Source organism: Heptranchias perlo, chromosome 21 (genome assembly GCF_035084215.1).
Source record: "Heptranchias perlo isolate sHepPer1 chromosome 21, sHepPer1.hap1, whole genome shotgun sequence".
NCBI lineage: Eukaryota > Metazoa > Chordata > Chondrichthyes > Hexanchiformes > Hexanchidae > Heptranchias > Heptranchias perlo.
Window position 1 is genome coordinate 6,528,581 of NC_090345.1, and position 144,179 is coordinate 6,672,759.

Genomic DNA, 144,179 nt, shown 5'->3' on the forward strand with positions numbered 1-144,179 from the left:
AATAGTATAGATGCATTTAAGGGGAAGCTAGATAAACACAAGAGGGAGAAAGGAATAGAAGGATATGCTGATTGGGTTAGATGAAGTAGGGAGGGAGGAGACTTGTGTGGAGCATAAATACTGGTATAGACCAGTTGGGCTGAATGGCCTGTTTCTGTGCTTTAGATTCTATGTCATTTTATGTAAAACCCAGGATATCGGAAAACCAAAGGTGACAAGCCAGTAATCTACCCAGTTCAATCAACTGATAATTATCCGTGAGTCTAACAGGAACTATCTCCAACAACACTTACTGAATAAACCCAACGCTGGCCATGTTATGTGCTGCAATTATATGTCTTCAGTTATGTTTCTCAATAAAGTCAAAGTAGTCATTCACGAATCTGCTCCAGTCCGACAACCTCTGCTGCAGAGTGGGGAAGGAGAGAACAACTTGGGTTGTCAATTACTTGCTAATCAATTACTCAACCTTCTGGTTTGGTCAATTCTATCTCTCCTAAATGGGATTGCACCAGTGTGTCAGTCTTCCATTGCTATATTCCTAGTGAGTTGTCTAAACATAGTCTCACTCAGGAGGACCACTAATGGACCACCTTGCCTGCTTTGTTTCATTTCCACCTAATCTGCTGTTCACCTTCTTGTTTTTCCTTGAACTGTTCGCTTACCTTTGATATATGAGGGAAATTAATTCTGTTGTGCCGTGTATTTATTTATTTTTTGCCGTTGAATTTCTCATGCTATTTTTCTCCAGTTTCACTCCAATCTTCTCCTCTTCTGAGGGTGCTGACTGGGTACCTTGAGTGCCTTCAGGCACCTGCTTCACATGGCTAGTCTTCGCGTGTGAGTCTGGGCAGAACATAAGAACATAAGAAATAGGAACAGGAGTGGGCCATTCGGCCCCTCGAGCCTGCTCCGCCATTCAATCAGATCATGGCTGATCTTCAACCTCAACTCCACTTTCCTGCTCAATCTTCATATCACTTGATTCCCCTCGAGTCCAAAAATCTATCTATCTCAGCCTTGAATATACTCAATGATAGAGCATCCACAGCCCTCTGGGGTAGAGAGTTCCAAAGATTCACAACCCTCTGAGTGAAGAAATTTCTCCTCATCTCAGTCTTATATGGCCAACCCCTTATCCTGAGACTATGCCCCCTAGTTCTAGACTCTCCAGCCAGGGGAAACAACCTCTCAGCATCTACCCAGTCATGCCCCCTCAGAACCTTATATGTTTCAATGAGATCACCTCTCATTCTTCTAAACTCCAGAGAGTATAGGTCTATTCTACTCAATCTCTCCTCATTGGACAACCCTCTCATCCCAGGAATCAATCTAGAAACATAGAAACATAGAAAATAGGAGCAAGAGTAGGCCATTCGGCCCTTCGGGCCTGCTCCGCCATTCAAAATGATCATGGCTGATCGTCTAACTCAGTACCCTGTTCCCGCTTTTTCCCCATGTCCCTTGATCCCTTTAGCATTAAGAAATATATCCATCTCCTTCTTGACTACATCTAATGACTTGGCCTCCACTGCCTTCTGTGGTAGAGAATTCCACAGGTTCACTACCCTCTGAGTGAAGAAATTTCTCCTCATCTCGGTTCTAAATGGCATACCCCATGTCCTGAGACTGTGACCCCTGGTTCTGGACTCCCCAGCCATCGGGAACATCCTCCCTGCATCTAGTTTGTCTCGTCCTGTTAGAATTTTATACGTTTCGTTGAGATCACCTCTCATTCTGCTAAACTCTAGTGAATATAGGCCTAGTGGACCCAATCTCTCCTCATACGTCAATCCTGCCATCCCAGGAATCAGTCTGGTAAATCTTTGTTGCACTCCCTCCATGGCAAGGACATCCTTCCTCAGATAAGGAGACCAAAACACACAATACTCCAGATGTGGTCTCACCAAGGCCCTGTATAACTGCAGTAAGACATTTCTGTTCCTGTACTCAAATCCTCTTGCAATGAAGGCCAACATACCATTCGCCTTCCTAACTGCTTGCTGCACCTGAATGCTCGCTTTCAGCGACTGGTGTACAAGGACACCCAGGTCTCGTTGCACCTCCCCTTTTCCCAATCTATCACCATTCAGATAATAATCTGCCTTTCTGTTTTTACAACTAAAGTGGATAACCTCACATTTATCCACGTTATACTGCATCTGCCATGTTCTTGCCCACTCACCCAACTTATCTATATCACATTGGAGCCTCTTTGCATCCTCCTCACAGCTTACATTCCACCCCAGCTTTGTGTCGTCTGCAAACTTGGAAATGTTACATTTAGCTCCCTCATCCAGTAAACATTCATTGCACCGCCTCTAAGGCAAGTATTTCCTTCCTTCGATAAGGAGACTAAAACTGTACGCAGTACTCCAGGTGCGGTCTCACCAAAACCCTGTACAATTGTAGCAAGATTTCCTTACTCTTGTAATCCAACCTCCTTGCAATGAAGGCCAACATGCCATTTGCCTTTCTAATTGTTTGCAGAGAGCAGATTAATCTGGCGGGGACTGGGGGAGATCCTAACCGGGTCCAATCCTGCCCTTATTGCATCTGCACACTTTGCAGTGCGATGATCAGGAGTGGGGGTTCTCGCTGACTTTTCTCTCCTTAGCCTAGTGCCTGGCCTCCATTGGAAAAGCGTGTGCATGGGCTTGATGGATAAATGTAAGGAGTCTTACAACACCAGGTTATAGTCCAACAGCTTTATTTGAAATCACAAGCTTTCGGAGCTTTCCTCCTTCGTCAGGTGAGTGTCGGATTCCGTAAATGCACAGCATATATAGTCAGAGAACAATGCCTGGTGATTACAGATAATCTTTCCGTTATCACACCTCGGCGTAGATATAATCAAAGCAATCAAAGGAGTGGATGGTGTTCAGACAGAGAAACATTACATCCCAGACTACTGAATACACAAGCGGTCAGAACACAAAGACAGAGAGAGAGAGAGAGAGAGAGACACCCGAAAGGCAGAGAAAGAGAGAGAATGACCAGTTGTATTAAAAACAGATAACTTTTTTTCGCTGGTGGGGTAACGTGTAGCGTGACATGAACCCAAGATCCCGGTTGAGGCCGTCCTCATGGGTGCAGAACTTGACTATCAATTTCTGCTCGGTGATTTTGCGTTGTCGTGTGTCTCGAAGGCCGCCTTGGAGAACGCTTACCCGAAGATTGGAGGCTGAATGTCCTTGACTGCTGAAGTGTTCCCCGACTGGGAGGGAACCCTCCTGTCTGGCGATTGTTGCGCGGTGTCCGTTCATCCGTTGTCGCAGTGTCTTCATGATCTCGCCAATGTACCATGCTCCGGGGCATCCTTTCCTGCAACGTATGAGGTAGACAACGTTGGCCGAGTCGCAGGAGTATGAACCATGTACCTGGTGGGTGGTGTCCTCTCATGTGATGGTGGCATCTGTGTCGATGATCTGGCATGTCTTGTAGAGGTTGCCGTGGCAGGGTTGTGTGGTAAGATAAGGGCAGGATGGAGCTTGGTTGGGACTTTCCGTGAGTTTGCTGACACTGTCTAGGCTCGCGCATGGAGACTGGACACTTGGATGAGGCACCTGAGGGCACTCAACGCTCAGAGAACTGTACCTCAGGAGAGAAGATTAGAGGAGAAACTGTCCTGTGAGCATGACTGAAATGAGAAGCTCCATGAATGGGGAATCACGGGTGAAGGTCCACGTTCCATCGCTCTGTGGTGCAGAATTCCTGAGAGTGGCCCTCAATCAATAAATTGATTAGGATTATGGCCTTTGAGGGAAACGAAAACTGGCCTTTTGGAAGCAGCAGATTCGATGAGCTGAATGGTTTTTTCACATTGTGTTTTGCATTGTATTCTTACAGACACCACATTCTTGGGATGTGGGCAGGGCAGCATTTATTGCCCATCCCTAGCTGAGCTGAGGCCATGAATAGTCAACCACTTAGTGTGGTACTGAAGTGATGGGCCAGACCTACGTAGGAACATGTTGGAGTGTATTTGCTTCAAATTTCAAGTTTCTTGAGAATCTTCTGCTTCCCTTTGAGTCCTGGTGGGGATTCTGAAGATTCTGAAGCTCAACATGAAACTTGGAAAGTTCCCAGGCATGCTCAGGAATTCTCAAATTCCCGTTTGTTGACTTGTAAAACTTTTTGTTAAGCAAAACATTAATCTCACTTGACTGGAGAACTCTAAAAACAAACTCCCACTTCTCCAGATTAATAGCAATGGATGAAAAGTCCTCGTTCTTAAAAGGTTGAACGAATTACATTGGAATCAGCATGAACTGCTCAGTCACTATACCGGAAATACTTGTATATTAGGTGATGACTCCGGGGGCTGGATTATCTTCAGTGATCCTGCCCGCAATAGCATGGAATAGCGGCCAAGAATAACTCAAAATTGGCTGATGAGGCCTACCTGACTGGGCTTGGAGGTCGGGGGGGTCGGAGATTTTGGCAGTGGGGAGGGATTGTCGTAAAAACCTGACTGATTCACTAATGTCCTTTCAGTGAAGGAAACCTGCCGTCCTTACCCGGCCTGGGCCTAAATCTGACTTCACCCCCACTCCAACTTGCTTGACTCCTAACTGCCCTCTAGGAACATAGGAACATAGGAATAGGAGTGGGCCATTCAGCCCCTCGTGCCTGCTCCGCCATTTGATAAGATCATGGCTCATCTGTGATCTAACTCCATATACCTGCCTTTGGCCCATATCCCTTAATACCTTTGGTTGCCAAAAAGCTATCTATCTCAGATTTAAATTTAGCAATTGAGCTAGTATCAATTGCCATTTGCGGAAGAGAGTTCCAAACTTCTACCACCCTTTGTGTGTAGAAATGTTTTCTAATCTCGCACCTGAAAGGTCTGGCTCTAATTTTTAGACTGTGTCCCCTACTCCTAAAATCCCCAACCAGCAGAAATAGTTTCTCTCTATCCACCCTATCTGTTCCCCTTAATATCTTCTAAACTTCGATCAGATCACCTCATAACCTTCAAAACTCGAGAGAATACAACCCCAATTTGTGTAATCTCTCCTCGTAACTTAACCCTTGAAGTCCGTGTATCATTCTGGTAAACCTACGCTGCACTCCCTCCAAGGCCAATATGTCCTTCCGAAGGTACGGTGCCCAGAACTGCTCACAGTACTCCAGGTGCGGTCTAACCAGGGTTTTGTATAGCTGCAGCATAACTTCTGCCCCCTTGTACTCTAGTCCTCTGGATATAAAGGCCAGCATTTCATTAGCCTTATTGATTATTTTCTGCACCTGTTGATGACACTTCAATGATCTATGTACCTGTACCCCTAAATCCCTTTGGACATCCACTGTTTTTAACTTTTTACCATTTAGAAAGTACCCTGTTCTATCCTTTTTTGATCCAAAGTGGATGACCTCACATTTGTCTACATTGAATTCCATTTGCCACAGTTTTGCCCATTCACCTAATCTATCAATATCGCTTTGTAATTTTATGTTTATGCTTACAATGCCACCAATCTTTGTGTCATTGGCAAACTTAGATATGAGACTTTCTATGCCTTCATCTAAGTTGTTAATAAATATTGTGATGTGGTCTAGCAAGCCACTCAGTTGTATCAATAAGGAGAAGTCCCACCAACAGCTTCTCAGGGCAACTAGGGATGGGCAATACATTCTGGCCTTGCCAGCGACGCCCACGTCCTGAGAATTAATTTTTAAAAAGTTAAGAGTTATTATGACCTGGAATGCGCTGCCTGAAAGGGCGGTAAAAGCAGATTCAATAATAACTTTCAAAAGGGAAATAGATAAATACTTAGTGGAGAGAAAATCTGCAGGACTATGGGGAAAGAGCAGGGGAATGGGACTAATTGGATGGCTCTTTAGAGGCGGCAAAGGCACAATGGGCCGAATGACCTCCTTCTGTGCTGTATTATTCTATGATTCTATGAAGGGACTACTTCTACACACAGAGGGTTGTGAGAATATGGAACACACTGCCCTAGAAAGCCACAGATGCAAAGTTAATTAAGGAGTTTAAAAGGCTGAGACTTGGAAAATCAGGTTATTAAGTGATTTGGAAAACAGTGGTAGTAATGGGGATTAAAAGGATAGAACTGCCAGGGCTAACAAAATAGCAGAGCAGGGTCGATGGATTGGAATGGCCTGCTCCAGTTCATTTAATATTCCTGCTCATTGAGACTTTCTTTGCCTTGTTATCTCACTCCCTTCTTTCAAAAACCTCTTAAAAACCCATCTCTTTTCGAATGTGCTCTTCCCCCTTATTTTCCTGTCTCCTGCTCGAAGCCTCTCCCTCATAAGATGCGAGGAGACATTCTTCTGAAAGCAGGGAATTAAGGGAAGTCAAGTTGTTATTGATTGGCAAAGCTGAGGGAAGGCCTGAAGCCCGTAGTGCAGGACGGTCATAAGGTTCAAAGGAGAAAGAGGAAAGATGGAGTGAGGCAGGGAGTAGAGCTCGGGTTTATCTGTAGGCCTGTAGATCGTAGAGTTGAGGCAGTGCCTTGCCAAGGAATTCTAAAAATAAAGGGGAGGAAGAAAGTGAATTCTGTCATTGAACATAGTGTTGCTAATGTGTGTTTGAAACCCTCTGTTGGATCTTTACATACCCTGCCATTTGAATGTCTATGGCTAGAAGAATCACTGAACCAAATTTCCTTAGGACCCAGACAATAGACATAACACAGCCCGCGGCCCGGAGGAGTGCCAGGTAACAGGAGCCATCAATTCTTCTCCTAGAACGTAAGTAAAATGTGTTTGGTGATTGGGGAGCAACAGCTGGGGGTAATCTGTATGGCAACTTTGGAGATTTAATGCTTTGTATGTAAATCTCGAAACTCTGAGCCATTAAAGGCACGCTGTCATTTTTGCCTCTTCCAATTTTCTTCTCTACTGGGAGGGGGTGGTTTTAGGGGATGCCTGTAGGGGTCATGAGTCTCTCATCCCTCAGCACCCACATGGATCAGGTACAGTAAGTGTCGGTTACGGTACTGGACTAGCAACCCCAGGGGTCATGAGTTCAAATCCCACCTTGGCAAGTTTTGAAATTGAATTTGATAAATCTGGGCGTTTGTGGGCTGGCACCAGATAAAATGACCATGGAAGCTGATGGATTGTTGTAAAAACCCAACTGGTTCATTTCTGTCTTTCTGGGAAAGGATCCTGCCAACCCTACCTGGTCTGACCTGCACACAGTGGGTAGTGTAGTGGTTATATCACTAGACTAATAGTCCAGAGAACGATAAGTTCACAATCCCAACAGAGCAGAATTTGAATTCAGTTTAAAAAAAATATCTGGAAATAAAAAGCTGAGATCAGTAAAAGTGACTGTGAAGCTGTCGGATTGTTGTAAAAACCCAACAGGTTCATTAATGCCCTTTAAGGAAAGAAACCTGCCGTCCTTACCCAGTCTGAAACCTGCCCTTACCCAGTCTGGTGACTCCAGTCTCACACCAGTGTGGTTGACTCTGAACTGCCCTCTGATGTGGCCTAGCAATTAGGGATGAGCAATAAATGCTGGCCTTGCCAGCGACGCTCACGTCTTGAGAACGAATAAAAAAAAGAACGCTGCACCCTAGGCCACACTAAGTGGCCTCTGAAAGTGGCCTGGCAAGCTGCTCAGTTGTATAACCAATCACTACAGGGGCAGGCAATAAATGGGGTGTCACCAGAACCCCGAGGAGAAATAAAACAAATGATGATCAGAATTAGGAACCTCTGGTGGAGTTATTTTCCCCTCGCCCTGGCCTGGGCCATCTGCTGCCCAGCAGAGGCCATCTGTCTTGGGGTTGGAAAATAAATAACTGTCCACTGCTACAGTCAGTGTAGAAATGATTGTCACTTTGATTCCCTCCGCACACGGGGATAGGTTTTATGAACGAGGACTCCTGGCATAAGACTGAGAGGTTTTGTGCGCCCAGTGAATGCTGGAAGAGGTGTGGGTGGAATTGGGTGGCCACAGTATGGTGCAGAGAAGAAGGGGAGCTTTGAGATGGTCAGTAATCGGAGAGAACAAAGAGGAAGATAGTGTGATTAGCACAGGTTTGAAAGGCGAGGAGGCAGTGGTTGAAGAGAGGGAGCAGTCGATGACGCCACAGAGCTCTGGGCTGTGGGAGGGGTAGCTGAACGGTCAAGGTTAGAATCTGGAGGAGATCAAAGGGGCAGGTGGTGGACTTCATGGAGCAGGTGAGTCTAGTCAAGCCTGGAAGCGAAGGTAGTGAAGAAGATACAGAGTGTTGGTCGGAGCCGCAGTGGAGGGTGGAGTTGGTGCTGCTCAGGGAAGACAGAGAGACTCAAGGAAGCAACTGGAGTCAGTTCTGGAGACAGAGCAGCTCGTAAGCTCCGTGCTATTGGCATCAGAAGCGAGGAGAGAGGGGTGGCCAAGGAGTTCAGTGGAGGTGCTTGGTGGTGGAGAAGCCAGCTAACCCCCTGCTCCCCTACTGAGATCAGTTAACTTAGCACAGACTGGCGAAAGAGCTCCTGGTCTCTATTATGTGGTGGACTCATCGGGGGCACCAGACAGTCCGCTCTCTCTAAAAAGAAATGCCAATGAGTTAATTCTTAAATGCTGATCCCAGTAACGTCACCGGCTGGGGTGAGGGGCACATGAGGAGGGGCGTCTGCAACACATAACCTTTCACAGGAAACCATCATGGAGGATTCCCCCTCTTAACCTTTTCGGTGTGCCTATTTTTTCAGAACCCTGGGAAGTTGAGGAGGTCACGGGGCAGCTCTGAACCAGACGGGCTGAGAATCCAGAAAAGTTTCTCCCTTGGGCAAGAAAAAACATTGTGAACCAACCTTGCGACTGAGTCAATAAAACCCCAATTGTTTTCAGTCAAGCCTCAGAATAATTGACGACTGTTTCTAGTCGGTCGGTGGTGAGTGGATTTAGCCCAGTCATGTTGCTTTGTTTAAAAAAAAAAGGACTCTTTATGGTGGATGAGTGGGATGGGGGGGGGGGGGGGGGTGGGGGAAGGGGAGGGGAGGGTGGGGGGGAGTAGACAATCCCCTTACTTTAATGTGATAATTAATGCCTTAACATTTGCGAGCAGTCCCTGGGGTTTTGTGGAGCGATTCTCTCTATCCTTAATTTTATAAGTGGGGTCAAATAGAAGATTTGCTAAGCTGAGCTCTTTTCCTGTATTCCCTTTGTATTTATTTTATTTAACATTCCTGAAGAAGAGAAACCCCTTTCTCCTGCGCAAACCCCCCCTCCTCCACCACCCCCCCCCAGTAACACGATATATTCATTACTGCACAGGGCCCAAGGCACAATCCCACGGACCAAATACAACAATCAGTCCAAACAATACTGGAGTCAGCCCAGCCGAGCGGTAATAGAATTAAGCCGCACAAACAACTGGTGTTGGGTATGAATTTGGATTTAAGTATGGAAAGCAAATACAGCTGTCTCTCCCTCGGTGATCTTTGCGGCCAGCTCCGATGGGGTAGGCCTGGCCCTTCTGCTGCTTTGTGTTTTTATTTCTTTACCTAGAGTTTTTCTCCCCTCCTCTCATCAGGTTGACAAAGCTGTCGGGTTTTTACAAACCAGCAGAGTACAAAAAAAAAGCGAAGAGGTAAGGCTCAACCCGTACGAGCCATTGGTTAGGCCGCAGTTGGAATTATTGGGTTTTCCTGACCTTTGGCCCTCCCCCCAACATCGGGTGATGCCCGTTCCTCGGACGCAATGGTCCAACGTTGCAAAAGTGGGGCCAGATCCCTTTAACGTTGTCCTGGGATTTCCAGGGCTCTCCCAGAGGAGGGCGGAGGGGGCGGGGGCGATGGGCGGAGCTGGGTTTGTGCCTGCCGTTGGCCCATCGCTATCGTGTAAACAAGTTGAGAGGGAGCATTGCCAACCTCCTGCCCCTTTTCTCCTCCAGCTAGTGGCCATGGTGCTCCCCGATGGAGAAGCACCCCAAGAAGTTCACGGAGAGCTGGGCTACGACCCACTCCGAGAGCAGAGGGTCTGAGGGAGCCAGGCAGCAAAGCCAAATAGGACCAGGCTGGAGAGGTTTAAAAATTTTAAACACTTACACGGCAGACCTTTAGACCCTAGGGCCTTCTGGCTGTTGTTCTCCAGCAATGCCCTGAGGCCTCTAATTTCCTCAGTGGTTTTCTGGTGCTGGGTCCTGCCAGGGGGGAGGAATGTGACAATGGTGTCCCTTGAGCTAAATTATTGGCACCTGACAGAGGTAGCCGTGGCTCGATGGGCAGCACTCTCGCCTCTGAGTCAGAAGGTTGTGGGTTCGGGCCCTACTCCAGAGACTTGAGCACATAATCTAGGCTGACACTCCCAGTGCAGTACTGAGGGAGTGCCGCACTGTCAGACGGTGCTGTCTCTCGGATGAGATGTTAAACCGAGGCTCTGCCTGACATCTTAGGTGAACGTAAAATATCCCACGGCCACTATTTCTTCCCAGTGTCCTGGGCCAGTATTTATCCCTCAACCAACATCACTGAAACAAATTATTGGGTCATTATCACATTGCTGTTTGTGGGATCTTGCAAATTGGCTGCCACGTTTCCTACATTGCAACAGTGACTACACTTCAAAAAGTATTCAATTGGCTGTCCTAAGGTTGTGAAAGGCAAATGCAAGTTTGTTCTTTAATTCCAGCCAGTCCTCCCTGCATCATCGTGGGGCTTGATGACCTTGTGGAGATACAGTGGGAATGGCCATGGTGGGATTTGGAAATGGGAATGGTGGTTTTGAAGTCAATCCTTTGGGAGCTGGGGAATCAATTGAGGGGTGATGGACACGGGCAGCAGGTGCATGGGAACACCACCACCTCCAGGTTGCCCTCCCAGTCACACCCCATCCTGACTTGGACATGTACCGGCCGTCCCTTCATCGTCGCTGGGTCAAAATCCTAGAACTCCCTTCCTAACAGCACTGTGGGAGAGCCTTCACCACACGGACTGCAGCGGTTCAAGAAGAACGTCCACCACCACCTTCTCAAGGGAAAGTAAAGACGGGCAATAAATGTCAACCTTGCCAGTGACGCCCACATCAAGAGAATTTTTTTTTTAAAGTGGGACTTAGCGTGAGATGGGATGTGGGTGGGTGGAGTTTTGGTCAAGTTGTTAGTTATGTAAAGGCAGAGTTCAGGAGCCAGCAAGGAAGTGATGGAGGCCTGCATGAGGGCTTTAGATGTGTTGGGGCTGAGGTAAAGGTGGAGGGCGTTGATACTCCAGAGGTGGAAATAGACAGCGTTGGGGGTGGGTAGAGATGGAATTTGAAACTCAGTTTAAGGTTAAAAAGCACATCTGGTTTGGCCTGAGTGAGCAACTGGGAAGGGGAAAGCAGCTAGGCTGTAGAATTTGCGCTGGGATCCAAACAGTTAGCTTTGATATCGGCAATATTAATTTGCGGAACGTTCTGGCTCATAGATGACTTGATGTTGGACCAGCAATCGGGCAGCACGGTGATGGGAACGGACTCAAGGCTGGTGACAGAGAGGCAGGGCTAGGTGACCTCAGCATGTATATGGAATCTGACCCCATGCGTATGGATGATAGCACCAAGAGGCAGGATGTAGACAAGGAGCAGGAGGAGGCCAAGAATGGGACCTTGTGGCACTTCTGAAGTGACCCCATGAGGACACAGGAGGAGAAGCCATTGCCGGAGATGTGCTGGGACCGGTAGGAGTGGAACCCTGGAGGAAAGCTGGTGGAGCATTGAGTGATTGACCATGTGGAGTGTTGGAGTGAGGGAGTCAGTACTTGCATTGGTACGATGGGCCAACTGGTTGTCTCCCTCAATGAAATCCCTATGATTCTATGACTATGAGTACTGAAAGAGTTAACCTAGTATTTTTGTTCAAATGGTTAACTATACTCTGACCCATGTGCTTGCAACCATCACTACTGCTGATATCATCACTTTCCCCACTATCACTAGCAGCCATCTGAGTTGAGTTGAAGGGCATGTAGACTCTTCTTGTCCTTGTTCCTTTGACTTTCTGGATTAGGAACTTCAAATGCAAACAGGATTACTTGTGCTTCCTCTAGACTCCAGTGGAATCCTGAGAAACAACATACCCTAAACCGGGGGGGGGGGGGGGGGGAGGGGGTGGGTAACCAAAGGTCAGTGTCAGATGATTCGATGAGTAGAACATACCGTAGCAGGAACGCTGAAACAGAAGGAATCCAGGAGCACTTTTCCCCCACATTTTTTTTCACTGTGAATTCTGTGCTCATCAAGCGAACCCTTCTTCAAAGGCCAGTCATGGATTGGGACGGTGGGGGGGGGGAAGAGCGCCCGCCTCTCTTTCATTGCCCAAAGGCCAGGAGTGGACGGAGGCCAGTCTTTTCGCACAGGTCGATCTGTTGACTTCCCATCAATGCTGGGGCTCTTTCAGCAGCTGTGTAGACTGGAGCCCAGTTAAGGGGAGTCCTTTATTGCTCATTGAGGAAGATTTTGTCCGTGGGGGTATTTATAACTGTGGGCGAATAGACCACCCATTACACGCCTCACCTGATTTTTCCTCCAGTGCAGCTCTCCCTCAGCACTTCACTGGGAGACACGGCCTGGATTATGTGCTCAAGTCTCTGGTGGATGTAAAAGATCCCCTGGTACTATTTTGAAGAAGATGAGGGGTGTTCTCCCTGGTGTCCTGGCCAATATTTATTCCTCAACCAACATCACTGAAACAGATTAACTAACCATTGATCTCGTTGCTGTTTGTGGGATCTTGCTGTGCGCAAATTGGCTGCCGCGTTTCCTACATTACAACAGTGACTACACTTCAAAAAGTACTTCACTGGCTGTGAAGCGTTTTGGGACGTCTTGAGGTCGTAAAAGGCACTATAGAAACACAAGTTCTTTTTTTCCTTTATCAAAGAATCTGCATCTCGAATGATTCCCGAGGTTTTATCTCCACAACCCTATTCGGAGTGTTAATCACTGTTTGTGTGAGTAAGTGCTTCCTAACATCAGTTCTAATTTGCCCATTTACCAGTTTGTATCTGTGTCCCTTTGTCCTGCAGTCGTCGTTTAATTTGAAATGATATCCAAAATGAGCCATTTCTATTCTCCTTGGTATCTTATAAGTTTATTAAATGCATTAAATTTAAAAATCCTAGTCCTCACCTTTAAATCCCTTTGCTCCACCTTATCTCTTCAATCTCCTCCGGCCCTATATCCTGAATCACCCTCCACTCCACCCCCCCCCACCCATCTCAAGCACTCCCCTTTTCCGACTCTGGTCTTTCCTGCTTCCTCCTCACCCATCACCCACCGTTGGCAGAAGAGCCTTCCGCCTCCTGGTCCACACTCTCGAATTCTTCCCGTTATACCTGTCCGCCTCTCCCCATCTCCACTCCCTCTCAGGACTCATCGGGCCGACGTTAACTCTGCCCACTGGGTGGGCGGGACGTGGGGGTGAGGGGGGCCAGTTAAAATGGCCGCAGCGACTTAGCTCCCCCCACCATCACCGATCTCGCTGCCGTTTTAAGAAGACAGCGGGGTCCTTCTTTTCGTTATGCTGATCGGGCTCCGATGACATCACTGGGGCTCGACTGCAATCCAGGCCTGCGAGCGTGAGCTGCTGTGGTTTCCTGGCCGGGCCAAACTGGAGACAAGAGGCCAGTGGAGGCCCAGAAAGGAGGAGTTTGCTTTTGGTTTCTTTTTGAGTCCAGGGAGAGCAAGAGTGCTTCTAATGGGCCTCGCACAGAAACCTTGGGCCCCACCCCCCCCCACTCTTGCCCCCAAGGTCTCCCTCCTCCCCCCCTCTCCACCCTGCCGCGATGCCCTCCTGACCGATTACCTCAGTGCCGGGGATTGTTCCTTCGGGGCCTCCTGCCACCCGGAATCTGTCCGGGTTCGGGGCGGGAGACTGACGGGACTTTACGAGGGTCGATGGAGGCTGGACCAGGGAAGGCCAGCAAGGGCGACAGTGGAATCGTCAATCCTGCAGGGTGTCAAAGGCGCGGGTTGGGGCTTCAGCTGGGCTTGGGGAAGGAGAGGGGCAATATCGCAGAGGCAGAGGAGGTAAGTGGTCTTGGTGAAGGAAAGGACGTGAGGTGTGAAGCTCAGCCCGGGGTCAATCACAATGGCGAGGTTTGAACACTGTATTTTGTTCAGCCCGAGTGAGTGGCCGGGGATAGGGATGGCATCAGTGCCAAGGGAGCGGAGTTTCTGGCGGGCACCAAAAAACAACGGCTTTGCACTTTCTGATGAAGGAACTTTTGACTCGCTTAAGACTGGACACAGACAGGCAGCCGGACAGGATGGAAAAGGTCATAGGGTCAAGAGAAGGGTACTAAGGGTTACGGAACTAAGGTGGGTAAATCGAGTTAAGATACAGATCAGTCATGATCTAATTGAATGACGAAACAGGCTCGAAGGACTGAATGGTCTCCCCCCATAGGTAGAGTTGGGAGTCACCAGATTAATAGGGAAGCTGACCCTGTATCTACAGATGATATTGCCAAGGGGTAGCGTATAAATAAGGAAGTGGGGGGGGGGGTGTGAATAGATCCATGGGAAGGTCTGGAGGGGACAGTGCAGGAGGAGGGAAGATGAGCCATTGTTGGATGCGCTGGCTTCATCCGGATGGTTCCTACAGGTGAATAACCTTTTTGACCCTCACAGGCCACAGAACAAGAACATAGGAACATAAGAAATAGGAGCAGGAATAGGCCATAGGGCCCTCGAACCTGCTCCGCCATTCAATACGATTATGGCTGATCTTTGACCTCAACTCCACTTTCCCGCCCTATCCCCAAATCCCTTGATTCCCTTAGTGTCCAAAAATCTATCGATCTCGGTCTTGAATATACTCAACGACTGAGCATCCACAGCCCTCTGGGGTAGAGAATTCCAAAGATTCACACCCCTCCGAGTGAAAACATTTCTCCTCATCTCGGTCCTAAATGGCCGACCCCTTATTCAAAGACAATGACCCCTAGTTCTAGACTCTCCAGTCTCCAGAATATCCAGAGGATCTACGTGGGCGAGCCGGCAGAGAGTGACAGTGCCTGCGGGACCGTACCTCAGTATGATTCAGCACCATTATGAAAGGAGGGAAGAAAAATGTGAGGGGAGGGAAGACGCTGGTTTCCATTCTTGAGGGGTAATTTTCTAGATTCAGAGTGCCAGTAAGGAGGTATCAGAAATTTGGGTGCAAGGTCCCTGCTCGGAGCATGACCCCAAACATTGTGCAGAGTGCAGAAATGTACACAGACAACTGTATATGAGAAATAAAATGGTACCTTTGTATGAAGCATATTAAACGTCGCACAGATTCTTTGCTCCATAGAATTTACAGCTCAGAAACAGGCCATTCAGCCCAACAGGTCCATGCTGGTGTTTATGCTCCACACAAGCCTCCTCCCACTCCTCTTCATCACCCTATCAACATATCCTTCTATTCCTTTCTCCCTCATGTGTTTATCTAGTTTGCCCTTAAATGCATCCATACTATTCGCCTCAACCACTCCTTGTGGTAGTGAGTTCCACATTCTCACCACTCTCTGGGTAAAGAAGTTTCTCCTGAATTCCTTATTGGATTTATTAGTTTTTATTTATTTGTTCACGGGATGTGGGCGTCGCTGGCAAGGCCACCATTTATTGCCCATCCCTAATTGCCCCTTGAGAAGGTGGTGGTGAGCCGCCTTCTTGAACCGCTGCAGTCCGTGTGGTGACGGTTCTCCCACAGTGCTGTTAGGAAGGGAGTTCCAGGATTTTGACCCAGCGACGATGGAGGAACGGCCGATATATTTCCAAGTCGGGATGGTGTGTGACTTGGAGGGGAACGTGCAGGTGGTGTTGTTCCCATGTGCCTGCTGCCCTTGTCCTTCTAGGTGGTAGAGGTCGCGGGTCTGGGAGGTGCTGTCGAAGAAGCCTTAGCGAATTGCTGCAGTGCATCCTGTGGATGGTGCACACTGCAGCCACAGTGCGCCGGTGGGGAAGGGAGTGAATGTTTAGGGTGGTGGATGGGGTGCCAATCAAGCGGGCTGCTTTGTCCTGGATGGTGTCGAGCTTCTTGAGTGTTGTTGGAGCTGCGCTCATCCAGGCAAGTGGAGAGCATTCCTAAACACTCCTGACTTGTGCCTTGTAGATGGTGGAAAGGCTTTGGGGAGTCAGGAGATGAGTCACTCTTATATTTATGGCTTCTGAAGAAAGGTCATCGACCTGAAATGTTAACTCTGTTTCTTTCTCCACAGATGCTGCCTGACTTGCTGAGTATCTCCAGCATTTTCTGTTTTTATTTCTGATTTCCAGCATCTGCAGTACTTGGGGTTTGATTTTATATTTATGACCCCTAGTTTAGGTCTCTCCCTCAAGGAGGAGTCATGGGATCGTGGTTAGCAGCTGCACCATTCTTACCGTTCGTCCCTATTGAGAGATTATTCCAGTGGAAACATCTCCTCTATGTCTGCCTTATCGAATCCCTTCATAATTTTAAAGACCTCTGTTAATTCACCCCTCAGCCTTCTCTTTTCTAGAGAAAAGAGCCCCAGCCTGTTCAGTCTTTCCTGATAGTTATAACCTCTCAGTTCTGGTATCATCCTTGCAAATCTTTTTTGCACCTTCTCCAGTGCCTTTATATCCTTTGTGTAATAGTTGCCGTAATGTTGGTACATATCTGTCCTCATGTTAATTGGTAATGAATCCTTCATTCCCTCTCACATGGAAGCCAATGGAAAGAGAGACTGATTGGGCTTGGTTGCTCCCTCGGACGTGACTAGCCATGGCCGTGGTAAATGCCTCAGATTTCAGACGTCTCTTCTCGAACCAAAATCGTCCACAGTGACTGCATCAGGAACGTCACTTCACGGTTCATTCCGCTCTCGAAAAGCCAGGGCCGTTTCCTCGACTGGCATCTGCCGGTGAGGAGATTCGCCCATAGGGAGCGCTGCCCGGGAAATCGTAGGCCCCTCTGCTCCCTGAATTCGCTCCTCCTGTTCATTTAGACGGGTGGAAAGGCAAAGGTCTGCCAAGCAAGGCTATCTATCAACGTCACTCCTCGTCGCGATAGCCTGATTAGGGAGTCCACCCTTACATGTGACCGACACGTTTTTAAAGAAAGAGCTCGCGTTTATATACTCTCATGACCTCAGGACGTCCCACAGTGCTTCACAGCCCATGAAGTACCTTTAAAGTGCAGTCATTGTTGTTTTGCAGGCAAATTTGCACACAGCAAGATCCCACAATCAGCAATCAGATAAATGACCAGGTAATCTGATTTGTGCTGGTGGTTGTTGAGAGATAAATATTCACCAGGGACAACTCCTCCCCTGCTCTTCTTTGAAATAGCGCCACGGAATCTTTTACGTCCACCTGAGAGGGCAGACGGAGCCTCGGTTTAACCTCTCATCCGAGAGACGGGGCCTCTGACAGCGCAGCACTCCCTCAGTACTGGCACTGGAAGTGTCAGCCTGGATTATGTGCTCAAGCCTCTGATGTGGGGCTTGAACCCATGATCTTCTGACCGTAAGGTTAGAGTGCTACCCACTGAGCCAAGATTGCTTTCCTAATTCTTTCTGCCGAAGACAGCGGACAGCGACTGGGGTACAGTTCCATGAGGGCCGGTCACTCTTCGGTACCTCAACCACATTGCCGTTCCCTCACCTGTGAGCGTAGACAGGCTGCTCGACTGCAGGGGGAGGCACCGCAGCCGAATCCGATCCTGTCCTCGCCTAAAGTCCATGAGCACCCATCTTCAGGAGGAGGAGTCATGGGATCGTGGTTAGCAGCTGCACCATTCTTACCGTTCGTCCCTGTTGAGAGATTATTCCAGTTTAACAGGTTGGCGAGGACCAGGGGCCACGAGTTTAAACTATGGAAGAGTGGGAATAGACAGGATGTTGGGCAGTTCCCAGAGAGCAGTGAGCCTCTGGAATACATTGCCAGCTGGTGCAGTGGGTGCTGACTCTCTGCCTTCAAGAGGGAGCTGGACCGGTGTTCCTGACTGGGCACCATATAAAAGGTAAGTGTCTTGATAAGTGTCCATGTGATCTCCTGGAGTAAATCGCCTGAGGGGGTCGGAGAAGAATTTTCCAGGGTATTTTTTCCGTCATTGTCCCTGTTTTTTGTTTTCTCTGTTTCTATTTGCCTCTCCCAGGAGATTACATGACTGGTGGGGGGGGGAGGGGGAGGAGGGGGGGGAGGGGGGGGGGAGGGGGGCGGGGGTGGGGGGAGAGTTGAAGGAAGTGTTTAGCCACGATGGTCCAGTCATCATGGTGTGGGGCAGGCTTGATGGACCAGCTGTTTCTTTCCTGCCTGTCAATTTTGTATATTGGTATGTTCGTAACCTTGGCACAATCCCCTTTTCTCTAACTCAGGGCACCAAGGCCATTTGTACTGAGAGCAGCTACCTCAGTACAACCGGACGGGAGTTGGGCTAGATGACATTATATTTTGTACCCAACAGAAGGAAATTTCCAAACACTTCCAAACTGTGACCCTGTTAGCGTGCAGTCAATGCTTTTCCAAGATGCACCATTAATCTTCTTGTGTTGAAGCAGCCAATCCAAAGAAAGAAAGAAGAAAGACTTGCCTTTATATAGCACCTTTCATGACCTCCGGACGTCCCAAAGTGCTTTTCAGCCAATTAAGTACTTTTTTGAAGTGTAGTCACTGTTGTAATGTAGGAAACGCGGCAGCCAATTTGCGCACAGCAAGATCCCACAAGCAGCAATGTGATAATGAACAGATAATCTGTTTTAGTGATGTTGGTTGAGGAATAAATATTGGCCCAGGACATTGGGGAGAACTCCCCTGCACTTTTTCAAAATAGTGCCATGGGCTCTTTTACATTTCCCTGAGAGGGCAGATGGGGCCTTGGTTTAACGTCTCATCTGAAAGACAGCACCATCCAACAGTGCAGCACTCCTTCAGTACTGGCACTGGGACTATCAGCCTGGATTATGTGCTCAACGTCACTGGAGTGGGACTCGAACCCACAACCTTCTGACTTGAAGTACTTGGAGTACTGTGAGCAGTTCTGGGCACTGCACCTTCGGAAGGACATATTGGCCTTGGAGGCAATGCAGCGTAGATTTACTAGAATGATACCCGGACTTCAAGGGTTAAGTTACGAGGAGAGATTACACAAATTGGGGTTGTATTCTCCGGAGTTTCGAAGGTTAAGGGGTGATCTGATCGAAGTTTATAAGATATTAAGGGGAACAGATAGGGTGGATAGAGAGAAACTATTTCCGCTGGTTGGGGATTCTAGGAGTAGGGGGCACAGTCTAAAAATTAGAGCCAGACCTTTCAGGAGTGAGGTTGGAAAACATTTCTACACACAAAGGGTTGTAGAAGTTTGGAACTCTCTTCCGCAAACGGCAATTGATACTAGCTCAATTGCTAAATTTAAATCTGAGTTAGATAGCTTTTTGGCAACCAAAGGTATTAAGGGATATGGGCCAAAGGCAGGTTTATGGAGTTAGATCACCGATCAGCCATGATCTTATCAAATGGCGGAGCAGGCACGAGGGGCTGAATGGCCCACTCCTGTTCCTGTGTTCCTATGAAGTGAGAATGCTTCCCACTGAGCCACAGCTGACACCAAAGGCAGGACTGACATCAATCTTTCTTTGCTTTGCTGACTTCACCATCAAGGAATTCTTTGCTCTGCTCATCTCCCATTTTCTCCCCTTCCATCCTGATGGTGCTGACCCTTGCTGGGGTACTTTGGACCTCCTGTTGTCTGGCCCAAGTGGCCATTCTTGATCCTTGAGCGCTGGCAGGTTATTCAACCTTAGGGGGAGAGGGGAGGTGGACATTACAGCTGGGCTTAATCCAGTCCTCATCCGTAGTCCACACACACACACACACACACACACATAAACGCGTATTCAAGTGCCAAGTGGTGGTCAGGGAACTATGGCTGAGCTTTCCACTCCTTGGTTGTTGTGTCCAAACAGTGGCCATCTGTGGCACCCCAGCATCACCCCGGCTGAGATGAGCATCGAACCCCAGGACCTCCTTGGTCTACACGGCTCAGGCCAACATAGGGCCGTGGATTTACCAACCCGTGGGGTGGGGAGGGAGGTGGGCTTCCATAAAGCAACTCTGTGGATCAGTGACCTCTGTTGCTGCACTTCAAAAAGTAAATTCATTGGCTATTGGGAATGCCCCGTGAAAGGCGCTCGATAAAAGCAAGCTCTTTCTTTCAAGTTATTCCTTTAGTCACCTTGAACCAATCTAGAGCACGTCTTTATAGACTGAATGGGGGGGGCAATTTTAACCTAAGTCGGGGAACGGACGGGATGGGGTGCAACGTTGGTTTTACACCCTGCCCGATTTCACTCCCCATTGAGAAGGTAGAAAAGCTGCAATCCACCCGATCCCAGGGGTTTTCCTGCCCAGCGAGTTTGGTTAGAATGAACTCCCCAATGTACGTGACACAGACTCACAGGTATAAATTGGGGAATCCCAGCTCTCAATAAATTGCAGAGCCGATTCATGGATTACCGTTGCGAAATGTTCCACAGTGAGGAGAACCAATGCAACCTCATGCTTTTTTATTACATGGAATGTACAGCACAGAAACAGGCCATTCGGCCCAACTAGTCGATGCTGGTGTTTATGCTCCACACGATCCTCCTCCCACCCAACTTCATCCCACCCTCACACCATATCCTTCTATTCCTTTCTCCCTCATGTGCTTATCTAGCTTCCCCTTAAATACATCACTGCTATTCGCTTCAACTGCTCCATGTGGTAGCAAATATCTGTTAGCAAGACATGCTTGTGGTCCGATCATTAAGTTTGCATTGCGCAGGAAAAGAAAATTTTAATAGCTTGAAAAACCACTTCAAAGAGCTACGTCAAAACTTAAAGCCATTGTTATTGCTCATTGACACACGAGTCACTCATAGCAAGACAGCTTTGAGTAGAGACAATCTTCTCCTCATTTGTTACTTTAACTGCCAAGGAGGTTGTGCCAAATAAACACTGCAGTTTGCAGCTTTTTCCATTGCTTTTGGAATGACTTTGAGTCACAGGGAATGTTTCTCTCACTTGGTTACATTATTGGCAGAAAGACCATGGGGTAAGTTTTATAATATAGTCCTCCTGGGACAGAGTTTTGCACGGCATGACCATAAGTTGGGATATAGGCCGAGGAGGTCAGTACACTTGATTTAAAGCCCGCACGGCCTTCTCATCATTCATGTAAAATTGAAATCATTTGAACCCTTCCCTCAGTGGGCGGCACTCTCGCCTCTGAGTCAGAAGATCGTGGGTTCAAGTCCCACTCCAGAGACTTGAGTTCACAACCCAGGGCTGACACTTCAGTGCAGTACTGAGGGGAATGCTGTCACCGTCAGAGGTGCCGTCTTTCGGATGAGACATTAAACCGAGGCCCCTGTCTGCCCTCTCAGGTTGGACGTAAAAGATCCCACGGCCACTATTTCAAAGAAAAGCAGGGGAGTTCTCCCTTCTTTAAGGTGATTGGCAAAAAGAACCAAAGGCGACGTGAGGGAAAACTTTTTTACGCAGCAAGTTGTTATGATCTGGAACGCGCTGCCTGAAAGCGTAGTGTAAGCAGATTCAATCATGGCTTTCAAAAAGGAATTGGATAAATACTTGAAGGGAAAAAATTTTCAGGGCTAAGGGGAAAGAGCGGGGGAATAGGGCTAACTGGATTGCTCTGACAAAGAACCGGCATGGGCTCGATGGGCCAAATGGCCTCCTTCTGTGCTGTAACCATTCTATGATTCTGTGATTCTATGATGTCCTGTGCAATATTTTACCCTCAACCAACATCACTAAAAACCAGATTATTTGGTCATTATCACATTGCTGTCTGTGGGATCTTGCTGTGCGCAAATTGGCTGCCGCATTTCCTACATTACAACAGTGACTACACTTTAAAAGAAATTAATTGGCTGTAAAGTGCTTTGGGATGTTCTGAGGTTGTGAAAGGCGCTATATAAATGCACGTCTTTCTTTCCTTTCAATGGCATGGTACATGCATTCCAAGGATAAATGGTGGGAGTTCAGTGTTAGCTCCATTTCTGTAATTAACACTTGAATCTGCCGGTAGCAGGTGTGATTTTGATCAATTGGGGAGAGGGGCGGGGAAGGAGATCTTAAACTGGAGTGGCCCTCTACAGGAAACAAGTGATGTCACCCACAGAAACACGGATGGGAGCTGGTGTAATATCAAGATAGGCCTTTCAATATATGGCTGCGACCTGCCATTTTGAGCAGCAATGTAGGTATTTAATTAGTCTTTAGATGATCTTGGTTATTTTCCCAGATGAGGATTCCATAATAATGGAGGTCAGAGTTTAGAAGGGAAGGGAGGGGGTTAGAGAGGCACAGATTATGAAACAAAGAAAGCCTGAATGATCTGAGCCTAATTATGATTTACTGTTGGTGATATTAGTGGTGAAACGCCTGATCCATTGTCCCTTTCCTGTCTCTGTAACCTCCTCCAGCCTTCAACTCTTCGAGATCTCTGCATTCCTCCATCTCTGGCCTCTTGAGCATCACCCACTTCCTTCGCCCCACCATTGGCGGCCGTGCCTTCAGCCGTCTAGGCCCTAAGCAGTGGAATTCCCTCCCTAAACCTCTCCACCTCTCTACCTCTCTTCATTCCTTAAAACCTGCCTCTTTGACCAAAGCTTTTGGTCACTACTCCTAATATCTCCTTTATTGGCTTGGCATCCATTTTTTGTCTGATTACGCTCCCGTGAAGACGTTATATAAATGCAAGTTGTATCTGTTGTAGATGTGACATTCCTTGTCCACCATTTTGATGCGGGTGCTAACCCATTTTAGATAAACAGGTTCTACCGTCTAGTTTCATAGGAACATAGGAACATGGGAACAGGAGTAGGCCATTCAGCCCCTCGTGCCTGCTCCGACATTTGATAAGATCATGGCTCATCTGTGATCTAACTCCATATACCTGCCTTTGGCCCATATCTCTTAATACCTTTGGTTGCCAAAAAGCTATCTAACTCAGATTTAAATTTAGCAACTGAGCTAGTATCAATTGCCGTTTGCGGAAGAGAGTTCCAAACTTCTACCACCCTTTGTTTGTAGAAATGTTTTCTAATCTCGCTCCTGAAAGGTCTGGCTCTAATTTTTAGACTGTGCCCCCTACTCCTAAAATCCCCAACCAGCAGAAATAGTTTCTCTCTATCCACCCTATCTGTTCCCCTTAATATCTTATAAACTTCGATCAGATCACCCCTTAACCTTCGAAACTCTAAAGAATACAACCCCAATTTGTGTAATCTCTCCTCGTAACTTAACCCTTGAAGTCTGGGTATCATTCTAGTAAACCTACGCTGCACTCCCTCCAAGGCCAGTATGTCTTTCTGAAGGTGCGGTGCCCAGAACTGCTCACAGTACTCCAGGTGCGGTCTAACCAGGGTTTTGTATAGCTGCAGCATAACTTCTGCCCCCTTGTACTCCAGTCCTCTAAATATAAAGGCCAGCATTCCATTAGCCTTCTTGATTATTTTCTTCACCTGTTCATGACACTTCAATGATCTATGTACCTGTACCCCTAAGTCCCTTTGGACATCCACTGTTTTTAACTTTTTACCATTTAGAAAGTACCCTGTTCTATCCTTTTTTGATCCAAAGTGGATGACCTCACGTTTCTATTCTGTAGACTGACCAACATTTGGACCTTGCTGTATTCACAATCATCCACAAGGGTAGGGCTGTGAAGAGCTGAGCTGACTTTGAATGAAGCAGTTTTGTTATTTTTGTGCGCTACTTTTAATCCTCTAGTTAATAGTTTGCCCTATTTAAATGCAGTTAGCCCAATTGGGTTCAGCAGCATGAACGGGAGTTGGCTCAAGATGATTCAAAGAAATACAATCTTTTAAAAAGAAATGATACCTAAAACATTTTTTTTGCCTCCTTGCCAGTCAGTAGGATGAAGCTGCTTTCCCTGAGCATGTCTCTCTTAGTCCAGGATATGAAGAAAAGCTTTCCCCACCTCTAACTTTGCTCTCTGTGACCAGCTCTCTTGTCGCTCTGTCATGAATTCTACCGTAGCCATTGTGCTTTTCCTTCCCATGCTCCATCTCTGAGTAAACATGATTGCTCCTCTTTGCACCCACTGCTGTGTTGAAGTCAAGGGGTCAAGGAGAGCCTCGCCTACCAGCCGCACGTATCAGGAAGTCACGGCACGCCCCACCTGATTGCCCATCCATTAAAATGAACATGCCCGCAATTACCTGCCCCGGGGCAAGGCTCATTGCCGATGGTTCCGACTCATAAAATTACCCCCCCAACGTCTCACTGCGCCATCTCTGTACTCCAACTCATTCTTTGTCGGGACCTCCTTCAGTAACCGTGTGTTAACCGTAAGTGTGTCAGCAGTGGTTCACTGGGTAGCACTCTCACCTCCGAGTCAGAAGGTTTTGGGCTTGTAGTCCCGCTGTGGAGACTTGAACACATAATCCAGGCTGACACTCCCAGTGCAGTACTGAGGGAGCGCTGCAGTGTTGGAGATGCTGTGTTTCAGATGAGACATTAAACCGATGCCCCGTCTGCCCTCTCAGGTGGATGTAAAAGATCCCATGGCATTATTTCAAAGATGAGCAGGGGAGTTCTCCCTGGTGTCCCGGCCAATATTTATCCCTCAACCAACATCACTAAAACAGATGATCTGGTCATTATCATATTGCTGTTTGTGGAGCCTTGCTGTGTGCAAATCGGCTGATGTGTTTCCCTACATTACAACAGTGACTACACTTCAAAAGCATTTCATTGGCTTTGAGGTGTTTTGGGACATCATGAAAGGTGCTATATAAATGCAGTTCATTCTTTTTAACCTCAGCAGTGTCCTGCACTTTGGCCCCAAGCCCTTCATCTCAATAATAATTACAACTTCATACCAAAACGTGTCACTGCACTGGAAAGAAAATGGGAACATACTTGCCAGTGACATTATTGAAGTGAAAATGTGAAACTGTTGGGACCAAGGAAATGTCATCCGTGGAAAGCTGGTTGAATAATGGAACATAACAGAATTCAGGGATGAGAATAGACCATTGGGCCCATTGCAGTCCATCCCTCTGCTTCATGAACTATCCCATTGTGGCTTCTATCCATCTGTCGTAAACCCCGGTGTATGTACCTTCATTATCTTGCTTGGTAGATTTTTGCAAACATCTTTCACTCTTCCCTGATATTTGTTTAGGAGATTTGGGGATGGATTCTGAGGCTTTCTAGATTACATTCGAGGGTCAGAGACAATTTTGCCGCTGGAGATGAACTAAACAGTGCAGAGTCCATGAACTGGTCTGTGGATGAAACTTTGGAACAGGAGAAGGCCATTCAGCCATCAGGTCTGTTCTGCTATTTTGGTAACCTGCTTCTTTTGTAACGCCAAATCTGTGCCCTTTCTCCAGACCCCCTTCCCAATGGCGTTTCCTTGGAGCCTTGTACACCCAATGGCTCTCCCAATTTAAAAAAAAAAATCATTCTTGGGATGTGGGCGTCGCTGGCAAGGCCGGCATTTATTGTCCATCCCTAGTTGTCCTTGAGAAGGAGGTGGTGGGCCTTCTTCTTGAACCATTGCAGTCTGTGTGGTGAAGGTGCTCCCACAATCCAGGATTTTGACCCAGCGATGATGAAGGAACGGGCGATATATGTGCCCAAGTCAGGAAGGTGCGTGACTCGGAGGGTCATTTGGAGGTGACGGTGTTCCCACGCACCTGCTGACCTTGTCCATCACAGATGGTGGAGGTCGCGGGTTTGGGAGGTGCTGTCGAAGAAGTCTTGGCGACTTGCTCCTCCTACCTCATTGACTTTAACAGTGTCCCTTTAAATAAAAGGGACAATTGCAACAGCAACACGGAACGAGATATTTAGAACATACCATTGCGCTAATTTGGGTTACTTTCTTTTTATTATTTAAATGTGAGCAGGTTCTTGCCCAAGGTAACCAGCGAGTGGCAGCTCAAATCCGAGGTGCCGTCAACAGGCATTAAAAAAAAATTGCAAATTGAAATAATATTTTAAAAAGAAACAAAATAATCACTGTTGGTAGGTAGTTCTAACATACATGATGCTGTATATAGGTGTACATTGAAAAATAACACTCCATAGTTACCATGCCTTAGGAGTAGGGTTACTTTTTTTCACATTGGTGGTTTCAGCATTTACAAACATTTAATCCACAGTAGATGACCAGGACAATTATTGCCATGACGATAAATGCATAGTCAACAATCCTCGTTAAAGTGTATGACACTACTACAAAACGCTTGTACCCATAATGCCAGATAGCGTGTCCACTCTCTTTAGTCACACAGCAAGCTAAACCGTGGTAACTCAGTGTTGCCAATTGATTTCATTTACAATCAAGCCTTAGTCCATTTTCCTTCAACCCAATTCTCACCTAACCCAAGGAGTCCGTGTCATATCGAGAAGGCCAACATTAATCTCTTGGTCGGAGCAAGTTTTCTTTCTGTTTTGAGTCAGTAGGAGATCCACTGAACTGGTTGTCCACTGGAGCAGTCCTACTCATGGTGTCCAGCATCACTTATACATCCCATAATTTTTTTTCCTTGTTCCCACATGCCCCTGTCATGGAAACTCAAACGATCTTCCTCATGTCAGGTTATCTAAGCGGTATTATTTTTTGGAGAGGGAGAAGAGAGAAAGAGATAGAGAGAAAAAGAGAGAGAAAAGCATTGGCTTATTTTTGCCCTCTGATCTTGTACTTGAATATTAATTCGTCAAATCATCTTCATCATTTAAAGCACGTTTTTACTTTCTATTCCGTCTGGTTATTGAGACAAGATAGATTATAAGGAATCATTATATAAGGACAGGTCATCCAATATTGGAAGAAGCGAGTGTATTTTTTTTTTAAAAGGACACTATAAAAGCAATTTTTGAGAGTGTGCCTCAGTTTACTTCCCAAATGAGTTTCTTTCTCAAATGCGGTCATTGAAAGACGTGATGATATGTTGGACACTGATAGGTTTTCATTATTTTCACAGCGTAGCGCAAATCCTTGTTCTTCTTGTCCCATTTGTGGATGACAGTGAGGAGAAGCTGGTTGTCCCACTTTCGGCCCATTATTAGAAAGTTGTTGTTTGGGTTGTCCAGCTGGTTGCAAGGGCAACTTGCGCCATTTTTTATGAACAGAACCAACTTCTTCAGGTCCTTCTTTTTCAAAGGCCCCATCTTCAGCACCTTCTTCTTCCTCTGAGAGACGATTTTGCGGTCTCCCTTCTCCCTCTTTATCTCTTTGATCTTCATCTTCAGTGCTGCAATAAGAAAGAAAAATCAAGAACAGGAATTAATCACAGTCCTGTTTATTTCCCCCAACTAAATTGGGATCATTTACCACATGTAGAGGCTGCACCACAATTAGTCACCCGGTCTTGCGTTGGTTTTTTATGGTAAGATTTCCGCTCTTTTCTTTCTCCCTTCAATTCCCACCTCTGTTTTCTTGGAGACATTCGTTTACCCTGAATAAAATTACACAAGTGCCTGGTACTTTCCCCACTGGAGGCATTCAAGCCCTGGAGGCAGTGCAGAGACAAGCCACGAGGGTGATCCCCTAGTGGCAAAGAGTCTGAGTTATGGGGAAAGACTAGAGAGATACTTGGGCTTGTCAGCCTGGAAAGGGGCATCTGAGAAATGATCTGGGATAGTTAACAGAATGGAAAAGCTACTGTGGCTCAGTTGGTATACATTCTTGCCTCAGAGTCATAAGCAAGTGGTTTAAATCCCCTTCCAGAGACTTGAGCACAAAATCTAGGCTGGCACTTTTGAGTGTGTGTTTGTATTTTAGTGTGTGTATTTATGGGCTCGATGTTACCAGGGCTGCGGGTTCGCGGCGGGGGGGGCTATTGGGCGCGTGGGTAACGCGCCCGATGAAATTAGTCAGCCACCCGCGCGATCGCAGCCCAATTGGATCCACTTACCGGGTCTTCCGGGTTCCCCACTGCTGATCTGCGTGTCGGGCGGGCTGCGCATGCGCAGTAAGATCTGTCAGCTGGAGGAGCTCTATTTAAAGGGGCAGTCCTCCACTGACAGATGCTGCAACAAATAGAAAAAATTACAGCATGGAGCAGCCCAGGGGGAAGGCTGCTCCCAGTTTAATGATGCCTCACTCCAGGTATCAATACATGGGGTGAAGAGGAGGGGGAGGACAGAGATCTTCCCCCCGGCGGGCGGGAGGAAGCGGCCTGCCTCTGCCACCAAGAAGGCCTGGCTCGAGGTGGCAGAGGAGGTCACCTGCACCACCAACATATCGCCCACCTGCATACAGTGCAGGAGGCGCTGCAATGACCGCAGTAGGTCAGCCACAGTGAGTACACTTACTCTTTCCCCTACACTCTGTCTGCCACATCACCGCCCCCACCCCACATCTCCTTCTGCACTGCCAACACTACTCTGTCACATCACCCCTCATACCCACACAAACCTCATCCTCATCTTACCTGCACTTACTCACCTCACCAGTACTTATCCCGCCACTACCACTCAACCCAATCCTCATACAATCTCATGGCTCTATCTCATACTCACCCTCTCATGCATCTCTCTCACGGTCAGCCTCACTCAACCTGCCACTACCTGTGCTGCAGCCACAGGGCATGCATCACATATGTGCAGTAGGCAGCGTAAGGCAAACGTGTCGTGAGCATGAAGGGGATGCACAAGGGTGTTTGAGGGTTTGTCATGGTTGTTACTTATATTGAATTTCTGACCAACTCACATTACATATTATATTGGCACCACTACTGCCACGTCTTTGCGAATCTTGTCTGGTTTGTGCAATAATCCCCTTTCCTGAGGATCACTATGAAGACCCACAACTGATGCCACCCATTGTGTAGGTGTATTTGCAGGGCTCTTTTGTGCAGACGGCTGAGAGACGTCGGTGATGTCCCCGGTGGCACCCTGGAAGGATGCAGAGGAGAAGTTGTTGAGGGCAGTGGTGACTTTGACAGCGACAGGTAAGAAGATGGTGCTCGGGCCAACCGGGAGCAGCTCGGCATGAAGGAGGCTGCAGATGTCCACGACTGCATGTCGAGTGAGTCTGAGCCTCCGTGTGCACTGCTGCTCAGAGAGGTCCAGGAAGCTGAGCCTCGGTCTGTGGACCCTGTGGCGAGGGTAGTGCCCTCTGCGACGCATCTCTCTCTGCGGTAGCCCTCCCTCCTGCTGTACAGGTGGATGTGTCACAGCACTCTGTTGTGGAGCTCCACGTGTCAGAGGTGGACGGCGTGGATGGCGAGGCTGGTGATGCTGTTCGCCCTCCGAGGAGGTCATGACTGCAGCTACGGCGGCCCCCATCCAGAAGATGTACATCTGAGGGGGTCCGCAAGATAGGTACATGTCTCTGGACCCCGGGGTAAGTGTGCAAGTTGGTGACTTTGATTGTCAGGAGGAGGGTGGTGGAGGCCAAACTTTGTCCCAAGTGACAGAGTGGCCTCCTGCAATGAGTGAGGGTCTGCCCCCACAACCTGTCAAATGGACCTTTGCAGCTGCCACAGGCTGACAGCTGCAACACGTCCATTTGAACTGGGAGTGTTTCCCCCAGTGTGGGAAACAGTCCCAGTTTTCTATAAAATCCCATCCCTCCTCACATAATCCCTTAATCAGGTCAGTTAATGACCTGAACAAGCAAAATAAATAGCTTCAAGTGGCATCCCGCTGGCTTTAATTGCCTGCGGGATTCCCACCAGCGGGGGCTGCGCGCGCACGCCGGTGCGTCAGTGGGGAACCCGGAAGTGGGCGGGTTGGAGCCGGGCTCCGGTCCCGCTCCGGGATTCTCCGATTTTCGGAGCCCCCCTGCCAGGAACACACCCGATAGCGGGTGCTAAAATGATGCCCAATATCTCTGTGTGTGGGTCTTTGAGAGTATGTTTGAGTATGTGTGTGTTTGAGTGTGTGTGTGTTTGTGTTTGAGTTTGAGTGTGTGTTTGTGTTTGTGTGTTTGTGTTTAAGTGTGTGCTGAGTTTGTGTGTTTGTGTTTAAGTGTGTGTTTGAGTTTGTATTTTTGTATTTGAATGTGTGTGTTTGAGTTTGTGTTTGTGTGTGTTTGAGTTTGTTTGTGTGTTTGTGTTTAAGTGTGTGTTTGAGTTTGCATTTTTGTATTTGTGTGTGTTTGGGTTTGTGTTTGTGTGTGTTTGAGTTTGTGTTTGTGTGTTTGTGTTTAAGTGTGTGTTTGAGTTTGTATTTGAATGTGTGTGTTTGTGTTTGTGTTTTTGTATTTGAATGTGTGTGTTTGTGTTTGAGTTTGAGTGTGTGTTTGTGTTTGAATGTGCGTTTGTGTTTGAGTGTGTGTTTGTGTGCACACGCACGTGCACAATATGAATTTTTCCTCATCCTCCCAAGATGTTTACTTTGCATCAGATTGTTAAGAGCACTGAATGATGGGCAGTTTTATACTTTGGAAATTAGCTAATTCAATGAGCTCCTCTCCAGAGGTGAGGTGAGAATGACTGCCCTTGACATCAAGGCAGCATTTGACTGAGTGTGGCACCAAGGAGCCCTAGTAAAATTGAGGTCAATGGGAATCAGGGGGAAAACTCTCCAGTGGCTGGAGTTATACCTAGCACAAAGGAAGATGGTAGTGGTTGTTGGAGGCCAATCATCTCAGCCCCAGGACATTGCTGCAGGAGTTCCTCAGGGCAGTGTCCTAGGCCCAACCATCTTCAGCTGCTTCATCAATGACCTTCCCTCCATCATAAGGTCAGAAGTGGGGATGTTCACTGATGATTGCACAGTGTTCAGTTCCATTCGCAACCCCTCAGATAATGAAGCAGTCCGAGCCCGCATGCAGCAAGACCTGGACAACATCCGAGCTTGGGCTGATAAGTGGCAAGTAACATTTGCGCCACACAAGTGCCAGGCAATGGCCATCTCCAACAAGAGAGAGTCTAACCACCTCCCCTTGACATTCAACGGCATTACCATTGCCGAATCCCCCACCATCAACACCCTGGGGGTCACCATTGACCAGAAACTTAACTGGACCAACCACATAAATTCTGTGGTTACAAGAGCAGGTCAGAGGCTGGGTATTCTGCGGTGAGTGACTCACCTCCTGACTCCCCAAAGTCTTTCCACCATCTACAAGGCACAAGTCAGGAGTGTGATGGAATACTCTCCACTTGCCTGGATGAGTGCAGCTCCAACAACACTCAAGAAGCTCGACACCATCCAGGACAAAGCAGCCTGCTTAATTGGCATCCCATCCACCACCCTAAACATTCACTCCCTTCACCACCGGCACACTGTGGCTGCAGTGTGTACCATCCACAGGATGCACTGCAGCAACTCGCCAAGGCTTCTTCAACAGCACCTCCCAAACCCGTGACCTCCACCACCTAGAAGGACAAGGGAAGCAGGCACATGGCAGCAGGAACAACACCACCTGCACGTTCCCCTCCAAGTCACACACCATCCCGACTTGGAAATATATCGCCGTTCCTTCATCGTCGCTGGGTCAAAATCCTGGAACTCCCTTCCTAACAGCACTGTGGGAGAACCTTCACCACACGGACTGCAGCGGTTCAAGAAGGCGGCTCACCACCACCTTCTCAAGGGCAATTAGGGATGGGCAATAAATGCCGGCCTCGCCAGCGGCGCCCACATCCCATGAACGAATAAAAAAAAATTAGAAACTAGCTGGAGTCTGCGCCAAACTCATTTCACTTATGATCCTTAAAACCAGCAGACAGAGGAAGGTTTCTCCCCACAATGTGGCCTGGAAACAGGCCGAGGTCAGCTCACAGTGGACCCAGACCCGAATCAAACCACTTCCTTATCATTTCCAAAGTATATCTTTCTAACACCTCAAAACACTTTCCATTAATTACTAACTGGAGTTACTAACGACTTGTTATCCAAGAACAATATTGGCCCCACTTATGGTGAATGTGCTTACAATGGACAAATCCCCAGAACAGAATCAACCTCTTACTGTGCTAATGTTAAATCCACTGTTTCAAATGGGCATCGGAGTCAGTTTGAACAGACGAAGCTTGTATCATTTGTCGTGGCAAATGATTTATCACCATTCTGAACACAGCGTGATCACTGCCTCCCAGACTTTGTGCAAATTTCTGTGCTCAGGCAACAAGTTGTACCACAGATTCACTGATTCACTGACTGCGAGCTCCCAGTGGGAGTGGTGCTCACAGGGAGCATTTATTGGAAAATTGCAGCCGTACAGCCGTAATTCCCCAATCCGACTGTACACAGCCCGTGATTCCCCAATCCGACTGTACACAGCCCGTGATTCCCCAATCCGACTGTACACAGCCCGTGATTCCCCAATCCGACTGTACACAGCCCGTGATTCCCCAATCCGACTGTACACAGCCCGTGATTCCCCAATCCGACTGTACAGAGCCCGTGATTCCCCAATCCGACTGTACAGAGCCCGTGATTCCCCAATCCGACTGTACAGAGCCCGTGATTCCCCAATCCTATTGTACACAGCCTGTAGTTCCCCAATCCGACTGTACACAGCCCGTGATTCCCCAATCCGACTGTACACAGCCCGTGATTCCCCAATCCGACTGTACACAGCCCGTAATTCCCCATTCCGACTGTACACAGCCCGTAATTCCCCATTCCGACTGTACACAGCCCGTGATTCCCCAATCCGACTGTACACAGCCCGTGATTCCCCAATCCGACTGTACACAGCCCGTGATTCCCCAATCCGACTGTACACAGCCCGTGATTCCCCAATCCGACTGTACACAGCCCGTGATTCCCCAATCCGACTGTACACAGCCCGTGATTCCCCAATCCGACTGTACACAGCCCGTGATTCCCCAATCCTATTGTACACAGCCTGTAGTTCCCCAATCTGACTGTACACAGCCCGTGATTCCCCAATCCGACTGTACACAGCCCGTGATTCCCCAATCCGACTGTACACAGCCCGTAATTCCCCATTCCGACTGTACACAGCCCGTAATTCCCCATTCCGAATGTACACAGCCCGTGATTCCCCAATCCGACTGTACACAGCCCGTGATTCCCCAATCCTATTGTACACAGCCCGTGATTCCCCAATCCGACTGTACACAGCCCGTGATTCCCCAATCCGACTGTACACAGCCCGTGATTCCCCAATCCGACTGTACACAGCCCGTTATTCCCCAATCCGACTGTACACAGCCCGTGATTCCCCAATCCGACTGTACACAGCCCGTGATTTCCCAATCCTGCGTACAGCTAAATGGTATACACTGGGACATATAGAAATAAGAAAGAAAGAACTTGCATTTATATGGCGCCTCTCAGAATCTCAGGATGGCCCAAAACACATTACAGCCGGTGAAGTACTTTTGAAGTGTGGTCACTGTTGTAATGTGGGGAGATGGCTGGAGATCTGTCAGAAGGTCTGAGCTGGGCCTGGACTTATGGCTGAAGAAGATCAGTCAGGCAGAGTGGAGGGAAGTCATGGAGGAGTTTGAAAACAGGAACAAGATTCCTTCAAGCTGATTTGCTGAGCTCAGGAGACTGGCAAAGACTGAGGTGATTCTGGTGCAATTACATTGATTTGTAATAGGAACAGAGAGACCTGGGCGTGTATGTACACAAATGTTTGAAGGTGGCAGGACAAGTTGAGAAGGTTGTTTAAAAAAAAGCATACAGGATCTTGGGCTTTCTAAACAGATGCATAGAGTGGAAAAGCAAGGAAGTTATGCTGAAACTTTATAAATCACTGGTTAGGCCTCAGATAGAGTATTGTGTCCAATGCTGGGCACCGCACTTTAGGAAGGATATCAAGGCCTTAGAGAGGGTGCAGAGGAGATTTACTAGAACGGTACCAGGGATGAGGGACTTCAGTTATGTGGAGAGACTGAAGAAGCTGGGATTGTTCTCCTTAGAGCAGAGAAAGTTACGGGGAGATTTAATGGAGGTGTTCAAAAGTATGAGGGGTTTTGATAGGGTAGATAGGGAGAAACTGTTTCCACTGGCAGGAAGGTCAGTAACCAGAGGGCACAGATTTATATATAGTTGGCAAAAAATCTATGGGGGAAATGACGAGAATTTTTTTCACACAGCAAGTTGTTCTGATCTGGAATGCGCTGCCTGAAAGGGTGGTGGAAGCAGATTCAATAGTAACTTTCAAAAGTACCTTGGGACATTTTACTACGTTATAGGTGCTATATAAATGCAAGTTGTTGCTGAAAAGGAGAAATTTGCAGGGCTAAGGGGAAAGAGCAGGGGAGTGGGACTGATTGGATAGCTCTTTCAAAGAGCTGGCACTGGCACGATGGACCGAATGGCCTCCTGTGCTGTATGATTCCAGGATTTAATGATTGCAAAGCAGCAATTGGAATTTGGTAGCTTGTACCATCCTAATGGTAGAAGCATCAAGCTCCACGTTAAAGGGTTGACCATGGAGCTTTCATTCAATGGGCCATCTGTCGGCACAGACTCACACGAGGCCCTTCACTTGTCACGTCCTTTCCACACGAGAGCAACGATCTTGTTTCACTTTCAAATCTCTTGCAGAGAAATCAGATCCTGTGTCTGAGGGATGGAGACACGGCCCACTGGAGCTGACACTTACAAAGGCGTAGTTTCAGGAATTGGGACCCCAGTTGGCATAGATTCACGAGCCCCCCGCCTCAGCATGCCTTGGGACATCCCGAGATTGTGAAAGACGCTATATAAACCCCAGCCCCCTTCTCAGTTTGCACTGGGCGTTATGGGATCAAAGTTCACCCCGATGGAACGGAGCCGGTGTGGGCGGATGGTAAACGTGGAGGGAGATTTTACTGAGCCCTGATTCTCGCTCGGAGATGAGCCAGCTGGGACCGCCGAGTGGAATATCACGTGCGGAGGGCAATGCACCTGTTTTTTTAACACCCGCTTAATTTTTGCTCCCAATGTGCTCTTTCGCGACCTCAGGACGTCCCAAAGGGCTTTACAGCCAATGAAGTACAGTCACTGTTGTAATGTAGGAAACATGGCAGCAAGTTTGCGCACAGCAAGATCCCACAAACAGCAATGAGATATTGGTGTTGATTGAGGGATAAATATTGGCTAAGACACCGGAGAGAACGCCCCTGCTCTTCTTTGAAATAGTGCCATGGGATCTTTTACATCCACCTGAGAGAGCAGACGGGGCCTCGGTTTAACATCCCATCTGAAAGATGGCACACTCTGACAGAGCGGCACTCCCTCAGTGCTGCGCTGGGCGTGTCAGCCTGGATTATGACCATTGGAGTTAGACTTGAACCCATGACCCTCTGACTCTGAGGCACAGCTGACGCCCTTGTAAATGGCCCTCGCATCATCACTGCAGTAATTCTGGGCCCTCTAACATCTAACGCAGCCACAACAGCTGATCTCAGAGGAACCCGCACTCTCTCCACAGCCATTGCTCTGTTTTTGCTTTATTTTCCACATAAATATTTTAAAAAACTACAACCTAACATTGCTGCTTAAGTCAAACAAGCAGCAGGTCTTAAAGACATTGTTTTGACTGGTCTGCCAACTGGAAAATAGGCCAGTGGAAAAACAATGAAAGGGGCAATTTCCCACTTTTTAGTTTTAACGGGACAATCAAATGGGGGCGGGAGGTGAGGTGAGGGGAGAAGGAGGGAAGGAAAGGGGAGGGGGAGGAGAGGGGAGGAGAGGGGGAGGGGAGAAGGAGGGAAGGAAAGGGGAGGGGGAGGAGGGGAGGGGAGAAGGAGGGGAGGAAAGGGGAGGAGGGGGAGGGGAGGAGGGAGAGGGGAGGGGAGGGAGGGGAGGAGAGGGGAGGGGAGAAGGAGGCGAGGGGAGGGGGTGGAGGGGAAGGGGAGGGAAGGGGGAGGAGAGGAGATGGGCACTATCTTCCTGTTGTGCCCCCCACCCCCAATCTGGATTCGTGTGGTGCAACAGCGGAAATTTAACTCTTAAATGGACACGGGAAAATCCTCGTCTTTTAAAGCAGATGCCAGGGAGTGCCCTGGGGTGTATGGAAGAGACAGGAGGAGACCAACTGGTCCATCTACCTCGTCCCATGATGCATCACGATTCAGACACTCACTTCCCGCCAGTAGTCATATAATATCCTGGGAGGGTAAAAGAAGGAACTATATGCATTTATACAGCACTTTCCAGGTCCTTGGGACATCCCAAAGTGGTTTACAGCCAATGTAGGAAACGTAGCAGCCAATTTACGGACAGCAAGATCCCACAAACAGCAATGAGACAATGACCAGATAATCTGATGTTGGTCGAGGGATAAATATTGGGCCAGGACACCGGGGAGAACTCCCCTGCTCTTCTTCGAAATAGTGCCATAGGATCTTTTACACCCACCTGAGAGGGCAGAATGGGGCCTCGGTTTAATGTCTCCTCCGAAAGACGGATAAGTTAAAAGAGCAGCCTTGGAACATCCTGACCAGAAACCACAACATCTGTACGACATCTGCAGTCTGAACAGTCAATAATTAAAGCACCAGTTTACACCCAGTACCATGCCACACCTCTCATGACAAGCTCCCATCCCATAGAACCTGTCAGCTTGAAGTAAAGGCGGGGGTTCCTCGTAAAAAAATGAACAGCCCATAAGCTCCTTGGTTTACCTCAGCGCATCCTTTCCAACTTCCCTCGAGATGAGAGTTAAACCCACCGAGTTTACAGGGCTGAATAAGTCCCACGTTTACGACTTTCACAGCTCGGAGCTGTAATGCGGAGAGTTTAACTGTGGGCCTAGCGCGATGTCAAGGAGCCTTTCCTGACTTATGTTTGCATGGTGCTCTTATCATGTCAATCCCTACTGAATAATGGATGAGACGTCAGGAAATGGGGAGCGGTCTCACTGCCACGGTGCATTTCACAGAAGATTTCCTCCCAATTACTAATTTTTTCCTTTACCATTTCCACATTTTCGGCCCTTGAGGGGAGCAGATCCCCATCATATCCAGTAAAGATAATCAAAACAGAAGAGAGCAAAGCTGGCCTCATTCCAAGGCTATGGGGGGGGGGGGGAGTTAAGGGGAGGGGGTGGTAAGGAAAGCGGTGAGGCTAAAGAGCACACGATGGGGGTGATTTTACCCGTGAGTGGGATCGGTCGATGGGGTGGGTGGGGACTGGGGTGAGTGGCCAGCTCACATGCAGGCGTCGAGTGAGGCCCCAGAGAGATTTTAGCTCTGGGGCCTCATTTCTATCTCGAACCTCAGACTCCTGCCCGAACAGCAGGAATTCTGGGCGGCAGAAGACTGAGGTAAGTGGTCCACCTATCACCCCATGTGTTCGCTGACCTACATTGGCTTCCGGTCCGTCAATGCCTGGATTTTAAAATTCTCATCCTCCTTTTCAAATCCCTCCATGGCCTCACCCCTCTGTAACCTCTTCCAGCCCTACAAACCTCCGAGATCGCTGCGCTCCTCCAATTCTGGCCTCTTGCGCCCATCCCTGAATTTAATCGCTCCACCATTGGCGGCCGTGCCTTCGGCTGCTTAGGCCCTAAGCTCTGGAGTTCCCTGCCTGAACCTCTCCGCCTCTCTCCTCCTTTAAGACGCTCCTTAAAACCTACCTCGTTGAGCAAGCCTTTTGGTCACCTGTCCTGATATCTCCTTATGTGACTTGGTGTCAAATTTTGTTTGATAATGTCCCTGGGAAGCGCCTTGGGACGTTTTACTACATTAAAGACGCTGTATAAATGCTAGTTGTTGTTGTCAAGGCGGGGAATGGGGAGGGAACGTCTGGAGGGGATTGTCGTCGGGGGAAGGCGGGGGTGGGAAGCCTGGAATAGGGGAGGCCCAAGGTTGCCTTGGGGGGCCTGGAGGAACGGGCCGCAATGAAATCCAAAATCAAATTTAATAAACTTACCTTTTCTGGGCCTCTTCTGGCCCTGGGTCCAGATAGGTTTGGCCTGATGGGGAAGCCACAAGGGCTTAGATGTAAACAAAGAAGGTAGAACAGGATTCTGAGGTCTCAGGGCTGAAACAGCATAGGTTTCTGATGAAGATCATTGTACTGGTGTTAAGTGACCTCAATTAGCAAGGTTGGATTTCTTCATTTGTTTTATTTTCCAATTTTTTTTCCTGAAGAGATTCATGCTTTTGGATGAGGCGTCTGCCCTCTCAGGTGGACGTAAAAGATCCCATGACACTATTCGAAGAAGAACAGGGGAGTTCTCACTTCAAAAGTACTTCATTGGCTGAGAAGCACTTCGGAATATCCTGCAAGTCTTCATTTATCTTTATAGCACCTTTAACAACGGCCCAAAGCCTGTCACAGCCAATGGAGTACTTTTTTTTTGAAGTGCAGTCACTGTTGTAATGTAGGAAACACGGCAGCCAATTTGTGCACAGCAAGATCCCACAAACAGCAATGTGATAAATGACCAGGGTAATCTGTTTCAATGATGTTGATTGCGGGATAACACCGAGGAGAACTCCCCTGCTCTTCTTCGAAATAGTGCCTTGGGATTTTTTTACGTCCACTTTAGAGGGCAGATGAGGTCTCAAATTAACGCAAAAGGCAACACCTCTACAAATCCAGCTCTCTCTCTGTACTGCACTGAAGCAGGTGCCTAGAGGGTTCGGTTGTTTTATTTATAGAATAACAGATACCCAAGAGTGAGTTACAGGCTGGAATCTAATCGAGGGGTTCAACTGGACTACCTAACCCTTTAAGAGGGCCTCCCTCCATACCTGGTCTAGAAATAGTTCTGCAGTCCTTAGAGTTTCTGCCTGTCAAGTAAGTATTTTTTTTTCTAACCCCAGTCTAGAACTATGCCAACAGACAGGTTAACACCAGTGAAACTCCTCAGGTACTGGCATTCATCACTTTGTCAGGAGTGGAAAGTTGAACATTCACAGTCCTGGAGAATGTCCAGCTGTCTCAGTCACAGATTCAATTCTTTAGTACTACCGCATAACATATTTAGCATGTAGAATCTTCTGGTGATAAACTGCAGGTTCAGTTTCTGCCAACATGTAGTCACAATAGAATGTTACAGTACAGAAGCAGGCCATTCTCCCCATCAAGTCTGTGCAGGTGTTTTTTTCTCCACATGGAAAGCAGATACCCGGGAGTGAGTTACAGGCTGGAATCTAATCGAGGGGTTCGGGTGGTTTATATATAGAATAACAGATACCCGGGAGTGAGTTACAGGCTGGAATCTAATCGAGGGGTTCGGGTGGTTTATATATAGAATAACGGATACCCGGGAGTGAGTTACAGGCTGGAATCTAATCGAGGGGTTCGGGTGGTTTATATATAGAATAACAGATACCTGGGAGTGAGTTACAGGCTGGAATCTAATCGAGGGGTTCGGGGGGTTTATATATAGAATAACGGATACCCGGGAGTGAGTTACAGGCTGGAATCTAATCGAGGGGTTCGGGTGGTTTATATATAGAATAACGGATACCCGGGAGTGAGTTACAGGCTGGAATCTAATCGAGGGGTTCGGGGGGTTTATATATAGAATAACGGATACCCGGGAGTGAGTTACAGGCTGGATTCTAAATCTAATGATTCAGACAGTTTATACGGATACCTGGGAATTAATTAAGACTGGATCAAAATGATTGGCCTTGAAGCAAGAACTTGACTAACTGTCGACAAAGGGAGCAACTTACTAAGCTGGGAAAAAAAAGGTACAAAGAAACAAGGAACAAAAATAGATGAAAGTGACTAGTTTTCTGTATTCTGCTTTTATCTGCAGTTTCTATACAGTAGTATTGCGTACACTGCAATCAGCATCAACACCAGGTAATCTAGAGACATTTTACTCCTGGACAAAGAATCTAGAGTTACATATTTTGCTTGGATCTGACTCTTTTTGTGTAATGCCAGTGAATGGGAAAGGGTTTGGACATATTGGAACTCGACATTAGGATCAGAATTATGCTTGGACCAGCAATGTGTTTATCCGGGATTAAATATAAGGAATAAATTAAATCCTTTTACAAAAGAAAAATACAAGCTGGTTGGTGTAACACAATACTGGTCCACAGTTCAGTCGTTTTAATTTAACTCATTTTAACCACAATTGTTGGCTGACTAGGCTCACCTGGGATCGAGCACACGGCTTAGACTCATCGAATCTTACAGCACAGAAGGAGGCCATTCGACCCATTGTGCCTGTGCCGGCTCTTTGAAAGGGCTGTCCAATTAGACCCACTGCTCTTTCCCCACAGTCCTTCAAATGTTTTCCTTTTCAAGTATTTATCCAATTCTCTTTTTGAAAGTTACTGTTGAATCTGCTTCCATCACCTTTTCAGGCAGCGCATTCCAGATCATAACAACTCGCTGCGTAAAAGAAAGTTCTCCTCATCCCCCCTCTGGTTCTTTTGCCAATTATTTTAATATTCTGCGTTCAATTTATTCTCAGATTGTAATGTTTAGTGGCTAGCACTCCCAGGAAGATGGCAGATGAGCGGAGTGTTCTCGGGCTTAATAATCAGTGTAGTCGCACCAACAGAATAGAAAGCAGTAATTAAAGCAAGGCTGCCTCCTTTAGCCTTGCTGGAGAACAAAGTGATCAAAATGTGCAATATTGGGCTCCACACTATAGGAAGGGTACTGAGGCTTTGGAGCGGGTACAAGGTAAATTCACGAGGATGCTGCCTGGTATGAGGAAATACAAATACAAAGAAAGAAAGAACTTGTATTTATATCGCACCTTTCACAACTTCAGGACGTCCCAAAGCACTTTACAGCCAATGAAGTATTTTTGAAATACAGTTCTAATGTAGGAAATGCTGCAGCCAATTTGCACACAGCAAGGTCCCACAAACAGCAATGAGATGAATGACCAGATAATCTGTTTTAGGTGATGCTTGAGGGGTAAATGTTGGCCAGGACTTATGGCGTGATATGATAGAAGTCTTTCAGATGATGAAAGTATGGGGCAGGCTCGAATGAAGCAAACTATTTCCAATTGTTGAGGAGTCATGAATGAGGGGCCACAGATACAAGATTAAATGTAAGAGATTTAGACCAGAGACCAAGAGAAATTTCTTCACACAGAGAATTGTGAGGATGTGGAATGAGGGAGAAGCTGTCAGCATTGAAGATTAGATTGGAGAGATCTGTAATAAATTCTATAGTCAGGTGGTGAAGGGGAATCAAGGGATACGGGGATCGGGCAGGAAAGTGGAGTTGAGGTCAAAGATCAGCCATGATCTGATTGAATGGCGGAGTAGGTTTGAGGGGCCGTATGGCCTACTCCTGCTCCTATTTCATATGTTCTTATGTTCTTATGCTAGAATACTACAGCCTGATCTTCAGTTGCTTCCAAGCCTTTATTCACAGAGATCCTCATTACCCCCTCCACATTCTAGATCAGCTCTCATCTAAATGGATACAATGGATAAATGGAGTTCCCAGTTGAAACACACCACCTGAATACAATTAACACAAATTGCTGTGAATCACATGGATACAATTAACAAGGTCGATGAAGGAAAAGGGATTGAAGGGATATGGGAACAGGATGGGTAATTGTGATTAGAACTATTTGCACATGTGGAGGGTAAACATCAACAGGGACTGCTTGGGCTGATTGGCCTGTTTCCGTGTTGTAACTTCTATGTACTTCTTAATGAATGGTTTGTCCCTTCATTTATCAGAGACCCTGTATACCAACATACAGAATGACAGAGAGAGGGATCAGAAGAAATACTTGAATACTTAAATACTTGAAGGGAAAAAAATTACAGGGCTATGGGGAAAGAGCAGGGAAATGGGACAATCAGATAACTCTTTCAAAGAGCCGGCACAGGCACGATGAGCCCTGTCACCTCCTCTTGTGCTATATCTATTATGATACTATGATGTTATGAGAAAAGGCTATTTGGCCAATCCAGCTCGTCCTTTTAGCATTTAATTACCCAGCCTGGTATCAAACTCACCCAACCCAGCACCCAACTCACCCAACCCAACTCACCCAGCCCAGCACCCAACTCACCCAACCCAACTCACCTAATCCAACTCACCCAACTCACCCAACCCAACTCACCTAATCCAACTCACCCAACTCACCCAACCCAACTCACCCAACTCACCCAACCCAGCACCCAACTCACCCAACCCAGCACCCAACTCACCCAACCCAACTCACCCAACTCACCCAGCCCAGCACCCAACTCACCCAACCCAGCACCCAACTCACCCAACCCAACTCACCTAATCCAACTCACCCAATCCAACTCACCCAACTCACCCAACCCAGCACCCAACTCACCCAACCCAACTCACCCAACCCAGCACCCAACTCCCCCAACCCAACTCACCCAACCCAGGACCCAACTCACCCAACCCAACTCACCCAACTCACCCAACCCAGCACCCAACTCACCCAACTCACCCAACCCAGCACCCAACTCACCCAACCCAGCACCCAACTCACCCAACCCAACTCACCTAATCCAACTCACCCAACCCAGCACCCAACTCACCCAACCCAGCACCCAACTCACCCAACCCAACTCACCCAACCCAGCACCCAACTCACCCAACCCAACTCACCCAACCCAGCTCCCAACTCACTCAACCCTCCACCCAACTCACCGAACCCAGCTCCCAACTCACCCAACCCAGCTCCCAACTCACCCAACCCAGCACCCAAATCACTCAACCCAGCTCCCAACTCACCCAACCCATCTCCCAACTCACTCAACCCTCCACCCAACTCATCGAATCCAGCTCCCAACTCACCGAACCCAGCTCCCAACTCACCCAACCCAGCACCCAAATCACTCAACCCAGCTCCCAACTCACCCAACCCATCTCCCAACTCACTCAACCCAACTCACCTAATCCAACTCACCCAACCCAGCACCCAACTCACCCAACCCAGCACCCAACTCACCCAACCCAGCACCCAAATCACTCAACCCAGCACCCAACTCACCCAACCCAGCACCCAACTCACCCAATCCAACTCACCTAATCCAACTCACCCAACCCAGCACCCAACTCACCCAACCCAGCACCCAACTCACCCAACCCAGCACCCAACTCACCCAACCCAACTCACCCAACCCAGCACCCAACTCACTCAACCCTCCACCCAACTCACCGAACCCAGCTCCCAACTCACCGAACCCAGCTCCCAACTCACCCAACCCAGCACCCAAATCACTCAACCCAGCTCCCAACTCACCCAACCCATCTCCCAACTCACTCAATCCTCCACCCAACTTACCCAACCCAGCTCCCAACTCACCCAACCCTCCACCCAACTCACCCAACCCAGCACCCAACCCAACACCCAACTCACCCAACCCAGTGCCCAACTCACCCAACCCAGCTCCCAACTCACCCAACCCAGTGCCCAACTCACCCAACCCAGTGCCCAACTCACCCAACCCAGCTCCCAACTCACCCAACCCAGTGCCCAACTCACCCAACCCAGCTCCCAACTCACCCAACTCACCCAACCCAGCACCCAACTCACCAAGCCTCGTATCAAACTCACTCAGTCTGGCACACAACTCATCCAGCCCAGCTTCAACTGCATTTTCAAGCAACTCCATCAGACCAGATTATCTGGTCATTCATGTCATTGATGTTTGTGGGATCTCGCTGTGCTCTAGATTGGCTGTCCTGTCTGCCTACAAATGAATAATAACTGCACATCAAAAGTAATCCATTGTCTGTACGTTGGGACACGCCGAGGACATGAAAGACGTTTTATAAATGCAAGTTCTTCCTTTCTTTTTCCTTTTTTCAACTACCCTAACCTCTGAGCCCACTACTCATCCTGGTTAATTATTCCAAATGTTTATTATTCTTTGAGGGAAGACTTTTTTTTTGTAAGATTTGCTTTAAATTTTCTCTTATCTAATTTACATTGAGGCCTTGCTGCTCTATTGACCTTAAAGTAATGTTGTGGGTTTATTTTATGAACGTCATTTAATACTTTCTATAATCCAATGACTTCCTCGTAGACTGCTTCTCTGTTCTCATAGCTCACCCCCTTTGTATGGGGCCTCATTCTTGTTGCTCATCTCTGCAGCCGTCCCACTGTTTATATTGATCTGTATCACACATTACTCTGAGTGATGTCTGGCTAGTGCCCGATAAAGCCTCTACGCAGTTCGAATTGCCTCTCCTCATTGTCTTGACATTCAAATTGGCGAGTCTAGTCTCACCCCCAAGGTCCCTTTCATAGTTTTTCTGTGTGGATTCTGCCCATTCATTGTATAACTATGCTGCTCTGTGTTTCTTCCAATATGCAGTAGTTTGCATGAGTTAAAATGACATTAAACTTTGAAATTTAATATGGTCAGGTACAGCACGGGTTAGATACAGAGTAAAGCTCCCTCTACACTGTCCCATCAAACACTCCCAGGGCAGGTACAGCACGGGTTAGATACAGAGTAAAGCTCCTTCTACACTGTCCCGTCAAACACTCCCAGGGCAGGTACAGCACGGGTTAGATACAGAGTAAAGCTCCCTCTACACTGTACCCATAAAATGTTCCCAGGGCTGGTGCAGAACGGGTTAGATACAGAGTAAAGCTCCCACTACACTGTCCCATCAAACACTCCCAGGGCAGGTACAGCACGGGTTAGATACAGAGTAAAGCTCCCTCTACACTGTCCCATCAAACACTCCCAGGGCAGGTACGGCATGGGTTAGATACGGAGTAAAGTCCCTCTACACTGTCCCATCAAACACTCCCAGGGCAGGTACAGCACAGGTTGGATACAGAGTAAAGTCCCTCTACACTGTCCCATCAAACACTCCCAGGGCAGGTACAGCATGGGTTGGATACAGAGTAAAGCTCCCTCTATACTGTCCATCTGCATCCAGGTCACAGAGGCTAAAATTTGGATGACTGAGCAATAAGTTTGCTGAAATGTACATCCTTTGAAAACAAGATAGCAGGGATGACAAGTCAAAGACAATTACTGTCTTCAAACCGGAATCTAAAGAGTTTCAGAATATGGAGTGCTACCTAAAAAATAACAAGATGCACATGGATGAGAAAGGACATTTTGCTCATTGTCTATCTATCTAATAATATAATAAAGACAGTGCATGTGCGCACAATTCCTGTTTCACACTTCCCGCATCACACTTTTCTGTCTCTGTTAATTATTCTCGGCCATTTTCTTGCAGTTCATCATCTCATGTACAGATTTCAAGGCAGTCTGGTGAATAACTGATGTGACCATTAATGTCAAGGATGCAGAGCAATTACACCTTGTGGCCTTAAAGTAACACACACCTACACTTCAATAGTGAAATAATACATTATGCATTACATAGTATTACACTCCAGTTCTGATCAAACAGATGCTCAACCAAGTTACCGTGAGCAATGCAATGGGAGTTCCATATTAACAATGAAGGGGGAGAATTTCTGTGGGGGTTCTCCCGATACATTTCTCCATGATTTTCGTGGATTTTCCATTGAAAACACAGAGGACGATCGAGAGAGCCCTCCTTGCAGAAGTTCTATCCTTGTGTGTCAAACATGCGCCGGCATCGTACTCCAGGGATTACACTCCATAAACTACACATCGTTATAGATGCAAAGTCAGTCTGAAAATGCTGTGTGCTCCTGAACACACAGCCTGAAACTGGCATGCACATTCCAAGCTGAAAAGTTCACCGAAGAAACAAGAATGAAACTCAGCCTGTGTTTACTTAACAACAATTAGACTTTGTGATCTGCAAAGGACTTAGTTCCATCTTAATAGGAAAAAATGTATCGCAAGGTATAACACTCTTCTCCTTATAAAAGTGTGTATCATCTGACCTACTGTGAGCATGTGCATGAGAGATCTCCTAATAATATAATTAAACTGGTATATCAGCACATGAGGACATTACACTCTGGACGTCACACCGTGTTACAGCTCGAAAACAATCTTACAATGCTGGGTGCCTTTGACTTGTACTTCTAACATCCAGCTGGAAACTGAGAAGTACATCGCCATCTCCAAAGGCCCCTGATCAAACAACAATTAAACTCTGAATGACATCAAGCTGTGTTTACTTAACAACAATTAGATTTTGTGGTCTTAAAGGGAGACAGCGCCCTCTAAGCAGAATAATAATTGTTCATTACAAGGTATAAAACTCCTGACCTTGAGCTCATCCAAAACTCTGCTGCCCATACCCTAACTCGCACCAAATCCCATTCACCCATCACCACCTCTGCTCGCTGACCTACGTTGGCTCCCGGTCCGGCAATGCCTCGATTTTAAAATTCTCATCCTTGTTTTCAAATCCCTCCATGGCCTCGCCCCCTCCCTATCTCTGTAACCTCCTCCAGCCCTATAACCCTCCGAGATCTCTGCGCTCCTCCAATTCTGGCCTCTTGCGCATCCCCAATTTTCATCGCTCCACCATTGGCGGCCGTGCCTTCAGCTGCCTAGGCCCTAAGCTCTGGAATTCCCTCCCTAAACCTCTCCGCCCCTCTACCTCTCGCTCCTCCTTTAAGATGCTCCTTAAGCCCTACCTCTTCCACCTGTCCTAATATCTCCTTATGTGGCTCGGTGTTAAATTTTGTTTTGTAGTCGCACCTGTGAAGCGCCTTGGGACGCTTTACCACCTTAAAGGCGCTATGTAAATGCAAGTTATTGTTGACCTTAAAAGAAAAAGTGAATCATTTGGCTCACCATAGACAACATCACAACAGATCCACTGGTATACAGAAAAAGTTGTGTTCATCAGACTCCAGACATGGTCACCTGGCTGACGATAGGAACCAGTTAGGTTGTGATAGTCGTCACGGATCAAATATCCTTCTGACACCACGAAGGTCCACACAAGAAAAATAGTCACTTGGAGGAGGTGGTAGGGGGATCAAAGTGCGGACTCATAGGATAGTGGGACATGGGCTCACTATGAGTTCTCAATATCAGCATTTTGTGGGGAGGCACTGTGTGGAGACTGGGGAGGCTGAGTGTGGACAGGGAGGGAGGGAGGATGACCTTTCTGCTGAGACGACTGGTCAGCATGAAAAAGAAACAAAATGACGCAACTAATTTGCCGTTTGCCTAATTGGCAATTTTGGTGAGTAATGCAAAGCAGAGCCTTCCTTGTAATCCAAGATGCCATTTATGTAAATAACTCGTAAACGGCTCTTTCCTGTTGAGGGGCTTGAAATGTAAAAACAAGCCCCTCGCATTCATTCCTGCTCCAAGAGTATTTTGGACTGTGAATTCCAATTTCCTTTGGCTGTGTATCCTGCCCAGATTGTGCACTTGAACGCGCTCACCTCCACAATGCCAGCTCGACTAATGTTTTATATCAGCCCCGATGCAATGGCTGAACAGAAAATATATACGGAAGAACAGGGCGAGAGACTGGTGATTGAGGGGAAACTAAGTGCCGAGAGGCACAGACTCTATACCTCATGAGGGCTTCAGGGACCAACGCTCTATTTTTCCATAAACCACTGATGTATGCTCTATTTATATCATGCACGTATACATTCTACAAGGTTTTAACTCGTACAGACCAGGACAGTCCCGGGTTTGCCCAGTGCTGATCTCAACCATTGGTACTGGCAAGGATGCTGGGTTAGGGAGAGGGGGGAAAGCACAATCAGTCAGGGCTCCTGCTCCTGATTGTTGTCCGGCAACCCATGCTGGATTTGGACATGCCGACACTCCCAGTGCCAGTACTGAGGGAGGGCTGCACTTTCGGAGGTGCCGTCTTTCAGGTGAGACGTAAAACGAGGCCCCCCGTCAGCCCTCTCAGGCGGATGTAATGGACCCCACGGCCACTAGCATGGGAGTTCTCCCCGGGGTCCTGGCCAATATTTATCCTTCAATCAACATCACTAAAAGCAGATAATCTGGTCATTATCCTATTACTGTTTGTGGGATCTTGCTGTGCACAAATCGCCTGCCACGTTTCCTACATTTCAACAGTGACTGCAATTCAAGAGTATTTCATTGGCTGTAAAGCGCTTTGGGACATCCTGAGGTTGTGAAAGGTGTTGTAGAAACACAAGTTCTTTCTTTTTTATTAATGTGGAGTCAGGGCAGACTCAGTTGCGATGCTTCCCATGATCAATCAGCTTGCCGACACTCACTGTCAATTCTCTGGAGTCATTTGAGCCATACATTGACAATGATTTCAGGTGGAGGGAGAAGAGGAAATTGGCAAAAGATAAAGGAGCTTACGCTATTGGCTCAGTTGGTAACTGCACTGCCCAGCGTGGAATCTAAGTCATGGGGACCAGAATGGGTTCAATACCTAGTTTGGGATGGGTTAGATGATCTCAGCTGGAAAATGCAGGTGCGTGGATGTCAAGTCAGTTTTACTACGTTAAAGGTGCTATATAAACGTAAGTTATTGTTGTTGTATAGGGTCAAGCTCAGTTGTGATACCCCCACAGTCGAATAGCTGCAGATCCAGGAGGTTAGATTTTCATGTCAGGCCGTGAATCCGACCAGAAGTGGGGCAGTGCCAGAAAGGCACCCACTGACCCTATAGTGTAATGACCCCCATATATGTTTGCTAGAATGAACATCATTAGCATAATCTCAGGGGGCTTCCAGTGCGGAAAAATGCCTCTGATTGGGAGTTCGGCCGTAGCTGGGCAGGAAATCACGCACTGCTTCAGAATTTAAAGGCCCGCAGCTGCTTAAAGGGGCAGGGCATCGCAATTTCTATCCGGAAACATGTTCAGCAAGGCAGTAGAAACTCCATCAGTCCAAAGGAATGTGGGGGTCCACAGATATCCTGACGGTGTAAGTGAGGCACAGGAAGGAGTCTCTCTTCAGGATGAAGTATCACAGGCCGTCCAAGTAAAGTGCTCAGCGAGATCAGCAATGCATAAATGTCGCAGCTACTACAGCAGGTCAGAGGCTGGGTATTCTGCGGCGAGTGATTCGCCTCCTGACTCCACAAAGCTTCTCCACCATCCACAAGGCACAAGTCAGGAGTGTGATGGAATACTCTCCACTTGCCTGGATGGGAGCAGCTGCAACAACACTCAAGAAGCTCGACACCATCCAGATCAAAGCAGTCCATCCACCACCTTAAACACCCACTCCCTCCACCACCGGCGCACCGTGACTGCGGTGTGTTCTATCCACAGGATGCACTGCAGCATCTCGCCAAGGCTTCTTCGACAGCACCTCCCAAACCCGCGACCTCCACCACCTAGAAGGACAAGAGCAGCAGGCACATGGGAACAACACCACCTGCATGTTCCCCTCCAAGTCACACACCATCCCGACTTGGAAATATATCGGCCGCTCCTTCATCGTCGCTGGGTCAAAATCCTGGAACTCCCTTCCTAACAGCACTGTGGGAGAACCTTCACTGCATGGTTCAAGAAGGCGGCTCACCATTACCTTCTCAGGGGGCAACTGGGGATGGGCAATAAATGCCGGCCTTGCCAGCGATGCCCACAGCCCAAGAATGATTTAAAAAAGATGGTTGCGAGTATCAGTGCTATGAACAACGTAGCACATACCTGGAGGCAAATTAGGAGGATGTTTAATGATTTTAACATGTCAGCCAAGATAGGAAACACTGCTCCACTCCATTAGTTCAATGCACTAAACACCTCTGACATTTACAATTATTCCCTGTCCTTCCCTCCATCACTGTCTTAAATTAATTTCAATGCTTGACATGAGTACCAACTAGGTATTGGGTTAAATTAGCATCACCAGCTTTCCCTGCAAGTGTTCCTTCACTCACATCCTTGAATGCATTCAGACCAATTTAATCATCCCATCTAATGTAGGAACATTGGAACGGGAGGAGGCCATTCAGCCCCTCGAGCCTGATCCACCATTCAATTAGGTTATGGCTGATCTGTATTTAACTCCATTTACTCTCTTTGGTTCCATATCCCTTAATACCCTTACCTAATTAAAATCATATCAATCTAATTATCGTAGAACGTTCCAGCGCAGAAACGGGCTGATCTGTTCAGCAAAGTTTGCAAAGGCATATTTCTCCACAGGAGCCAACTAGTCTAATCCGACTGACCTGCTGGCTCCCCCACACCCTTTCTCATCTGTTTCAAGCAACTATCTAACTCCCTTTCAAAAGAACTCATGGACTCTGCTTCAAAAAAACAGAGAATTCCAATTCTAACCACCCTCTGTGCAAAGAAATCTTTTTTCCAACCTCCCCTTTAATTCTTTCTGTGATTATCTTCAATGTGTGCCCGTCTCCTCACTGTCTCACCAACCAGTGGAAAATTGTAAACAATTTTACAACACCAAGTTATAGTCCAACAATTTTATTTGAAATTGTTGGACTATAACTTGGTGTTGTAAAATTGTTTACAATTGTCAACCCCAGTCCATCACCGGCATCTCCACATCATGGCAACCAGTGGAAGGAATCTGTCACTATTTACCCTATCGTAACTTCCCATATTCCTGAAGAACTCTGTCGGATCATCCCTTAACCTTCTTAGCTATGGTGCCTTAACTTCTCAAATGTCTCTCCATAACTAACTCCTCATCCCTGGTTGAATCTATGGAACAACTTTCCCCATTGATGTTATATGCTTCCTATTATGGGCTGCCCAAATGCACACACAATATTCCAACTGCAGCCCTGTAAAAAGTCTTGTACAAGTTTAACATTATGTCTTTACTGTTAAATTCTATGACAACAACAACAACTTGTATTTATATAGCGCCTTTAATGTAGTAAAACGTCCCAAGGAGCTTCACAGGAGCGTAATGAGACAAAAAATTGACACCGAGCCAAAGAAGGAGCCATTAGGACAGGTGACCAAACGCTTGGTCAAAGGTGTAGGTTTTAAAGGAGCGTCTTAAAAGAGGAGAGAGAGGCAGAGAGGTTTAGGGAGGGAATGCGAGAGCTTAGGGCCTGGACGGCTGAAGGCACGGCCGCCAATGGTGGTGCGAAGGAAGTGGGGGATGCAGAGTTGAAGGAACACAGATATTTCAGAGGGTTGTAGGACTGGAGGAGGTTGCAGAGATAGGGAGGCTCAAAATACAAAACCAAGGATTCCTTTTGCCATTAGTGCAGCTTTATCTAGTTGTGTTGTTCCCATTAACCTGTGTACTTGCACACCGAGGCCCTCCCCTTTACTCCATTTCAAACCTTACCATTTAAGGTCAATCTGCTTTCCCCATCACTTTCCAAGAGTGACCCTTCACATTTCCCTATGTTGAACTGGCTCTTCCAATCCTGCTGGTCTATCAACATCATCTTGTGGCCTTTCACTATTTGCCCTAACCCCCAAATTGGTGTCATCAGCAAATTTCAATACTGTTCCCTCAATTCCTAAGTCGAGGCCATTTCTGTATATTGTAAATAAGAGCAGCTTCACCACAGAGCCCTGTGGAACACCACTCACCAGTTCATTCCAATCTCAGAAACGTCCTTCTACGCCCCCCCCCAAACCCTTTGCTTTCTATCCTATCTATGTGGTCACACTCCCCTTAATTCAATTTGCCATTATATTTGATATAAGCCTCTCATGTGGTGCCTTTTTCACAATCCATATAAACCACATCCACTGGATTTCCTTTATCCATCTCTCTTATTTCTTCAAAGAATTCTACAGAGTTGATCAGGCATGACCTGTGTTTTAGAATTCCATACTGACAAGCCCTGATTAACTCATCTTTCTCCAAGTGCTCCAGTATTTACATCCCATATTAGAGGCTCGAGGAAGTGATGATGAGATCCCTCGCATGGCGTTAACGGGGCAGTAACAGCCTCAACACGGGGTCAGTGGTCTTACCGGCCCTAGTAACACGTCCAATGTGGCCGGGTCTCTCTCTCTCTCTCTCTCACACACACACACACACACATAGACACATGCACACACACACACACAGACACATACACAAATACATTCACACACAGATACTCACACACACACAGACACACACACAGACACCCACAGACACATGCACACACACAGACACACACACAGACACATGCACACACAGATACTCACACACACACACACATACACCATACACAGACATACACACACACACACACAGACACATGCACACACACTCACAAAGATACACTCACACACACACACACAGACATATGCACACACGCTCACACACACACACACACAGACAAACACACACAGACAGACAAACATATGCACAAACATCATTCACTAGGTCTCATGGAGCTCAGACACACACCCACCTCTATGTCACCAGGCACTCAGGTGTGGGTCCAGAGGCTGGCAGGCATGTCCAAGGTCCAATATCAGAGCACGGGGAGGAGAATCACAGTCTTAAACAAACCGTGACCACTCTGCACCTCTGAGCCATTTAGCATTTATGGAAACTTTATGTTAGAATGAGCTTCCTGATGTTGAAACTTGGGCACACATCACTGGGTTAAATGCACATTCCTCCAGTCAGCAGTTGGACACATGGATCTGGCATTGGTCAGGGTGAGAGCTGCTTTGGTTTAACACTGGCTGCTATTCCGTCTTTTCAATTAGAGATCCTGCTGTGACTATGAGTGTGCAGTCTGGAAGATACACGCTGACCCTGTCTGATTTCTCATCACACTGTGCGAAAGACGCTTTGTCGATCAGCCACGGTAAAAGTCAGATATTACTATATATATTTTTTGTTTCGCTCCTCTCATTTCATGCCGCACAATAATTTGAAGGATGGCCCTCTGTCACCAATGGGCAATTCCCAGATGGGCGGTTTTCAATCATGAGTGTTTCCCGTGTGAAAACTGCCTCTGTCTTACGACAGAGAGTGCGTCACATTAAGTGTTGCAGCTATCGCTGTGAAAATGATCTCGCCAGCCTCTATGTGGCATGAGATCTCACTGTGAGATGTTAGGTTACCAACACCTTAGCCTGACCATTCCAAAGCTCTCCCGGACGGCCTCCCATCTTCCACCCTCCATAAACTTAAGCTTGTCCAAAACTCTGCTACCCATATCACCCCTCACCCCCTGTGCTCGCTGACCTACATTGGCTCCCAGTCCGGCAACGCCCCGATTTTATAATTCTCATCCTTGTGTGCAAATCCCTCCATGGCCTCGCCCCTCCCTATCTCTGTAACCTCCCCCAGCCCTACAACCCTCCGAGATCTCCGCGCTCCTCCAACTCTGGACCTCTTGAGCATCCCCCTCTTCCTTTGCCCCACCATTGGCGGCCGTGCCTTCAGCCGTCCAGGCTGTAAGCTCTGGAATTCCCTCCCTAAACCTCTCCGCCTCGCCACCTCTAAGACGCTCCTTAAAACCTACCTCTTTAACCGAGCTTTTGGTCACCTGTCCTGATATCTCCATCTTTGGCTCGGCAGCCAATTTGCGCGCAGCCAGGACCCACAATGTGATAGTGACCGGATAATCTGTATCTTTTTTAATCGTGTTGGTTGAGGGATAAATATTGGCCAAGACACCGGGGAGAACTCCCCTGCTCTTTTTTCAAATAGTGCCATGGGATCTTTTGTGTTCACCTGAGAGGGCTGACGGGGCCTCAGTGAGAACTTTGCACGTGCATACTAAAATACACGTGGCAAGCGCTGCTCCTAGATGGTTAACGGCACCTGTTTTGACAGCACAAGCGGGAGCGTCTTCACTCTTAAATCGTTGTAATCAGGTCTTGGCCATGGCTGAGTGGGCGTCACTCTTACCTCTGAGTCAGAAGGTTGTGGGTTCAAGTCCTTACTCCAAAGACTTGAGCATGTAATCCATGCTGACACTCCCAGTGCAGTACTGAGGGAGTGCTGCATTGTTGGAGGTGCTGTCTTTTTGATGCAATGTTAAACTGAGGCCCTGTCTACCCTCTCAGGTGTAGTCACTGTTGTAATGTAGGAAATGCGGCAGCCAATTTGCACACAAAGAGCAATGTGATAATAACCAGATAATTTGTTTTTTTAGCGATGTTGGTTGAGGGATAAATATTGGCCAGGACACTGGGGAGAACTTCCTTGCTCCTCTTCGAATATTACCACGGGATCTTTTACGTCCACCTGAGAGGGCAGACGGGGGCCTGAGTTTAACGTCTCCTCCTCCTTTAACCAGTGGACGTAGTGTATTTAGACTTCCAGATGGCATTCGACAAGGTGCCAAATAAAAGATTATTGCTCAAGATAAAGAATCACTGGATTGGGGGTAATATTCTGGCATGGGTGGAGGATTGGTTATCTAACAGGAAGCAGAGAGTTGGGATAAATGGTTCATTCTCGGACTGGCAACCAGTAGCCAGTGGTGTTCCGCAGGGGTCGGTGCTGGGTCCCCAACTCTTTACAATCTATATTAACGATTTGGAGGAGGGGACCAAGTGTAACATATCAAAGTTTGCAGATGATACAAAGATGGGAGGGAAAGTGGAGAGTGAGGAGGACATAAAAAACCTACAGGGGGATATAGACAGGCTGGGTGAGTGGGCGGAGATTTGGCAGATGCAATACAATATTGGAAAATGTGAGGTTATGCACTTTGGCAGGAAAAATCAGAGAGCAAGTTATTATCTTAAAGGCGAGAAACTGGAAAGTACTGCAGTACAAAGGGATCTGGGGGTCCTAGTGCAAGAAGATCAAAAAGTTAGTATGCAGGTGCAGCAGGTGATCAAGAAGGCCAACGGAATGTTGGCTTTTATCGCTAGGGGGATAGAATATAAAAACAGGGAGGTATTGCTGCAGTTATATAAGGTATTGGTGAGACCGCACCTGGAATACTGCATACAGTTTTGGTCTCCACACTTAAGAAAAGACATACTTGCTCTCGAGGCAGTACAAAGAAGGTTCACTCGGTTAATCCCGGGGATGAGGGGTCGGACATATGAGGAGAGGTTGAGTAGATTGGAACTCTACTCATTGGAGTTCAGAAGAATGAGAGGCGATCTTATTGAAACATATAAGATTGTGAAGGGGCTTGATCGGGTGGATGCAGTAAGGATGTTCCCAAGGATGGGTGAAACTAGAACTTGGTGGCATAATCTTAGAATAAGGGGCTGCTCTTTCAAAACTGAGATGAGGGGAAACTTCTTCACTCAGAGGGTGGTAGGTCTGTGGAATTTGCTGCCCCAGGAAGCTGTGGAAGCTACATCATTAAATAAATTTAAAACGGAAATTGACAGTTTCCTAGAAGTAAAGGGAATTAGGGGTTATGGGGAGCGGGCAGGAAATTGGACATGAATTTAGATTTGAGGTTAGGATCAGATCAGCCATGATCTTATTGAATGGCGGAGCAGGCTCGAGGGGCCGATTGGCCTACTCCTGCTCCTATTTCTTATGTTCTTATGTTCTTATGAAAGATGGCACCTCCGACAGGGCAGCACTCCCTCAATATGCACTGAAATGTCAGCCTAGATTGTGTGTTTCAACCATGTATTTATACTGGCGGGATGGATTAGAATCATAGAATCATAGAAAGTTACGGCACAGAAGGAGGCCATTCGGCCCAACATGTCTGTGCCAGCCGAAAGAGCTACCCAGCTTAATCCCACTTTCCAGCACTTGGTCCATGGCTCTGTAGGTTACGGCCCTTCAACTGCTCATTCAAGTACTTTTTAAATGAGTTGAGGGTTTCTGCTTCTACCACCCTTTCAGGCAGTGAGTTCCAGACCCCCACCACCCTCTGGGTGAAAACATTTCTCCTTCGCTCTTATCCTTAGAGTCATAGAGAGTCATAGAGTCATACAGCACGGATAGAGGCCCTTCGGCCCATCGTGTCCACGCCGGCCATCAGCCCTGTCTACTCTAATCCCATATTCCAGCATTTGGTCCGTAGCCTTGTATGCTATGGCATTTCAAGTGCTCATCCAAATGCTTCTTGAATGTTGTGAGGGTTCCTGCCTCCACAACCCTTTCAGGCAGTGAGTTCCAGACTCCAACCACCCTCTGGGTGAAAAAGTTCTTTCTCAAATCCCCTCGAAACCTCCCGCCTCTTACCTTGAATCTATGTCCCCTTGTTATAGAACCCTCAACGAAGGGAAAAAGCTCCTTAGTATCCATCCTATCTGTGCCCCTCATAATTTTGTACACCTCAATCATGTCCCCCCTCAGCCTCCTCTGCTCCAAGGAAAACAAACCCAATCTTCCCAGTCTCTCTTCATAGCTGAAGCGCTCCAGCCCTGGTAACATCCTGGTGAATCTCCTCTGCACCCTCTCCAAAGCGATCACATCCTTCCTGTAGTGTGGCGACCAGAACTGCACACAGTACTCCAGCTGTGGCCTAACCAGTGTTTTATACAGCTCCATCATAACCTCCTTGCTCTTATATTCTATGCCTTGGCTAATAAAGGCAAGTATCCCATATGCCTTCTTTACCACCTTATCTACCTGTTCCGCCGCCTTCAGGGATCTGTGAACTTGCACACCAAGATCCCTCTGACCCTCTGTCTTGCCTAGGGTCCTCCCATTCATTGTGTATTCCCTTGCCTTGTTAGTCCCTCCAAAGTACATCACCTCGCACTTTTCCGGGTTAAATTCCATTTGCCACTGTTCCGCCCATCTGACCAACCCATCTATATCGTCCTGCAGACTGAGGCTATCCTCCTCACTATTTACCACCCTACCAATCTTTGTATCATCAGCGAACTTACTGATCATACCTTTTACATTCATATCCAAGTCATTAATGTAGACCACAAACAGCAAGGGACCCAGCACCGATCCCTGTGGTACCTTCTACCAATTATTTTAAATCTATGCCCCCTGGTCACTGATCCCTCTGCTAAGGGAACTAGGTCCTTCCTATCCACTGTATCTAGTCCCGTCGTAATTTTATATACCTCAATTAAATCTCCCCTCAGCCTCCTTTGTTCCAAAGAAAACATCCCCTGCCTGTCCAATCTTTCCTCATAGCTAAAATTCTTCAGCTTTGGCAACATCCTCGTAAATCTCCTCTGCACCCTCTCCAGTGCAATCATATCTTTCCTGTAATGTGGTGACCAGAAATGTACGCAGTACTTGGGCTGCGGCCTAACCAATGTTTTATACAGTTCTAGCATAACCTCCCTGCTCTTATATTCTATGCCTCGGCTAATAAAGGAAAGTATCCCGTATGCCTTTTTAACCACCTTATCTACCTGTCCTGCTACCTTCAGGGATCTGTGGACATGCACTCCAAGGTCCCTTTGTTCCTCCACACCTCTCAGTATCCTCCCATTTATTGTGTACTTCCTTGCCTTGTTTGCCCTCCCCAAATGCATTACCTCACACTTCTCTGGATTGAATTCTATTTGTCACTTTTCTGCCCACCCGACCAGTCCATTGATATCTTCCTGCAGTCTACAGCTTTCCTCCTCACTATCGGAGGAGAGAGTACAGGATTAGATGCCTCGTGACTGATAATCTTACACCTGCCACTTGCCCAGTGTACCCAGCTTTGATATTGGCTGACGCAGAAGTGAAAGACAGAATACAAAGTGTTTTGTGCAACATAAAGGGTTGGCTGGGAGATTGAGATCTCCAGTATAAATAGAGAGGCATGAACTACCTCTCTCCCCTCCCCATCATCAGACAGTCTCACTGTCTGCGAGCTCTGCACAGAGTTTAGACTTTAATGATCTCTTCTAGTAAGTTACAATGTGATTAAAGTCACTTGAAAGTCCCCCCAGCCCACTTTGATGACCTGTTCCGATAGCATCTTTGAGCCTTGAACTCTCCTTCTGCTGCCTTTTGCTGAACACTAGCCTCTGTTACATATTCCTGCCGCCTGGAGCTGTGATTGTGCTCTGGATCATAATTAGGCAACAATTAACAAGATAGTCTGCACTCGCTGCGGGCTCGGGTGAAAAAAATTCATAAAAATACTCATAATAGCAACCAATAAAACACATCACCAGACCAAGAAAATTCCTCTCAGTACTTAATAATTATGAAAAAAATGTATGGAAAGAAAAGGTTTTAAGCTATTACCGCAGCAGTGGCCGACTCCCTCAGAGAAGCCACCAATTTGTGCTGTTTGAAAGGCTGCCACACAGTTTGGCTTCACCCCCAACAGATTACAATAAAACTACCATGTTAGCTGTGGCTCAGTGGTAGTAGTGTTCTCACCCCCTCAGTGATGAAGGTTGTGGGTTCATAGTCCCATACCAGAGACAGCGAGCACAAAATCAAGGCTGACCCTCTCCAGTACAGTACTGAGAGAGCACTGCACTGTCAGAGGTGCCGTCTTTTGGATGAGATGTTTACTCTGAGGTCCTGTCTGCCCTCTCACGTGGATCTCGTGGCACTATCTGAAGAAGTAAGGAATATTACAACACCAGGTTATAGTCCAATAGTTTTATTTGAAAATCACAAGCTTTCGGAGATTATCTCCTTCGTCAGGGGAGTGAGTGAATGAGAGGTTCTCAAATCGCATATCTTATATTAGGCTGGGACACGATCACACTAATCAAAAGGTGTTGTTGGTGTTCAGATAGGTTAGCCACGGAAAACAGTACATCCCAGTATACTGAATACACAATGTGTATTCTCATTGTGTATTCAGTATACTGTGAATACGCATTGTACAGGCTAACCTGTCTGAACACCAACGACATCTTTGGTGTGATCGTGTCCCAGCCTAATATAAGATATGCGATTTGAGAACCTCTCATTCACTCACTCACCTGACGAAGGAGATAATCTCCGAAAGCTTGTGATTTTCAAATAAAACTATTGGACTATAACCTGGTGTTGTAAGATTCCTTATATTTGTCCACCCCAGTCCATCACCGGCATCTCCACATCATGGCTATCTGAAGAAGAGCAGGGGAGTTCTCCCCAGTATCCTGGCCAGTATTTATCCCTCAACCAACATCACTGAAAAACAGATTATCTGGTCATTATGACATTGTTTTTTGTGGGATCTTGCTGTGCGCAAATTGGCTGCCAGGTTTCCTACATTACAACAGTGGCTACACTTCAAAAAAGTACTTGATTGGCTGTAAACTGCTTTGGGATGTCATGAAAGGTGCTATATTAAATGCAAGTCCTTTCTTTACTGGAAGCAGCAGGGATTTCTATCAATAGCGCAAGGGGAATGACTGGAGAAGGGAGGTTAAAAGTGATGTGAGATCGGCTGCTGTCTGGGGCCACGCTAAAAACAGGAGAAAGTTAGTCAGCTCACACTGTCCTACCCATTCCTGCCAACTTATGTGGCACTGCATCGGAAATCATATCGAAATCCAGGCTTCTCGAAGCTTTTTGAAGTTGGTATTTGACGCTGCTCTTGGATAGTATCTTGCTTCCTCTCCAGAGTCTGTACTAGGTCAGCACACAGAAGACTGTGCAGTCACCTGATGTGTCAGGTGTGAATGGGAGCAACAATCCTCTTTTACGACTAATGACAGAATGGGGGTAATCTTGACTTTGGGTGAGAGTGTAAAATGGGCAATATCAGATCAGCCACTCATTATACATCTCTCCCCATTTCCATTTCATTTCATTGGAGCAGATAGATGGATAGATAGATAGATAGATAGATAGATAGATAGATAGATAGATAGATAGATAGATAGATAGATAGATAGATAGATAGATAGATAGATGAATGAATAGATAGATAGATAGATAGATAGATAGATAGATAGATAGATAGATAGATAGAAAGAAAGAGAGATAGATGGATAGAGAGATAGATGAATAGATAATTAGATAGATAGATAGATGAATCGAGAGATAGATAGATAGAAAGAGAGATAGAAAGATAGATGAATAGATAATTAGATAGATAGATAGATAGATAGATGGATGAATAGATAGATTTTCATTTTCATTAAATACATGTGTGCAGCCCTTGTTCAAACTCTAAGATACCATTTGCTGCTGTACAATGGCAAGAAGGTCTGTTAACAATCATTGTGCTCCTCACAGCTGTCTCTGTCAGAATTGCAACAATCAGCAGGGAGAAGTTCCCTTCTTTCCATTGCGTTTGAGAGTGATATTTTCATGGTTCTTGCCTGCTGTTTGCACCCATGAATAATCACTTGACAATGTCAGTAATAGCTGGTTTAAACCAAACTCCACATTTCCTGGGTGGTTGCGGCAATCTTTAGACAGAGCGTAACGCAGCAAGAGAGAGATACCATCAACAAAATAACATTACATTTAAAAACAGGATTACTGGTAATAATAGATTCTGTGCTCAGGAAATGTCCTTTATACAATTTTCATTGAACTAATGTCTGATCCTGAGAATTCAGTTGGTTTTTTACACTAAAGAAATCTGAATTAAAGAAAGAAAATGAAAGAAAGAACTTGCATTTATTTATCACCTTTCATGACCTCAGGACATCCCAAAGTGCTTTACAGCCAATTAAATACTTTTGAAGTGTAGTCACTGTTGTAATGTAGGAAATGCGGCAGCCAATTTGCACACAGCAAGATCCCACAAACAGCAATGTGATAATGGCCAGATAATCTGTTTTAATTATGTTGATTGAGGGATAAATATTGGCCAGGACACCAGGGAGAACTCCCCTGCTTTTCTTCGAATAGTGGCCGTGGGATTCTTTCACATTCACCTGAGATGACGGACGGGGCCTCTTTAATGTCTCATCTGAAAGGCAACACTGGGACGTCCTGAGGTCGTGGAAGGCACTATATAAATGCAAAACGTTCTTTCTTTTCTTCTTTTAACATGGTGGCACATTAGCGGAATTTTCAGCGCAGGGAGTTCCAGGAACTGAGCTTATCCAAAAGTGGCGAATGTGACGGACACTTTCCGGTAATGAACCCATCATCCCACACTTCAAATACCAACCCCCCCCTCGAGGACTATGAAAAGTTAATCCCAACGTACTCTGTACCCAACCACAACCAGCCCATGGCTTCAGTCCATATTCCACAAGCTTTGAGGAGATTCATAATCCTTGTTTTAATCATCATGCTTTCACAGAGCACTAGCCTGTCAACAACATGCCCTTGACATGTCTAGTACACTCACGCTAGCATGCGTGGGTTCCTACCGCCTTTCATATGGTTTCCTGTGAGTTCGGTTAACGAGGTTGGAGCAGTCGGTCGTGTCATGCTCCCTGCTACGATATCACAAGGTCTTAGCTGTTCACAGACTATTATTCCTTCATTTGGTTTTCGGATTATTTTGATTTTAGATGGCAAACAGCAGGATTGCATGGAGACTATTGCCAATAGTCCAAATGGGATGAGCCCCTCCCCCGGTATTGCTTTGTTTCTCTCCACTTGGTCTTCTCTCAAGAAAATTACAGACCGACTGGCAACCCTCGCTGACTAGAGTTCAACATCACTACATTACAACAGTGGCTCCACTTCAAAAGTACTTCATTGGCTGTGAAGAGCTGAGGGACGTCCTGAGGTTATGAAAGGCGCTTAATAAATGCAATTCTTTCTTTCTTTCTTTCTTTCTCTCTTTCTTTCTTTTTCCCTTATCCATGCCTTTGTTACCTCCAGACTTGACTATTCCGATGTTCTCCTGACAGGCTTCCCACCTTCCACCCTCCGTAAATTTGATCTCATCCAAAACTCTGCTGCCCGTATCCTAACTCGCACCAAGTCCAATTCGCCCATCACCCCCTGTGCTCGTTGACCAACATTGGCTCCCAGTCCGGCAACACCTCAATTTTAAAATTCTCATCCTTAGTTTCAAATCCCTCCATGGCGTCGCCCCTCCCTATCTCTGCAACCTCCTCCAGCCCTACAACCCTCCGAGATCTCCGCGCTCCTCCAATTCTGGCCTTTTGCGCATCTCCCGATTTTAATCGCTCCACCATTGGCGGCCGTGCCTTCAGCTGCCTGGGCCCTAAGCTCTGGAATTCCCTCCCTAAACCTCCCCGCCTCTCTACCTCTCTCTCCTTTAAGACGCTCCTTAAAACCTACCTCTTTGACCAAGCTTTTGGTCACCTGTCCTAATATCTCCTTATGTGGCTCAGTGTCAAATTTTGTTTGATGATCGCTCCTGTGAAGCGCCTTGGGATGCAAATGCAAGTTGTTGTTCTTGAATAATGGACACCATGGGCTCAATTTTAAAAGGATGGCGGGACGGCAGCAGTGGCATACCCGAAAAATAAAAACTTATCTTTCCCCATGCGATCGCGAGATAACTGATGCTCATTAATCTTGTTTCCGGGTTTCGCGCCTGGCAGTCAGCCTGATTGACAGGCTGACTGCTGATAGGAGCTGCAACCCGGGGGAGAAAGAGAGTTAGAGACGTCATCTGGAGCTGCAAGAGAGTGTGGGGGGGGGGGACAAAGATCGGGGGGGAGGCAAAGATAGGTGGGGATGTCGGACATCGGAGTGGGGGGGGGAGACCTCGGAGAGACATCGGAGAGGGAGACATCGGTGGGGGGGATACATCGGGGCGGGGAGACATCGGGAGGGAGACATCGGGAGGGAGACATCGGGGGGGAGACATCGGGAGGGAGACATCGGTGGGGGGGATACATCGGGGTGGGGAGACATCGGGAGGGAGAACATCGGGAGGGAGACATCGGGACGGGGAGACATCAGTGGGGGGGAAGCATCGGAGAGGGAGACATCAGGGGGGAGACATCGAGGGGGAGACATCGGGGGGTAGACATCGGGGCGGGAGACATCAGTGGGGGGGAAGCATCGGAGAGGGAGACATCAGGGGGGAGACATCGAGGGGGAGACATCGGGGGGTAGACATCGGGGCGGGAGACATCAGTGGGGGGGAAGCATCGGAGAGGGAGACATCGGGAGGGAGAACATCGGGAGGGAGACATCGGGGGGGAGACATCGGGGGGGAGACATCGAGGGGGAGACATCGGGGCGTGGAGACATCGGGAGGGAGACATCGAGGGGGAGACATCGGGGGGGAGACATCGGGAGGGAGACATCGGGGGGGAGACATCGGGAGGGAGACATCGGGGGGGAGACATCAGTGGGGGGGAAGCATCGGAGAGGGAGACATCGGGGGGGAGATATCGGGGGGAGACATCGAGGGGGAGATATCGGGGGGGAGACATCGAGAGGGAGACATCGGGGGGGAGATATCGGGGGGAGACATCGAGGGGGAGATATCGGGGGGGAGACATCGGTGGGGGAGAGGCATCGGAGAGGGAGAAATCGGGGGGGAAGATATCGGGAGGGAGACATCGGGGGGGAGATATCGGGGGGAGACATCGAGGGGGAGACATCGGTGGGGGGGAGGCATCGGAGAGGGAGAAATCGGGGTGGGGGGGAGGTATCAGGAGGGAGACATCGGTGGGGGGGAGACATCGGAGAGGGAGAAATTGTGAGGGGGTCATCAGAGATGGAGACATCGGGGGGGGGTGGGGAGACATGGTGGGGGGGACATCAGCGAGACATCGGTCATCGGAGCAGAGGGTGCAGGTGACATTGTTTCAAAGATAGGTTTATTTATTTTTTTTAATGTTGTCAAATGTTATTTTATTCACTTTATTTTTGCCTGTTCCGGCCTTGGTTTCACCAGACGTGAATCGGAAGCCGTGGGAAAGCCGCCCGGGTAAGTTGAAAATTGTTTTAACTACCTAATACGTAAGTAATAAAGTACCGTAAATACCTCAATGAGGTGCATTTGCTTCTTTAAATATTGTCCCGCTGGCTTTAATTGCTGGTTTGGGAGCGGCGCGCGCATCCAGATGCGTCTTTGTGAGAAACAGAAGTCCATGTGTTGGAGCCGGGTTCTTTTCCCACTCCTCATTTCCCCGATTTTCGTAGCCCCCCCCGCCCCCCGCCCCCAATGCACCCGCACTTCCAAATTAAAACTGAGCCCCATATATTTCATGGAGAACGACACACTGTATGTGGATTCAAGATCAAAGCTGAGTCAATCGACTTCCCGTGGAGCCAAACTATAGTCGCAAGAGGTCAAGGCTTCACTCCTAACACATGGAAAATTCAGTCCTAATTGCTCATGAGGTCTGTATGTTGGTGTGGTTAAGGCTTCTCATCACTTTAGTATTGCTTGTTGAGTATCTTCCAAAACCACCGCTTTGTGCGTGAGGATATTTTTGTCAACTTTGCTCCAACTGCTTGTTTTTTCTTTAATATGGAAAACGTATCTTTTACAAACTGCAGGGGACAAGGCTGGAAATAGATCCACATGAGACTGCGTGATATATCTGGGTCCCAAAGGTCTTTGGGTTGCCTTGACTAACAGACAGTCAATTTCCCCATTGGTTCTGTTTTGGAAGTGGTTTTGCCCGCAGTGAAACATGCAGATGGCATGTACACGGCCTGTGGTAAGTCAGTTGATCACGGCCACAGTGGCAGGAACTGGTCTAAGTTACAGGGATGGGCTCCCTGCATCTTAGAACGATTCCTCTCATTACATTCGGAGGCTGGAACTTCGGAAGCACCCGGAATTTTCTCTACGACAACAACAATAACAACAACTTGCATTTATATAACGCCTTTAATGTAGTAAAACATCCCAAGGCGCTTCACAGGAGCGTAATTAAACAAAAATTGACACCGAGCTATTAGGACAGGAGACCAAAAGCTTGTTCAAAGCGGTGGGTTTTAAGAAGCGACTTAAAGGAGGGGAGAGAGAGGCAACAAGTCGGAAAGGTTTAGGGAGGGAATTCCAGAGCTTAGGGCCTGGACGGCTGAGGCCGCGGCCGCCAATGGTGGGGCGAAGGAAGTGGTGGGTACACAGGAGGCCAGAGCTGAAGGAACGCAGAGTTTTTGGAGTGTTAGAGGGCTGGAGGAGGGCGGCCAGGGGAGCATTGGAATAGTCAAGTCAGGAGTTAACAAAGGCATGGATGAGGATTTCAGCAGCAGATGGGCTAAGATAGGGGTGGAGACGGACAACGTTACAGAGGTGGAAGTAGGTAGTCTTTGTGATGGAGAGGATTATGGGGTCAGAAGATCAGCTCAGGGTCAAAAAAGGTTGCGAACAGTCTGGTTTAGCCTTGAAGGGGATGGAATCGCTGGCTAGGAACGGAGTTTGTGGCGGGGACCGCAGACGATGGCTTCAATCTTCCCAACGTTTACTTGGAGGAAATTTCAGCTCATCCAGGACTGGATGTCGGTCAAGCAGCCTGACCACGCAGAGGCAGTGGAGGGGTCGAGGGAGGTGGTGGTGAGGTAGAGCTGGGTGTCGTCAGCGTACATGTGGAACCCGACGTCAGGTCTTCGGATGATGTCGTCGAGGGGCCGCATGTAGATGGGAAATAGGAGGGGGCCAAGGATAGATCCTCGGGGGACTCCAGAGATAACGGTGAGGGAGCGGAAAGAGAAGCCATTCGAGGAGATTCTCTGGCTACGACCGGATAATGAGATAATGACCAGATGATCTGATTTTAGTGGTTTCAGCTGAGGGATAAATATTGGCCCAGGACTCTGTTCTCCCAATAGTGCCCTGGGATCTTTTCGGTCCACCTGTGAAAGCAGACGGGGACTCGGTTTAACATCTCACCTGAAAGACTTTTGGCACATAGTGGTCAGAGGCGCCCTGGGAAAAACCTGCCAGGTGCCTGCAATACCGTCCTGCGGTGACTTTGTTTGGTCCATGGGGTTGCTTCTCGCTGTACAAGGAAACCTGGTAGAATGAACTGTAGTGGGGATTTTGGAGCACCAACTAGCTGCTTATTCTGACTCGATAGCCTCAATTCTCTGTGCCAACACACACTCCAAACACACACACCCTCCCCTCCCTCGCCGTCTCACAGGGAGCTGATAGCCTTTGCCATTCCCGTCTGTCATAGCTCCTTGGCTCTAAAACAGAGCGTTAAAATAAACTGTGTTTCAAGTTGTGAGGCGGGGGTGGGTGGGGCGGGGTGGTGTTGGGGGGAGATCTTACTAATGATTCACGGAGAAGCAAGTAAACAGGCAGGGCATCAGTGGACCTAGACTGGAGAGACTGTCTGGGAAGCGGAGTAGTGACCCTAACCACAACAGCCTGTCAGCAAACATCAGCGGAGAGTCTCTAATTGCCTTGTATACGCTACAAGGAAAGAGAATAAAGATGTCTTAAAGAGACATTACCCCTGTTGCACTCGTCCATCTGGTGCTGATTTTCACCCAGCAAGTAAACTAAGGATACAATACCTCACCTTTCCCACATTACAACAGTGACTACACTTCAAAAGTACTTCATTGGCTGTAAAGTGCTTTGTGACGTTCTGAGGTTGTAAAAGGCGCTATATAAATGCAAGTTCTTTCTTTATGTGGGCAAGGCCAGTATTTGTTGTCCATCCCTAGTTACAACTGACTGGCTTGCCATACCACTCCAGAGGGTGGGTAAGAGTTTACCACGGTCGGTGTGGGACTGGAGTCACATATAGGCCAGACCGGATAAGGACGGCAGGTTTCCTTCGCTAAAGGACGTCAGTGAACCAGTTCGGTTTTTACAACATCTTCATGGTCACTTTTCCTCTTACTAGCTTTTTATTTCTAGGTTTTTATTTTCTCTTTTGAAAGAGCTGGAACGCGCTGCCTGAGAGGGCGTTGGAGGCAGGTTCAATAGTAACTCTCAAAAGGGAACTGGATAAATACTTGAAGGGAAAAAATTTACAGGGCTATAGGGAAAGAGCAGGGGGAGTGGGACTAATTGGATAGCTCTTTCAAAGAGCCGGCACAGCCACAATGGGCCGAATGGCCTCCTCCTCTGCTGTAAGATTCCGTGATGATTCTATGATTTTTTGAGCTGAGTTCAAAATTCTCAAACTACCATGGTGCGATCACAAACTCACATTCTCTAGATTACTAGTCGAATAACATAACCACTACCCATAAGAAGAATGCTGCCTGTTTACTCCTTGCTGGGATGCAGTTGAACTGGAGAGTTATCACGATTGGGAAAACCTGCCCGACTTTTCCCCACTTGTGCCAAGAGGTCATTGGTCGTGACCCCTACCACAACCAAAGCTCCCGTTGGCGACTCTTACCAAAACACACAAACCCATCCAATCACCCCCGAGGCTTTGACTATTACCAATCTGACTGTGCGAGGAGACTCGCTGAATGTGCCAGTCGGTCAGTCAGTAATCAGCAGAAGGGGAAAAATAATAATTTTTTGACACACGAGAATTTTTTTTGAAAACAAAATGCCTCAAACTGAGCCTGGAATTTGTGCCTGAACTGTTGAATTGGCGATCGGCCACTGACATCAAATTGCGGGTGACGGGACCTGATACTGTTCGAAAGGGGCCTGTATAAATTGAACCATTGTGCAGTTTTTGCAAGGATCGAGATTAGTGCCAGAGAGAGCAGGTATGGAGGAATTAAGCGTGATGATTTTTGGCAGGGTGGGGGTTGGGAGTGGGAGGGGAGGGAGAGAAATCATTTCGTTGAAGTATAACTGGTGCTAGCCTGTTTGACTTTTTGGAAGTCTTTTCTTTTAAAAGAGGCAGTAAGGTGGGTTCAGCCGTCTAGGCCCTGAGCTCTGGCATTCCCTCCCTAAACCTCTCCGCCTCTCTCTCCTCCTTTAAGACACTCCTCTAAACCCACCTCTTTGACCGAGCTTTTGTTCACCTGCCCTAGCCTTTCCTTCCTTGTCTAGGTGTCCATTTCTTCATCTGATTACTCTGTCCCCTGTGAAGCGCTTTGGGATGTTTTTACTACGTTAAAGGCACTATATAAATGCAAGTCGCTGTTCATAGAATCATAGAATGGTACAGCACAGAATGAGGCCACTCGGCCCTTCGTGCCTGTGCCGGCTCTTTGAAAGAGATATCCAATTAGACCCACTCCTCCCCCTAGCCTTTGCACATTTTCCCCCCCTCAAGTATTTATCCAATTCCCTTTTGAAAGTTATGACCGAAACTGCTCCCTATCAGGCAGTGCGTTCCAGACCAGTGTGAGTTGTTGTTGTTGTTGTTGTTGTTGTGATGGGGAGCTTTCGAGGTGAAGGTTCAGAGGAGCTGCCAGAAGAACTCCCATTGCAGGGACAATAGCCACAAAAAATGGAAATCAGATGTGCGGCGCTTGCTTAATTTGCGGGAATTGTAATGTGGGCCTGACTGAGAAGGAATCCATTAATGACTGAGGCAGGAATTGGATGGGGTCAGTCAAACACCACATCCCAGCAAACAATCAAAGACATTCCATCAAAAGAATTAAATTACATGAATCAGGGAAACCCACCATGCACATTCCTTCAAACACAGTAATAATCTTTATTTTTATCTTTTTTTTTCGCCAAACAGCAGACAACTGTCTATTGTCAGCATTTTTGCATCAAGTCCCTTTGCAATAAATCTCCCTATAAAGAGGCTGGGTGCTGTAGTCAGCTACAACACAGGCCTACATACGCCTCCTAGCCCTCTTCCTATGCCCGCACTTGTTTCTTTAATTCATTCTGAGGATACGGGCATCGCTGGCAAGGCCGGCATTTGTTGCCCGTCCCTAGTTGCCCTGAGAAGGTGGTGGTGGGCCTTCTTCTTGAACCTCTGAGTAACAGTATCTACATCAGAACTGCAGCACAGAAACAGGCCATTCGGCCCAACTGGTCTATGCTGGTGTTTATGCTCCAAACAAGCCTCCTCCCCTCCTTACTTCACCTTCAGCATATCCTTCTATTCCTTTCTCCCTCATGTACTTATCTGGCTTCCCCTTAAATGCATCAACTATTCACCTCAACTACTCCTTGTGGCAGCACGTTCCTCATTCTTACCACTCTTTAGGTAAAGAAAGGTTCTCCTGATTTCCCTATTGGATTTATTAGCGACTATTTTATATTTATGACCTCTAGTTTTGGACTCCCCCAAAGTGGAAACATTTTCTCTATGTTTACCCTATCAAACCTTTTCATTATTTTAAAGACCTCTATCAGGTCACCCCTCAGCCTTCTCTTTTCGAGAGAAAAGAGCCCCAGCCTGTTCAGCCTTTCCTGATAAGTATATCTTCTAAGTTCTGGTATCATCCTTGTGAATCTTTTTTGCACCCTCTCCAATGCCTCTATATCCTTTCTATAATATGGAGACCAGAACTGTTCACAGAACTCCAAGTGTGGTCCAACCGAGGTTCTATACAAGTTTATCATAACTTCTCTGCTTTTCAATCCTTTCCCTCTACAAATGAACCCCAGTGCTTGGTTTGCTTTTTTTATGGCCTTATTAATCTGCTTTGTTACTTTTAGTGATTTGTGTATCTGTACCCCCAGATCCCTCTGCTCCTCTACCCCATTTAGACTCTTATTTTCCAAGCAGTATGTGGCCTCCTTATTCTTCCTACCAAAATGTATCACCTCACACTTATCTATATTGAAATTCATTAGCTAATCACACACCCATTCTGCAAGTTTATTAATGAATTCTTGCATTTTGACACATTCTTCCTTTGTATTAACCACACCCCCCAATTTGTTGTCCGCAAATTTTGAAATTGTACTTCTGATTCCCGAATCCATGTGGTTAATGTAAATCCTGAACAACAGTGGTCCCAGCACCGATCCTTGTGGAACATCACTTCCCACCTTTTGTCAGACTGAGTAGCTTTTCTTAACCCCGTCTCTCTGTTTACTGCTTTGTAGCCAGCTTGCTATCCATTCTGCTACCTGTCTCCTGACTCCACATGCTCTGATCTTAGTCACAATGTGGTACCTTATCAAAGGTACAACTGATTGGCTTGCTAGGCCATTTCAGGGGGTGGTTAAGAGTCAGCCACGTTGGGATGTGGGACTGAGTCACAGATAGGCCCAGGCTGGGCAAGGACGGCAGGTTTCCTTCCCTAAAGGAATCATGTTAACAGATGAAGGTTTAGCCTGCTCTTGCGCATCCCTGATTTCCATCGCTCCACCATTGGCGGCCGTGCCTTCAGCTGCCGAGGCTCTAAGCTCTGGAATTCCCTCCCTAAACCTCTCCACTTCTCTCTCCCCCTTTAAGACGCTCCTTAAAACCTACCTCTTTGACCAAGCTTTTGGTCGCCTGCCCTATTATCTCCTTATGTGGCTGATTTCAAATTTTGTCTGATATTCGCGCCTGTGAAGCACCTTGGGACGCTTTACTACGTTAAAGGCGCTATATAAATGCAAGTTGTTGTTATTCATACAGCATTCTGCTGTCTGGTGTTTCAGTGTTTCAATGCCTCTGTAAAATGGCTGAACACGCAATGTCATGTGACTGCGTTGAGCATTTGCTGCCAATACCGCCAACTGTAGCTCCGGTCTTTCCACCTCTGGGACCTGGGTTTGACTCTGTCCCGTTAATGGAATGACGGCTGTAAAGGTCTGAGGTGAAATACGTCAGGGGCTTACAAGTTCCTATTGGGTGCAAAAAGAGAATGAAAGAAAAAAGAAAAACTTGCATTTATATAGCGCCTGGCACTATTGGAAGAAGAGCAGGGGAGTTCTCCCCGATGTCCTGGCCAATATTTATCCCTCAACCAACATCATTAAAAACAGATTATCCGACCATTGTCACACTGCTGTTTGTGGGATCTTGCTGTGCCCAAATTGGCTGCCGCGTTTCCTACATTACAACAGTGACTACACTTCAAAAAAGTACTTCATTGGCTGTAGAAGCGCTTTGGGACGTCCTGAGGTCGTGAAAGGCACAATAGAAATGCAAGTTATTTCTTTCTTTTTCTCATTCCTTCTCTCATTCTTTCTCTCATTCTTTCACACAAGGAACTGGATTAATACAGGCTTAAACCCATTTCACATAGAACCCTTACAGCCAGTAGACAGGGGGACTACTTTCATCCTGTCGGTCCGAGCTAGATTTGTACCCTAGTTCCAGAGCTAAAATAGCAGGGGGCTCAACCGCCCACCAAACAGTTCCTCTTGCTTGTTAACATTTGGTGGAGAAAGTAGCCCTTTCTTTTGTTACACACTGGTTACTGAAGGCAAAACTGTGTCAGACCTTGTGCTGTAGAAATGTGCCTTCTGTCAGTATATCAGTAGCACATGTTTTTGTGCGAGGAATGTTTATTTTCTTAACCTTACTCCTCAAGGTCGATTGACCTGACCGGTCCTACCAGGCCCCAGTTGGGTTTAACTGCTTGGCCTCTGAGTACCCTCGACTAATGGCTAAAGGGAAGCCAACTGTGCAGAATCCCTACAGAATCAATTCCTCGGCTGAGTCAGTTGGGACCACGGCGTACTAGTGGTGATTGATAGCTTAGGGTCCCGTTACCATAACAACCACCATCAAGGGCATCAAAGTGACACTGCGGTCGTTGCACAAAAAAAAAATACTTATTTAAGTCACAAATAGGATAGATTTCTAGTTTCAAATATCTTTATCTTGAGTAATATTTTGGTGGGAAGTGATCTCATGGTGGGTACTAAGATATAAAGGCTGATAAATTCGTCTGCCCAGCACCTGTTATTCGGGTGCTAACTGGCCCTACTAATCCCCAAAGCACGGCAGGCAGGAAGCTTGAGCACTTTCCCGGCTGGAATCGCACCGCCCGCCGTATTGGGAAAGGAACTAAAATCGTCGTGCAGTGCCCGAGGCCTTAAACAGACATTACGCCCTTTGCATTTGCAAATAGGGGGCACTTCCCCCATCACCCTCTCCCCCTAGGGGTCGCCAACCCTCCAGGATTGCTCCGGAGTCTCCGGGAATTAAAAATTAATCTCCTGGGCAATGCTGCGACCAACCCGGGAGAAAGACCATTGGAGCAATAAAAAATGGTGTGTTTTTAAAATTTTCTTTGAAAACTTCCATTTATTACTTATAAAAATATTGGAGGCCGGGCAGGAAAAGGCTTCTTGACTTGTGGTTGGAGGCCGGAGGTCATCTGACCAAACCTCCAGGAATATGCCCACTCAGAGTTGGCCAATCTAGACCCTCCCCCATAGAGGGGCACGCCCGAATTTCTGTCCCAAAGACCGCTTAGAAGCGACTCAGAAACAGTGCCAAATAGACGTCCGTGAGTGGGAACAACTTGCTGAGGATAAGAGAGCTCAGAGAAAACCCATCCATGAAGGCTCCTCCTCCTGTGAGACCCATCCCATCGCCTCGCTGATGGTGAGGAAAGTGAGGAAGTTTCGCCTGAAAAATCAAGTTCCCCAACCTGGTGAACCCGGCATCCACTGTTCAATCTACGGGCGCTCGTTCCGAAAAAAATAAGTAGGTCTCATCAGGTCATGGCTGCCGAAAACGAGATGATTTTTTTGGTTGTCTTCTTCGATATCGAAACGCAAATGGATCTGTCCTGAGTAATCTTTCTTTTCTGGCGTTCCCTCTTACCGTTCACTTCACCCTTCTCATCTGCATCCGCCCGGGAGATGTGATTCTCGGGGAAATGTTTCTGAAATGTTTGGCCACTGTAACTCTGCAACTGGTGTCAGCCGTGGCTCGGCGGGCAGCACTCTCGCCTCTGAGTCAGAAGGTCGTGGGTTCAAGTCCTGCTCCAGAAACAAAATTTAGGCTGACACTTCCAGTGCAGTACTGAGGGAGCGCTGAATGGCCGGAGGTGCCGTCTTTTGGATGAGACGTTAAGCTGAGGCCTCATCTGCCCTCTCAGGTGGACTTAAAAGATCCCATGGCCGCTATTCGAAGAAGAGCAGGGGCAGTTCTCCCTGGTGTCCTGGCCAATACTTGTCTCTCAACCAAAATCACTAAAAAACAGATTATCTCGTTACTGTTTGTGGGACTTTGCTCTGTGCAAATTGGCCGTTGCCTTTCCTACATTACAAAAGTACACCATTGGCTGTAAAGTGTTTTGGAACGTCCTGAAGTTGTGAAAGGCGCTATATAAATGAAAGTCATTTTTTTTCTTTTTTTGCCTCTCAGACTTTTCTCAACCAACTGAGCCCAAAGCAAATGAACTGGTCATTCATCTCATTGCTATTGGTGAGAGCTTGCTATGCACAAAATGGCCACCCCATTTGCCGGTATAAGAAGTCACTGCTCGTAAATGCCGCGGCCACTGGAGCAGGTCAGAGGCTGGGTATTCTGCGGCGAGTGACTCACCTCCTGACTCTTCAAAGCCTCTCCACCCACCTACAAGGCACAAGTTTAGTTCCAGAAACTCTCCTCCGAGAGTCGTATCTCTCGAGCTCCTGCAGGACAGAGGAAGAAGGGAACAGGAGCGGAGCAGTCGGCTAGAACTGAGAGGGACGAATTTTCAGCCCTTCCGTCCAGCGGGAAACGGGGCAGCGGCCCTTCTGAAAACGGTGGGCAATGGCCTGCCGTCCCATTGGCGCAGTCACTGTGGTCACGGCGATGCTCACTGGGACGACCCCACCCCCCCAACGGAGTCAGGCGGTTAGGCCCATTTACACGAATGATACCAGAACTGAGAGAGGTTATAACGATCAGGCTGGAGCTCTTTTCTCTAGAAATGTGAAGACCGAGGGGTGAACTGATAGAGGTCCTTAAAATTATGAAGGGGTTTGATAGGGTAGACATCGAGAAGGTGTTTCCACTTTTGGGGGAGACCAAAAAACAAGGGTTCATAAATATAAAATAGTCGCTAAAAAATCCAATAAGGAATTCAGGAGAAACTTATTTACCCAGACATTAGTTAGAATGTGGAACTCGCTACCACAAGGAGGAGAATAGCATAAATGCATTTAAGGGGAAGCTAGATAAATACATGAGGGAGAAAGGAATAGAAGGATATGCTGATAGGGTGAGATGAAGGAGGGAGGGAGGAGGCTCGTGTGGAGCGTAAACACCTATTGGGCTGAATGGCCTGTTTCTGTGCTGTGCATTCAATGGAATTTAAGGTGGACATCGGGGTCCTATAACATCAACTTTTGGATTGGACTGGGGGAGAGCGAGCTTTGTGCTCGGAATCAGCCGAGAAGGATCTAGAAAGTGAGGTCCTCTTTCCGTCTGTGGGGCTGGGAGGAGCAGGAGTGCTGGCTTAGCAATCTAGCTAAGAGGTCAAGAAGACGGCAGGTGGTGGGGGTGGGGGGAAGAGGGTGGTACATGTCACCCTTGTGCACTGGGAGATGCTTTTCTACAGGTGGAATAAGAACGCATTGTTGGGGGCAGCTTCAAGGGAGCTTTGCCCTGCATCTATTCGAGGTTATACTCGACCTGGGAGGATTTGGCGCTGAAGAGGTCATTTTCCAACTTCACAACAACATCAACAACCTGCATTTATACAGCGCCTTTAACGTAGTAAAACATCCCAAGGTGCTTCACAGGAACGTTATCAAAACAAAATTTGACCCAAGTCACATAAACAGATATTAGGACGGGCCAGAATTGGAGGAGCGCAGAGATCTCGGAGGGCTGTAGGGCTGGAGGACGTTACGGAGATAGGGAGGGGTCGAGGCCATGGAGGGATTTGAAATCAAGGATGAGAATGTTAAAATCGAGGCGTTTCCGGACCGGGAGCCAATGTAGGTCAGCGAGCACAGGGGGTGATGGGTGAACGGGACTTGGTACGAGTTAGGATACGGGCAGCAGAGCTTTGGGATGAACTCAAGTTTACGGAGGGTGCAAGGTGGGAGGCTGGCCAGGAGAGCGTTGGAATAGTTGAGTCTAGAGGTACTTTGTGTTACAGACAGCAGAGAGAAGAGACTTTTATTCCATCTTTTGGGCTGGTTTTGAAATCGGGTCCTGAAGGTGAATGGAGAGTTTATAAACTCTTTGATTATATTCTAGCCAGCAACTGATTCCTAGGTAGGCATTATTTTCTATTTAATCCACCTGAACCTCTCCATTATTCTACCTATGAGCCCTGAAATTTAATAAACCTTTCCTTATAATATCAGAGGAGACTAATTATAATGCTGCTCATCCTTTATCTTTTTTTAATTCATTCTTAGGACGTGGGTGTCGCTGGCAAGGCTGGCATTTATTGCTCTTGTTGCCCTTGAGAAGGTGTAGCAGTTATGAGACAACGGAATGGTTTGCTCGGCCACTTCAGAGGGCAGTGAAGAGTCAACCACATTGGTGTGGGGACTGGAGTCACGTATAGACCCAGACCGGGTGAGGACGGCAGGTTTCCTTCCCTAAAGGGCGTCGGTGAACCAGTTGGGGTTTTTACGACAATCCGACAGCTTCACGGTCGCTTTTACGGATACCCAGCTTTTTATTTACAGATTTTTTAAAAACTGAATTCAAATTCTCAAACTGCATCGCACACCCTTCCAAGGCAGATATATCCTTCCCGCAGTGCGGTGCCCAAAACCGAGCCCAGTACTCCAGATGGGGTCTGAAGTACAGCTGAAGCATTACTTAAAATCAAAAACAACAATCATAGAATCATACAGCACAGAAGGAGGCCATTTGGCCCATCATGCCAGTGCTGTCTTTGAAAGGGCTATCCAATTTAGTCCCACAGCCCAGCTTTTCCCCATAACCCTGCCTTCCCTCTCCCCCCACCCCCCTTTTTTGATTCCAGTCCCCATTTTAATTGACTAATTCTACCATTTGTCAGCAGGAAACCAATGGGTAGCCATTTTGTCTGTGATGCATCAGACGAGGAGCCGAATGAAACACACTGGAGTCGAGCCGGAGTTTCTTCCAGTGGCCGTGACAACAGTGCCAGAGACTGAAGCAACTGTTCCTCTACAACCAAGGGTGGATTTTATTTGTTTTGACGGGTTTGTTTTCTGGGGTTAAAATTTAAGTTGCAGTTTTAGGGTGAATTCCAACAAAAAAAAAAGTGCCACTCTGCCAATTGTTGAGTAGCTCTGGAAGCTTTTCCCTGCCACTCTTATAAGGTGCTATGTCCTTTGGGGGCACAGTATGCGTCAAAGGCCATGAGCCTCTTTGTAACCTGTTCTCTAAATCTCCCGTGGACATCTTCTAGCTTTGCTGCTCCACGTTCCTCTCGGTCTCTAATCATCTGGTTGTGTGATGTTGACCGGGTTGGGGATTCTTTTCTCTTGGAATAAAAATAAATGGTAAGGGGTTAACAGCAGGAGGTGGGGCTGTTCAAACCTAGTACAGAGCATGGAAAGAGCCTTGTTAAAGGAGAGGTAAATCCATGGATCCTATCATTTTTAATCCTTCCTTCCCTGGGCAATTGTCTGTCCACAGTGAAACTAGTGGACTAGTAATCCAGAGGCCTGGACTAGTAATCCACAGGCCTGGACTAGTAATCCAGAGGACATGAGTTCAAAGCCCACCATGGCAGTTTGGGAATTTGAATTATGCTGCTCCCTGGCCCCATATCTAGTAATAAAAAGCCGGTGTCAGTAAAAGTGACCGTGAAGCTGTCAGATTGTCCTAAAAACCCCAGCTAGTTCATTAATGTCCTTTAGGGGAGGAAACCTGCCATCCTCACCTGGTCTGGGCCTCCAGACCACTGTGGTTTACTCTTAACTTCCCTCTAAATTGGCCTAGCAAGGCACTGATTTCAGGGCAACTAGGGATGGGCAATAAATGCCGGCCTTGAGAATGAATTTTCAAAATGGCTCAAGTCAAGAGCTCAGTATGGGGAAGATTCCCTCTGTGCGCCCTCTCGATTGGCATCGTAACTTTGGTTACACTTAGAGTGCCGAGGAATTCTCCCCCCTCTGTGGGGATTCAGAGACATAGAATGAAAGAAAGAATGAATTTGCATTTATATAGCGCCTTTCACGACCTCAGGATGTCCCAAAGCGCTTTTCCAGCCAATGAAGTACTTTTGAAGTGTAGTCACTGTTGTAACGTAGGAGGCTCGGCAGCCAATTTGCGCGCAGCAAGTTCCTTCTCAAGGGAAAGTAGGGCTGGTCTAGTCAGCGACGCCCACATCCCGAGAAGGAATAATAAAAAAAAGATCTGCAGTCGCAACACTTTAACTGGGTGTCGCATCAGGTGATCACCTCCCTTAGACACTCAGGAGCTCCTCTAGATCAGCTCGTTCCCATGAGCTCCTCAACAGCCGATACTTAAATTCAAACTCTGCCTTGTACCCACATAACCGTGGTTTTAAAACTCAACATACTTTGGGATTAACTGATGAAGTCTACTGATGGTAGCCAGCTGTCTGTATGCAAGCTAAACCCACCCATTACATGACCCCCCCCTGTCACATCTGGAGCGCAGGTTTTCAACAAACAGTTTACTCAACAAAATAAACTTCACACACTCCAATCTGTACGATTCCGATTGGAACCCATTTATCAAATGAAGTACTTGCCTTAACTGGCGCTGAGCTGCAGAATGGCTAATATTGAGGTTTAACCGTGACAATTTAAAATAACAAATTCTCTTTCTTAAAAAAATATCAGAAGCAAGAGTAATATTTACTGTTTGGGGGACCGCGCCATGCACGAGTTAGCTGCAAGTTTTCCTACATAACGACAGTGACTACACTACATTAGTTGTGAGGCATTGTGAGAGGTCCCAAGGAGGTGAAAGGCACTCTAAAATACACAAGTTCTATCTTCCGTCTTTTATTTAAAAAGCCTTCTCGAGCTCTGCCATTTTAGATGTGGGCGAGCTAGGACTGGTTGGTCCTTCTGCTTCTCGGGCCTGGGTCCAACTCTGGCCCAAGCTGATGGTTGTAAAAGTCAACAACAACTTGCATTTATATAGCGCTCGTAACGTAGCAAAACGTCCCAAGGTGCTTCATCAAGAGCGTGATCAGACAAAAACTGACACCGAGCCACGTAAGGAGATGTTAGGACAGGTGACCAAAAGCTAGGTCAAAAAATTGGGTTTCAAGGAGCATCTTAAAGGAGGAGAGAGAGGCGGAGAGGTTTAGGGAGGGAATTCCAGAGTTTAGGGCCCAGGCAGCTGAAGGCACGGCCGCCAATGGTGGAGCGCTGAAAATTGGGGCAGCACAAGATGCTACTCATCATTAAAGCTTACTGTTCTGGATTCTGGTGTGTGCCCGATATATCAACCACATGTCTCCTGTAATATTAAACAGTGGGTCAGATTTTGCTGTCAAAATAATGGTGAGGCTAATATTTTTTAAGCATGTGCTATCATCAGCCATCGCAAATAGTGGTGATTAAAGGGATTGTTTTTAAAAGCCACAGAATAACTGTGGTAACAAAATAGGATGTACTACATTTAAATAGGGGCTTTCTAATGTATTTAGGAGGGCGCGGTTATAGTGAGAGAAAGATAGAGAGGAAGAAAGACACGCAGAGTGACAGAGACAAAGAGACATAGGAGGATAGGGAGAGAGAGAGAGAGAGAGAGACAGAGGAGGATAGGGAGAGAGAGACAGAGAGAGAGAGACAGAGGAGGATAGGGAGAGAGAGAGACAGAGAGAGAGAGAGAGAGGAGGATAGGGAGAGAGAGACAGAGAGAGAGAGACAGAGGAGGATAGGGAGAGAGAGACAGAGAGAGAGAGAGAGACAGAGGAGGATAGGGAGAGAGAGACAGAGAGAGAGAGACAGAGGATAGGGAGAGAGAGAGAGAGAGAGAGACAGAGGAGGATAGGGAGAGAGAGAGACAGAGAGAGAGAGACAGAGGAGGATAGGGAGAGAGAGACAGAGAGAGAGACAGAGGAGGATAGGGAGAGAGAGACAGAGAGACAGAGGAGAATAGGGAGAGAGAGACAGAGAGAGAGAGACAGAGGAGGATAGGGAGAGAGAGAGAGAGAGAGAAGAGGTGGATAGGGAGAGAGAGAGAGAGAGAGAAGAGGTGGATAGGGAGAGAGAGAGAGACAGACAGAGAGAGAGACAGAGGAGGATAGGGAGAGAGAGAGAGAGAGAGAAGAGGTGGATAGGGAGAGAGAGAGAGACAGACAGAGAGAGAGAAGAGGAGGATAGGGAGAGAGAGACAGAGAGAGACAGAGGAGAATAGGGAGAGAGAGACAGAGAGAGAGAGACAGAGGAGGATAGGGAGAGAGAGACAGAGAGACAGAGACAGAGGAGGATAGGGAGAGAGAGACAGAGAGAGACAGAGGAGAATAGGGAGAGAGAGACAGAGAGAGAGAGACAGAGGAGGATAGGGAGAGAGAGACAGAGAGAGAGAGACAGAGGAGGATAGGGAGAGAGAGACAGAGAGAGAGAGACAGACAGAGGAGGATAGGGAGAGAGAGACCAAGAGAGAGAGACAGAGGAGGATAGGGAGAGAGAGACAGAGAGAGAGAGAGACAGAAGAGGTTAGGGAAAGAGAGACAGAGAGAGAGAGAGACAGAGGTGGATAGGGAGAGGAGACACAGAGAGAGACAAGGAAAAAGAAAAAAAGAGATAGACTTGTATTTCTATGGCTCCTTTCACAACCTCAGGACATCCCAAAGTGCTGAACAGCCAATTAAGTACTTTTGAAATGTAGTCCCTGTTGTATTGTAGGAAACAGAGAAAAGGAGAGACAGAGAAAGAGAGGGAGAGAGGCTTATGCGATGTACGTCTCTTTCATAAGATCCATGTGAGATGAGTTTAGACACTCTCAGTCCGGAGTTCCTAGTGGACAGGGGGCGAGAGCAGGAAACAGCCCTAATTGGCACTGCCACTCGGGGCGTAAGGTGGTCAGTGAGGGAAATGTCGCATTGGTGCAGCAGGAGGTGCCCTTCTTGACGCGGGATGGGGGGAGCTTTGCTCTGCTTCCAGGTGTAATGCCTGACCTGAGAGTGCTTGATGCTGGGTACCAGAAGGAGAAAGTGCTCCATTCATCAGCTGTCAGCTGTGGCTCAGTTGGCAGCACTCTCACCTCTGAGTTACAAGATTGTGGGTTCAAGTCCCTCTCCAGAGGCTTAAGTACAAACACTCTAGGCCGACACTCCCAGTGCAGTACTGAGGTGCCATCTTTTGGATGAGACATCAAACTGAGGTCCCGTCTGCCTTCTCAGGTGGATGTAAAAGATCACACGGCCACTATTTCGAAGAAGAGCAGGGGGAGTTCTCCCTGGTGTCCTGGGCCAACATTTATCCCTCAACCAACATCACTAAAACAGATTATTATCAAATTGCTGTTTGTGGGATCTTGCTGTGCACAAATTGGCTGCCGTGTTTCCTACATTACAACAGTGACTACACTTCAAAAAAAAGTAGTTAATTGGCTGTAAGGCACTTTGGGACGTCGTGAAAGGCTCTATATAAATTCAAGTTGTTTATTCCCCAGTGCCTTGATAAGTAGATAAATATATAAATATATAAAAGATCTTTCCAATCAGATATTTTGGCCTCTGAGCTGCTCTCTGCATTCTTCTCTTGTCTAAGGGATTCCTCCCAGTTCATTGGTATGTTGCCCTTTGACCTCTAAGCACTACAGTTGACTGCTCCTTGTCAGCGGTCCTGGATTTGTGCCGAGCTCAAACCACTTTGGCTAAAATCAAGATGTCTGATCGAGCGGCGTTGACAGGACTGATGGGAATCAACATGACAGTGTTAACAAACAAAGTGGAGATGTTTATCTGGTAGGAACAGAAGGATCTGTCTGTACTCACCATGATCTGACAGGACCATTACCGTCTTACTGGGCTCAGGATATTTTGTGTGTCGCATCGGCCGCCTTTTGCAAGCAGATCTGTCAGTGTCCAGCGAGAAGGACTATCTGGTTTAAAGTGAATGCAGACCAGGCCTAGGCTTTCAGCCATTCCCCCTGCCCCCACTCTCTCACCCTCCCCCATTGAAGCATTTCACTGGTAGGGTATGGGATTTTCACCTGCCCCTGTAGATGCCCCTTTGACCCCAGCAGTATTTCCAGCCATGGGGTCATTTATACATGAGAGGTAAGCCCCACTCTTCTGCCAGGAGGAGGCCATTCAGCCCCTCGAGCCTGTTCCGCCATTCAATTAGATCAGGGCTGATCTGTACCTCATCTCCACTTACCCGCTTTGTTCCGTTACCCTTAATACACTTATCTAACAATAATCTATCGATCTCAGTTTTGAAATTTTCAATTGACCCCCAGCCTCAACAGCTTTTTGGGGGAAGAGCGTTCCAGATTCCCACTCCCCTTTGTGTGAAGAAGTGCTTCCTGACATCGCCCCCTGAACGGCCTGGCTCTAATTTTAAGGTTATGCCCCCTTGTCCTGGACTCCCCTCACCAGAGGAAATAGTTTCCCTCTATCTACCCCATCAACTCCTTTAATCATCTTAAACACCTCGATTAGATCACCCCTTAATCTTCTATACTCGAGGGAATACAAGCCTACTCTATGCAACCTGACCTCAGAATTTAACCCTTTTAGACCCGGTATCATTCTGGTGAATCTGCGCTGCACCCCCTCCAAGGCCAATATATCCATCCTGATGTGCGGTGCCCAGAACTGAACGCCGTATCTCCAGATGGAGTCTGACCAGAGCTTTTTATACACAGCTGTAACATAACTTCCACCCCCTTTGTATTCCAGCCCTCTTGAGATGCAGGCCAACATTCTATTAGCCTTTTAAATTATTTTTTGTACCTATCTACTAGTTTTTAGTGATTTCTGTACTTGGGCCCCTAAATATCTCGGCTCCTCCACTGTTCTGAGCTTCTCGCCGTTCAGAAAATAGTCTGATCTATCTTTCTTAGGACCTGTCCAGGGGAGGGTGGGAGGGTAGGAGGTGGCACGGAGACTGGCTGGGGGAAGAAGAGATTGTGGGAAAGCTGCATGTAAAGAAAAGGTTTTCACTGAAAATGTTTTGTTTCCGTCACGGGGTGGGGGGCAGGGAGGGGGGGGTGAAGAGCCGCTCTGAGAGCTTGAACAGGCCCTTCTTCTCTTTGTGCCTTGAGACCCCATCCGTCGACCTGTGAGAACGGGACACTAGGGCCTAGCAGGTGCTCCCTGGGTCCAGCATTCAAAGAGTGCATATTGGCAGGAAACACGACACTTGCTGCGTCTCCCCCCTCATTTGCATGTCATTAGCATATGTGGGCAGGCATGCTGGGTACTGGCACATGGCGGGGCGGGGGAATGCGGCAGACCTCAGTGGCTCAGCCCCAAAAACGTTGTAGCACTCTCGCCTCTGAGTCAGAAAGTCACGGGTTCATGTCCCACTCTAGAGACTTGAGCACAAGATTCAGGCTGACACTTCCCGGCGCAGTACTGAGGGAGTGCTGCACTGCCGGAGGTGCCGTCTTTCGGATGAGGCATTAAACCAAGGCCCCATCTGCCCCCTCAGGTGGACGTAAAATCCCACGGCCACTGTTTCATAGAAGAGCAGGGGAGCTCTGCCCGGTGTCCTGGGCCAATATTTATTCCCCATCCAACATCAGTAAAACATCGCACTGGTCATTATCACATCGCTGTTTGTGGGATCTTGCTGTGCGCAAATTGGCTGCCGCGTTTCCTGCATCACAACAGTGACTACATTTCAAAAGTACTTCATTGGCTGTAAAACGTTATGGGACATCCTGAGGTTGTGAAAGGCGCTATATAAATGCAAGTCATTCTTTCTTTCGAAGCCCAGAAGAAGGTTCTCTTCAACAAACCAACACAAGGGGATCGTCATCATTCACCTGAACAGGCAGCAGGAGCATTTTGAGTGGGTTCCACAGAATTTTTTGCACTACAAAACTGCAAAAGTTTGTTCTTCAAAATCAAGGTAGCGCCGATTTTAACCCTGGATGGAAACTGGACAGGGTGGGCAGTTAAAATGGCCGCTGCGACTTACCCCCACCGATCCCGCTGCCTTCCTGCGGGGCTGCAATTTTAATCTGCACTTTTGGGCAGGTGCGAGGGACGCCCGCCGGAAGCCGGGGAAGAGGGTGGGGGGGGGGATCCTTCTTTAAAGGTAGAGATTGGGCTCTGATGACTGCAATTTTAACCCAGGCCTGAACGGGAAAGTCATGTGGCTTTCCGCTCCAGGCCAACCTGGTGACAAGAGGAGCCGCACCCAATCAGGAGAGGCCCCGAGAGGTGAGGGTTCCTTGTGGATCAGGAAGAGCAGGAGTGCTCCTCTGGGCCCCACAAGGAAACCTTGGGCCTCCTCCTTTTGCCCTGGGGTTCCATCCCCCCTTCCCCCTTCCTCCTTCCCTCCCGAACCCCCTGCCAAACGTTTACATGATTGCTGGGGACCATTCCTGTGGCCCGAAAATCCTGCTCCCGCCTGGCCGACTTGCTCTTCCCGCTGGGAGACTGACGGGGCCCGTGCGGATGAGGCCCGGGAGTTAAAATCTCCCGAGCCTCACCTTGTGGAGGGACAGATGGTTGTCTGAGCACCTTGGCCCCTCCTCTCCTCCAATATCCGTACAACTCGTACTATGAGTTAAAATTGGCCCTTGTATATATTTCTTTAACACACATGAAGACGTGGCAATCACTATTGAGGTTAGAGCTTCAGACCATAGGAAAGCACACAATGAACAACGGATCTTCAACCCACCAGCTCCTGTCCATCCACAGACCACAAAACAAATATCCACCCCACCATCGACCCTCCTGGGGGAAAGTTCCACACAAGTACTCCCCAATCCCCAAAGGTAATCAATCAAACATCCGGAATATTCTAAAGCTTTCAATTAGCAGCAAAGTAAAGGTAGGACCTCAAATTAGTGTTGCCAACTCTGGTTGGACATATTCCTGGAGGTGTCATCACATGACCTCCAAACATCCCGCTCCCACACTCCTGCCATTGGTCGCCCGATACGCCCATCCTCGTGACACTCCACCTTCCCACAGCCAATCGGAAAGCGAGCAGTCTCTTTGTTACTTGATTGGATGATTCTTAACTGTCAGTCAAACAGCCTTTTTTCCCATGTCCAAAATTTTTATAATTAGTAAACAAAAGTGTTCAAAGCAAATAAAAACGAAGCACAATTTTGTTTTAATGCCCCGATAATTTCTCTCCCGGGTGTTTTGCTCACAGCAGTGTCCTGGAGCTTAATCTTTAATTCCTGGAGACTCCAGGGTAACCCTGGAGGGTTGGCAACCTGACCTCAAACCATGACCCCCCCTAACCCCCCCTAACCCCCCCCACTGGTCTTGCCTACACCCTGTCCCCTGTCTGTTTCCAGGTTGTGGCGATTGGCACTAATCCGAGATATCAACAGACTAGTTTCTACATGAAATGATCTGTGGCACAGAATCGACTTTCTTTCCAACCCTAATTCTCTTCCGATAATGAAAATAAAGAGCTTTTTTTTATTAAGGAATGCTGTGATGTGGACTGGACAGTAAGTATCGACCATTAATCTTACTGATTTAAAAGTAACGATTTTTTTTAGCATTTAAACACGAGCACAGCTTTCAAATTACACAATTCTGAAACAAATACGTTACAGATTTCCCATTTACTTTATGGCACCCAGGTAATTTTTTAAAAAACATTTCTGTTGATGTTCTGGCATTGCAGCTGGAGGGTCGTCATAGAATCATAGAGTCATAGAATCATAGAGTCATAGAATCATAGAGTCATAGAATCATAGAATCAAGTCATAAAATCATAGAATCATAGAGTCATTGAATCATAGAGTCATAAAATCATAGAGTCATTGAATCATAGAGTCATAAAATCATAGAGTCATAGAATCATAGAATCATAGAATCATAGTGTCATTGAATCATAGAATCATAGTGTCATTGAATCATAGAATCATAGAGTCATTGAATCATAGAGTCATAGAATCATAGTGTCATAGAGTCATACAATCATAGTGTCATTGAATCATAGAATCATAGAGTCATTGAATCATAGAATCAAAGAATCGTAGAGTCATAGAATCATAAAATCATAGAATCATAGAGTCATTGAATCATAGAGTCATACAATCATAGAGTCATAAAATCATAGTGTCATTGAATCATAGAATCGTAGAGTCATTGAATCATAGAATCAAAGAATCGTAGAGTCATACAATCATAGAGTCATAAAATCATAGAGTCATAGAATCATAGAATCATAGAGTCTTTGAATCATAGAATCATAGAATCATAGTGTCACAGAATCACAGAATCATAGAGTCATAGAGTCATAAAATCATAGAGTCATAGAATCATAGAGTCATAAAATCATAGAATCATAGAGTCATTGAATCATAGAATCATAGAATCATAGTGTCATAGAGTCATACAATCACAGAGTCATAAAATCATAGAATCATAGAATCATAGAGTCATAAAATCATAGAGTCATAAAATCATAGAATCATAGAGTCATAGAATCATAGAATCATAGTGTCATTGAATCATAGAATCATAGAGTCATAGAGTCATAGTCATTGAATCATAGAGTCATAGAATCATAGAGTCATAAAATCATAGAATCATAGAGTCATTGAATCATAGAATCATAGAATCATAGTGTCATTGAATCATAGAATCATAGAGTCATAGAGTCATAGTCATTGAATCATAGAGTCATACAATCACAGAGTCATAAAATCATAGAATCATAGAGTCATAGAATCATAAAATCATAGAGTCATTGAATCATAGAATCATAGAGTCATAGAGTCATAGTCATTGAATCATAGAGTCATAGAATCATAGAGTCATAAAATCATAGAATCATAGAGTCATTGAATCATAGAATCATAGTCATAAAATCATAGACTCATAGAGTCATTGAATCATAGAGTCATTGAATCATAGAGTCATAGAATCATAATCATAGCATCATAGAGTCATAGAATCATAATCATAGCATCATAGAGTCATAGAATCATAGAGTCATAAAATCATAGAATCATAGAGTCATAAAATCATAGAATCATAGAGTCATTGAATCATAGAATCATAGAGTCATAAAATCATAGAATCATAGAGTCATAGAATCATAGAATCATAGAGTCATAAAATCATAGAGTCATAGAATCATAGAATCATAGAGTCATAAAATCATAGAGTCATTGAATCATAGAATCATAGAGTCATAAAATCATAGAGTCATTGAATCATAGAATCATAGAGTCATAGAACCATAGAATCAAGTCATAAAATCATAGAATCATAGTCAGAAAATCATAGAATCATAGAATCATAGAGTCATAAAATCATAGAGTCATAGAATCATAGAATCAAGTCATAAAATCATAGAATCATAGAGTCATTGAATCATAGAGTCATAAAATCATAGAGTCATTGAATCATAGAGTCATAAAATCATAGAGTCATAGTGTCATAAAATCATAGAGTCATAGAGTCATTGAACCATAGAGTCATAAAATCATACAGTCATAGAATCATAGAATCATAGAATCATAGAGTCATTGAATCATAGAGTCATAAATTCATAGAATCATAAAATCATAGAGTCATAGAGTCATAGAATCATAAAATCATAGAGTCATTAAATCATTGAGTCGTAGAGTCATAGTCATTGAATCATAGAGTCAGAGAATCATAGAGTCATAAAATCATAGAATCATAGAGTCATAAAATCATAGAATCATAGAATCATTGGGCTCGAATTTAGCAGGCCTGCGGGTTCCCAGCGGGTGGTCCTCCGGGAGCGTGGTCAACACGCTCGGCGAAATTAGTGGGTTGCCCGCGCGATCGTAGCAGGCAACACACTAATAGGAATCAATTACCTGCTCCTCCGGGGTCCACGCTGCTGGTCTGCGCGTCGGGCGGGCTGCGCATGCGCAGTACGATCTGTCAGCTGGAGGCTCTCTAGTTAAAGGGGCAGTCCTCCACTGACAGATGCTGCAACCAATGGAACAAATTGCAGCATGGAGCAGCCCAGGGGGAAGGCTGCTCCCAGTTTAATGATGCCTCACCCCAGGTATCATCAGATGGGGTGAGGAGGAGGGGGAGGACACAGATCTTCCCCCCGGCGGGCGGGAGGAAGCGGCCTGCCTCTGCCACCAAGAAGGCCTGGCTCGAGGTGGCAGAGGGGGTCACCTGCGCCACCAACATATCGCCCACCTGCATACAGTGCAGGAGGCACTGCAATGACCGCAGTAGGTCAGCCACAGTGAGAACACGAAGTCTTTCCCCTACACTCCGTCTGCCACAACACTGCCCCCACCCCACATCTCCTTTGGCACTGCCAACACTACTCTGTCACATCACCCCTCATACCCACTCAAACCCCATCCTCATCTTACCTCCACCTACTCACCTCGCCAGTACTCATCCTGCCACTAACACGCAACCCAATCCTCATACAATCTCATGGCTCTATCCCATACTCACCCTCTCGTGCATCTCCCTCACAGCCAGCCTCACTCAACCTGCCACCACCTGTGCTGCAGCCACAGGGCATGCATCACATATGTGCAGTAGGCAGGGTAAGGCAAACGTGTCGTGAGCATGAAGGGGGTGCACAAGGGTGTCGGAGGATTTGCCATGGGTGTTACCTATATTGAATTTCAGAGCAACAAACAGCACACATTATATTGACACCACCACTGCCATGTCTCCGCGAATCCTGTCCGTTGTGTCCAATAATGCCCGCTCCTGGGTATCACTATGAGGACCCACCACTGATGCCACCCATCGTGTTACTGCAGAGTAGGTGCAGGTGTATTTGCAGGGCTCTTCCGCGCAGACGACTGAGAGACATCTGAGGTGTAGCCGGCTGCACCCTGGAAGGATGCGGAGGAGAAGTTGTGGAGGGCAGTGGTGACTTTGACAGCGACAGGTAAGCAGTTGGTGCTGGGGCCAGCCAGGAGCCGCTCGGCATGAAAGAGCCTGCAGATCTCCACGACTACATGTCGAGCGAATCTGCGCCTCCGTGTGCACTGCTGCTCGGAGAGGTCCGGGGAGCTGCGCCTCGGTCTGTGGACCCTGTGGCGAGGGTAGTGCCCTCTGTGATGCGTCTCTCTCTGCGGTAGCCCTCCCTCCTGCTGTGCAGGTGGGCGTGCAACAACCCCATGTTGGGGGCTCCACGTCTCTGCGGCGGACGGCGTGGACTGCGAGGCTGCTGGGGCTGGTCATGCTGTTCGTCCTCCGAGGGTGTCCACGCACCACCCATCTGGCAGGTGTTGGTCTGAGGGGTTGTGCAGGGTAGGTGGGTGGTTCCTCGGACTGGGGCTGCAGTTTCGTGTCGGTCTGTCCTCTGGCTTGGCGGGGGGTGGTGGGGGGCAGGGGTTGCCCTATGTGACGCGGTGGCCTCCTGCGTGGGTGAGGGCTCTCCCCCATGGGGTGCACCTTGGCACCTGCCACAGGCTGCTGGCTGCAACACGCCTGGTTGGAGAGAGACTGTTTCCCCCAGTGTGTGAAACAGTCTGCGATGCAGGTAAAATCCCACACTTCCTCTTTTGACAGCTGATTCAGCTCATTAACTGACCTCAACAAGCAAGGTAAGTACACTCAAGTGGAACCCCGCTGGCTTTAATTGCCTGCGGGATTCCCACCAGCGGGGGCCACGCACGCAGCCCCGCACGTCATCGGGGAACCCGGAAGTGGTCGGGATTGCGGCGCGATCCGGTCGCGTGACCTCATATCGGGATTTTCGGGGCCCCCCCGTTGGAAACCCGCAGGAAACCTGACCCTAAAATTGAGCCCATAGAGTCATAGAATCATAGAGTCATAAAATCATAGAATCATAGAGTCATAGAATCATAGAGTCATTGAATCAGAGTCATAGAATCATAGAGTCAAAAAATCATAGAATCATAGAGTCATTGAATCATAGAATCATAGAGTCATAAAATCATAGAGTCATAAAATCATAGAGTCATTGAATCATAGAATCATAGAGTCATTGAATCATAGAGTCATAAAATCATAGAGTCATTGAATCATAGAGTCATAAAATCATAGAATCATAGTGTCATTGAATCATAGAGTCATAGAATCATAGAGTCATTGAATCATAGAGTCATAAAATCATAGAGTCATTGAATCATAGAATCATAGAGTCATAAAATCATAGTCATAAAATCATAGAATCATAGAGTCATTGAATCATAGAGTCATAAAATCATAGAGTCATTGAATCATAGAGTCATAAAATCATAGAATCATAGTGTCATTGAATCATAGAGTCATAGAATCATAGAGTCATTGAATCATAGAGTCATAAAATCATAGAATCATAGAGTCATAGAATCATAGAGTCATAGAATCATACAGTCAATGAATCATAGAGTCATAAAATCATAGAATCATAGAGTCATAGAATCATAGAGTCATTGAATCATAGAGTCATAAAATCATAGAATCATAGAGTCATTGAATCATAGAGTCATAGAATCATAGAGTCATTGAATCATAGAGTCATTGAATCATAGAGTCATAAAATCATAGAATCATAGAGTCATAGAATCATAGAGTCAGAAAATCATAGAATCATAGTGTCATTGAATCATAGAGTCATAAAATCATAGAGTCATAGAATCATAGAATCATAAAATCATAGAGTCATAAAATCATAGAATCATAGAGTCATTGAATCATAGAGTCATAAAATCATAGAGTCATTGAATCATAGAGTCATAAAATCATAGAATCATAGAGTCATAAAATCATAGAATCATAGAGTCATAGAGTCATAAAATCATAGAGTCATAAAATCATAGAATCATAGAGTCATAGAGTCATAAAATCATAGAGTCATAAAATCATAGAGTCATAGAGTCATTGAATCATAGAGTCATAAAATCATAGTCATTGAATCATAGAGTCATAAAATCATAGAATCATAGAATCATAGAGTCATAAAATCATAGAGTCATAGAATCATAGAATCATAGAGTCATAAAATCATAGAGTCATAAAATCATAGAATCATAGAGTCATTGAATCATAGAGTCATAAAATCATAGAATCATAGAGTCATAAAATCATAGAGTCATAAAATCATAGAATCATAGAGTCATTGAATCAGAGTCATAGAATCATAATCATAGCATCATGGAGTCATAGAATCATAGAGTCATAAAATCATAGAGTCATAAAATCATAGAATCATAGAGTCATTGAATCATAGAGTCATAGAATCATAGAGTCATTGAATCATAGAGTCATAAAATCATAGAATCATAGAGTCATAGAATCATAGAGTCATTGAATCAGAGTCATAGAATCATAGAGTCATAAAATCACAGAATCATAGAGTCATTGAATCATAGAATCATAGAGTCATAAAATCATAGAATCATAGAGTCATAAAATCATAGAGTCATTGAATCATAGAATCATAGAGTCATTGAATCATAGAGTCATAAAATTATAGAGTCATTGAATCATAGAGTCATAAAATCATAGAATCATAGTGTCATTGAATCATAGAGTCATAGAATCATAGAGTCATTGAATCATAGAGTCATAAAATCATAGAGTCATTGAATCATAGAATCATAGAGTCATAAAATCATAGAATCATAGAGTCATTGAATCATAGAGTCATAGAATCATAGAGTCATTGAATCATAGAGTCATTGAATCATAGAGTCATAAAATCATAGAATCATAGAGTCATAGAATCATAGAGTCAGAAAATCATAGAATCATAGTGTCATTGAATCATAGAGTCATAAAATCATAGAGTCATAGAATCATAGAATCATAAAATCATAGAGTCATAAAATCATAGAATCATAGAGTCATTGAATCATAGAGTCATAAAATCATAGAGTCATTGAATCATAGAGTCATAAAATCATAGAATCATAGAGTCATAAAATCATAGAATCATAGAGTCATAGAGTCATAAAATCATAGAGTCATAAAATCATAGAATCATAGAGTCATAGAGTCATAAAATCATAGAGTCATAAAATCATAGAGTCATAGAGTCATTGAATCATAGAGTCATAAAATCATAGTCATTGAATCATAGAGTCATAAAATCATAGAATCATAGAGTCATAAAATCATAGAATCATAGAATCATAGAGTCATAAAATCATAGAGTCATAGAATCATAGAATCATAGAGTCATAAAATCATAGAGTCATAAAATCATAGAATCATAGAGTCATTGAATCATAGAGTCATAAAATCATAGAATCATAGAGTCATAAAATCATAGAGTCATAAAATCATAGAATCATAGAGTCATTGAATCAGAGTCATAGAATCATAATCATAGCATCATAGAGTCATAGAATCATAGAGTCATAAAATCATAGAGTCATAAAATCATAGAATCATAGAGTCATTGAATCATAGAGTCATAGAATCATAGAGTCATTGAATCATAGAGTCATAAAATCATAGAATCATAGAGTCATAGAATCATAGAGTCATTGAATCAGAGTCATAGAATCATAGAGTCATAAAATCATAGAATCATAGAGTCATTGAATCATAGAATCATAGAGTCATAAAATCATAGAATCATAGAGTCATAAAATCATAGAGTCATTGAATCATAGAATCATAGAGTCATTGAATCATAGAGTCATAAAATCATAGAGTCATTGAATCATAGAGTCATAAAATCATAGAATCATAGTGTCATTGAATCATAGAGTCATAGAATCATAGAGTCATTGAATCATAGAGTCATAAAATCATAGAGTCATTGAATCATAGAATCATAGAGTCATAAAATCATAGAGTCATAAAATCATAGAATCATAGAGTCATTGAATCATAGAGTCATAAAATCATAGAGTCATTGAATCATAGAGTCATAAAATCATAGAATCATAGTGTCATTGAATCATAGAGTCATAGAATCATAGAGTCATTGAATCATAGAGTCATAAAATCATAGAATCATAGAGTCATTGAATCATGGAGTCATAGAATCATAGAGTCATTGAATCATAGAGTCATAAAATCATAGAATCATAGAGTCATTGAATCATAGAGTCATTGAATCATAGAGTCATTGAATCATAGAGTCATAAAATCATAGAGTCATTGAATCATAGAGTCATAAAATCATAGAATCATAGTGTCATTGAATCATAGAGTCATAGAATCGTAGAGTCATTGAATCATAGAGTCATAAAATCATAGAATCATAGAGTCATAGAATCATAGAGTCATTGAATCATAGAGTCATAAAATCATAGAATCATAGAGTCATTGAATCATAGAGTCATAGAATCATAGAGTCATTGAATCATAGAGTCATTGAATCATAGAGTCATAAAATCATAGAATCATTGAGTCATCGAATCATAGAGTCAGAAAATCATAGAATCATAGTGTCATTGAATCATAGAGTCATAAAATCATAGAGTCATAGAATCATAGAATCATAAAATCATAGAGTCATAAAATCATAGAATCATAGAGTCATTGAATCATAGAGTCATAAAATCATAGAATCATAGAGTCATAAAATCATAGAATCATAGAGTCATAGAGTCATAAAATCATAGAGTCATAAAATCATAGAATCATAGAGTCATAGAGTCATAAAATCATAGAGTCATAAAATCATAGAGTCATAGAGTCATTGAATCATAGAGTCATAAAATCATAGAGTCATTGAATCATAGAGTCATAAAATCATAGATTCATAGAGTCATAAAATCATAGAATCATAGAATCACACGGTCATAAAATCATAGAGTCATAGAATCATAGAATCATAGAGTCATAAAATCATAGAGTCATAAAATCATAGAATCATAGAGTCATTGAATCATAGAGTCATAAAATCATAGAATCATAGAGTCATAAAATCATAGAGTCATAAAATCATAGAATCATAGAGTCATTGAATCAGAGTCATAGAATCATAATCATAGCATCATAGAGTCATAAAATCATAGAGTCATAGAATCATAGAGTCATAGAGTCATAGAGTCAGAAAATGATAGAATCATAGTGTCATTGAATCATAGAGTCATATAATGATAGAATCATAGAGTCATAAAATCATAGAGTCATAGAATCATAGAGTCATAGAGTCATAAAATCATAGAGTCATAAAATCATTGAGTCATTGAATCATAGAATCATAGAATCATAAAATCATAGAATCATAGAGTCATTGAATCATAGAGTCACAAAATCATAGTCATAGAGTCATAAAATCATAGAATCATAGTCATAAAATCATAGTGTCATTGAATCATAGAGTCATAAAATCATAGTGTCATTGAATCATAGAGTCATAGAGTCATAGAATCATAGTGTCATTGAATCATAGAGTCATAAAATCATAGAATCATAGAGTCATAAAATCATAGAATCATAGAATCATAGAGTCATTGAATCATCGAGTCATTGAATCATAGAATCATAGAGTCATAAAATCATAGAGTCATTGAATCATAAAATCATAGAATCATTGAATCATTGAATCATAGAGCCACAGAGCACAGCAGGAGGCCATTCAGCCCATTGTGCCTGTGCCGGCTCTTTGAAAGAGCTGCTCAGTTTTTTACTGCTAACAAAATGTGAGCTTTGCCTCACTCATCCTTTCGCCAGTTTTTACTGTTTAACCCCCAACACTCCGCTCTCCATCAACCATCCTCAGATGGGCCGGGAGAGATGAGATCAACTGTGATACCGAACAACTTTGGGACTTTCTGGGGATTAACCCCAACCCATCGGGGGCTGAGAAATGCCGACGCCTTAAACGAGCTTTAACTCCGACAGTTCTGCTCGCATGCTGAATGGAGATAATCGAATGGGCCAAAGACTCACCAAATTCACTCGCGCAAAAGTGCTCCAGAATGACGTCTGCCTTCATCTCATTGTCGCACGGGGGACAGATCTTCGAGACTGCAGTGAGGGGGACAAAAAAAATATCGAGCGATTTAGGTTTTTGGTTTGTGACCAGGCCTTTTTTTTTTGCATCGAGACAAATACAGCCGAGCGTCTACTTGTCGATCTGATTCACAGTTAAAAACAAAAGCAGCTGTCACGCTCCCCCCATCTGCTCATCGAAGCACATCAACCCGGCTACCAAAGTGGGTAAGAGCAGGCCCGTTGACCCCAGGATCGTTCTGTGACGCAGACGCAAACCTCCGCACACAATTTATTGACAGCAACACTTACATTACTCCAGAATTACATGGAATTTACAGCACAGAAACAGACCATTCGGCCCAACTGGTCTGTGCTGGTGTTTATTTATGCTCCACACGAGCATAAACACGAACACAACAACAACAGCTTGCATCTATATATGGGGTCTTTCATGACCTCAGGACATCACAAAGCGCTTTACAGCCAATGAAGTACATTTTTTGAAGTGTGATCACTTTTTTAATGTAGGAAACATGGCAGCCAATTTGCGCACAGCAAGATCCCACAAACAGCAATGAGATAATGACCAGATAATCTGTTTCTAGTGATGTTGGTTGAGGGATAAATGTTGGCCCAGGACACTGGGGGAGAACTCCCCCTGCTCTTCTTCGAATAATGCCGTGGGATCTTTTGCATCCACCTGAGGGGGCCGACGGGGCCTGGGTTTAAGGTCTCATCTGAAAGACGGCACCTCCGACAGTGCAGCACTCATTCAGTTTGACATATAAAAATGTCTCAAGATGCTTCACAGTAGTGTAACCAGACATAAATGGATGCCGAGCCAAAGGAGGAGATATTAGGAGGGGTGACCAAAAGCTTGGTCAAAGAGGTGGGTTTTAAGGAGGGTTTTAAAGGGAGAGAGGGAGGTGGAGAGGTTGAAAAGTTTGGTGAGGGAATTTCAGAGCGTGGGTCCATGGCTGAAGGCACAGCCGCCAATGGTGGGGTGACGGGTGAGCGGGACTTGGCGCATTAATGGTTAATATTGGATAGCCGGGAAATTCTGGCCTAGATTTACCACCACCCCCCCGCCAATTTGTTTGCCAATCTGGTGTGGACAGGAAGGCTCGGGGAAGCAGCCGGGCTGCTGCCTCTTGCCTCGGCCTCCTGCTGCTTCCCTCCCTCCCCCCCACGAGTACCCGCTTCGCAGGAGGCTCGTGATTTTTTGGGCCTACTAATTACAGAACAGAAAGGATGGAGAGGACGAATAAAACAGTGAGGACTGGTTTTATGTCCCAAATTTAATTCAAGTTGTGAAAAAAAAAGGACTGAACATCTTAGATCCCTTAAGTTCCAGCAAAATCTTAGATTATATCCAGTCGACTTAATTAAATTGAGCTTAATTCAAATATTAAAACATTGTTATCTTAAATCTCACTAAATTAAATTACTTCATGGCATTAATATCACCCCTGACCTTAGATACTGTTAAGATGAAATGTACTCCTCATACACAGAGTACATACAGTTCAGCAAGTGATGGGAAAGTGTTACATTTGTAAGTTAAGAACAACTACATTCGGATGAGATGTTAAACCGAGGCCCCGTCTGCCCTCTCAGGTGGACGTAAAGGATCCAACGGCCACTGTTCTGAAAAAGAGCAAGGGGAGTTCTCCCTGGTGTCCTGGGCCAACATTTATCCCTCAACCAACATCACTAAAAAACAGATTATCTGGTCATTATTTTGTTGCTGTTTGTGGGACCTTGCTGTGCGCAAATTGGCTGCCACGTTTCCTACATTACAACCGTGATTACACTTCAGAAGTACTTCATTGGTTGTAAAGCGCTTTGGGATGTCCTGAGGTCATGAAAGGCGCTATATAAATGCAAGTTCTTTCTTTTTTCTTTCACCCACAGAGAAAGTGACTGAGCAACCAAGTGGGCGAGGGTTGCCTTCAACACCACCCTTTTATCTCTGGGATTTGAGTTTGAATCCAGCCCAGGGAGCTGCGATGAAAGCCTTCTATCGCCACCCGCCATAAGCTTTTGTGAAGTCCTAACCCAGTTGCCGTTGGATACCCGGTTAACAGAGCAAACCGGATCCTAAATTGACAGTCGCACCAAGAAGGGAGGAAATTCCCCTTCAGCAGATGAAATCGCTTGGCTAGAATCCATGGGGGAACAGGTCATACCCGGTCGGAGAAAGAAGAGGGATTGCTGGCTGGACCGAGGCCTTGAACCCGAAGGAGCCGTTGAAGAAACCCTGGTGCAAAAAGCCCAGCGTGTGTGGAAAGGAACAAGGGGTTTGGAGAGAGTTGTCGAACTTGCTGGAAAACCTTTGTGAGGCAATTATAGGATTTAAGTCAATCAGCAGAGGCATTTACTCGATGATGCGATTGTTGGTTTAATGACTGGGCTGTTTACACCTGCTGTAATCCTTTCCCACAAGGTTTGTTGACTTTACTGGAGTGGGACAGGCTGTGCTTTTTAAGAGTGATTCCCAAAAGCCACGGTTTACCTGACCTCAGCAGGTGAACACGACATTGAATTATGTCCCTTTACGCTACAGGGTTGTTTCTCAGTGAAAATACCACTGCAGCCGTCCCTGTAGTATAAGTGACCCAATATTCTTACCATAGGGGAGAAAGACAGGACCTGCATTTATACAGAGGCTTTCATGACCTCAGGACGTCCCAAAGTGCTTTACAGCCAGTGAAGTACATTTTGAAGCATAGTCACCTGTTGTAATGTAGGGAAACGCAGCAGCCAATTTACACACAGCAAGATCCCGCAAACAGCAATGAGATAATGACCAGATAATCTGTTTTTATTGATGTTGGTTGAGGGATAAATATTGGGCAGGACACCGGGGAGAACTCCCCTGCTCTTCTTCAAATAGTGCCATGGGTCCTTCTACGTCCACCCAAGAGGGCAGATGGGGGCAGCGCTCCACTGTCGGATGAGACATTAAATCGAGGCCTCTTTTGCCCTCTCAGGTGGACGTAAAATGCGGATTTTCTAAGGAGGCTGGGTTAAACCAACTCCAGTACAGTGAGTGAAAGAACCCGATTAAAATAGAACTATTGGTCCGATAGTTTCTTTCTATATGTGGGGGAATTGCCTCGTTCCACGGTGCAGTGTGTTATAGTGTGAGAAGGGGGCCCTGCAGGAAACGATTAATCGAGACTGTTGGTAACACTCGTGTGAATGATGCTTTGCCACAAGCTTTGTCTCAATCGGGGTATCAGATTGGTTCATTATATGAGCAGAAAGCAAAATACTGCAGATGTTGGAAGTCTGAAAGAAAAGCAAAAGATGCTGGAAACACTCAGCAGGTCAGGCAGCCTCTACGGAGACAACGGACAAGGGGATAGAGATTTGTCTCGGAACATAGGATCAGGAGCCGAAATGTGGGCGGTAGCGCTAACGGGGGAGTATCGAATCGGCTACCCCTTATACACCCGCCCCTTATACACCCGCCCCTTATACACCCGTTATACACCCGCCCCTTATACACCCACCCCTTATACACCCGCCCCTTATACACCCGTTATACACCCGCCCCTTATACACCCGCCCCTTATACACCCGTTATACACCCGCCCCTTATACACCCGTTATACACCCGCCCCTTATACACCCGCCCCTTATACACCCGCCCCTTATACACCCACCCATTATACACCCGCCCATTATACACCCGCCCCTTATACACCCACCCCTTATACACCCGCCCATTATACACCCGCCCATTATACACCCGCCCCTTATACACCCGCCCCTTATACACCCGCCCCTTATACACCCGCCCCTTATACACCCACCCATTATACACCCGCCCATTATACACCCGCCCCTTATACACCCACCCGTTATACACCCGCCCCTTATACACCCACCCCTTATACACCCGCTCCTTATACACCCGTTATACACCCGCCCCTTATACACCCGCCCCTTATACACCCGCCCCTTATACACCCGTCATACACCCGCCCATTATACACCCGTTATACACCCGCCCCTTATACACCCGCCCCTTATACACCCGCCCCTTATACACCCACCCATTATACACCCGCCCCTTATACACCCGCCCATTATACACTCGCCCCTTATACACCCACCCCTTATACACCCGCCCATTATACACCCGCCCATTATACACCCGCCCCTTATACACCCGCCCCTTATACACCCGCCCCTTATACACCCACCCGTTATACACCCGCCCCTTATACTCCCACCCATTATACACCCGCCCCTTATATACCCATGCCTTAAACACCCACCCCTTATACACCCACCCATTATACACCCGCCCATTATACACCCGCCCCTTATACTCCCACCCGTTATACACCCGCCCCTTATACACCCGCCCCTTATACACCCACCCATTATACACCCGCCCCTTATACACCCGCCCCTTATACACCCGCCCCTTATACTCCCACCCGTTATACACCCGCCCCTTATACACCCGCCCCTTATACACCCAACCCATATACACCCACCACTTAAACACCCGCCCCTTATACACCCGCCCCTTATATACCCACCCCTTAAACACCCACCCATTATACACCCGCCCCTTATACACCCACCACTTAAACACCCGCCCCTTATACACCACCCCTTATACACCCACCCCTTATACTCCCACCCGTTATACACCCGCCCCTTATACACCCGCCCCTTATACACCCACCCCTTATACTCCCACCCGTTATACACCCGCCCGTTATACACCCAACCCATATACACCCACCACTTAAACACCCGCCCCTTATACACCCGCCCCTTATATACCCACCCCTTAAACACCCACCCATTATACACCTGCCCCTTATACACCCACCACTTAAACACCCGCCCCTTATACACCCACCCCTTATACTCCCACCCGTTATACACCCGCCCCTTATACACCCGCCCCTTATACACCCGCCCCTTATACACCCACCCCTTATACTCCCACCCGTTATACACCCACCACTTAAACACCCGCCCCTTATACACCCACCACTTAAACACCCGCCCCTTATACACCCACCCCTTATACACCCACCACTTAAACACCCGCCCCTTATACACCCACCCCTTATACTCCCACCCGTTATACACCCGCCCCTTATACACCCACCCCTTATACTCCCACCCGTTATACACCCGCCCCATATACACCCGCCCCTTATACACCCGCCCCTTATACACCCACCCCTTATACTCCCACCCATTATACACCCGCCCCTTATACACCCACCCCTTATACACCCACCCCTTATACACCCGCCCCTTATACACCCACCCCTTATACTCCCACCCCTTATACACCCGCCCCTTATACACCCACCCCTTATACTCCCACCCGTTATACACCCACCACTTAAACACCCGCCTCTTATACACCCACCCCTTATACTCCCACCCCTTATACACCCGCCCCTTATACACCCACCCCTTATACTCCCACCCCTTATACACCCAACCCATATACACCCACCACTTAAACACCCGCCTCTTATACACCCGCCCCTTATACACCCACCCCTTATACTCCCACCCGTTATACACCCACCCCTTATACACCCACCCCTTATACACCCACCCCTTATACACCCGCCCCTTATACACCCACCCCTTATACTCCCACCCGTTATACACCCGCCCCTTATACACCCGCCCCTTATACACCCACCCCTTATACTCCCACCCGTTATACACCCACCACTTAAACACCCGCCTCTTATACACCCACCCCTTATACTCCCACCCCTTATACTCCCGCCCCTTATACACCCAACCCTTATACACCCACCCCTTATACACCCAACCCATATACACCCACCACTTAAACACCCGCCTCTGAAACACCCACCCCTTATACACCCACCCGTTATACACCCGCCCCTTATACACCCACCCGTTATACACCCACCCCTTATACACCCACCTGTTATACTCCCACCCCTTATACTCCCAACCGTTATACACACGCCCCTTATACTCCCACCCCTTATACACCCACCCGTTATACACCCACCACTTATACACCCACCCGTTATACACCCACCTGTTATACACCCGCCCCTTATACACCCACCCCTTATACACCCACCCCTTATACACCCACCCGTTATACTCCCACCCGTTATACACCCGCCCCTTATACACCCGCCCCTTATACTCCCACCCGTTATACACCCGCCCCTTATACACCCGCCCCTTATACACCCGCCCCTTATACACCCACCCCTTATACTCCCACCCGTTATACACCCACCACTTAAACACCCGCCTCTTATACACCCACCCCTTATACTCCCACCCGTTATACACCCGCCCCTTATACACCCACCCGTTATACTCCCACCCCTTATACTCCCACCCGTTATACACCCACCCCTTATACACCCACCCGTTATACACCCACCCCTTATACACCCACCTGTTATACACCCACCCCTTATACACCCACCCCTTATACACCCAACCCATATACACCCACCACTTAAACACCCGCCTCTTATACACCCGCCCCTTATACACCCACCCGTTATACACCCGCCCCTTATACACCCACCCGTTATACTCCCACCCCTTATACTCCCACCCGTTATACACCCACCCCTTATACACCCACCCGTTATACACCCACCCCTTATACACCCACCCCTTATACTCCCACCCGTTATACACCCGCCCCTTATACTCCCACCCCTTATACACCCACCCGTTATACACCCACCCCTTATACACCCACCCGTTATACACCCACCCGTTATACACCCGCCCCTTATACACCCACCCCTTATACACCCACCCCTTATACACCCACCCGTTATACACCCACCCGTTATACTCCCACCCGTTATACACCCACCCCTTATACACCCACCCCTTATACACCCACCCGTTATACACCCACCCGTTATACACCCACCCCTTATACACCCACCCGTTATACTCCCACCCCTTATACACCCACCCCTTATACACCCACCCGTTATACTCCCACCCCTTATACACCCACCCGTTATACACCCGCCCCTTATACACCCACCCCTTATACACCCACCCCTTATACACCCACCCCTTATACACCCACCCCTTATACACCCACCCGTTATACACCCACCCCTTATACTCCCACCCGTTATACACCCACCTGTTAAACACCCACCCGTTACACTCCCGCCCGTTATACACCTGTCCGTTACACTCCCGCCCGTTATACACCCTCCTGCTATACACCTGTCCATTACACTCCTGCCCGTTATACACCCTCCTGCTATACACCTGTCCGTTACACTCCCGCCCGTTATACACCCTCCTGCTATACACCTGTCCATTACACTCCTGCCCGTTATACACCCTCCTGCTATACACCTGTCCGTTACACTCCCATCCGTTATACACCTGTCCATTACACTCCTGCCCGTTATACACCCTCCTGCTATACACCTGTCCGTTACACTCCCATCCGTTATACACCTGTCCATTACACTCCCATCCGTTATACACCTGTCCATTACACTCCTGCCCGTTATACACCTGTCCGTTACACTCCTGCCCGTTATACACCTGTCCGTTACACTTCCGCCCGTTATACCTCCCCATTATACCCCTGTTGTATTCTCACTGTTATACCCCCCAATATACTCCCCCCGTTATGCTCCACCCCGTCATACCTCTGTTATACCCCCGTTATACTACCCCCCCATTATGCTCCCCCCCCATTATACTCCCCATCCCCCCATTATACTCCCCATCCAATATTCAGTTCCCTTGACCTCAATAGAACTGAATCTCAGGCGGAGGGGGGGAGGGGGTTTACAATGTGCGACCGATGCCGTACCGTCCGCTTTGGACTTCTGCCCAAAACAAGTTTCTACCCCCAGATGTTTCGGGGTAAGGATTCTTCCTCAGAATCGATGATCTCGGGGATTTCACCCAATCCCCGTGAATAGTGTGTTACTAGAAACGTCCCAAAGTTCATGCTTGTAAACAATCACTATGTGCGCTCGTCTATTGCTGTGAGAGTGCACAATACTGTTCATTTGTATTTTCAACAGATTGTTGAAACAATAGCTTGATAGGTCAAATGGCCAGTTCCTACTCTTTGTCCTCTTAGGTTTTTTTTTTAAGACTTTGTTTTCATAGAATCATGGAATCTTACAGCACAGAAGGAGGCCATTTGGCCCATTGTGCCTGTGCCAGCTCTTTGAAAGAGTCATGCAATTAGCCTCACTCCCCAAAGCATTGCAATTTTCTCCCCAAGTATTTATCCAATTCCCTTTTGAAAGTTACTATTGAATCTGATTCCACCACCCTTTCAGGCAGCGCATTCCAGATCAGAACAACTCGCTGCGTAAAAAATGTTCTCCTCATCTCACCTCTGGCTCTTTTGCCAATTACCTTAAATCTGTGTCCTCTGGTTACTGACCCTCCTGCCAGTGGAAACAGTTTCTCCTTATTTACCAAACCCTTCATGATTCTGAACACCTCTATCAAATCTCCCCTTTACAGTCTCTGCTCTAAGGAGAACAACCCCAGCTTCTCCAGTCTCTCCACATAACTGAAGTCCATCATCCCTGGTGTCATTCTGGTAAATCTCCTCTGCACCCTCTCTAAGGCCTTGACATCCTTTCTAAAGTGTGGTTTTGTTGACTTTTTTTTGTTTGTTGGGATGAGTGACATTATTGGCAGAGAATGAACATCTCAGTCAATCAGCTCCAATCTTGAAAGAGTGACCCTTACTGTACCCCAATGTGATTTTTCCCCCCCCCACGTTGCCCTACATCATCCATCCTGTGGCCTCTCTGAGGGAGATCAAGGGTCAGTTAGGGTCAGTTTTAGTCATATCCACTTAAGAACTGAATGTGAGACAGTTCCAATTTCATAATCCTTACAGCCAGCAGATGTGGGGGGGCGGGTGCAGGGTGCTTGATTTGAACCCAGGTCCCAGAGGAGAAGTGTGGTAGCCCACAAAGCCATCCTGTTCCTTCACAAGATGGCCTTCGTGCTTACTGGCAACCTGACACCCTCAATCACCCCCGTCGAACATTTCCACCAATATTCGTCTATTCTAATCGAGCCTCGAGTGCTGGAGTAGGGGCCAGCTGCGTCTTGTGAATTAATCAGTTCCCTGCCACCTAATCTACTATGAAACAAGTCGGGAGTATTCATTATAAACAGAGTTTTCTACAAAGCACAAACTTAAATAATCCCTTTAAATATCTGTATATAGTTGAATCCACTTAAGTGAACATCATTTCCGAATAAGAGAGCACCATTCATTAAACTTGACGTGACACTATAAACACAATACTCACTTAAAGGGAATGATGAATCTGCGTGGAGTACTTTTTATTCACAATTCTTTCCCATTGTCTATTCAACGTATATACAAAAATGCGGCATTTTTAGCCACTGGTGTGTTTCCCTGAGGTCAGGCAGCTTCAGATGAGGCCTGGGCCGGTCTGGACTCCTGGATCCCAATGCATGAGGACTTCTCTCCATCACTGACACCCTTTGAGCAGCCTGTTGTCAAGGAGGCCCAACATGGCCTGCTTTTTGTCTTCAACAGGAAACGTCAAGCCATATTTTTTAGATACATGAATATTCTTTGAGTACAACATCCAATTCTGGCCTCTTGCGCATCCCCAATTTCCATCGCTCCACTGTTTGTGGCCGTGCCTTCAGCTGCCTGGGCCCTAAGCTCTGGAATTCCCTCCCTAAACTTCTCCGCTTCTCTATCTCTCTCTCCCTCTCTCTCTCCTTTTAAGACGCTCCTTAAAACCTATCTCTTTGACCAAGCTTTTGGTCACCTGTTCTAATATATCCTTATGTCGCTCGGTGTCAAATTTTGTCTGATTACAGCTCCCGTGAAGCGCCTTGGGACGTTTTACTATGTTAAAGGTGCCGTATAAATACAAGTCGTTGAATAACAAAGAGGGAGAAAAAAACAAAGTCCTCACTGTAGCCTTTCCTTTCTTTCTTACCACTGCGCATCCGAGGGGACACGTTTCCCTTTAATGCTCTTTGGAAAACCCAAACACAATTAGGATTTAATTGGGATAATACTCCTTATTCCGTTTGGCCTGTGCGGGTCGATTAGACACGGTGATGGATGTGTGCTGGAGGCATCTGTTTATGCACAAGGGGCTCGCTGACAAGGAAAGGCAGCCCACGCAGCAGAGCCAAGGTGATGGTGTCCAGGCACAATGCTCTATAGTTTGCTCTTTGACTTTATGGTATCAGAACACCTGCATGCAATCTTATCAGTAGAGTGACATCATCTGATACTCTAACAGGAAACAATGCTGAGTTTTTGAGTTGGCAGTGGTTTAATGTAAACCATGGACAGGGCCAGGCCCCTGATGCCCTGCACGGAGATGCCTTGATCTTGGAGTAGGGCACCGCCCTCTATTCTGGCAGGTCGTACTCTGGACGTCCCTTGCCAAACTTCCCAATGACCCGGAGCGGTTTAATTACCCAAAGTTACATATTGCGGTAAAAAATAATTCTTGTTTAACATCGAATTATCTCTCACAGGTGGTGGTTATTCCACAGTCACTTCCTGTCACATGATCCCGTGCTAAAACTCAACAGTGACGGAAAGGAGATAATCGAATGATAAAATGGAAGGTTGCGATCCGCTTGTTTCAAAAAAAATGGAAAGCAGTAGCAGTCTAACTGAAAGCAATAGTGTGTTTTAGGTGATCCTCAGGCAACCTTAGAGACCACTTAATAAGGCCATAAAAAGGCAAATCAAGCACTAGGGTTCATACCTAGAGGGATAGAATTGAAAACCAAAGAAGTTATGTTAAACTTGTATAGAACCTTAGTTGGAGCACACTTGGAGTATTGTGCACAGTTCTGGTCTCCATATTATAGAAAGGATATAGAGGCATTGGACAAGGTGCAAAAAAGATTCACAAGGATGATACCAGAACAGAGAGAATATCCTGATCAGGAAAGCCTGAAAAGGCTGGGGCTCTTTTCTCTAAAAAAGAGAAGGCTGAGGGGTGACCTGATGGAGGTCTTTAAGATAATGATAAGGATTAATATGACAGAGAAAACGTTTCCACTTGTGGGGGAGTCCAGAACTAGAGATCATAAATATAAAATAGTCGCTAATAAATCCAATACGGAATTCAGGAGAAACTTCTTTACCCAGAGAGTGGTGAGAATGTGGAACCTGCTATCACACGGAGTGGTTGAGGGAAATAGAATAGATGCATTTAAAAGGAAGCTCGATAAACACATGAGGGAAAAAGGAATGGAAGGATATCCTGATAGGGTGAGATGAAGTAGGGGTGGGAGGAGGCTCGTGTGGAGCATAAACGCCAGCATAGACCTGTTGGGCCGAATGGCCTGTTTCTGTGCTGTGGTTTTCAGTGTAACTCGACGTCACTGTGGCTGTCTCCTTATGGTTCACGACAGCATCTGAAGCCCTGTGATGGAGTACAGCGTGAAGACCCACGCTGGCTGGGGCACAGGGCTGTGAAGGACCAGATCCAATTTGCCAGTGTTCTCCACAGACTGGAAGCTACCACCAGTGACCATTGGTCTGACTGTACGGGTGTGGAGAATCCCTAACCCTGTATCCAGGGTTTCTGTCGCTGAGGTAACGGTGCAAAAATCCCTACGGAAATTCTCTCCCAAGGACTAGGGAAATCAGTAGCTGTGTTTGTACCCTGGTAATTTAATTTGGATTCTGAGAGCCCAACTCCAGGTGTTTATGCCGTTCAACCCGTTTCCCTGAAGGCCAGTGACGGACTCACAGCCCTGTATAATAGAAAATGGTTTCAACAACAAAAAGGAAATGAAAGAACTCGCATTATACAGAACCTTTCGTGACCTCGGGACGTCCCAAAGTGCTTTACAGCCAATGAAGTACTTTTGAAGTGTAGTCACTGTTGTAATGTAGGAAACGCGGCAGCCAATTTGCGCACAGCAAGATCCCACAAACAGCAATGTGATAATGACCAGATAATCTGTTTTTCAGTGATGTTGGTTGAGGGATAAATATTGGCCAGGACACCGAGGAGAACTCCCCTGCTCTTCTTTGAATCGTGACGTGGGAGAGGGGGGTGCAGAAGGGGGCCTCGGTTTAAAGTCGCATCCAAAAGACGGCACCTCCGACAGTGCAGCGCTCCCTCAGTACTGCACTGGGAGTGTCAGCCTGGATTTTCTGCTTAAGTCTTTGAAGTGGGATTTGAACCCTAAGACTCGGAGGCGAGAGTGCTGCCCACTGAACCACGGCTGACATCTTTTGGGGTATGGTGTAATTCAACACCTGCTCCTCGCTCAAAGCCAGAAAAGCCCCAACGTCCTTTGGCAAGAAACTGAATCGGACAGATACCTTAACGACTGGTTTGTGTGATGTCAGGAGAGTTCTGGAAAGGGTGAGATCAAATGGGCTGAAGACCTTGACCGTTTGAACCTAACCGTTTGATCTGTTCACACTCTTGAACAACAAACTGGTATCTTTTGTTGCCAAGTTTCGCTGACTAGACTATTGATTCGTTTTTTTCAGACAAGTCCCCGATTTTATTAATCAAATGGCAATTAAGCCGTTCTTACTCAGTATTAAATGCCGCCATGTAGTTTGGGTGTTCAGTTCATGTAGGCTGGGAAGGCCCCACGTTCAGACTGGGTCTGTGGTTGAGTTAGTTGACGTCAGCACAACATCTACAAATTAGTCTCGGTGACTGCGGCCGAGGGGATAAATCTGCTACAGTCTCCTCTTGTGAGTACTGCCCAGTGACCTTCGCTGGAAAGAGAGAGTGTGTGTGTGTGTGTTTAGGTGTGTGTGTGTGTCTGTGTGTGTGTGTTTAGGTGTGTGTGTGTATGCTGTGTGTGTGTGTTTAGGTGTGTGTGTGTGTCTGTGTGTGTGTTTATGTGTGTGCATATGTCTGTGTGTGTGTGTGTGTTTAGGTGTGTGTGTCTGTGTGTGTGCGCTGTGGGTGTGTGTGTCTGTGTGTGTGGTGTGCTGTGTGTGTGCTTAGGTGCGATGTGTGCATAGGTGTGTATGTGTGTGTGTGGTGTATATGGGTGAGTGAGTTTGGGTGCTTGTGTCAGTATGCGTGTATGTCAGTATTTTGTTGAGACGCTGGGTGAAACAGGATTACACTCAGCTCCATGCCCCCATGGTTGAATTGCCTGAAGCTACTGACTATTTAACTCACATGGGATGAATAGCTACATGGTACGGGAGATGCCCAAAATTACTCACCACCTTGGGCATCGGAGAGTTAAAGAAAGGGAAAGAAATTGAGGGAAACCCCTTCATCTTTATAGTAAGATTAAGAGCCATCTCTTAATAGACTGCCCATCATAGACGGCCACGAATGGCCCAAAGCACAGAGCCACAGTAAGGTAAGGATTCATATGGGCATCGCCTCACACGCCAGATTTGGTAAGATGCAGAGGGTAGAGTTACTTCCTCAAAGGGAAAGAGAGACTGTTGATAAACATGTCCATCCTGAATTGACCTTACGCATCCCACGAAAGCAGCAAGTGGCTCGAGTACTTTGGACCAGTGATTGTTTGCAGTCTTGAAGCTGTGATGGTCAGTCTACATAGAGTAGGCCCTTGATCTGGCAATTAGGGGGGAGGCCGAGAGCTCGGCAGCTTGGCATCCATCATCTCACCTCGGAGAACGGTCGGTGGCATCGTCGAATGAACTGGTTAGGGGTTACTGAGCCCAGCGTTTTGCAATTACTGTCACTGTGCCTTAACCTCAGCTTCAGGGACCAGCCCTCTCCCTTACCTCCCACCCTCCCTCCCTCCCATAACTGCTCCAGATCTTAATTTCCCTTTCTGACACCAGGAATAGATGATCTACCAGTATTCCTAGAAGTTTATTGTGCTGTAGACGTGTGGCCACAATGAACTGGGTTGAGGCTGTTGAAACTTATTTCATATAGTTGGCAGAGGCATAGAGATAGGGAGGGGAGTGGAGAGAGAGCGAGACAGAGAGAGAGAGACAGACACAGACAGAGAGAGTGAGACAGACAGACAGGGACATAGAGAGAGAGACAGAGAGGGACTGAGACACAGACAGACAGAAAGACATACATAGAGAGAGAGGCAGAGAGGGACGGAGAGTAACAGAGACACAGAGAGAGAGGCAGAGATAGACAAGAAAGAAATAGAGAGATACAGAGAAAGAGAGAGCTAGAGAAACAGAGAGAGAAAGACAGAGACAGTAGAAGAGAGAGAGAGACAGACACAGAGAGATAGAGTGAGAGAAATATAGAGATAGAGAGAAATAGAGAGAGATAGAGATAGGGGGTAGAGATAGAGACAGCAGAGTGAGAGGACAGAGCTAGATATAGAGAGAAAGAAAGGGACACAGAGAGAGGAGCAGAAAGAAACAAAGAGAGTAAAAGAGAAATATAGAGACAGAGATATAGAGAGATAGAGAGAGAATTAGAGGGAGGGAGAGGAGAGAAAGGGGAGAGAGAGACAAAGACCGAAAAAGGAGGCTTTCATTCCATCTGGCTAACTCTGAATCCTGGGTAGTGGGGAGAAAAGATTATTCCAATTTATTGCATCACCCATTCCCTCTGGGTTAGATCTGAACTTAGGTGCCTGAGGTAAAGAGACAGTGTCCTCATTCACGGTGCCACCCAGTGCCCCCTCAGAGTGCGGACCTGGGTTGCCTCTGCGTTAATTGGATCTTGATGTCAGAGTCAGCACACCGTGCCTTCCAACCCCTTCAGCGAGAGAGAGGGAAGAGATGGGGGTGGATGACCGATCTTCATTCCCTCTGAATCTGAGTTTGAGAGAAGAAGTCAAAAGACAACATTCCAACCAACCGCAGCCCTGATCTCACCATCACTCCTACAGATTAAAACACGATTCTCGTATCGTGGAATCTTACAGCACAGAAGGAGGCCATTCGGCCCGTCGTGCCTGTGCCGGCTCTTTGAAAGAGTTACGCAATTAGCCCCACTCCCCCCTGCTCTTTTCCCATAGACCTGCAATTTTCTTTCCTTTCCGAGTATTTACCCAATTCCCCTTTTGAAAGTTACTATTGAATCTGCTTCCACCGCCCTTTCAGGCAGCGCGTTCCAGATCAGAACAACTCGCTGCGGAAAAAAAAATTCTCTTCATCTCTCCCTCCGGTTCATTAGCCAATTATCTTAAATCTGCGTCCTCTGGTTCCCGACCCTCCTGCCAGTGGAAACAGTTTCTCCTGATTTACTCTCATCAAAAACCCTTCATAACAAAATTACGTTCATATATTTAAGATTCAGATCCCATAGACTGGGGGCAACATCCTTTCGTCTGACCAGCAACCTGCTCTATTTCTACTCTGGACGTCTTCTAGTGATTCAAAGAAATGACCCGGTGATCTGTGCTGGACGGGGCGGGGGGCATCCAATGCAGCGAGCCGCAGGGTGTCCACAATCTGTGCTGTGTCCATTCCAAGGAAGTCTACTCATTTCTCTCCTGTGCATCGATGCCCTCTATGGGGCCGGGTGCAGAATCGCAGCCTCTTTCCCGGTTTGTCTCTCTCTCAAATCTTGGAAAGGAACAGATTTGGGGGGGGTGGGGGGTGGGGGGTGGGTAGGGAGAGAACAGACAAAACCTAATTGGCTCATTCCCGAAGCCCTTGAATCATTAAAGGATTGATCATTCATAAGGGAGGCGGGTCACAATGACCGCCCGGTTCCCGCTGTTTGCGAGCAAGTGAGATTTAGCGGAAGAATTTAGCTAACAGAGGGTGGCGAGTTTGACGCAGTCTGCATGGATTTTAGCAAGGCTTCTGACAAGGTCCCACAGGGCAGACTGGTCAGGAAAGTAAAAGCCCATGGGATCCAAGGGAAAGTGGCAAGTTGGATCCAAAATTGGCTCAGTGGCAGGAAGCAAAGGGTAATGGTCGACAGGTGTTTTTGCGACTGGGAGGCTGTTTCCAGTGGGGTTCCGCAGGGCTCAGTACGAGGTCCCTTGATTTTTGTGGTACATATCAATGATTTAGGCTTAAATGTAGGGGGCATGATTAAGAAGTTTGCAGATGATACAAAAATTGGCCGTGTGGTTGATAGTGAGGAGGAAAGCTGTAGACTGCAGGAAGATATCAATGGACTGGTCAGGTGGGCAGAAAAGTGGCAAATGGAATTCAATCCAGAGAAGTGTGAGGTAATGCATTTGGGGAGGGCAAACAAGGCAAGGTAATACACAATAAATGGGAGGATACTGAGAGGTGTAGAGGGACCTTGGAGTGCATGTCCACAGATCCCTGAAGATAGCAGGACAGGTAGATAAGGTGGTTAAGAAGGCATACGGGATACTTTCTTTTATTAGCTGAAGCATAGAATATAAGAGCAGGGAGGTCATGCTAGAACTGTATAAAACACTGGTTAGGCCACAGCTTGAGTACTGTGTACAGTTCTGGTCACCACATTACAGGAAGGATGTAATTGCACTAGAGAGATTTATGAGGATGTTGCCAGGACTGGAGAATTTTGATTATGAGAAAAGATTGGATAGGCTGGGGTTGTTTTCTTTGGAACAAAGGAGGCTGAGGGGAGATTTAATTAAGGCGTATAAATTTATGAAGGGCCCAGATAGAGTGGATAGGAAGGATCTATTTCCCTTAGCAGAGAGGTCAATAACCAGCGGCCATAGGTTTAAAGTGATTGGTAGAAGGATTAGAGGGAAGTTGAGGAGAAATTTTTTCACCCAGAGGGTGGTGGGGGTCTGGAACTCACTGCCTGAAAGGGCGGTAGAGGCAGAAACCATCATTGCATTTATAAAGTACCTTGATATGCATCTTAAAGTGCAGTAACCTACAAGGCTACGGACCAAGAGCTGGAAAGTGGGATTAGGCTGGATGGCTCTCATTCGGCCGGCACAGACACGATGGGCCGAATGGCCTCCTTCTGTGCCGCATATTTCTATGATTCTATGACAACTCGCATTCATGCGCCATCTTTAAGTGTAGCCAATTGTCCCAAGGCGCTTTACAAAGGAGAATCAGATGGTGGGCAGCAGTAGGAGAGTTAGGACAGGTGAGCGGAAACCTGACTGAAGAGATGGGTTTTCCAGGAGGCTTTTATAGGCAGGGGAGAACTCTTAAGGCAGAGGGAGGTTGAGATGGATGAAGGCCCTTATGCCAATGGTAGAGCAGAGGGAGTGGGGGAAGATTCATGGGAAGCCAGAGCGGCAGGAGAGAGGGGCAGGGCTTGGGACATTGCACTGGAGAAGGTTACAGACGTAGGTGGAGTGCGGCCATGGAGAGAGCTGTCAACAAGGACGATGATTTCGAATTAGATGCGCTGGGGGACGGGAAGCCAATGGAAGTAGATGAGGCTGAGGTGATGGGCAAGTGCGACTTAGAGCGGGGCCGTGGAATTTTACAGAACTCCACTTGTGGAATTAAAAAAAATTAGTTTCCTATTTTTCATGTATGTTTTTTTTCTAATGACTTCACACACACACCATCACACGTCAAGGTAGTGTTAGCACCCCAGGTGTAACATTTGTAAAACTATCCATGTCAGCATTTTCATTCGCATGCAATTCTTCTACTGTATAAGGACTTAACTGGTTTTCTCACCCAGGTAGTTAACGATGGGACAGAATTTTTTGCACCCTCCGTTTTGATCTATTTTACCTCAGGATGTCAATAAAAGAATCACTGGGCAAATGAGGGAGAGTGCGATTAGCTTTCATCCTGTCGCCCAAGAGGATTCATCCATCGCTTCCAGCAAATGCTCCAGCGATCATTCCGGTAAAGCATACTCAAAGAAAGAAAGGAAAACACCAAACTCACGTGTAGACTCCTGCAATGGCTGACTGTAACTGAACTGCAGACGGCTTTGTTTTAAAGCCATTCACTTTGTGGTTTATGACAATGATACACACTCCCAACATTTGAAATCAAGACTCTTCCAATCAGGTCCCTCTCCAACTCAGGCCCTCAAAGCTCCTACCTCTCTCGGGCTTCCCTTCCAAAAGCTTACAGGTGTTTCAGACGTTAGGCATCCAATAAACCATTATTTCTTGATTTATCTCATCTTCTCTCCTACTCTTTTCAGCCTTGCTGGTGTCCTGCACTGTGAACCTTGACCCTTCACCTTGACCCTTCACCTAGGTTTCTCAATAAATTGCCGGGACACCATAAATTCAGCGTTACGGGGTTTACAAGTTATCCATTTGCTCAGACCAACTTGACTTGACGTGTTGGGGGTGGGGGAAGGGGTCGCTGCTCCTCCATTGCCTGTCTACTGATGCTGTGGGGGGCTAGAGAAGGGGCTTTAGTGACCACAGTGCCCCATGTGACATGTTCCTGATCTCAGCCTGGAATAAGGATAGACACAGATCGCAGGTGAGAGTTGAATCACCCTTTCCGCTGTCCACCCCACCACCCCTGCCGTTGTTATTTCAAGCGAGTCACCTGATGGGTGTATTGCCCTGGCAATGACATTACAACAGTGTCAGCCTTGGCTCAGTGGCCAGCGCTCTCACCTCTGATGGCAGAAGATTGTGGGTTCCAGCCCTACTCCAGAGACTTGAGCACAGAAACTAGGCTGACACTCTAGTGCAGTACTGAGGGAGTGCTGCACTGTCGGAGGTGCAGTCTTTTGGATGAGACGTTGAAAACCGGGGTCCCGTCTGCCCTCTCGGGTGGTTGTAAAAGATCCCATGGCCACTATTTCAAACAGACTTAGGGGAGTTCAAAACACCAAACCCATCAGAATTATATTCTTCTTAAAAATATACTCTACACAAAGCTAGGCCCTTCTATTACGTGTGATTCCAGATAATAATTCTCGGACAAACTAGCAGCATATTGGAGAGTAGGCTGCCCCAGGTTGGAATCCCTGGACCAGTCTTCACAAGGGATTATGTGTACTGTCTAATCTCCCTATGTTTAACTATTTCCCATAAGGGTCCCTCCAGGCTCATATCATTCTTCATGGCAGGTTGGTTTTGACACCTGGTTCTGCTGACAGGGTTGTCTCACTCAACAATTGCATTGTCTTTCTGCCCCCAGTGGAAAAGAAACCCTTCCCCAGCATCTCACTCGGACCTATATCGGCCGTTCCTTCATCGTCGCCGGGTCGAAATCTCGGAACTCCCTTCCTAACAGCACTGTGGGAGAACCTTCACCTCACGGACTGCAGCGGTTCCAGAAGAAGGCGGCTCACCACCACCTTCTCAAGGGGCAACTAGGGATGGGCAATAAATGCCGTCCTTGCCAGCGACGCCCACATGCCGAGAGTGAATAAGAAAACAAGGTAATTTGGAGCCGAAGGACATTATAGTTTGCACAAGGGGAAAGGTTTCACCTACTCCCCACTCGTAGTGAAATTGTAAACATGTTGGGACAATTTCTTCTGTATCCTGTTTTTGTAGCAAAATTGTAAATGTGCTTTTTTTATATGAATCAAGAGACTAAATCATCTCAAACGCATTTGCGATTTCCCTACAAGCTCCAGAGGAATTCTTACCCCCCCCCCCCCCACCCCCGAAAAAAAAGACTGTGGATGCTGGGGGTCAAGTGAAATTTTAAAGTCTGAGATCGATAGATTTTTTTTAGGATGGGGGATCAAAGGATGTAGAGAAAGGGCAGGTAATTCGAATTGAGTACAGATCAGCCATGATCTAATTGAATGGCGGAACGGGCTCGAGGGGCTGAATGATCTACTTCTGTTCCTATCTTCATCCCTCATTGTTGGGTAACATGGTTCCTTTAAGAAGCCGCCTAAACCATTGAATTTTACAGCACAGAACGAGGCCGTTCGGCCCATCGTGCCTGTGCCGGCTTTTTGAAAGAGTTATCCAATTGGTTCCACTACTCTACCCTTTCCCCATACCAATTAATAACATTTCCATAACAAAGATTTATGCACCTTACTTTTAAAAGCTTCTGTTTCTGTTTCCACCACTGTTTCTGATCAGGAATTTCATGTCCTAATAATTCTCTGCATAACAAATTCTCCGAAGTTCTCCCTTTGTTCTTTTGGTGATGATGATAAACTTATGCCCTCTAGTTACCAATTCGCCAATCACGATTTACCTACAGTACTCCTTACAATTTTAAACACTTTGCTCTGATCTCCAATTAACCCTCTCTGCTTCTCATGAAAAGAGTTCCATTTCCTCTAGTCTCTCCTCATAAGTAAAGCCTATCTTCCTTGAGGGATTCCCTACAGAGGGAATGGAACATACATTGCTTGGGCACACAGCGCAGCAAGCATGTCAAAGCCAGCGCCATTACAGTGCAGACCTGCGTTAGGAATTAGGTTGGAAGGAGGAGCAGAGAGTGGGAGTTACGCGCAATCTGTGTAAGGCGTACTCACTCTGTGACTGACCGACCCATTTCTTCCTCTTGCCAAGCCCCTAATCACCACCGTCTCATTTCTCTGGCCTCCTACTCTTTTCAACCTTGGCCTGGTGTCCTGTACTTAGGGCTCCGGCCTTCGCCTTGGCTGCTCACTCCAGGACTGACCAACCCACCCCTCACTCTGAGCCATGTTCACCGACCTCCTGCCGATCTGTTAAAAATACAACTTCTTTTTCTCGAGGAAAATGCCGCAGATAAAAGGGCAGGTGAGCCACCATCAGAAAGAGGAAAGCAGGATAATGTGTCAGAGGAAGACCCATCATCAGAAACACCCGAGACACCAGCCTATGACATTTGGCTGCATAACAGCCTCGAAGCAACTCGCTGCACATGAAGCTCTTTGAAAGGCGATGAGGTGCTGTATAAAACCCATGTCTTCCTTCCTGTTTCAGACACTGATCAACCATGTGAATGTGCTCTCCTGGTTTCCGATCGCCTGAGGGGGGGTTAGAGAGGAATTTTCCAGATTACTGGCCCTGGGGTTTTTTTTCTCTGTTTCTTTGCCTCTCCCAGAAGATCACATGGCCACTGGGGGTGGGGAACATGGGAACGTAGGAACAAGAGGAGGCCATTCAGCCCCTCGAGCCTGTTCCGCCATTCAATGAGATAATGGCTGATCTGTATCCTGACTCCATTAAGCCTCCTTGGCTCCACGATCCCTTAATACCCTTGGCCAGCAAAAGTCTATCAATCGCAGCTTTAACATTATTAATTGAGCTAGCGTCTACTGCTTTTTGTGGGAGGGCGTTCCACACTTCTACCGCCCTTTGCATGAAGTAAGTGTTTCCTGACTTCTCTCCTGAATGGCCTGGCTCTGATTTTAAGGTACTGTCCGCCACCAGTGGAAAAAGTGGAGCGGTGGGTGGGAAGGAGGGGGACGGGAAGTGTCCAGTCACGATGCTCCCGCGGTCACGGGGTGTGGGGCAGGCTTGATAGACCTTTTTTGTTAACTCTGTCTCTCCCCCTCTCCTAATTCCTTCCGTCTCATTCTGATTTGTCCCAGCCGACGTTCTCCCCTCTATTCCTCTCCTGAAGGTGTTGACTCTCTACAGGATATGGTACCTTAAGCATGTGGTCATTATTCATGCGTGAGTGTTGATGCTGAGTGCCAGGATATTGGGTGTCGGGCGGGGGCGAGGGTGGGGTGGATATATTTGGGGGGGTGGGGGCATCAGAGCTGGGCCTGATCATGACTTTATACCCAACATCCTTACACTCCCAGCAGGTGTCACTGCCAAACAATCAGGAGTGGGGACCCTGGCTGATTTTTCCTATCTAGCCCTCTGTCTCCATCTTATAATACATTCAAGCTTAATGTCATCTAATCACCACTGCACCATTTATCTCATGTTCCATTTATCCTTCAACCAACATCACTAAAACAGATTATCTGGTCACGATCACGTTGCTGTCTGTGGGACAATTGTGCACAAATTGGCTGCTGCGTTTCCTCTATTACAACAGTGACTACATTTCAAAAGTACTTCATTGGCTGTAAAGCGCTTTGGGACGTCCTGAGGTCATGAAAGGCGCTGTATAAATGCAAGACTCTTCTTTCTTTCTTTCTTTCCTTCCCTTTTCAATTTTGGTCTGGTGTCCTGTACTCGGGCCTTGGGCCTTCACCTAGGCATCTCAATAAAAATTGTGATTTTTCTGCCTGGGTCTAAGTACAAAGCCTCATGAGGCTGAGGGCAGGAGGAGCAGGGGGAGAATACTTTGAAGTCTTGTGAAATTTGGATAAAAGGTTTATGAATGGGGGAGCTAAAGCTTGTGATGGAGATTGGTGGAAGGAGGGGAAAATAATCTTGAATCGGTGGGTCTGAGTTGAACTTTTCCTTTGACCTACACCTATTGTCCCCGATTCTTTCCAAGAAACGCTTCTCCCAGCTCTGTGACGGCGGAGTTGCTGGATTCCACAGGACTGGGGACCTCCCAACATCTGTTTTTGCTGCAAGAACATTTTTTAATACATCTTGCGATTTACACTCAAGAAAAAAAAAACATTACCGAAAAAAAAACTGATATATCTGCAACAGAGAGAAAAGTAAGTTGACCCATCTTTCCCCAGTGACCTTTTCCCTTTTACCTCCTGTCCCTTCCTGTAATTAACTCTGCTTAGTTGTCTGACTGATTCTCTCTGGCAATTGTAGGGCACCTGAAGATGGGATGTTGTGATTTTTTAAAATTATTCATTCCTGGGATATGGGTGTCGCTGGCAATGCCAACATCTATTGCCCATCCCTAGTTGCCCCTTGACGGGTGGACAATCAGGTGTGGGAACCCTGTCCCCAGGAGTGTAAATCAGACAAAATGTGACACTGAGCCATATAAAGAGACATCAGGACAGGCGACCAAAAGTTTGCTCTAAGAGGTAGGTTTTAGGCAGCGTTCTTAAAAGAGGAGAGAGCGACGGAGAGATTTGGGGAGGGAATTCCGGAGTTTAGAGCCCAGACGGCTGATGGCACGGCCGCCAAAGGTGGGGCGAAGGGAGTGGGGAGAGTGGGTGCAGAAGAGGCCAAGGTTGAAGGAACGTGTTTTCGGAGGGTTGTGGGGCTGGAGGAGGTTACAGAGATGGGGAGGGAAGAGGCCATGGAGGGGTTTGAAAACAAGGATGAGAACTGTACAATCGAGGTAGGTGACTACCAGGATGGTAGACGGCCAACTAGATGGACCTTGGTCTTTCTCCGCCTCGCACTGCCTATGTTCCGAAAGGGCTCATCAGAACGACAGGAAACTGAGACCGTGGTCTCCACAAACTCGTTGCTGTAAAGGGGGAAATGGGAACACATTTCCATCTAGATTGTGTGCATGTTGCATGTGCTTTTTTTAAAGAAAAGAAACATGTTTACAGCCCAAATCACATCGAATTACATTCTCTGTCACGTCCCACACACACTTCTATGAATTGCTTTTTCAACTCTCCAACATCCCACTTGAGCTGAGACAAGAGCTTCTATTTAATAAACCTCACAGTTTTACGTCTGTAGAAAACCCCCTTTCATTGCAACCTTCTGCTTGTGCACAGTTCCCCCTCACTTAAACAACACCGTACAACGGATGAGATATCGACAGAAATAGTGAAGAGCTTTATTTTGACAGCATTCTCCTTTTATCCTGAAAATTAAACTGTTGTCGATATTTCTGTTCTGTTTATGGGGCGGGCTGGGTTGGGGGACGGCTGCTCGCGATTTAAAGTCAGGCTGGTTCTTTTTTCAGAACTCGCACAGACTGCGTCAATTACAACAAATCAGTTACAGGAGGAAATTCATTCGCTGACCAAAGTCTCCTGGCATTTTACACTATGATTGCCTCATGCAGATATCTGGCAGCTATGGCAGTGCCGGTGAATGGGTGTATATCATGGTACAGAGGACCGAAAAATCCCAGCTGGCATACGCACACACACACACACACACACACAGACACACAGACAGACACACACAGACACAGACACAGACACACACACAGACACACACACACAGACACACACACAGACACAGACACAGACACACACACAGACACACACACACAGACACAGACACACACACACACACACACACACATACAGACAGACACACACACACACACACACAGACACACACACACAGACAGACACACAGACACACACACAGACAGACACACACAGACACACACACACACACAGACACACACACACACACACACACACAGACACACACACACAGACAGACACACACAGACACACACACACACACAGACACACACACACAGACAGACACACACACACACATAGACACACACATACAGACACACACAGACAGACACACACACACACATAGACACACATACAGACACACACACACACACAGACACAGACACAGACACACACAGACAACACAGACACAGACACACACATAGACACACACACAGACACACACACACAGAGTCACACACACACAGACACAGACACACACACACAGACACACACACAGACAACACAGACACAGACACACACATAGACACACACACATACACACACACGTACACGCACACACATGTACACACACAGACACACACACAGACCCACACTCATGTACACACAGGCACACACACACAAACGTACACACAGACACACACACGTACACTCACACACATATACATAGACACAGATGCACACATACACACACACACATACACAGGCACACACATAGACACACACTCACAGACACACACACACAGACAACACAGACACAGACACACACACAGACACACACACACATACACACACACGTGCACACAGACACACGCACACACATGTATACACACACAGACACAGACACACACACAGACACACACACACATACACACAGGCACACACGTACACACGCACACACATAGACACAGATGCACACATACTCACATGCATACACATACACAGACACACACATAGACACACACTCACAGACACACACACACGGACTGGAGCTCGACACGGTTTGTGACTGTTTTAGTTTCCCGTTTAACCCCTTCACTGCCAAGTGTTGCATTTGCAGCAAATTATTTGTCTTTTTAAAAAAAACATTTTGTTTTTTGGAAGAAATCAAGGCTCTGGGGTAAGAGCGAGGAGAGTGAGACTAATCAGAAAGCTCTTTCAAAGAGCCGACGCAGGCACGATGGGCCGAATGGCCTCCCTCTGTCCTGTAAGAGTCTATGATTCTAACTCTTTTGATGAATTTAGTCTGACAGGTATTGCACTAAAATATTAAACTGGGGAAATTAAAACCCATCCCCTCCAAAAGGTCAGGGATTGAGAGGTTAATCATGTGACACAGCACCCGTCAGGAATATGTTTTCAAGGCAAGATGATTGAAACAGCTTTTGTTTCCCACTGCAGTGGATTTTCTTTTAATCCGACGGGTTTAAGTTCCTGCATTGATCAAGTTGTGCCGACATTCTGATTAAGAAGTCACAGGAGTAAGGACTGTGCTGAATGGCTCTCAGAGAGAACAATTCCATTGACCGCCTAATCATTCAGTCCTTCCCAGAAACTCTCTTCAAGGTTCTGGACCACACTGTAAACTTATGGGGTTTAAGGTAATTGGCAAAAGAACTGGGGGGGGGGGGGGGGGGAGGGGGGGAGATGAGGAGAATCTTTTTTTCAGCAGCGAGTTGTTCTGATCTGGGAATGCGCTGCCTGAAAGAGCGGTGGAAGCAGATTCAATAATAACTTTCAAAAGGGAATTGGATAAATACTTGAAAAGGAAAAAAATTGGAGGTGCTATGAGGAAAGAACGGGGCGGGAGGGGGGGGGCTTGAGACTAATTGGACAGCTCTTTCAAAGAGCCAGCACAGGCACGATGGGGCGAATGGCCTCCTCCTGTGCGGTAAGAAAGTTTTGAAGGATAGTGGCCCATCACCCACGATCTACAATTGGGATTCTTTTCTTATTGGGTGGGCTTTAGACATCCACCATCCCCCTCCTCCCCCTCCCACTTGGCTTTTCACCCCCCTCTCTTGGATCTCCCTGTGCAATCCTCCCGCCAAGAGGACTGGAAAAACGGGCATTCGCTGCCGATGCCTCCGTGAGATTGGCCACTAGGGGGAATGCAGGAGAGAAGCCCATGGAGGGGCGGGGTGGGGATTGGGGGGGGGCGGAGGGGGAGAAGGGCTGGGGAACCTCTCCGATCCCCACCGCCTCACCAACCTGAGGAGACTCAAAGTGCGAGAGGCTCGGGATCTGAAGGTGTACCTTATATTAGTGGATTTATGGTAGGAGCGTTAAGCTGCCCTCCTGATTCAGACTCGTTGCACAGACAGCTTGAAGCAAGCAGAATTCTCAATGAAGGGTAACATTTCCTGGCAAATTACTTATTCATATATAATAAAAAAAAAGGAATGAGAGAATAAAGAAAAACAAGTCACCCCTCAACTGAATTGTGCCAACATATACACAGGATGGCGAGGCGTTTCTATATCCCAGCTGCATTGCATCAGTAGAAACTGTTAATCAAAAAAAGTGCCTTTTATTAGAAGTCTGAGACTCTTCTCATCTCGTTCACTCTCCTCCATCTCGCTCCCTCGGTCTCTCTCCTCTCCTCCCTGCTTTGGTCAGCCTATTTATCTCTCTTTGCTCAATTGCTTTCACTCTCTCTCCTCTCGCTCTTAACCTTTCTTTCTCTGTCTCTTGTATCTTTTCCCCTCTCTCTCTCTGCCGCTATCTTTTTCTGTGTCCTTCCTATCTGCCTCTCTCCTTTTTTTTGCTCCATCTCTGTCTCCCTCCCTCCCTTCGCTCTCATCACCCTCTTTCTAACACGGCCTGCCCCCTATCTCTTTACCCTCCGATCACATCTCCGTATTATCTCGGCTATGTTACTAACAGTGACCACACTTTCAAATAAAAGCACTTCATTGGCTGCGAAGCACTTTCGGGACATCCTGAGGTGGGTGAAAGGCACCGTATCAATGCGCGTTCTCTCTCTCCCTCTCTCTCCCTCACTCTGCGTCTCTCTCTCTCTCCCTCTCTCTCTCTCTCTGTTTCTCTCTCTCTCGCCCTCTCTCTCCCTCTCTCTCTCTCCCTCCCTCTCTCCCTTTCTCCCTCTCTCTCCCCCCTCTTTCTCTCCCCCTCTGTCTCTCCCTTTCTCTCTCCCTTTCTCCCTCTCTGTCTCTCCCCCTCTCTGTCTCCCTCCCTCTCTCTCTCTCCCTCTCTCTCTCCGTTTCTCTCTCTCCCTCTCTCCCCCTCTCTGTCTCTCCCCCTCTCACTCTCTCCCTTTCTCTCTCCCTTTCTCCCTCTCTGTCTCTCCCTGTCTCTGTCTCTCCTCCTCTCTGTCTCCCTCTCTCTTTCTCTCTCTCCCTCTCTCTTTCTCTCTCTCCCTCTCTCTCTCTCTCACCCTCTCCATCATCCCACCTCTCTCCGTGTCCCCGTTTGATCTCCGGCTAACGACCTTCTCCGATCTTTAACAGTTTTCAAAATAGAAAAGCGGCAACAAGGTTATTTAAAGAGCCGGGGCGGTGTTTAAGGAGAGGTGTTTAACCGCCCACCCACCCCGCGTGGGTTACCTGGTGGTTGCGTTGCCTGGTTGCCGGGCGACTGCAGCGAGACGCAGAGGTCGTTGTCGAGCGGGAAACGGCTGCACTTGAGCATCTCCGGCCAGGGGAAGCCAAAGGACTCCATGACTGGCGAGCAGCCGTCGCGCACGGCCTCGCAGAGCGAGCGGCACGGGTAGATGGGCCGATCCAGGCAGATGGGGGCGAAGAGGGAGCACAGGAAGATCTGGGTGTCCGGGTGGCACCTCTTGGCCAGGAGGGGAACCCAGCTGATGGCCTGCTGCTTGATCTCGGGCAAGGTGTCGTGCTCCAGCAGGTTGGGCACCCTCATCTTGCGGTAGCCGATGTTGTGGCAGAGGCGCAGGTCGGCGGGGATGTCCACGCACTGGGGTTGCTTGGCGTAGGAGCGCCCGCCCTGGAGATGGTCCGTCTGCCAGCCGTAGTATTCGTACTCCTCTGCGCTGCCTCCTTGGGCACCGGGCACCACCAGCCCGGTCAGCAGCAGCAGCCGCAGCCCCACGGACGCGGCAGAGAGCTTCCGGCGGGGACGCATGCTCGGCTTGCCAACTCCGTGCCCGCGGTTCATGGAACGCCTTTGAGAGTCTGTCTCTCCCTCGCTCGCTCGCAAACTCTTGCTCTGCCCGGTTTCGAAGAGGTCTCTCTAGCTCTCGCTCGCTCGCTCGCTCTCCCCGGTCTTGCTCGAAGTGAACGAAAGAAAAGAAGAAACACAAAGCGACCTTCCGGCCCCCTCCTCCTCCTCCTCCTCCTCCCCTCTGCTCCTTCTCCGGGGTTACACAGCTCCTGGGGCGGCAAAATTCAGGTGGGCAAGCGACGAGCGTCTCCCCCAAAAAAAATCCGCGCCGAAAGTGCAGAACTCGACAAGAAGGCTGGTGATGAAGGGATAAAGAGAGAGAGAGACAGACAGAGGCTCTCTCCCCTGCCTTGCTGCAAGCTTGCCCTATCTGCCTGAGACGCTCCAGCCTCATGCAGTGCACAGACTGGCTACTACCACTACACTACACACACACACACACACACACACATTCACACACGCACTCACTCACTCAGCTTCTCGCAGACTGAGGAGTTGTGCCAGTATTTAGCTGCTCCCCCCCTCCTCCTCCCTCAGCCACTGCTGCCAGAACCCGCTTCTCCACAAAGCCAGGAGGATTTCACAGTGGCCAATCAGCTTGCAGGCTGCCTTCGTCCTGCTAATCTGAAAGCATGAATCACAGATCCTGTCTGTCAATCACCTTTGCTCAGCACGGCACATCCACACACAGCTATTAAAAGGCAAAGCTTTCTCTCTCTCTCTCCTCTCTCTCTTTCTGTATCTCTTTTTCTGCCACCCTCTCTCTTTCCCTCCCTCTCTCCTCTTCTCTCTTGTTTTCGTTCTTCCCTCCAATCTCTCCTCTTTATCTCCCTCCTTTCGCTCTCTCCTCTGTCTCGCACTTGCGTTGTCTTTGTCTCTCTTTTATTCTCTCTCCTCTTTGTCTCTCTGTCTCTTTTTCCCTCTTTCTCACTGTCTTTCTATCTGTGTGTGTGTTTCTGTACGGCTTCCCTACATCTGTCTGTGTGTCTCTCTTTTTATCTCAGTCTATCTGTATGTACATGTGTGTGTCTCTCTGTTACACTTTCTCAACTTGTCTCTCACTTTTACTGCCTCCCTCTCTCTGTCTCTTCTATCTCTCTTTCCCCTTTGTCTCTATCTCTCTTGCCCCTACCTGTGTGCACCTCTGCCTTTGAGTGTATCTATCTTTATGTCTGTTTTTCACTCTGTCTCTGTCTATCTGTGTGTGGGTGTGTTTATGTGTGTCTGTCTTTCTCTGTTTCTGCTCCCTCTCAATCTCGCTCTCTATCAGTGCATTGTTTGTGTGTCTATCATTCACCGTGTCTGTCTGTTACTGTCTCTCTCTCTCTCCCTCTCTCTGTGTTTGTGCGTGTCTATCTATCTTTGTGTCTGTTACTGTCTCTCTCTCTCTCTATCTGTGTTTGTGAGTGTCTATCCATCTTTGTGTCTGTTACTGTCTCTCTCTCTCTCTATCTGTGTTTGTGAGTGTCTATCTATCTTTGTGTCTGTTACTGTCTCTCTCTCTCTCTATCTGTGTTTGTGCGTGTCTATCTATCTTTGTGTCTGTTACTGTCTCTCTCTCTCTATCTGTGTTTGTGAGTGTCTATCTATCTTTGTGTCTGTTACTGTCTCTCTCTCTCTCTCTCCCTCTCTGTCTTTGTGCGTGTCTATCTATCTTTGTGTCTGTTACTGTCTCTCTCTCTCTCTGTGTTTGTGCGTGTCTATCTATCTTTGTGTCTGTTACTGTCTCTCTCTCTCTCTCTGTGTTTGTGAGTGTCTATCTATCTTTGTGTCTGTTACTGTCTCTCTCTCTCTCTCTCTGTGTTTGTGAGTGTCTATCTATCTTTGTGTCTGTTACTGTCTCTCTCTCTCTCTCTCTCTCTGTTTGTGCGTGTCTATCTATCTTTGTGTCTGTTACTGTCTCTCTCTCTCTCTCTGTGTTTGTGAGTGTCTATCTATCTTTGTGTCTGTTACTGTCTCTCTCTCTCCCTCTCTCTGTGTTTGTGCGTGTCTATCTATCTTTGTGTCTGTTACTGTCTCTCTCTCTCTCTCTCTATCTGTGTTTGTGAGTGTCTATCTATCTTTGTGTCTGTTACTGTCTCTCTCTCTCTATCTGTCTCTCTCTCTCTCTCTATCTCTCTATCTGCGTGTCTATCTTCCTTCCTCTGTGCCTGTGTCTGTTTCTTTCTCATTTTCTCTCTTTCTCTTTCTCCACTTTCCTCAGGACTTATTTTCTTTAAACCACTCTCCGGGTTTTTCACTAGCACAGTATTTTTGCAGCCACGGAACGAACCGCTCCACATTATTTATCAGCCAGGCCAACCTTTGATCTCAATGCAGTGTAGCAGTATAAGGGGGAAGAGAGATGACAGGGGGAGCAATTAGAATACAGTGCCTGCCAGATACCTGAGACCTGTTGGCCCAGAATTTTGTTTTGCCAAAGAAGGCACTCGCTGACCGGAGAGCTGAAAACGAGTTCTTAAAATGAAAAAAGGGACGATTGACATTTAAATTTTTCTCCACTGCTCTCTCGAAGGCCCTCACTGTTACCGGGCTACAGTACGATAGGTAACAGCCCATCTCCATTGCTATAGGTGCCATTCTTCCAATGAGCCTGGACAACGAGTGCCAGGAAACTTTTTGACCGTGTGGGAAGTCTCCTCAAACTGTCCAGTAGGGTTCACAGGACAACAACTACAACAATCACCTTGGTTCCATATCCCTTGATCCACTTACCCAACAAAAATCTACCGATCTCAGTCTTGAAAGCTCCAACTGCCCCCCAGTGTCCACAGCCTTTTGGGGAGAGAATTTCAGATTCCCACTACCCTTTGTGTGACAAAGCGTTTCCTGATTTCACTGATAAATGGCCTAGCTCTAATTTTAAGATTGTTCCCCTTCTTATTCTGGATTCCCCCCACCCCCGCCAGAGGAAATAGTTTCCCTGCATCCAAAACCAGGGGCCATAAATATAAGATAGTCAGTAATAAATCCAATAGGGAATTCAGGAGAAACTTCTTCACCCAGAGAGTGGTGAGAATGTGGAACTCGCTCCCACAAGGAGTAGTTGAGTCGAATAGAATAGATGCATTTAAGGGGAAGCTAGAAAAACACATGCAGGAGAAAGGAATAGAAGGTTATGCTGATAGGATGAGATGAAGTAGGGAGGGAGGAGGCTCGTGTGGAACATAAACACCGGCATTGACCAGTTGGGCCGAATGGCCTGTTTCTGTGCTGTAAAATTTTATATTCATTCTATGCATCCACCCTATCGAATTCCTTTTTATAATTTTAAAGACCTCGATTGGATCACCCCCTCAATCTTCTAAACTCCAGAGAGCACGAGCCAAGTTTAGGCAACCTCACAGTACTGAGTGTTGGGTGAGAGGGAATGGATAGTTCAGAAAGAAGGTTGCAAAACAGGGTATGTACTGACACAGCAACAAACATCCCTCTAGTTGTTACTGAGGCCACAAGCATAATGATGAAAAAGACCTTGCATTTATATAGCAGCTTCCACATCCACAATGCACTTCACAGTCAATGAAGTACTTTTGAACTGCAGTCACTGTTGTAATGTAGGAAACGCGGCAGCCAACTTGTGCACAGCAAGATCCCACAAACAGTAATGAGATAATGACCACCTGTTTGAGGTGTTAGTTGAGGGATAATTGTTGACCACGAGAACTCCCCTGCTCTACGTATAGTGCCGTGGGATCTTTTACGCCCACACGAACAGGCAGCGAGGACTTTGGTCTAACATCTCGCTTCAAAGGAGGCACCTCTGACAGCGCTCCCTCAGTAATACACTGAAGTGTCAGCCGACGTCATATCTTTCTATGCCCGAGTCCTGGAGTGGGGTTTGAACCCACGACTACAAGTGTGAGAGCCAAGCTGATGCATTCTTTTAGAATGTGTTTAAGGATTTTACTAGAAATAGCAGAGTGAATGTCCCTCTATTGCTGAGTGATTGCCGTCTGTGGCTGGGATTGAAGCCATTGATAACAAAGCTGCTTTATTCAAAAATACACTTAGCTGGTGATTTTCCAAAGGGCATCTTTACTGGCCAATTGCATGTCCAGACAAACAGCACAGAAGGAGGCCATTTGGCCCATCGTGCTTGTGCTGGCTCTTTGAAAGAGCTGTCCAATTAGTCCCACTCCCCCCCTGCACTTTCCCCAAAGCCCTACAAATTTTTTCCTTTTCAAATATTTATCCAATTCCCTTTTGAAAGTTACTATTGAATCTGTTTCCACCGCCCTTTCAGGCAGCGCATTTCAGATCATTAAAACTCACTGCGGAAAAAAAATTCTCCTCATCTCCCCTCTGGATCTTTTGGCAGTTGTCAACTATCTTTTCATGCGGCTTTGAAAGTTTGTGTGCATTTATATTTATAAAGCACTTTATCGTGTCAAAATGCCACGAATCAGGTCACACAATAAATTATTTTTGATGTGTAGTGATTGTTATGCCGGCAAATTGGACAGCCATTCCGAACCGGCAATGAGGATAAGATGTTGGCACTTCCCTCCAACCTCTTTAAATTGGGCAAAGCAGAGGGATGCCTGGCCTTATAATACTCATAGTCCCCTATGGTCCCTAGTGATCTCATGGGGAAAGTGGCAGGTTGCCAGTGGGGAATAGTGCCGCCGCGTAAAGCTACCCCTGACCTTTCACCTCTGCGACTCTGGGTTCAAACCAGGCCCAGACTGACTGTGCAAAGTCTCCTCTGTCTGTTGGGGTCCCACAGTCCTGGTCCCCAGAGCACAGCGTGGCAATCTCGTTCACCGAGGTTACAGGAGGGTCGGGGTGGGGTGGGGGGGGGGGGGGGGCCGGGAGGTGGAATGTCATCACGTTGATGACAGGGCGGTTCTTCTGAGGCTGGAGGAGGGGTACATCGTTTGGGGGTGAAAGACGTTACTCCACATCTAACCATGCTGTGCCCGCCCTAGCTGTGCTCGATGCTGTCACTATGTGCCTTTCCCCAGTGTTGACAACCCTCGCGGAATAGAATTATCAAAAGGGCACTATCGCGGGACCAGTACAAAGCATTCACCTTGTCAACCTCCGTAAACTTGAGCCCATCCAAAACTGTGTTGCCTGTATCCTGACTCGCACCAAGTCCTGTTCAACCATCACCCACTCTGCTCGCTGACCTACATTGGCTCCCGGTCCAGCAACACCTCGATTTTAAAATTCTCATCCTTGTTTTCAAATCCCTCCATGGCCCCTCCCCCCTCCCTATCTCTGTAACCTCCTCCAGCCCTACAACCCTCCGAGATCTCTGCGCTCCTCCAATTCTTGCCTCTTGCGCATCCCCGATTTCCATCGCTCCACCATCGGCGGCCGTGCCTTCAGCTGCCTAGGGTCTAAGCTCTGGAATTCCCTCCCTAAACCTCCCCGCCTCTCCACCTCTCTTTCATCCTTTAAGACGCTCCTTAAAACCGAGCTGGTCGCCTGCCCTAATATCTCCTTGTGTGGCTCGGTGTCAATTTTTGTCTGACAATCGCTCCTGTGAAGCACCTTGGGATGTTTTCCCATGTTAAAGGTGCTATATAAATGCTTGTTGTTGTTGTTGTCGTCGTCGTTGTCGTTGTTGTCGTCGTCGTCGTCGTCGTCGTCGTCGTTGTTGTTGTTGTTGTTGTTGTTGTTGGTACATTGACCCTCTTAAGCTCGTGCATGTTTGCAAGTTCCTGCGACCAAACCGCTTCGACCTAGAAATCAGGCCTCGGAATCGGATCGAGCATGGAATTGGGGCAGCAATGCCAGGTACAGCCTAGGCTTGCAGGGTCCTGAAAGAGGCTGGCGGCAGGGGCCACGGGGAACTGGTCAGCCGGCATCGTTTGTTTACTGTGGGCCCTGGTCCCGGGAGGCCCCAAGATCGACTGGCTCAGACACTGGCTGAGGTCGTAAGGAAAGTCTGGGGGTGGGGTGGAGGGGAGGGGGTCGAGCGGCCCGCAGATTTAATCTGGAGCTGGGAGGGAGCCCTCCTGCACCTCTTCACTCCACAATAAGTTAAGTGAAAAACAAACTTACCTTTCCAGAGTGATAGAATGATACCCGGACTTCAAGGGTTAAGTTACGAGGAGAGATTACACAAATTGGGGTTGTATTCTCTAGAGTTTCGAAGGTTAAGGGGTGATCTGATCGAAGTTTATAAGATATTAAGGGGAACGGATAGGGTGGATAGAGAGAAACTATTTCCGCTGGTTGGGGATTCTAGGAGTAGGGGGCACAGTCTAAAAATTAGAGCCAGGCCTTTCAGGAGCGAGATTAGAAAACACTTCTACACACAAAGGGTGGTAGAAGTTTGGAACTCTCTTCCGCAAATGGCAATTGATACTAGCTCAATTGCTAAATTTAAATCTGAGATAGGTAGCTTTTTGGCAACCAAAGGTATTAAGGGATATGGGCCAAAGGCAGGTATATGGAGTTAGATCACAGATCAGCCATGATCTTATCAAATGGCGGAGCAGGCACGAGGGGCTGAATGGCCTTCTCCTGTTCCTATGTTCTATGTTCCTAGAGGCAGCCTCTAGTGGTCCATTGTTTGGTTGCCAAGCTGCCAAGATGTTCAGGCACTCCTGCATGTATTACCGTACATGTTACACTGTGTTAGGCTGACCTCAATGATCTTACGTGTACAGAATACTAAAAGGGAATTTCCTATTTACCAAACATTTTTCACAATTCCCTGTCCTAAAAAGCCTCAGCAATGATGCCCAAATCAATATTGCTGACGCTCAAGACGAGACTTTGGGAATTAAGAAAAGATTTTACTGACACTTTCTCCTCTCGATGTTGTGCCCTTTTACTCCTGAAGGCACTGCCTTGTGTTGGGGTACAGATGCCAACAGGTGCACCTCCAATCCGATGAGGCGTTCCCAGACAGTGGATGTCCCTGGCTAGTCGACAACATGAGGCATCACAATAAAGCCCAATGCTGCCCCACACACACTCACTTTCCAGCAGGAGTCGCTGATTTTTCTGCTTCTTAGTCTTCGGGGGTTGGGGGGATGGGGGGGGGGGAATTATGGTAAATCCAAGGCCTTTCCAACGCACTTCCACCTTAACTCCAGCAGGAGTGCGTCAGAAGGGCCAAAGAATAGGCCGGGACCTGGCGTAATCAGGGCCTCGTAAGTGGGGGCAGAGTCACTGCCAGTCCCAGACAAGGTCAGTGGTGACCGAGGGGGACAGGGTCCGGGACGCACGGACTGTCCTTCACAGCAGCTATCGCTTTCCCTTCTCGCACTCGTGAGGGAGGATAGGTCCTCGATAGAGATTGCTCTCCTTCACTGGGTGTAAGGCTGACCCACGTTTCCATTGGCCAATAGCCAGGAGATACTGCAACACTTTGAGAAGCACAGCTCGTGGTCCCCTGTTTTAATTCCACATCTTAAGACGTGGTTCTCACTCGTCCTGGGAGGGTGTAAGGCTGGGTGTGTCCAGCTGGGATTCAAAAATCAAGATGTCAAGGCCTCGAGTCCAGGGGTCTACAGACTGAGACATCTGTTCTATGAAGAGAAGATGGGGGATTGAGTTAATCGGGCGGCTGTCAAACCTAATTCAGTTGGAATGGGACTCACTGGGGGTCGTTTTAACTTTGGGCGGCAGTGTAAAAAGGGCAGTATCGAATTAACCACCCATTATACGCCCAGCCTGATATCCCCTTCCATTGACTTCAATTGGCAAGGAACATCAGCTGTGGTGAATAATGGCTTCCAATTCGATAACATCCATTTTACACAATCGCCCGAAGAAAAAAATCACCCCCACTTAGTTTGAGGCACCTTGTATTGAAAGGTAAACAGAGCTCCAAAGGGTCAATTTTCCAACTGTGTACCCCTGGCACGGACCCTCACTGTTTCCCTAACATGCTCTCCCAGTGGGCAAAGTTGCCTGCTAGGACCATGCATTTGGAACATTGTCCTTCAAATGTTAATGTGGTAAACGGGTTCGCAGCCTGTCCCGCACATTTTTCCTCATAAACCTCAGTCCTGACAGTTCCCTAATGCCGACAGCTCTGGAGAGGTGAAGTTATAAACTGGAGAACCAAGAGGCTGACTTTTTTCCCCCCTATCCATAGCCCAAGGCCGCTACTGAGATCAGCAAGCTCAACACAGACCAGACACTGAGCCTGGAAACTACCTGGTCTATACTCTAGACTCAACCCTGCCTTGGGAGAACCACTATCAGTTGTGAAAACTGTTGCCGTTGGCTTAGTTTCTTTGACCCAACAACATATTCCGAGTTCTGACGAAAGGTCTTCGCCCTGAAACTTTAACTCTGTTTCTTTCTCCAAAGATGCTTCCTGACTTGCCGAGCTTCTCCAGCATTTTCTGTTTTTATTATAGCATATTCTGAGGGTAGTCCCAGGAATGTGGGAATAACAAGGACCAGGAATGATCACTGTGCTCCATCTACCTGGTCCCAAGGTTCAAAACGGAGCCGTCCTTATTTTAGTAACAACTCCATTTTACTGAAAGTGGGGGCAGGGAGGGGAGAGATGGGATGGAGGCTCACCATCCATGCTGCACCTTAGTTGGATGCAAGGCTACAGTTCTTTTGGGCTGTTTTTTTTGCTTCTCTGGTCAAAGCATTCTGTGCTCACTTATTAGGAATGGTGTGCTGGTCCTGGAGCAAGTCCAGCGATGATTCACCACTTTGATATCTTTAGGAAGGATGTCAAGGCCTTAGAGAGGTTTCAGAGGAGATTTACTAGAATGATACCAGGGATGAGGGACTTCAGTTACATGGAGAGACTGGAGAAGCTGGGGTGGTCCTCCTGAGAACAGAGACGGTTAAGGGGAGATTCAAAATCAGGCAGGGTTTTGATAGCGTAAGTAAGGAGAAATTGTTTCCAGTGGCAGAAGGGTCAGTAACCAGAGGACACAGGTTTAGGTAATTGGCAAAAGAACCAGAGGCGAGATGAGGAGAATTTTCTTTATGCAGCGAGTTGTTCTGACCTGAAGTGCGCTGCCTGAAAGGGCGGTGGGAGCAAATTCAATAACTTTCAAAAGGGAATTGGATAAATGGTTGAAGGGAAAAAATTGCAAGGCTACAGGGAAAGGGCAGGGGAATGGGATTAATTGGATAGCTCTTTCAAAGAGTCAGCACAGGCAGGACCGGGTGAATGGCCTCCTTCTGTACTGTATCATTCTATGATCCAATGAAGAGGACTGAGATGTGATGAGAAACCGTGTAACCTTAGGTTATATTTCCTGAAGGTCAAAAGTGGTTTGGTCATCAGACTGAGGGTGTTCGAAATGATGAAGGGAAACGGCATCAATTTCCCCCTTCCAATAGGGGAATCCAGACCAAGGGAACTGAATCTTAAAATTCAAACTAAGTCGGTTAATGGCCAATCCAGGGAAACATTTCTTCACGCAGCTGAGAGGATGTGGGGAATAGTGTCCCTGGACCCTATCCAAGCAACATCAACCGTGGTGTTTGAAAGAGAGAGCGAGATACTTACTTAGGCAGAGATATGGACAAAGAGGAAGGAATTGAGAGTAAAACTATAAGGTGCTGCCATGTCTTTTCTTTAATTCGTTCATGGGATGTGGGCGTCGCTGGCGAGGCCAGCATTTATTGCCCATCCCTAATTGCCCTTGAGAAGGTGGTGGTGAGCCGCCTTCTTGAACCGCTGCAGTCCGTGTGGTAAAGGTTCTCCCACAGTGCTGTTAGGAAGGGAGTTCCAGGATTTTGACCCAGCGACGATGAAGGAACAACAATATATTTCCAAGTCAGGATGGTGTGTGACTTGGAGGGGAACGTGCAGGTGGTGTTGTTCCCATGTGTCCTTCTAGGTAGTAGCAGTCGCGGGTTTGGGAGGTGCTGTTGAAGAAGCCTTGGCAAGTTGCTGCAGTGCATCCTGTAGATGGTACACACTGCAGCCACGGTGCGCTGATGGTGAAGGGAGTGAATGTTTAGGGTGGTGGATGGGGTGCCAATCAAGCAGGCTGCTTTGTCCTGGATGGTGTGGAGATTCTTGAGTGTTGTTGGAGCTGCACTCATCCAGGCAAGTGGAGAGTATTCCATCGCACTCCTAACTTGTGCCTTGTAGATGGTGGAAAGGCTTTGGAGAGTCAGGAGGTGAGTCACTCGTCGCAGAATACCCAGCCTCTGACCTGCTCTTGTAGCCACAGTATTTATGTGGCTGGTCCAGTTAAGTTTCTGGTCAAAGGTGACCCCCAGGATGTTGATGGTGGAAGATTCGGCAATGGTAATGCCGTTGAATGTGAAGGGGAGGTGGTTAGACTCTCTCTTGTTGGAGACGGTCATTGCCTGGCACTTGTCTGGCGTGAACGTTACTTGTCACTTATCAGCCCAAGCCTGGATGTTGTCCAGGTCTTGCTGCATGCGGGCATGGACTGCCTCATTATCTGAGGGATTGCGAATGGAACTGAACACTGTGCAATCATCATCGAACATCCCCATTTTTGACCTTATGATGGAGGGAAGGTCATTGATGAAGCAGCTGAAGATGGTTGGGCCTAGGACATTCCCCTGAGGAACTCCTGCAACAATGTCCTGAGGCTGCGATAATTGGCTTCCAACATCCACTACCATCTTCCTTTGTGCTAGGTATGATTCCAGCTTTACAAAATGGTGGAGCAGGCATGGAGTACCAAAATATTTCGAATTTATGTAGAACATTCCATTATTTTTTATATATATATATATACACACACATTTGTCAAATTCTACGTTATTACAGTCAGTTTTTGGCCCATGAGAAAGAAAATCATCTTCTCAGAAGGATCATCCAGAGCCAGTTTTGGCTCCGAGTGGAAGTTTCCTTGGCTTTCAGAGGCTAAGCATGGGATTGTTGAATCAATCCCAATTCTGTTCAAACTGGAAGGCTGGTGCCAAGTTGCTCCACTTCAAAGCCACCCAATGAACAATCTTTCCTGTCACTCTGTCATGCCATTTCTCCTTCCCCTCATCCTTGTTTGCGAGTCAAACACTGTCAAACCGAATAGGGAGAAAGGCACCTTACTGAGTTCTATTGTTTTTACATCTTTTATGCCCCTACCAAGTTCTAGATATGTTCTCTTACATCTCCTTTCTTCTCTGTGTTGAAGTCAAAACTTCTCGCATCATCTCCCAATCCAACTCATTCTTTCCCAAGTCCTCAAAACTGTGGAACTCGTCTCCTTCAATATTCTCTCCCTCCCACAATACACAATTTACAATTTAAACTTGGTGTCAATTAACTAGTCCTTTTTTGATTTACATTATATTCTCTTTTGCCCTTGCCTTGTGCAGAAGGCCCTAGGTTTAAGCCCCACTGCGGAACTTTGTGCGTATAATCTATGTTGACATTTCAGTGCAATGCTGAGGGCGTGCTGCATTGCCAGAGGTGCTGTCTTTTAGATATGACTTAAAACTGAAGCCCCCATTTGCCTGTTCAGGAGGACGTAAATGAACCCAAGGCACTACTTGGAGACGAGCAAGGGACTTCTGATACGCAGGCCAACATTTATCCCTTACCACCACCGAAACAAATTAACTTGTTTATACTCTTGAATCCTCTAAATACATCTTACATCTGAAACCAATATACTGGTCAAAGGGACGAGGGAAAAAAGCCAAATCTCCACTTGCCTTTAATAGTTGAAAATTGTTCAAGTAAAACAATTGGAAAGACTTCTGCAATTTAATGACTGACCGAAAGTAAATTAAAAAGGATTCCCAACTATCTCCTGAAAGGTTGCAGTTGTTTTTGTATCTTCATGCTCTTCCCTTGGAGAATAGTGTGAAGTAATGGAAGGATTTGCAGACTGATCAACAGACTGACAGGGTGGTGCTGTTGTTGTTTATGTTCCCTTCACGTTCTTCCCTTGGAGAATAGTGTGAAGTCAGTGGAAAGATTGGCAGTCTGACAGGCCGCGGCCGTAACCACCTTTATACCACTGGATAGGGTGATTAGTCCTGTATTCGGGAGGGTTTTATGGGCTCCCACAACCCATACGGTGAGGGGTGAGGGCCATCCGCATCCACCGGACATGAGTTTCCCTGCTGGGGGTCAACCCGGAATTCAGAGCCGGAGTCACCGCGGTCCCCAACTGCCTGGAGTGGGGGTTCAAACTCTGCACCCTCTGACTCAGAGGGGGAAACGCCTCCACTAAGGCAGAGGCTCTCTCCCCCTTGGAGGTGAGTGGTGATGACCTTTCTCGCTCTCCTTAGTTTGGTTCGGTCGGGAGCATTCTCACACCACTGGATTAGAGAGTTGTGGGTTCAAGACCCACTGCAAACGTGAGCACATGATCTAGGCTGACACTACTGAGAGTATGCTGGAATGTTAGGGGTGCTGTTTACTGGATGAGACATTAAACCGAGGTTCTACCTGCTTGTTCTGATGCACAACCTTTTGGGGGAGTGAGTTTCGTGTTTCCGCTAACCTTTGGGTGAAAGTGTGCTTCCTGATTTCACTCCTGAAAGGCCGAGCTCTAATTTTAAGATTGTGTCTCCTTGTTCTGGATTCCCCCATCATAGGAAATAGTTTTTCTGGTATCATTCTGGTGAATCTGCACTGCATCCCCTTCAAGGTTAATACATCCTTCCTGAGGTGCGGTGCCCAGAACTCAATGCAATACCCCAGCTGGGGTCTGACCAAGGCTCTGTACAATTGAAACATCACTTCCTCCTCTTTGTATTTCAGCCAACATTCCATTAGCCCGTTTGATTACATTTTCTACCTGTGCTCTAGCTTTTAGTGAATTGTGTACATGGACACCTAAATCCCTTTTCTCCTCCACAGTTCCTAGTCTCTCGCCATTAAGAAAATATTCCCATTTGTCTTTCTCAGATCCAAAGTGGATGACCTCACATGTTCTCACATTGAATGCCATCTGCCATAGTTTTGCCCACTCATTTAGTCTGTCTACGTTCCTCTGTACCTTCCTCCTCCCATCCACACAATTTACTGTGCCTCCGAACTTAGTGTCATCTGCAAACTTGGATATACAGCTCTATCCCGCCATCTAAATCATTGATATATATGGTGAAAAGCTGAAGCCCCTGTACAGATTCCTGAGGGCAACACTTGTCACATCCTGCAAATCAGACAATGAAACCTTTATCCTACTCTCTGTCTCCGACATCCCAACCAATTTTCAACCCATTTCACAAGGTTACCTCCAATTCTATGCGCTTTCATTTTTGCTAATAATCTTTTGTGCTGAACCTGATCAAAATGCCTTCTGGAAGTCCATGTAGACAACGTCCATAGACATTCCCTTATCCACCATGTTAATGACCTCCTCAAAAAATTCAACTAGATTAGTCAGACTTGACCCACCTTCACAAATCCATGCTGACCCTCCTTGATCAGCTCATACTTGTCAAGTGCTCAGTCACTCTCGCTGATGATAGATTCCAGTAACTTCCCCACAATTGATATTAAACTGACAGGTCTATAGTTACCTGGTTTCTCACTCCCTCTCTTCTTAAATAATGGAGTGACATTTGAATCTAAAGGCACAATTCTTGAATCTAGAAAGCTTTGGAAAATTATAACTAATGTATCTGCAATTTTCTCACCTATTTTTGTTAATACCCTGGGGTGGAAACCTTCCGGACCTGGAAATTTGTCTATCTTAAGTCCCATTATTTTCTCCATTATCATTTAAAACTTATATTAAATCAACTAAGTTCCTCCCCTTGACTTATTTTTAGGTTTCCCTGTCCTGCTGGTATTTTGTCCTCATTCTCTACTGTGAAGACAGATACAAAGTACTCATTTAACAAGTCTGCCATTTTCTTTTTATCCATTATGATCTCCCCCGCACCATATTTACGTTTCCCCTTTCCACTCTCTTAACATATTTATACCAACTTTTACTGTTAACTTTGATATTCCTTGTGAGCTTTTATTCATTCTTACCTTTTTTACACCTCTTATTACTTTCTTTGTTGCTTTTTACAGCTCGCTCTCCGAGTCCACTAGATTTCTGCTGTTTCTTGCATTTGTGGCAACCTTTTCAGAAACGGAGATACAGTACCAAACGTTAGAACTAAATGATGCGAAAGTTGAAATTATTAAACAACAAAAATTATTGTTCATTATGATATAGGTAGACTAGAATAGGTAGAAAGAGGAATAGGAAAGAAAGATAAAAGAACCTATATTTATATACAGCCTTTCATGAATTCAGGACATCCCAAAATGTTCCACAGCCAATGAAGTACTTTTGAAGTATTGTCTCTGTTGTACTGTAGGGAAAAATATATTGCCATACCCTGTTCACAGAAACATCTGAAAATGCTTTACATCCAATCAGTTACATCTTCGAATTGTTATGGAGGCAAATGTGGCAGCCATTTTGCACACAGCAAGATCCCATAAACAGCAATGAGAGGAGCAATCATTTAATCTGTTTATGGTGGTGTTTGAGGGTAGAATTTCACCCAGGACACAAGGAGATCTCTCTTACTCCTCATTGAATCATGCCATTATTTTGCAGATTTAATTACAAATTGATTTCAAATTCTCAAACTGCCACGGTGGGATTTGAGCTCAGGATTGTAAATTCAAGCCTCTGGATTACAAGTTAATGCGAGAACGGTTCAAACCAGTAACAGGCGGCTTTAGGACTGGTACCAGGAATTTCTTCACACAAAAAGTGATTGCCAAATGGAACGGACTCAAGGATAGACTAGTGGAGGCAGAAACCCTGGGATCATTTAAGCAACAATTGGAAGCTGCAATAGGGGGAATGCAGGGTCTTTCAGGATGGGTGAATTAAGATGGGCCGAATAGCTTCCCCCATCTGTAATTATCTCATGATCTTTGTGAACGGTGTATTTTTTTGTAACAAGAAAAGCAATTTGTTGACACAGAGTAGAGGGGGCTTTACTTTAAAGTTTGCAGTTCCACTGGGTTTCCAGTACTTTGATGTTCATGGCGGGCTCTTTCTTTTTACAATGCTTGGGTCCAGAGTTCAAATAGAATTTAGTGTTAACGATATAATTGCACCAACAAATCTACCGGTAGGCCATCCAAGCAGCGACAATAAGCGCCTGTAACTGATGGTGCAGCAATTCAACCTACATAGAATGTACAGCACAGAAACAGGCCATTCGGCCCAACTGGTCCATACTGGTTTATACTCCGAGCCTCCTCCCACCCCTCTTCATCTCACCCTATCTTCATACTCTTCTATTCCTTTCACCCTCATGTGCTTATCTAGCTTCCCCTTAAATGCATCTGTGCTATTTGCCTCAACTACTCTTTGTGGTAGTAAGTTCTACGTTCTCACCACTCTCTGGGTAAAGGAGTTTGTCCTGAATTCCTTATTGGATTTATTAGTGGCCCCTAGTTCTGGTCTCCCTCACAAGTGCAAACATCTTCTCTACGTCTACCCTATCATAATCTTAAAGACCTCTATCAGGTCACCTCTCAGCCTTCCCTTTTCTAGAGAAAAGAGCTGCAGCCTGTTCAGTCTGGGCTTTTTTTTTATTCGTTCACAGGATGTGGGCGTTGCTGGCAAGGCCGGCATTTATTGCCCATCCCTAGCGAGATTTTACAACTGAGTGGCTTGCTAGGCCATTTCAGAGGGCAATTAAGAATCAACCACATTGCTGTGGGTCTGGAGTCACATATAGGCCAGACCAGGTAAGGACGGCAGGTTTCCTTCCCTAAAGGACATTAGTGAACCAGATGGGTTTTTACGACAAATCCGATAGTTTCATGGCCATCATTACTGATACTAGTATTTTAATTCCAGATTTTTATTGAATTAATTAATTGAATTTAAATTCACCAGCTGCCGTGGCGGGATTTGAACTCATGACTCTGGATTTTAGTCTAGGCCGCCTGATTACTAGCCCAGTAACATAACCACTATGCTACCGTACCCATGGTTCAGTCTGAGCTGGGGTTTACTGACCATGTGGTAACACCAGGGAATTATGGTACATGCGACTGTGCCAATGATATTTCGCCCACGTTGTTTTTTCAAATATTCTTCCTTGGGATGTGGGCGTCGCAGGCAAGGCCGGCATTTATTGCCCATCCCTAGTTGCCCCTTGAGAAGGCGGTGGTGGGCCTTCTTCTTGAACCGCTGCAGTCCGTGTGGTTAAACTGCTCCCACGGCACTGCTTCTGTAGTGGGTTTGATACAACTGAGGGCCTTGCTTGGCCACATCAGAGGGCAGTTAAGAGTCAACCACGTCGGAGTGGGGACTGAAGTCACATTTGAGCCAGACCGGGTAAGGATAACAGGTTACCTTCCCTGAAGGGACATTCGTGAACCTGTTGGGTTTTTACGAGAACCTGACAGCTTCATGGTCACTGTTACTGATACCAGTATTTTTAAAAAGCTGAATTGAAATTCACAGATGCGATGGCAGGATTTGACCATTGCCTTATGAGAGCCTTGACAACGAGCGATGACAGACGACAGTCGTGACAGTCTAGCCTACTCCTGTCCTCCCTCAGAGTCCACTGGGGGAGAGGGAGGTCTCAGTGGACCATGATCATGTGTTTGAACACAAGCCCAGTTTGGGGATCCTGTCCTCATAATTTAACCCTTCTGTGTCCCAGTATCATTCTGGTGAAATCTGCGTCGCACCCCTCTCCAAGGCCGACGTATCCTTTCCTGAGGAGCTGGTGCCTAAAACGAACTTGAGGCCATTCGTAGCTACTGCCGTGGAAGGAGATCAGCTCACTCAACAGGTGACCTGGGCGGGGTTTCGAAACCTGGCCCCTTCCTGACCTGCGAGGGTCAGCTCCTGCCTTAATCAGCTCAAGCTATCAGGCCAGCCATCTTCTGTATGATCTTTCTTTTTGAACACAAGCCAGGAACATTGGAAGAGAAAATACAGTTGCATTGCCAGCCCACGCGAGTGTGATGCCATGAATGGATAATGGCTGTGAAATCAGGCTGAGAGCCCAGTAGAAGTCTTTCAAAAGAGCTCTCCCTGAACACACACACACAGAGCAGCTCTCTGGTGCTTCAGGGATGCCCCAAACTGTAGTCTTTCAATCTCGCGAAACAATCGACACAAAGGGCCCCTTTCACGAATTCTTTTGTCCGATCGAGTAATTTCAATCAAATATCAGGATTAAGGTCTTTGAACCCGTTGATGTGCCTTCCTTGGGACAAATGGTCCCTTTGTCAAGCCAAAGTACTCATTTTATTGCTCTTTGTCTCTTTTGCCTTCTGCAGGCTCCTTGCCGTTGAATGGGGGACCTCATGCATGGAGTTGCTTCATTCAGCCAGCTCCCACCCACCAAGCAAACCTCTGACTGGGCCCTGGGATCACAGAGAGCAGAGGAACTTCCCAGTGGATTAGTGCTCATTTCCCTCTTCACACTTCCCGTAACTTCTTTTGGAAAGAGGCGGCCTTTGAAGATTTTGAAGGCCTCCGATTCTCCCCGCCACCCACCCCCAATCCCGTTCCTCTCCCGATGTTTAATGAGCGGCCATCTTGTGGGACGCCTGCCCATTCATCTCCTCCCACACCACGGCCCAGGGCCCCCCTTCCGTGTGAGATGGCAATTCGCGCGTACTCGGTCCGATTTACTGTCCTGTACTTGCTGCTCACTCTCCTCGACGCCGGGGAGACCAAACGCAGATCGAGCTGACGGCTTGACCAAGCTCCTCCGTTCTCCCCCCCCCCCCCCAACGGATACGGGTAGTGTCGTGGGTTATGTTACTGGACTAGTATTCCAGTAGAACGATGGCAGTTTGAGAATTTGAAATCAGTTTAAATTAAAAAGCTGCGGGCAGCATAAGTGACCGTGACGCTGTCAGATTGTCGTAAAAACACAATTGATTCACTCATGTCCTTTGGGGAAGGAAACCTGTCGTCCTTACCCGGTCTGGCCTATATGTGACTCCAGTCCCATACCAACATGGTTGCTTTGAACTGCCCTCATGGCCTAGTCCTAACCCTCAGTAGTATCAAATCACTTTAAGAAGAAGGGCACGATGGGCCGAAGGGCCTCTATCCGTGCTGTATAACTCTAAGGCCCAACGCCACCTTTTCAGGGCAACTAGGGATGGGCAATAAATGCCAACCTTTCCAGCGACGCCCACAATCCCAAGAATGAATTTATTTTAAAGTGTGACCCTGATCACTCTCTGCATGTCGCTCGCTATATTAAAACCCTCCACCCATTCCCACTCTGACGTCTGGCCTTCGACCCTGTTCCAATGAAGCTCAAAGCAAGCTACTGGAACAGTTTCTGCAGGACACGGCAGCCTCAACACTGACTTTAACAAGTTCAAAAACCTCATTTACATCCCCCCTATTCTTTACAGCAAGCAGTGCTGGGTGATAGCGGGTGGGTCTGCTGGCATCTGGTGGTGGGGGGAGGGGGGAGCGGTGAGGTTGGGCGGCAGGTTGATGTTTGGGGTGGAGAAGACACAGCTGGAGGGGGAGTATGTGCCCTTGGTCTGTGCCCTTGGTCTGTGCCCTTGGTCTGTCCCCTTGGTTTGTCTCTTTGGTTTGTGCCCTTGGTTTGTGCCCTTGGTTTGTGGCCTTGGTCTGTGCCCTTGGTCTGTCCCCTTGGTCTGTCCCCTTGGTCTGTGCCCTTGGTTTGTGCCCTTGGTTTGTGGCCTTGGTCTGTGCCCTTGGTCTGTTCCCTTGGTCTGTCCCCTTGGTTTGTGCCCTTGGTTTGTGCCCTTGGTCTGTGCCCTTGGTCATTGCTCTTGGTCATTGCTCTCATCTGTCCCCTTGGTCTGTGTCCTTGGTCTGTCCCCTTGGTCTGTCCCCTTGGTCTTGAGCCTACCTGTTTTCTCCCTTTGGGACTGGCAGACCAGCCACTTTTTGCCTGCTTTTCCCTGCTTTAATTTCAGACCCGATCTCCAGGGATGTCTGTGGTTTGAAAGTCTCCCCATTGAGGATTGAGAAGAGCACCCCAGCCTACACCTTCCTGACTCATCTTGGGGAGGTTGGTGGAACTGAGGTCAAAGGTCAGCAGGTGCCGATACTTGTCTGAAGGAACGTGTGGCTTGTCCAGTGTTCGTTATCAGTCAGGCAACTTGGGAGCATGGCAACAATCTTTGAGTCAACGGAGGAGGCAGGGAGGTAGGGCTGAGATCAGCTGACAAATTGGGAATCAAACCTGGGGCCTACATACCAGGGGGACTGTTTCTTTGAGAAGCCACAAGGTGTTCACCAAACCTATATCTGTTCGGTGATAAACAAATGACTTTAACCCAGCGAGGTTGCAGGAAAGTGGAAGAGTGTGCAAAACGCCATTTTGGGAACTCTACATTATCAACAAATTATTGTTACCAAACCACGATTAATAGAAATGATTCGCTCTTATATATTTTTTAAAAACATTTTTATCAACAGACGATGGAAAGAAGCCTCTAAAGCAACAGGCAGTTTTATCATCAGCGCAGATACTCGTTGTCAAGCCTTTTATTTTTATCTATTCACCCGCTGTTGGAAAATTCCAGAACAAAGTGACGTTCTCACATTTCAGCAACAATGCGGATAAATCTTTTGAAGCCGTGAAACTTGGCAATAAAACATTGACTGGGGTGAAACAATGAATATATCACATATTTTGTGAAGAGGGCCAGCTTGGACTTCACGTAACAAGGGCCACTGACACCACGGGGATGCTTCTGGCACATTCTTTTATTCCTCCGAGACCCATCTCAAAGGTTCATCTCATGCGCTTACTGTAGCGTGACTGTTTGGATTGGAGAGGTTTTGACACAAATTACTACCCGCCCTTCAACCAAAGGCACAAGTGAGAAATATCGCCCTACAAGAAAAAGCTTGTCGTCTGATGCATTGTCCTTCTCTCAGCTCTAGCCTCCGGCCTCTCTTTCATATATGTGACAACTTTTCTTGTCTCTGTTTTATTGCTACTTCTTTTTGGCCATTATAGCTGTGAACTTTCCTGCCTTGTTCTGCCTAAATCTATCACCCTACATGCCCTTCCCTCTGTTCTGTGCCTTTATGGTGTCAAAATGAAGACTCATTACCACTGTCTCCAACCCTCAGAACCTCAAACCACCACAGGTCCTTTACTCCCGACAATCTACAGGCTCCTAAACCTGCGTGTCGCCAGGCTACTGCTTCTGGATTCACTTCCTCTTTCCTGCTGTTACTGACTACGAGGATGTCCTGATAGGCCCCTTATTTGGATTTCTTAGTTGGGGAAACTAGGCTGATACGGCATGGTATGGGTATAAACCTTTCATCCTCCACCTTACCCAGATTCGATTCCAGACTGAGGTGTGTGGGAAAGAACAAATTCTCTTCAGTCAGGGTTCTAAGTGAGATTACTTGGTCAGTCTCAGTCCAGTTCCTACTAGAGCAGGGCCTTCAGCACAAAAACCACTCCCAGTTTGGCAATCACAGTCTGTAGAGGCCACTCTACGGCTGAGGTTTGGGACTGAGCCACATTTTTTAGGCGGTGGAGAGAGTTTTACTCTGGATTTACATGCGGTACACCTGACCTGGGAGTGCTCGATGCTAACACTGTATCCCCAGTTCTAAAATCCCTCACTTTGATGAGCACCGATAGAACAACTTGCTTGTACAATGGTATAAAGGTAGTTACTTGGCTTGTTGTTTATGAGAGAAGGTAACTAAAGAGTTAGATACTTGGATACTTTGAATGTAAAAGATATTACAGGACTGAGGATGTTCATTCTAAAGCCCCTCCCAATTACTTCCCTGGATTAGATGTTCCGTTTGGTAGCTGCTATTCTCTGTGATTTAGTACACGACAGTATTCCTGCCCACCCACCCAATGGGTAATTACAACATACAGGTACTGAATCACAGAGGACTGCAGCAACTAAGAGGACAATCGAAGCCAAGGAAGTTAGACCGTCATAGTGCAGGTAAGGCCCTCAATGCTTTGCAAGTAAAAAGAAACAAAGAACTTGCATTTATATAGCGCCTTTCACAACCTCAGGACGTCCCAAAGCGCTTCTACAGCCAATGAAGTGCTTTTTGAAGTGTAGTCACTGTTGTAATGTAGGAAACGCAGCAGCCAATTTGTGCACAGCAAGATCCCACAAACAGCAATGTGGTAATGAGCAGATAACCTGTTTTTAGCTGTGTTGATTGAGGGATAAATATTGGCCAGGACACTGGGGAGAACTCCCCTGCTCTTCTTTGAAATAGTGCCACACGATCTTCTACATCCACCTGAGAGGGCAGATGGGACCTGGGTTTAACATCTCATCCAAAAGACAGCAACTCCAACAGTGCAGCACTCCCTCACTATTGCATTGGGAACATCAGCCTGGATTTTGTGCTCAAGTCTCTGGACTGGGCCTCGATCCTAGGCACCACAGAGGTGAGAGTTTTACCCACTGAGTCACAGGCTCTGCCTGACTCAATGATTAATTGTACAGGGAGTATTTCTCTGCAGCAGCCACTGCTGACCCTGACCTGGGAGGGTTTGGCCCTGACAATGGGTAGCCAAAATGGCAAGTATTCCATTCCCCAGTATTAACAACCCTCACAGAAAATTCACCAAAAAAAAAAGTTTGCACATCAAAGGGTAAATAGTACCCTCGTACTGTTTGTTATCAGGAGAGGTGTCCAACAGTTATCAGTCTATCTGCTGCAGGCCTCGTCGGAGATGGTGTGCGGTGACCTGTTAGATAAAAGAACTGTGCCAACAGTAACCTCTTGGTATCAGTAAGTCGTAATCGTGATAAACACATAACTGCTTCACCAGGAAATGTTCCTCTGAAATCAGAATCGCTAAGGAACTCTGTGCATAAAAGCAGCCACCCCCTACCCCAGGCAGTGAGCGGACTGCCTGATGTAATGAGTCATACAGAGCAGGCAGGTCCCAGCTTTAGAACCCCAGTCTCTGCTGAGTTAGCTGATCTCAGTCAGTGTGGCAATAGGGGTCTAGAATGGGCCGCTCTGCCCCTCTCCTGGGTCCCTATTCCTGGGCTAGGCTGTGATCTGAAGATTCCCGTTGGTAAATGTTATGTGTTTTAGTTTTTGTGTTTGCATGTGTATGTGCACGTACATAAGTGTGCGTGTGTTTGCATATAGATGTGTGCATCTGTCTGTATTTGCATGTGGATGTGTGTATGCGTGTTTGTGCATTTGCATGTGGATGTATGCTTGCCTGTGTGTGCATCCGTGTCTTGGTGTGCACATGTGTGTGTGTATGTGTATACCTGTGTGTGTGTATGTATATACCTGTGCGTGTGTATGTATATACTCGTGTGTATGTCTGTATGTGTATTCTTGTGTGTTTTTGAATGCTGGCAGTTGATAGGATCCCATTCAACTGTGATGTCACGCCTCCATGGTCAAATAGCTGACAATCATTATCCCGGCTCACACAATGGTCAACTGGGCAAAGCAACAGAAGCCAGTGAATGCCCATGGGGAGTCTGTGCCCGTGGGGAGTCTGTGCCCATGGGGAGTTTGTGCCCATCATGAGTCAGTGCCCGTGGGGAGTCTGTGCCCGTGGGAAGTTTGTGCCCATCAGGTGTCAGTGCCCGTGGGGAGTCTGTGCCCGTGGGAAGTTTGTGCCCATCAGGAGTCAGTGCCCATGGGGAGTCTGTGCCCATGGGAAGTCTGTGCCCGTGGGGAGTCTGTGCCCGTGGGGAGTCTGTGCCCATCAGGAGTCAGTGCCTGTGGGGAGTCTGTGCCCGTGGGAAGTTTGTGCCCATCAGGAGTCAGTGCCCATGGGGAGTCAGTGCCCGTGGGGAGTCAGTGCCCGTGGGGAGTCTGTGCCTGTGGGGAGTCAGTGCCCGTGGGGAGTCTGTGCCCGTGGGGAGTCTGTGCCCGTGGGGAGTCTGTGCCCGTGGGGAGTCTGTGCCCGTGGGAAGTTTGTGCCCATCAGGAGTCAGTGCCCATGGGGAGTCAGTGCCCATGGGGAGTCTGTGCCCGTGGGGAGTCTGTGCCCATGGGGAGTTTGTGCCCATCATGAGTCAGTGTGAATAGTTTGGCCCAATTTACCTCTTGCGAAGGCAGCTAAAGGTTTCAGTACGTTATGTCAGCCATGGCTCAATGGGTAGACCCTCTTGCCTCTGAGTTTGAAGGTTCTGGGTTTAAGTCCCACTCCAAAGACTTGCGCACAAAATCCAGGCTGACACTCCCAGCGCGGTACTGAGGGAGTGCCGCACTGTCGGAGGTGCCGTCTTTTGGATGAGATGTTAAACCGAGGCCCCGTCTGCCCTCTCAGGTGGACGTAAAAAATCCCAGGGCACTATTTCGAAGAAGAGCAGGGGAGTTCTCCCCGCTGTCATGGGCCAATGTTTATCCCTCAACCAACATCACTAAAGACAGATGATCTGGTCATTATCACATCGCT

At 46.9% G+C, this 144,179-nt stretch overlaps 1 protein-coding gene across 1 annotated transcript; it reads right to left on the minus strand.

Annotated features, from left to right (window-relative positions):
* Positions 1-25,800: 25,800 nt before the first annotated feature.
* Positions 25,801-121,406, minus strand: sfrp5 (secreted frizzled-related protein 5). Its single transcript, XM_068002691.1, has 3 exons — positions 120,344-121,406; positions 92,893-92,970; positions 25,801-27,192 (listed from the first exon to the last, which is right to left on the minus strand). Exons 1-3 carry the CDS (start codon positions 120,915-120,917, stop codon positions 26,867-26,869), a joined length of 978 nt encoding a protein of 325 aa, XP_067858792.1. The 5' UTR covers positions 120,918-121,406; the 3' UTR covers positions 25,801-26,866.
* Between the last annotated feature and the right edge of the window lie 22,773 nt (positions 121,407-144,179).

Coding starts and splice junctions, on each gene's coding strand:
- sfrp5 (XM_068002691.1), bottom strand. CDS start 120,917: ATGAACCGCGGGCACGGAGTTGGCAAGCCGAGCATGCGTCCCCGCCGG. Junction 92,971..120,343: donor CCAGGCAACGCAACCACCAG/GTAACCCACGCG, acceptor CCCTCACTGCAG/TCTCGAAGATCTGTCCCCCG. Junction 27,193..92,892: donor CTTTTGCGCGAGTGAATTTG/GTGAGTCTTTGG, acceptor TTCTTATTGCAG/CACTGAAGATGAAGATCAAA.